Genomic DNA, 144,179 nt, shown 5'->3' with positions numbered 1-144,179 from the left:
CCCCCCACCGTCGCTCCCATCCCACCCCGATTCTCATCAGATACCGGTGTCCAGGGTCCTCAAGTCATCATATCAAAAGGATACCATATGTGACCTGCTCCAAGGAAGTCGGTGCGAGGTATCTCCCATCGGGCTAGCTGTCTATGAGATCGTCCGGGGCTCTAGGGGTGATTGTTGGAAAGAGTACCACGCTGTTGTCAGAGTCAGAGTGTCCTGTGGTGTCCTCGGAGTCAGTGGTTATTTTCGTCGGATCTTCCCTGAAGGCGCCGGAGAGGGAGATGGCCTTCCGTCGTTCCTCCTGCTGGTGCGTCCGCGACGGACCGCGTTCCATGTGTCCCTTTCCGGATCCAGACGAGGAGTGGCGGCTACCTCCCGAATTTCTGTCCAATGCTCTCGCCAACTCTTCCTGGGATGCCTCCTGGCTGCCGTCCAGTCCCATCACCTCTAGCCATTCTTCAGCGTCCGCTGGGCTCTCAAAGAAGTGCGACTTCTTCCCGTGGATGACTTTCAGGCGGGCCGGGAAGAGCAAGGCATATTTCAGATGCGCGCTTCTCAGTTTCTTCTTCACCTTCATATAGAAGGCTCTCTGTTTCTGCACCATGTTCGTGTAGTCCGGATAGAGGGACACCCTCTGGTTTTCGAACTGGATGGTGGATCTCTCTCTGGCTTTCCTCAGTAGGGCGTCCCTGTCGCGGTAGTTGAGGATACAGACAATGAGAGGGCGTGGAGGGCGCCCCGGCCGAGGCTGTCCCGTCGGGATTCTGTCCGCTCGTTCCACACAGAAGTATGGGGAGAGTCCGTCCATCGCCACATGTTCTCTGAACCATTGCTCCATGTACTCCTCAGCTCGCGGTTCCTCGCATTTTTCCGGCAGACCGATGACCCGTATATTATTCCTCCGATTGCGGCCTTCCGCGTCTTCAACCCGCTCCATCAACGCGGTCATCTGACCCTGAATGTCCCGGATGGATGTGTCGTGGTCAGCCACATTGGGCGTGAGGTCCGTGATTGCAAGCCCGTGGTCCTTGACCTTGTCCGCCAGCTTACCGTGGTCCGCTTTTAGTAGGGAGAGGTTATTGGTGAGAGTCCCCAACTGGTGTTCCAGCGCTTGTCGGGAATCCCGGATCTCTTGGAGAATAAGGTCCAGTTTATCAGGTTGTTGGGTACCCGATCCCATCCGGTCGCCCAGGCCAGGGTCGCCACCACTCGCTCCCGCACCAGGCTGTGGGCCACTCCCCATCATCTCCCCTGGGCCGTCCACGTGTCTCAGGCCCTTCCGCACCATAGTGCGCCTGTCGTTTAGGACCGTTTCTCCTCCTTCCCGGAGCTATGTCGGCCACTCAGGCTCCGCACTGCTGCCAATGCGTCTCTGGCTCACCGTGTGCCAGCCGCCAAAGTGTCACCTTGGCTCCCTGCGCGGAGGAAGCCGGGTAGCCGGTCACTCCCGCTCGCAACCAGAGTCTCTGCAAGGGGTCAGACCCCCCACCAGGCTGTGTTCTCCCGTCCTCCGGCCCACGCACCTCAGGTCTCTCAGCGGGGTTGGTCCGCCAGTTATAGGAGGTCCGGGAGGGAAACAGAGCCGCGGGGGATCCCCAGAGGCCCTCTCTCTGTAAGAGCTGTTTCGCTGTCCCAGGGCTTCCCTCTAGGCGAATCCCAAAATGGCGGCACTTCCCAGCGCCGGGCCGCCTCCCCGGCCTCGGGTCCCAGCGCGCTTCCTCTCGCCCCCTTCACCGTACCTCTACGGCGTCGCCGCCAACCAGTGGTGTCCTCAGGGTCCCAGGCCTCCGCCGCCAGTGACCTCCGGGCAACGGCCCCGTCCGACAATTCCGGCGCCCACCTCCGGACAGGACACAGGATCGGGAAGGCCGTCGCCGGATCCCCGCCTCACTCGAGTCCCCGGCTTCAAAGGCCTCACGCCACGGGACTCCGCTCGTCGCGCCGGGTGCTTTTTCGGCGTGTTGTCCTGCCGCCGCCTCGAATCCCGTGTTCCCCACCGGATTCCGCCTCCAGACCACCTCTCTCAGCAGTCCGATGGACCCCGCTAGACTGTATTTTACAGGATAGAGCCCGGCCGGGCACGCAGCTCTAGCAGGAGCCGTCCGCCATCGTGGCCGTTCGGCCACATCCCCCCTCCCCCTTCTTACATGTAAAGGAAAATACGGTTGGTCTCTCTATATGGAGAGTTGAAGGGTGGAACCAGGACTTTGGCTAACTAGGAGATGGAAACAAGAAGGAGTTTGAGCAGCACACATCAAGCTATTATGCAATGAAATCAACTCGGTCCATCAACATACCTTAGATAAAGCTTCTCTTTGCGTAACCAAACCCACTGACAGTTCCCCCCATAAATCCTCTCTCCTATATAGATAAACAAAGAAGGTTGCGTGGAAAACAAGTTATAACGACAGCCAACTAAATGCTTCTTAACGTAGTCTGCCTTCACTGGATTGATTGTGAGCCAGGATGATGTCCCACTTCTCCGTGGGTTATACAGAATAAGGTTATGGGTTCAAATGCCACTAGAAACGGTCACTGGCTAAGGAACCCTCTAAGGGGTTTAGCTATTCACCAATCACTGTTCGGCTCTTAACCCCAGAGCCAACAGTACGCTGCTCCGTAGGAGCCGATTTCTTCCCGCAAGGATCGTACAGGATCGACCCAGCCAACGGGGAAAATAATAAGGTACACAACACACTAGTCTGTACTGAAAGACTTGAGGCCAGGACTCGGTAACAACGAGTTCAAGACTGATCCCAGGTTTCAAACATACAAGGCCAATTTGAAGAGCGGGACACTCTTACCCAAAGTTACATCCAATACCAAAACGGGATGTATTCCAAGCATCCAGGATAATGAATCAGAACGGTCTTACCGGTTCTAGCGCTGGCCCAAACACAACCTCCGTTGAAGAATAATCGGCAGCGCCCTCTTCCCAGCACCGGCTTTTGCTTCCGGGCTTACGCGAGCGTGGAGGCGTCGTACGTGACGCGCTGCTTGTGTATGCTGGGCATGCCGGGAAATGTAGTTCCCTCGGCGGCGCACAGGCAGCGCCTTCCAAGGACTTCAAATCATGACAATTTACATACACATGTGATATAAGTGATTTGAGAGGATATATACAGCTGTATTCTCTAGCAGCATCAAGAGTCAATTTGTTAGCATAGTGGCTTATAAAGAAGATTGCCTTACAAAGCTTCAGAAATAGTTACCCAAGAAAGCATTTAAATTTGGTCTACGAAGGAAGTGAGGACAAATGGTAGGCATACTTCACAATATTTGTTATATTAGGCTTGTGGACTCAGCTCGTGGACTTAGCTCTAGGAATTGGAACATGTTAAACAAGCACTAGCGACTTTAATCAAGGTCAAATTCATTTTTGTAAGTCACTGGTAAATTAAGTTATTTTGTCCAGGATCACATGATGTTTAGCCAATGCCAGGACTCAGACCCAGGTCGCCAGAACCAAAGTCAGCACCTATGGCAACTGTAAAGTAACTGTGATGTAAATACCAAGAATAATAATAAATGTGGCAGTACTTATATTAGCAAGACTGGATTTAATGTTTCTAAGAAAGTAATATATTTAAGAACTACAACAATCAGAAACATAGAAGAAAGTCTACAGTGGCACATACACACAGCAACTTTTAAGAAGGGCCAGAGTGGCACACAGACCCAGCAACGTAAAAGAAGTAGACTAAAGGGGGATAGCACAAGTGATATAGATGGACAGCAGTGGCACATTCAACCGGCAACATTGAGGAAAGACCACAATCACACATACTGTCAGGGACATAGAAGAAGCACTCTAATGCCACTTATAGACTTTGTTAGGGGCATGCTGGCAATGAAACAAAGTCACACAATTCAGTTTGAGGAATTAAGTGGGAGCTTGTGAGGGAGGTCCTGATTACATCCCTAAAGACCCGCAATGGATCCCTTACCAGTACACAGTTGAGGAGGACGTTGGTATCGGATCCACTCTGACTCGCGAGTCTTCCCACCTTCCCCCACAGTCTTCCAGTGACCCGATCGCAGACTACCTTCGGGGAGGAGCCAGCCAAAGAGAGAGCCAATCCGAACCTGGCTTTGAAGAACCTGGGATGCCTGAAAAGCGAGGCGTAACACCACTGGAGTCGTCTGCGATGGAGAACCCGGAAGGAGACCGCTGGAGGATCCTGAAAGCACCGGAAGAGGACGCCGACGCTAGGACCGAAGACCGCGAGGACGAAGACGACTGGAGCGAGGACCGGTGGAGCCCGGAGGACGAGCAAGCCGCCGCAACTCCGGAGAGTTGTGGCTAGTGCTGGTACGTGGCGGGACACGGGTCTAGGGAAGGGGAGGGACGTTGCATGCGTGGAGTGGGTGGCGAGTGGAGGGAAACCGCTGTCCGACTCCGGGGTGAGCCACGCTTAGCCCGTAAAATCAGTGCGGCGTGACCTTCCTCTTTACTCGACCCTTGCCTTGTCTGCTCCTGTGTGGCCTCATTGCTTAATTTACTTCTGGCCTGGGGTATTTAACCCTCTCCTTCTATTTTGGCACTGCTTTTCTCCCCCCCCCCTCATATCCTTCTGGTTCGCCTGTCCCTCACGTGGAACACTGGTGACAGTATACAGTATAACAATAAGGATAGATCTGACGCCACTCTCTTTTTTTTTAGGTGTATTCGGAACCGGGCCCACCCCTGAAACCCGTAATAGGTTTCATCCAGAGAACCGCCGAGAAGACGCCCTTTTCGTCAACCTGTCAACACCATCACGAACGAGAAGAGGATACCCTCCAGAACACCCGGTTATCCTGACCAGCACAGTGACTTTGTTTTGTTCTACCTGTACCCTCTTATGCAAGCTTAAACAAATAAAACACATCACTATTAACCCCATACGGCCTCCCCGCTTCTGCTTCCGACCATCCCTCCGACATTTGGTGTCAGAAGTGGGATCGGAAGCCATGGAGTCCGTAATTAAGAAAATGGCGGAAGGACAAGAGCGACTTGAGAAAATAATGACGCAATTCCTGGAAACTGCCGAGATAGACAGGGGTGCATTACATAAAACTATTACCGGACAGAGCCAATCACAAGAGGCTGCCATCGGAAAATTGGCCGAGACATTGGGACAACCTCGCGGGTATAATGCCCCTCCATCCATAGTAGTACAGAAATATGTACCAGGCGAAGATGTTGATTTCTTTCTCTCTAATTTCAAAAGGATGGCTCGAGCTGCCCAATGGCCTGAAGATAGGTAAGGTCAGTATCTGGGACCTCTCCTGAACGGGGATCTACAAGCGGCTTATCAGGCTGCAAACCCCCTGGGACTGACACCCTATCCTGATATCAAGCAATGTGTTTTAGAAAGGATGGGAATTGATGAAGAAACTTATCGACAACGTCTCCGGCATATTAAAAAAGGTCCCCAGGAGAACCCCCGAGCTCTGTGTTACCGTATAAAAGATGCAACTGACCGTTGGTTAAAACCCACGACCGCTTCCAAAGAGGTTATAATGGAAAAGATATATTTGGAACAATTTCTCATTTCCTTACAACCACCTATTCAGAAGTGGGTACGACAACATGCCGATCTGACCCTAGAAAGAACGGTGGAAGTAGCTTCGGCATATTTTCGAGCCTAAGAAATACAGAAAGGGAAGGATGAAGGCACTTGGAAACTCCCTTCCCATCCTGTGGTTCGACCCCCACGATCTTCCTCGTTTCCGAAGAAACCCGAAGCTGTAACCCTTGTACCCTATCCCTTCCCAGTGCTTCCGAGACCTACAACCCCTGTAGGACCCCAATGTTACCACTGTGGGACTTTTGGACACACAGCTAGGGTATGCCCACAAAAAGAAGAACCAATGGAGGTTGGCTATACGAGAGTCCTATATGGAGGACCTGTAGAAGAACCAGGTTCCTTCCACCAACAAATTGCCGTAAATGGAGAGCCTAGAGAAGCCCTTGTAGATACAGGAAGCAAACAAACCTTGATCCGGCCCCAAATAGTTCCTGGAAAAGTTACTCCTCCTACAGGACTGGTAAATATCCAGTGCATACACTGTGAAAACAAGTTGTATCCCATGACGGATTTGGAGATACAACACCCTATCAAAATGAGGGTTGGCCTTCTTCCTCATTTACCAGAGCCTATGATACTTGGTACAGATTATCCCCACTTTAACCAGCTGTTAATGGGGAAAAGGGATACTACCACAGAATGGAGAGAAGAAGCCCCCTATTTTTCAGAACCCCAAATTGAATGGGAACCAGGCAAAGACAGGAAAAGTAGGCGACAACGAAGACAAGAAAAGCAGAAAGGGAAATCGGTCCTACTTACAAATCCTGTTCCTTTATGGGAACACAACAGGAGTTTTCGGGCGGCACAAAGGGAGGACAACACTCTGCAAGAAGCCTGGAGACAAGCCAACGAACAGGAAGATCCCCTTCAAGTAGGTCCACAATTTTTTCTTAATAAAGGATTGTTATATAGGAAAGGCGGTAGGTCACAACCCTCACAGCTCTTGGTCCCTGTCCCCTTTAGGGACAGAGGGCCAGATGTAGGTAAATTCCATTTACCGATTCATAAATACCGACTCATACCGAATCGGTATTCCTGAATCGGTAAATGGTATGTAGGTAAAAAATCGGTAAAAGATACCGACTCGGTATGAGTCGGAAACCCAAATCGGTAATCACCGATTCGGAAAAATCCAAATCGGTAAATACCGGGTCGGTGATACGCATGCACCCCTATGGGCCACATGGCCCATAGGAATGAATGGGAGTCACCGATTCGGAGAAATCCGAGGTGGAAATTTCCGAATCGGTATTTACCGAATCGGTATTTACCGAATCGGGAGTTTGAAACACACCATGTGAGCCTGCCAACCAATCAGGGACAGCCTACACACCCCACAACCAAGGCCCTGTGAATCCAACCAATGAGAGTGAAGCACCCCACCCCAGCACCTGGGAGTGGCCACACCCATGCAGGTGGAAACCAACAGAACAAACAATTCTTCAGAGGTGAGAGGAGCACAGCATCCAGAGGCAAGCAGAGTGACAGAATGGAGGCACAGGAAGGCCAAAAGGAAGGTGGTGAGCGAAAAAGGAAGACAAAGTTCAGCCCAGAGGAACTACAGGTGGCTGTGGAAGAGATAGTAGCCCACTACCCAAAGATTTTCGGGAGGCAGTCTCTGCATGTTGCAGAGACTGTGAAAAGGAACACTTGGATTGCAATTCAGGCCAAAGTCAATGCCATAGGTGTCACCCACCGGGAGATTGAGGACATCAAAAAGAGGTGGTACGACCTGCGAATTGTGACGAAGAAAAAGATTGCTGGCCAGAAAAAGGATGCTGGTCTGACTGGAGGTGGCAGGAGCAAAGCACCCAAACTGACACCGATAGAGGAGCTAGTGGAAAGCACCATGGAGGCAGAATGCATCCATGGGATAGGAGACCTGGATAGCACAGCGAAAGCAACCAAAAAACAAGGTAAGAGGCATGTTCCCACATCCACCCCCACCAACCCAAACCCCTACCCCACTGTGTACACTCATCACACTGTAGAAGAGCTCATACTCACTGACAGCAATGCATCATGGTAGACGTAGTCATGTATACACAGATGCAAGGTGTGCAGACTATTTTATTAAGAGCCACACACAGATGAACAACAACATTGACCCTATGCCAATTTGTTTCTACAGGAGAGTCGTCACGCAGTTCTGTTCCACCGAGGGAGGAGAGTGCAGCACCAACTAAGAGAGGGGAGAAAGCAAAGAGGAAAAGTTGTGAGAGTGCAGTTGAAGGAGGAAACGATCCCACCCAGGAGCCATCAACTCCTGTCCGAGCCACAACACCTGTCCCACTGTCCCCTCTGTTGTTTGGATCTCCTGAGCTCACAAACACACCCATACCAATGTCCAGAGGGTCCTTGCCGGGAGGGGAAAGTAGGCATACGGAGCCCCCGCATAGGATCCTGCAGACCTCTGAATCAGAGGATGAGGAAGATGTCCCCCAAAATAATGCAACAGTGGCTGACAGGCCAAGACCACCAATTGCAGCAGGCGCTGCGCGCACCAGTGTCCTTGGCAGGAGGGCACGTGCGGGTGGGGAGGGCCAGGAAGGGGAGAGCGTCTTCTGTGGCCTGGAGGGCACAATGGTAAAAGTACAGCGCCGGCAGGCCAAATCACTGCAAGCCATGCATAGGCAGGTCCGCTGTATGAACACCAAAATGTCCAACATGGACAAGAGCATAAGCCAAATGGCATCTAGCCTGGAGCAAATGGCACAAGGGATCACAGACATTTCTACATACTTGGGAGTCCTGTCGGACAAGTGGGATCATCTCCAGCGTGCCAAGGAACAACAGTACATGCGCCAACATACTAAGGCCATGAACAGGTTTGCAAACAATACAGCATTCCTTTGCAGACGCTCAATTTCTATGCAGGAAGCATTAGTGCACTGCTGCACAGACTTAACATGGGGCATGGGTAGAGTGACCTCTGCGGTGGACCAGATGCTGAACTCCAACACAGTCAATGCTGTTGACACGGGTGTGGAGGAGAGTGAGGGGTCAACCAGCAGGAGTGGCTCTAGTACACCTGTACCGGAGGTGCGCAGGAGCGGGAGGCGCAACCAAGCTGAGTCAGGCACCAGCAGGGAATTGGAAGGTCAGGCACCAAAATCCCGCAATGTAGTGCGAGGACGCAAGCACTAACCTATGCGGAAGATTGACTCAACTGCACACAGTGACAGAAACTGAGAAGGTGCAGCCAGTGACATTGACGTACATTCATGGATCCTCTTCAGTTGTTACAATGATGATGTAGTGCTGATTTAAACTACACATGTCATGTAGGAAACCTGTGTATGTGTCATACTTTACCTAGAAATAGCGTTGTGTAATCTCTGTCCGTCTCAATCTACCATCTAGTGCTGCTGGTCCTGTTGCCTGGGGCTCTGCACGTTCTTGGTCGTCATCTATGTTCTCATGATGGGTCACCTCCACCTCTGTGCCTTCCTTGGTAGCAAGATTATGCAAGATGGCACAGGTCACTATTATTTTGCAACACAGGATGGGGGTGTACTGTCGCGCACCTCCACTTTTGTGGAGGCACCGGAACCTGCTCTTCAGGAGTCCAAAAGTTCGCTCCACTACATTGCGGGTGGACCTGTGTGCCACATTGTATCGCCTTTCTGGTCTGTTGGTTGGGTTGAGGTACGGTGTCAGCACAAAGGAACGCAGGGCATATGCACTGTCACCTGCGAGAGAGCAAGAGGTACATGAGTTACATTCACATTGCACATTTAGCTGAGGTCTATTTGAGGGTGTGTACAACTTTTTTACCTAGCAGATATGCATCTCCAAAATCTCCATTCAGTAGCCTGGTGTATATTCCGCTGTTCTGGAATATGTAGGAGTCGTGCGTGCTGCCAGGGAATTTGGCAACTATGTCTGTGATGATGTTCCCTGCATTGCATATCACCTGCACGTTGATGGAGTGCGTCATCTTACGGTTTCTGTAGATGTGTTCGGTGGCTGCAGGTGGGCATAGGGGAATGTGGGTGCCATCAATGCAGCCTATCACATGCGGGAAGTGTGCCAGTACATAGAAGTCTGTTTTAGTTTTGGCAAGTTCCGCAGGTGTGTCAGGGAACTGTATGTAATGTCCCATTCTCTGAGTCATGACATCCAGGAATTTCCTGAAAAAATGGGACAGACAGCTCTGGGATACACCTCCTACTGCAGCTATCACACTCTGGTAGCTCCCAGAGGCAAGCAGGTGTATGCTACACAGCACCTGGACATGGGGAGGGATGGCGTGGGCCCTGGGTGTTGGATGATCCAGGTATGGGTGGAGGTCCCTTATTAGGTCCATGATGGTATTGGGGTGCAGCCTGTACCTCTGGAGTATCTCAGGCTCAGTCAATTGAAATAGAGTGATCCTCTGCCTGTACACCTGCTCCTCCCTTTGCCATACCCTCTGACCTGCAGCCTGTAGCCTTCGCCTCCTCGCAATCACATAGAGTGCCGCCATTTTGCCAACAGTGTTGCATTTTGGGCCCTTTTTATTGCCTGCACCTGGTTACCACCTGCTTTCAGTCCATGGTAATTACCGACTCTTAAATACCGAATTTCGTTGAAATCGGTATTTTTTTCCTTTCCTACATCTCGATGGGCATTTTTACCGAATTCTTATTTACCGATTCGGTAAATAAGGACTCGGTAAATAAGGTGTCGGTGAATACCGATTCGGAAAATATGTTATCGGTAAATACAGAATCGGTATTTTACCGATTCATATTTTCCGATTCGGTACATTTTTGACACCTACATCCCGTTTTCTAAATACCGGTCGGTAACGGCCGATTTTACCGATTTTGGGCCGTTACCGACCGGTATTCGCCTACCTACATCTGGCCCAGAGTGTTGTATTTAGCACATAGTCATCTGTTGGGAGGTCATTTTGGGGGAGAGAAGACATAAAAAGCCATACTAGACAGGTTTTTTTGGCCCGGTATTTACCACCAAGTCCGGAAGTACTGTAGGGAATGTGCGATATGCCCAAAAAATAGTCAATCACTTCCTCCTAAAGTGCCCCTTAGACCATTACCCGTCATTAATGTTCTCTTTTCCCGGGTGGGTATGGACATTATAGGACCTCTACTTCCTTCCCGCAGTGGATGTCGCTATGTATTGGTCCTTGTAGACTATGCCACTAGATTTCCGGAAGCTGTGGCCCTGAGGCAACCTAATACTACGCAAATTGCTAAAGCGATGATCAATATCTTTTCCAGTGTAGGATTCCCTAAGGAAATCCTGACTGACCCAGGCACCCCTTTTACTTCCCGACTTATGAAGGAAGTGTGTCAACAATTGCACATTAAACAGATTTGTACCGCTGCCTACCCTCCACAAACGGATGGACTAGTGGAACGATACAACTCCACTTTAAAGACGACCCTGAAGAAATTGCTAAAGTTAGAAGCACGTAAATAGGAGGATATGCTTCACCTCGCTCTATTCGCTATTCGGTGTCATCATCAAAAGAGCTTGGGCTATTCCCCCTTCGAACTACTGTATGGTCGGACACCCCGCACTCTTATTGACATGGCAAGAGAAGAGTGGGAGGAGGAGTCTGACACCACAAAAACCTTATTGGATTATGTATCCGGGTTAAAGTCCCATTTGAATCAAGTAAGAGAGATTGTTCGTACCAATTTAGAACAGGCACAAATTGGACAAAAGAACCAATATGATAAGGCAACCAAAGAACGGTCCCTGGAAATAGGTGATCAGGTCTTGTTGCTACGTCCCTCTTCTGAACATAAACTGCTCAGTCAGTGGCAAGGGCCCTTTGAGGTGATAGAGAAAATCACCCCTGTAACCTACAAACTAGAACTAGACCCCCAAAAGAAAACAACTCAAATATTTCATATAAACTTGCTAAAAAAAATGGGTAGGACCCACCCCTGTGATGGTAACTCGACCCACTCTACCCCTGACAGAACAATGCATAAATCCCGAACTTGCAGCTCATCTGAAAAATGAACTAAGGGAGGCCCTTATCCCTCTACAAAAAGTATTTTCCCTAACTCCAGGTAGAACAACCCTGGTGGAACACGAAATCCATACTTCCCCAAGACAAATAGTCAGACTAAAGCCCTACAGGGTCCCTGAAGCTCGGAGAGCAGCCATAGAAGACGAGACACAGCAAATGTTACAATTGGATATAATAGAGCCCTCTAAAAGCGAATGGTGCTCTCCAGTAGTTCTAGTGCCCAAGCCAGATGGGTCTATAAAGTAAAGTAAAGTCCACATTTGTAAAGCGCACAATCACCCGTAAGGGTCTCTAGGCGCTGGGGGCCGTCGGGAAGATTAAGCGAGCTATTGCCCAGAGTCACATGGTGCTGGGCTAACCTGCCGCCGGAGCCGGGGATCGAACCGTGGTCCCCAGATTCCAGCGTCAGTCGCCCTGGCCGCGGCGCCACACCTCTTACGCTTCTGTATAGACTTTAGAGAGGTGAATAAACTCTCCCAGTTTGATGCTTATCCCCTCCCTAGGGTCGATGAAATGGTGGAAAGACTTGGTAAGGCCCAATACATCAGCACTCTCGATCTGTGTAAGGGCTATTGGCACGTACCTCTAAGGACTCAGGATAGAGAGAAAACAGCATTCAGTACACCCAAGGGATTGTACCATTTTAAAGTCCTGCCCTTTGGCTTGCATGGGGCACCAGCGACCTTCCAACGGTTGATGAATAAAATCTTATATCCCCATCAGCAGTATGCTGCTGCATACTTAGATGACATCATTATTTACAGTGATTCCTGGAAGGAACATGTTCAGCATCTGTCTCAAGTGATCCTAGCGCTACACCAGGCAGGATTGACCATCAACCCGGCCAAAAGTAAGTTGGCCTCACAATTAGTGAAGTACTTAGGGTTCCTTCTGGGAGGGGGTTGTATAAAACCTAAGACAGAAAAAGTGGCAGCAATGGAACAGTTCCCTTTTCCCAAAAACAAGAAAGATCCCCGGGCCTTTTTAGGGCTGCTTGGTTATTATAGGAGGTTTATCCCACACTTTTCAGCCATGGCATCCCCCTTACCAATCTACTAAGAAAGACCAGTCAGGCTGAAAAATGTTTAAAAAAACCCTCACCCTCGGAACTGGGGGCATTTCAACAATTGAAAAAAGCCATTACATCTACACCAATCCTTGTCAATCCCAATTATGAGAGACCGTTTTTGTTACAAACGGATGCCTCGGATCAGGGTATCGGAGCTGTACTGTCACAAGCCGGGGATAACGGTGAAGAACATCCTATCCTCTTTATCAGTCGAAAACTCTTTCCCCGAGAAACCAAATACGCTGTCATTGAAAAGGAGGCTTTAGCCATCAAGTGGGCCGTAGAGGCTCTTAGATGCTACTTGGATGGAAGAGAATTCCACTTGTATACGGACCATGCACCCCTTGAATGGCTCTCTAGGAATCAAGGACATAACCCAAGGATTCTGAGATGGTTCCTGGCCTTACAGCCCTTCAGATATACTGTGCATCATAGAAAAGGGAAAGACCATGCAAACGCGGATTTTATGTCCCGGTATCCCTACGAAATGTTTCTTGTAAACAAGAAAGCTAGGGAAGGGGGATGTGAGGGAGGTCCTGATTACATCCCTAAAGACCCGCAATGGATCCCTTACCAGTACACAGTTGAGGAGGACGTCGGTATCGGATCCACTCTGACTCGCGAGTCTTCCCTCCCCCACAGACTTCCACCAGTGACCCGATCGCAGACTACCTTCAGGGAGGAGCCAGCCAAAGAGAGAGCCAATCCGAACCCGGCTTTGAAGAACCTGGGATGCCTGAAAAGCGAGGCGTAACACCACTGGAGTCGTCTGCGACGGAGAACCCGGAAGGAGACCGCTGGAGGATTCTGAAAGCACCGGAAGAGGACGCCGACGCTAGGACCTAAGACCGCAAGGACGAAGACAACTGGAGCGAGGACTGGTGGAGCCCGGAGGATGAGCAAGCCGCCGCAACTCCGGAGAGTTGTGGCTAGTGCTGGTACGTGGCGGGACATGGGTCTAGGGAAGGGGAGGCACGTTGCATGCGTGGAGTGGGTGGCGAGTGGAGGGAAACCGCTGTCCGACTCCGGGGTGAGCCACGCTTAGCCCGTAAAATCAGTGCGGCGTGACCTTCCTCTTTACTCGACCCTTGCCTTGTCTGCTCCTGTGTGGCCTCATTGCTTAATTTACTTCTGGCCTGGTGGTATTTAACCCTCTCCTTCTATTTTGACACTGCTTTTCTTCCCACCCCTCACATCCTTCTGGTTCGCCTATCCCTCACGTGGAACACTGGTGACGGTATACAGTATAACAATAAGGATAGATCTGACGCCACTCTCTTTTCGTTTGAGGTGTATTCGGAACCGGGCCCACCCCTGAAACCCGTAATAAGTTTCATCCAGAGAACCGCCGAGAAGACGCCCTTTTCGTCAACCTGTCAACACCATCACGAACTATAAGAGGATACCCTCCAGAACACCCGGTTATCCTGACCAGCACAGTGACTTTGTTTTGTTCTACCTGTACCCTCTTATGCAAGCTTAAACAAATAAAACACTTCACTATTAACCCCATACGGTCTCCCCGCTTCTGCTTCCGACCATCCCTCCGACAGAGCTTAAGAGAAGTAATGACACAGCTGATCAAGTGTGTGTGTGTGAACGCTAGATAATGGCTCTGATATTTTTTATGTGTGCCTTTTCCACACCCAAAAACATTGGGCCTCATTTATGAGGCCCTTTGCACCATCGGAACGTCACTTTTTGTGACGTTCCGTGGCACAGAAGCCTGCGTGATATTTATCAGGCAGCACTAAGCCACTTTTTTTGGCTCAATGCTGCCTGATAAATATCAGTCCCTTTAACGCAGTGTTCTGCGTTAAAGGGGTGTGCAATGGGTGTTGCTGGGGGCGTTCCCAGCAACATCCATGGCCTTTTGACACTTCCCCAGATTTACAAGAAATCGTAAATCTGAGGCAGTGGCAAAAGCTTACGCCTCCCAGGGCAGGCGTAAGGGAGGCGCAGCGGGGAGAAATATCTTTATTTCTCCTCGTTTTTCCTTTTTTTATGTGTGCTGCATTCTGCAGCACACATAGAAAGAGGAAAAGCCTCTTGTGATTATTTTTGTACAGAGAGGTTTCCCTTCCTGTACAAAAATAATCATCCCGCAAGACCGGCACCCTTGCACCATGGTGCAAAGGTGCCTGCGTTGGCGCAGGCAACCCATTGTGCACCAGGGCAGGGGAAAAGGACAGGAATGCACTGTATCTTATAGATACAGCGCATTCCTGCTCTTTTCTTTTGCCGTAGGGAAGCGCGGCAGGAAGGCCTGCTGCGCTTCCCTACGGCAAAACATCATAAATGAGGCCCATTGTCTTTTAAAAAAACACGTGACCAATAATATTGAGCATTTACATATTTAACATTTGCTCATAATGCAAAATATGTTGCTCTTAGAGAGGAAAGCCTTATTTCCAAGATGGCACCTGGTTAAACCAAAGAGTCCTTACCATGTGCTGAATACAATGCATCCAATGCACTACTATGGATGTGCTGTCTAGTAGGCTGAACAATACACTAAACTGTCACTAGAATGAGGAGTGACATGTTTGCTGGGGAACATTAATTAAATGTTTTATAACAGTGGTGAAAAAAGCTCTGCTAGACAGGTCTGCTCAGAATCCAGAGATAAAAAGTTCCCAGATTGAGGGGAACCCGGTGAAATTTTTGGTGTCTCCTTGTAAGAGTCTCCCTTTAAGAGAATCAAATGGTGCAGATGATAAAACGCCAAGAAGGAAAGACTAACATTTCTTGAATAGTTTGCAAGATTCCAGCCCCACTGGTCTGAATCCTGCCTTTGATCGCCTTCCTGGTACAGTTTCCTGCTAGGAATGTTTCCTCCCTGGAAAACATGTATTTCCACACTCTCTAATACTTTCATTCTCAGGCCCCTCTTGGAAGTTCGCTCCTCATTGTAAAATGTTTTATTTTATCCTGTATATTCCTCTCTCCTGCGTGCTTTATCGGAATTTGTGTCTATGTAACCTTCATTTTTAGTCTTCTGTTTTTCTTTGTAATGTTTTATTGTGTTCCACTGTTCTTTTGTAACGTTACTGGCTCTATTATACAGCGCTCTGACACCTTCGGGTAAAGTCTGCGCTTTTTAAAAATGCACATATAAATCAATACATTTGGGAGTGGTGTGGAAATTCAGCCAGGGAGGCACAGCCTAGGCGTGCTGGAGATAAGACTCCAGACACGGCCCTGCCGAGCCCCCAGCTGCTCGCAGCAGCTCGAGCTGAGACACACGACGGCGGGGGGTTAAGCACTTTGATCCTTATGTGGCGTTTCACGCTGAAAGCAACAATGGAAGAAAAGTGGTGGGGTGGAGTGCGCGCCCCCCCTGAGGAGATGCTGCGCCCCACAGTTTGAAGACCTATGCTCTAGACCTTGTGTCTAGTCAAGTTGTGGTTCTTATACCACTTTCTTAATATATGGTTTGGTACACCGCTAGGGCTCAACGTATATTGTGCTAATTTACTGTGTGTTATTAAGTGTAACTTATGTGCTTTTACCTTTAGCCTCATAAAGAGACTAGTAGGGTGTGTTTAGAATAAGTACATATATTTTATGTATATACCTGGTGTGGTTCTCCTTTCATTTGGTCATTCAAGAGATTATTAACTGGTAAAACAACTGCTTCACATTCCTCCAAGACTTAGCCTAAAGGCTGCTCTCCATAGCTACCACTATGATAGCTTTCAATAAAGGTTGTCTTTAACCTATCACGTCTAAGGGGTTGTTAGGACTGGTGCAAGGTGCCCACTGTAACTAGTGGACAGCATATGCTAGGCCAACTTCTCACACAAACATTGACAAAAAGATAAGCCCACCTCTGTGGCAAACTAATTTGCATGCATACCGAAGACCTATCTAGGTTATTGTTCAGTAGGACAAGAAAATTACCCCCAAAATGACAGGGGTTTCAAATTCTAACAATGTAGAAACAAGCATTAGAAATGCAATCGGGCTCGGATTTATTTGAGTTTGAGCTAATGGCATTGTAAATGCCAATGTCTTTTTGCCATGTGTTATGGAGTGTCTGCATGTGGTGTGTAGTGGAAGTATGTTTGTTGAATTGTAATTTTACCAATGGTGGCATGCTGTGCTTTATATGAATATGTTTAAAAGTAAAGTGTACCATACTGCGATTGCTTGGTGGAAAAGTGCACTGCCGGCTGGAGGTGTGTGTGCCTGGTGGAAGGGTGCACTGACGGCTGGTGGGTGTGTGCTTGGTAAAAGCGTGCACAGATGGATGATGGTTGTTGGTGTTTGTGCATGGTGAAAGCATTAATTGACGGCTGGGGGTGTGTTGTTGTGTGTGTTGTTTTCTATGTGCTGGTGAGTGTGTGGTGGTGAGTCTGTGGGGGTGAGCCTGGGGAGTGAGTGTGGTGGTGAGTGTGTTGTGTTGAGTGGTGACAAGTGTGTGGTGTTGAGAGACTGAGGTGTGTGGTTTGTGTGTGCGTTATGTGTGTGTGGTGTATGTATACACGGTGTGGCTGGAAAGGCGCTCCTGACCCGTGCAAATCTCTGCACATCACACCCCCACAGCCACAGAAACCCGACAAAGGGCTGCCGGCCCGAGCGGCTGATTAAGTCTGCTTACAAGCGGCATACCTCCTGGCAAAAAGAGTTGCATGGCAGCGAAGTCAAGCGGGCAGTCAGACTGTGTAGGGCACGTGTTTGTGTGTGTCTGACCGTTTGTGTGGGTGGTTGTCGGGTTTCTCGCTCTATAAACACTGATGTTTGCATGACCTGCATTTATTCCGAACAGTAGTATTGGATTCATATTTGGGTATTTACTAGTGTGGCCCCAGCACTATAAACAGACATGTCAGTCTGTCTGCAAGGCATGCAGTTATTCTAAATTGTTTCTAATTGGTACGACGCAACCTATTCCCTTACAAACTGTGATGCCAGTATGCCCGCACCACCTACATTTATTCTGTATATGACTGGTACTTTTGGTGTATTCTAATACAGCGAGGCCTCCCTCGCTATACAAACACTGGTGCCAGTATGGTGGCAAGACCTGCATTTACTCTGCATGCTAACGGTGGTAGCTGTCTACCTGGTTCTAACACAGCATGCATGCTACAGCTCGCTCAACAATCGGTGATGTCACTGTGCCCACATTCCCCCTATGCAGTCTGAAGATTAGTATTTGATTTCTAGTTGGTTCTAGTGCAACGTGTTTTCGTGCTCTATAGACACTGCTGTTGATTTCTGCCTGGTCGTAATGCAGCTGATGTGTCTGGGTCGGCATACCTGCACGACCTGCCTTTATTCAAGCACGTCTGTAAAAAGACGAACGCCACGCTCACTTTCCCCCCCTCTGGGGCCGAAGATAATATTTCAGGTTTTTTTAAGTCAACAATTTAGATGAAAAAAGAGCTAAACATATGACAGGAACTAAACAAATAGCATTTTAATCCACCCACTGCGTTCCCACACAAGCGTTTATAAAACATCACCGAGGGTATAAAATACAGCTAGTCAAAAGTGTGATTGTTTTTCTAAATGAAAAGGCTTTTATCTACGACTCCATCTAAACCAACTAACAGGAACATACATCTTTGCATGAGTATATTTCACATACAGTATGAGCGAACAGTACGTCTTTACAGCTTGTTAGGCCGCCGTCCCCTCACCCGGACGCCGTTTTGCTGCCCTCTGGTCACGCGGGCACCTTGGAGGGCCAGAGGCCTGATCTGGCGTCGGAGTTCCGTTGTTTCCGCCGGACCGAGGCTTAGCTTCGATGGTGGTGAGTCGGTTTGCTCGAAGGTTTTGGTTAATTGTGCCATTTCGGGTGAGGGGACAGCTGGGGGTTCAGAGGCCTATGCCATCTCCAGTGCCTGGTCGTGGGTTTTCGGGGGCATGTGTGCCTGTCTCGCGTGTATGGGCCCGCGGGTGATGTGTTCTTGCCTGGTTATGGTGCGCTATGTAAGCGCTGCTAGTACTGTGGGTTCAGTTCGCAGTGATTGACTTTCCTCCCGGTCAGAAGGTCTTTCCATACGAGTGGGGGTGCAGGGGTCGAGCGCGATATCCGGTGCAGGGCATCGGTTAGATCCGATGGCATGGGGATTCGCTGGTGTGGGCCCGCGCTAGTTTGGTATGGGCACGGTTTCCACGGAGATGCCATGGATGGTGAGATTCAGCTTGCCGCACTTCTTGGTCGCAGTTATCGTTTCCGTGTATTTCCACGCCCTTCTAAAGACTATTGGGGTAGGCGGTGTCTGGCCGATTTTTGGTTCGTCCGGCTGTCGCCATCATATCGTGGTCTGGCGTCGGGTTGTTCCGGGGAGTGTGTGGGCACTGTAGCGATGTGTCTCCCTCTTTCTGTCTGTGGCTCCGTGTGGGAGTTTGATGCACTGGTCGTGGTGGTGACGGTTTAAGGCGTCTGTGTTGCAACGCACCGCTATTTATGGCGCTGGGGCTGGTGAGGAGTTGTTTGGGGAGAAGGTTGGAGCTCTGGTAGCATAATTGTTGTGCGGGAAAGGCTCCGATAACTTTTGCGCTACCTCAAGCCCAGAACAGAAATAGCGAGTCATTGGCGACGTTGTGATCTCTTCCGAGGTTTTTGTATTCAGACCGCTTTTACACGGTAATCGGAACAGGCCATGAAGCATTTGCTTCAATACAGCGCTCTGGGGTTTCTGCCTCAAAATGCTGGCTGAATCAGCGCAGCGCGTCGGGTTCCCTGTGGCAGATCTCTGGTTACAGAGGGCGCCGTAATGCAGAAGGTTTATATCTCCCCACTTCCTCAAAAATAATATTTACGTGACCCGCTGTCATATTCGAAAATGAGAAAAAGCATGGCGACAAAATATAAACATGTATAACAATAACACGTGTAATCGACGCATGCACACACAATATCAATAAAATGCACATGGAACATGCGCCCTTTACCTCGATCTCTCCTCTCCAAATACTCTGCAGCCGCTATCAACCGCTGGATGTTGATCATGTGCACACCATCCATGTTTACATCGTTTTAAAATGATTTACAAATAATCCCTCAAAAGGTCGACCGAGTTCAAAAAAATGAGCGTACTGGTTCCTTTTCGAGTACATTTGAAATTAAAAAATGCACCGTTGCTTATCGCCTCCACGGGGGAAATATCGCAGCAGCCGATTAAAACAAGGAAGCTGCGCGCTGAGCGCTGCAGAATTGTGAACGCGCCCGGCCATCTGTATTCACTAACGGAGGCACCCTGACAGCTCCTAATTATAATTTATGTACTTCTTTGCGCAAGCACGCACGAAATATGCCCAAAATGGCGGAACAAAACTACATTTACCCTATCACTTCAAGCCTATTAAAACGAAAACACAAGGAAGACGAATCACTGACCAGATGACAGAAAACTCTAAGGAATGTGTGGAATTTCTCTCTCCAAGGCCCTAGGAGATACTTCTTTTTCTCCTTTAACATTAGTTCTCGAAACTCCTCCCAGTTTCACTGGGAAGGAGTCCGAGCCCTAAAAAGGGTATTCAGTGAAGAGACACCGTCCACATTAGGGCTATAGTAGCTCGCTAAAGTATACAGACTTTGCCGGACCTTAATTTCTGCTACTATCCATTGCACCCTTCATCAGCCTTATATCTCACAACTGCAAAAAGAACAATTGATGGACAGAATGCAGAACAATGTCATACATTCACCCCAGTACATAGATCTGGGCCTAAATCCATTGTTTTTTTGCTCACCATGCCATTCCAGTTTGAACCCAGCCATACACAAATCAGTCTTGACCCTGCGCCCAATGGGAACAGTCCAGCCAGAACTGCCAGGCCAGGTCCTCCCTGGACTGGAATCAAACATCCTAGGACCGGTTTCGGGCTTTCAGCCCTCATCAGGCAGGATAACTTGACTCCAGTGGTATGGAGAGCACGGGACCCATGTCTGGGCATATCCGTCCCACTCTGGAGTGACAAATGCAAAAAGAACAATTGATGGACAGAATGCAGCACAATGTCATACATTCACCCCAGTACAGAGATCTGGGCCTAAATTCATCGTTTTTTTGATCACCATGCCATTCCAGTTTGGACCCAGCCATATGCAAATCAGTCTTGACCCTGCGCCCAATGGAAACCGTCCAGCCGAACTGCCAGGCCAGGTCCTCCCTGGACTGCAACCGAGCATCCTAGGACCGGTTTTGGGATATCAGCCCTCATCAGCCAGGATATCTTGACTCCAGTGGCATGGAGAGCACAGGACCCACGTTTGGGCATACCCGTCCCACTCGGGGGGACAAATGCAAAAAGAACAATTGATGGACAGAATGCAGAACAATGTCATACATTCACCCCAGGCTGGATTGATCCCATGAGGCACAGGGTCAAGACTGATTTGCATATTGCTGGGTCTGAACTAAGGTGGCGAAGTGAGCTAAAGAATGATGATGGATTCAACCCAGATCTGTGACTGGGGTGAGTGTCTGAAAAGTTTCAGCGCTCTGTCCATCTTCTCCTTGTGTTTGCTTTGTTCACCCTAAATTGGCAGACTATGCCCAGACGTGGGTCCCTTGCTCACTTTGCCACTGGATTCAAGCTAGCCTGGCTGATGAAGGGTGTTACCCAGAAACTGGTCACAGGATGCTTGTTTCCGGTTCAGGGAAGACCTGGTTTGGCAGTTTGGGCTGGACTGTTCCCATGAGGCACAGGGTCAAGACTGATTTGCATATAGCTGGGTCTGAACTGAGGTGGCGAAGTCAGCTAAAAAATCATGATGGATTCAAACCAGATCTGTGATTAGGGGTGAGTGTCTGAAAAATTCAGCGCTCCGTCCATCATCTCCTTGTGTTTGCTTTATATCTCACTACTTCAACCCCAGTATTGCCTTAATCAGAATGGCTGTCCCCTTTGTGCAATGTTTCTGATCTGTGGCCACTACTTTCTCCACCCACCTTTGCTTTGTGAAGAGATTCATGCACTTCGACCTCAAAAAATAGGTCTCATGCAGCAGGATGATTTCTCTCAAATATTGAAGCACTTAGCGCTGTCTTCTTCTGACCCACAGCCCTTTCACATTCCAGCATAAAATTGGCGGATCCCCTCCCATAATCCTGAACCTAATTCTCCCCACAATTGTGACCCTAACCAACCTGAGTGAGGCATTTTTTTCATTTTCTCCCTATGCTCCCCACCACAGGTGCAAACAACCCCCTCCCCCTGGAACCCTCCTACTCCTACCTGTGCAAATGACTAAGTTGGGGCGTAGGGGAATGGCGGTGCATGGAGACTTCATTGATCAATTCTTAAGGGTTTCCTTTGGGAATCTGCAATGTATGTGCATTCTCTTTTTTTTTGTTTAACAAAAACCTACTAAAATATTCTTATTAAACAATATAAATCAACAATATATTTCTTCCTAACTGTTTTGTTCAGCGGTCACAGACTCTTCTGTTGGAAAAATTATCCAATGATATCTCCAGTTAAGTCCAAGAATGTCCAACATTTACTGATTTACAATGCCCTCAGCGACGAGGGGGTTGATGAGAACCAGCTTTACATACCTTGTCTCAGCTGCCTTCAGGGCATATTGCTTCTACAGTGAGGTGGTCTTTAGAGTTTCTACCTGGTCTCCCCAGGATATATGGATTTTTGTGATAATTCACATACGTCTGTATATCTGTTAAGTGAGCAGCAGTTTCACATGCTGAAGATCTGGTGGAAGCGGATCAAACTGTTATAGTATTTTGTTGTAAATGAATTGATGTAGTCAATAAAGAGATAAAAGGCATTTATTATGCACTACAGAGAATAACTGGTGGTCCCATCAGAAAGCAGGGAGCTAACTGACTAGAGAGAATACAGTGGAAGATGACATCAGGGAATTAGAATGTAAGACTTAAAGGGATACAGCAAAACATGAGTGCAGAGAATACAACATATCCTCTTCCCTTCGTATAGAAAAACAAAAATAAAAATAACAAAATACAAGTACATGCCCATTATTACAGGGAGAGACCTCACTAGCAAACAAAATCATGTAAGTAATCTGGAGGTCGTCTTACTCTCTGAGCTCTATTAGCTCCAATCACACTGGGAAGCGCATTACTCCCACTCTCAGCCCTCTTGTAGAGTGCTACACGCCTCAAATTCCAACTCTCACCATTAAATAAAGTCACAAACCTTTTGTGGACAGACCTGACTTTAAATGGCCCCCTGAACTTCGTCAATCCAGCACCAACTCGGCCCGGTTTGACTTTCACCCAATCATTCACTGCTAATTTACACCCACCTTCTGGTTCACTCACATTGTCAGAATTGTCAGGGCCAACGGGAACAGCGTTCAGATACTCTTTCATCCATGCAGCGACTAACTTGGTACCAGCTGAACGCCCTCTCATGATGCTAAAAGGAATCATACCAGTCACACCATTTTCCGTAGTTCTGTAAGCCCAAACCAGGTTATTAATCAAAACTCTCACATCCGTCCTAGAAGAGATCGCCATTTGAATCGCACCCTTAACCATCCTGTTCGCCCTCTCAACTATTCCATTCCCCTGGGGATTGTAAAGTGAGGTCCTGGAATGTGCAATGCCACACTTCCCCAAGAAATTAGTCATCTCCAAGGAAGTCAATTGCGTCCCATTATCAGTGATAATCTTAGTCGGATCCCATCCTCGTCGCCATGTGTTGTAAATGAATTGATGTAGTCAATAAAGAGATAAAAGGCATTTATTATGCACTACAGAGAATAACTGGTGGTCCCATCAGAAAGCAGGGAGCTAACTGACTAGAGAGAATACAGTGGAAGATGACATCAGGGAATTAGAATGTAAGACTTAAAGGGATACAGCAAAACATGAGTGCAGAGAATACAACATATTTATATATAGCGCTTATGCTTACTACCCCTGATGAGGCGTTGAAAGCGGTTCTATATAGTGATTGCTGTTGATTATCTGCAGATGTGCTCAGGGACCGAAACCTAGTTCTTGTAAACGCAGGCCTGACCCAAGGCAAGACCAGGCTGTCCTATGTGAAGTTAGAGGTAAATTTTATTGTACTTATTTTCACATAGCTGTTTTGCAGTGGGAAGGCAACACAAATATCCTCATAATTTTTTATCATTTAGAACGGGAAGGCATATGGCAAAACCAGACGTGATGAGTTAGACATCAACAATGCTCACAGGCAAACAGGCCTGTGGAGAAATCTGGAAGTATTGCAACAGGTTTTTACCACTGAAAAAACTCGTGGGGCTGGTTAAAGAGTCAGGCCACAGACTTTGCCCCAAACTCTTTGAGGGTGTGGAATGTTATGAAAGCTTAATTTCTCAACGGGAAGCCACCCTCTTAGAAATAATATAACATTCATATTTTTGAAGGCTTTGGTTTTAAACAGAGCACCAAACTGAGCTCTAAGGAAAGACAAACAGAAAATGGGCCCTGTACGTTTTTGTAGTTATGTAAGATGTAAAAGTGTGATGCACCTAATATTCAGTTCTCCGTCCTTGGTCTCAGACGCCACACCCGCGCCCTTGCACAAGACCAAAGCAATCAAACATTGGGTGTGGAAATGTCTGCAGAACAACGCTATGCGTACTGGACAACGCCCTTCGAGTGACTCAGTTCATTGTTGGTGTAACAAGTTAAGAATCCCTATAAATATCTCGACTTTGTGTAAGCTGACCTTTGAGCTTTTGGAAATTGTTGCAGGCCAACTAAAAATTAACATTCATGATTTATGTTTTATTGTACAGTCCTTTTTTGTCCTACCAAAAAAAGTTCTTAGGCATGCTTCAGAATCTGAGCATAAATTTTTCTTTAATTTTTTTAGTGGGAAAAGAAAATGAGAACAATAAAGACGGGTGACAGCAGTTCATTCGGCGAGGCTTTTGCTATGTATTTGCTATTCAGGAACCGAGGTTGCCCTTATGATCTCCCGCCTTGGCTGTTGCACATCACTCTTTATTGGTGTATTCAGGTGTTGACCTGCAGCCTGGTTAAGGCGACATCGTATCTAATGTACCGACTCCCAATGCCATAACAATGGTATTGCAACATTTATATAGCACTTAGTACTGCTGTATGGGGCGCTAACGTGCTTGCCTACATGAGAAAGCATGCTACTCCGTGGAGTGTGTCTGGTTGGAAGCATGTTGTCTATGTTTTGATCCTGCGTGGGTAGAGTTTCTGTGTTGTGCTTAATGATCCCTGAGGTGCGGTTATTACCTTATGGAATGCAGCGCTGAGCAGTGTGAAGGATGAAGAAGTGTGAGACAGGAGTGCAGTTTATGGTTTTCAGTAAGCTGGCAGCTTTGGGCAGCTGTGCAAGTCCGTTTATGGCATTTCTTATGTTCATAATCCACTTAGTTGATTACTGCCGTAGGTTGTCCTTTCTGAGATATGTTTAAAGTTTATGGTCCTGAACAGGCATAGGTTAAAGGGAGAAATGGTGGACTAATGAACTGGTATGTACTTTGTTAATATCATACTATATTTTATTGTCATTGTGAGATGGCAAGAAGCGGTTGTAGTTTGTGGCTAGTTGGAACTTGCAGTGGTGGACTAAATTAAATTCCTCCATTGACCAGTGGCATATGGCAAAGCTCTGCAGTAATTCCATGCCTGTTCAGTTGGTACTAATGTTGGAAAATGGAGTATTATGTGATGATGCTGGTTAGGCTTCACCATGCAGTACTGTCACCAACCCTAAAGATGGTCCTTGGATTCACACTAATAAATCCTTAGCTCAGTACTGGTAGTGTGGCAAAGAGCAGTCAGGCTTTATTAGAGAAACTTGTTAAGCATTTCAGAGTACCAACATGGATGGTAAGTAATTGACACGACTCAAGAGAAATCTGACACCAATTTATAAAAGAGTATATTTTTATCTTAATTTAGACACCAAAATAAACGAAATAACATACATATAACCAGAGTTATGGATTTTACAAGAAAACATAAATCACAGCAATTCAATACTGCAGAACCTCTGCACTGCGTTCAATGGTAAAAAGTAGTAGTGCCAATCTGTCACTTCTAGGTCGAGTTGCATGGTACCCTTGCAAGGTAAAGGTGGTGCGGGTCCCAGGACCAGGCCACGACCGTAGATCCTGGGTGCAGAGTTGTCCTGCCTGGCCTTGGTGCTGAACTGGAGCAGCAAGAGTACTGCTTTTAGCACTTAGACGGTGCGGGGGGATGCAAGGAAGAAAACTAATGCAAAATCTCAACAACCACCCACTACTGACGTCGTTTGGAGGTGCTACGGAGTTCCATCTTGAAGCAGCGTCGAGTGTAGGATCTAGTTGCTGGATTGGCGGCCAACAGGCCTTGGCAACGGTAAGCTCAGCAGGGAGCTTCTTTGATGTCCAGAGGTCCGGGGAATATGAGGGTGGCATGAAAATTGGTGGAGGGCAGGACCACAGTTTCTTTCCACAATGCACTAGACAAACTATTTTGGGACGCTCCCTCAGAGGGCGAGATGGCCAGAGATTCTTTGGATCCAGAGCACTGATTTACCTGTACCTGCAGGTTGCAGGGGGCTAGTCTCACTAGTCTAAGGGAGTCTAAGGTTGCTTCTGGATCTCACAGGGTCTCGAGGAACTGGCCTTTTGCCTAGGACAAGTATCATTCATGCAGTTCCAAGAGTGTTGCCACAGTGCACAGTATCCCTCTTTTGATTTGCTTTGGGCAAAGTCCTGTTGTCACTGACACAGGGTGCTTCTTTGTCATCTGTGCTGCAAGTTAGATCAGAACTGAGGTTCTGATGTCAGGGGTCCTTTAAATCCTGCACTTAGGCGAGTTATGTTATGTTATGTTATGTTATGTTATTTAAATTTTTATAGCGCACAGCTGCCCCAGCAAAGGGGCGTCCTGGCGCTTTGACAGACACTATAACATAACACACAGTAAAAGAAAGAAATTAACCAGACACAGGAAACAGAAAAGTTTTAATCGCCTGCCTGAAGGCGAACAAGTCTTCAAGAGCACGGATGTGTACCGGGAGCGAGTTAGGGGTGTGGGAGCAAGTAGCCAATGGGCTGCTAGCCCCTGCAGTTAATCTGCCCCTGAGGTGACCACATCCAGGGTATAGGTCACCTTTTCTGCTCAGAACCCACTATTTCTACCACTTTTTAAAATGGCAGGAGTCTTCTTTAGGTGTACAGACCAGCCATCTCACCCTGGAGGTTTGGCTAGCCTTTTGGGGATGTACCCCTCCTGCATACCTAATTTCCTGCCTGTCCGGATGCAAATGTTCCTGGGCATGGTAGGGCTGTTCACTCCTTTGGCCGGCAGCCATGATGCATGCATGAAGCTCACCGCATTAAAGTGCCACTTCACTAGCCTTCCTGGGAGGAGGTGTGACCTCCTTCCTGCCCAGGCCTTTGATCCTGACTCCTGGAAGTGATCAAACTTCCTGACAGGAGGTCAGAATCCTGTCTTGGCAGAAGCCAGTGCGGGCTGTCAGCCAGGGCACAGGGTAGCTGGGATAACCAAGTGGGCAACCTCTAAGGTCGCCACCTGGATGCAGGCCACCGCGCCATCGACACAAGATTCATGTTAGGGGTGATGAGGCACATTGGTTGACACTAAACTTTACATATTTAGGTGGTACCATAATGGAGCTAGCAACCCTGGGTCTGCCACAGCGCTATCCCATGTTAGCCTAAGGACCGCCTATCACTTATAGCGTACTTTAATAGTAAAGGCAAAAAGAACAATTGATGGACAGAATCCTGAACAATGTCATGCATTCACCCCAGTACAGAGATCTGGGCTTAAATCCATCATTTATTTTTCTCCCCATGCCATTCCAGTTTGGACCCAGCCATATGCAAATCAGTCTTGACCTTATACCCCATGGGAACAGAACATCTCGAACTGCTAGGTCAGGTTCTCCCTGGACTTGAAATAAGCATCCTAGGACCGGTTTCATGGTGTCACCCCTCATCAGCCAGGTTAGCTTGACTCTAGAGGCATGGAGACCGCGGGACCCACATCTGGGCATACCTGTCCGACTCGGGTGACAAATGCAAAAAGTAAAATTGATGGACAGAATGCTGAACAATGTCATGCATTCACCCCTGCAGAGAGACCTGGGTCTAAATCCATCCCTTATTTGCTCCCCATGCCATTCCAGTTTAGACCCAGCCATATGCAAATAAGTCTTTACCCTGTTCTCTGTGGGAACAGTCCACCTCGAACTGCTAGGCTAAGTCCTCCCTGGTGTGGAAACCAGCATCCTAGGACCGGTTTCAGGGTATCACCCATCATCAGCCAGGCTGACCACTCATGCCCTGGGTACCACTGGTAACATATACTAGGGACTTATAAGGGGGTAAAGTCCTTGTCAATTGGGGTTGCCAATTACACACATCAGTTTTAGAGAGAGTGCACTGTCTGATTCGAAAACCAGAATCTACCAGTCCAAATGGTGCCAAAAAGTGGGGGGCATCTTCAAAAAGTCCTGTCTTCTTACAGTAATGGGTAGTTTATTGCTGTGGGCTGCTGCTGTGGACATGGCCAATGGAAGGTTTGTCTTATGTAAAGAAAATTACTATGCAGCCTGTATGAACTACAATCGACTACTTAAACCCTGAGTGTTATGATATCAGTGTGGGTCATATATTGTATTGTAATTTAATTTATATAGCACTTATTACTCCTGACGAGACATTGCAGTGCTTTATGCTGGGCAGCATACTGCTCTGGGATTTTTTTTGTTTTGTTAGGTTATTAGATATTGGGATTAGTCTTGCGCTCTAAAATAAACCAATCCATGCATTTACTAAGCATGGGCGGATTTTGCGAAATGGTAATCCGCGAACTTGCGTATTTATGGATTCGCAATCCGCAAAATCCGCGAACTCTCGCGAATTTGCGGATTTTTGGTTTTTTTTGTGTTCGCAAGGGTTTCTGCCAGTTCGCGAGGGCTGTGTACCAGTTCGCAATTGCGAACTTACTTGTCGGCTCGCAACGGCCGCGACTATGTTGTTTCTACGTCTGGTTCATCATCACAGGTTCACAGCACCCTCTGTTTCACCACTGCCACCCTCTGGTACACCCATGCCACCCTCTGGTACATCACTGCCACCCTCTGGTTGGTTTATCACTGTAGATTATGGGGGTGAAAAAAAACAAGCACACCTGCCCTGCTTCAACTGACATGAATTAATTTGGGGTTGATTAATGTGTCACTGAATTTAAACTTCCAGTCTGGCTGGCACCTGCTTCCTTATCTGTAATTTGCTTTCTGTTGCAGTGCAATTTTTTTTCACAGGACCTTTGTGGCCTACTTGTAGCTATTCTCTGAGCCTGCTGTGAGGGTCAGAGCAGGGTCATAGAATAGTTGCAAGTAGGCAACTGAACTCTGAAGGGGCCCCTCAGGAAGCACTACAGGGAATGGTTACTAATGATAAGATTGAACTTTTGCACCTGCTGAGTGCTTTCAGTTTTGTCTGTAATTGCTTTCTGTTGCAGTGTAATTTTTTTAACAGGACCTTTGTTGTATACTTGTAGCTATTCTCTGAGCCTGCTGTGAGGGTCAGAGCAGGGTCATAGAATAGTTGCAAGTAGGCAAATGAACTCTGAAGGGGCCCCTCAGGAAGCACTACAGGGAAAGGTTACTAATGATAAGATTGAACTTTTGCACCTGCTGAGTGCTTTCAGTTTTGCAAAAATCCAAATATCCAGCAGCATCCACAAAAAGTAACCCTTCCAGGTCAAGATCCAAATCAAAGTGACCAGCACATGAAGAAAGCACTGGGAGGAGCCTGCTGGACAGGAACAGGAAGTTGGAGACTGTGGGGCACTGCCTTCCTCCCACCCCCCCCCCCCAAAATGGACTCCTTGCAAAGAAAAAGTGCAGGCAAATGTCAACCTGAGGAGTTATTCTGATAAAAATCATAATTTTCAAGGTTTATGCTGCCTGCTAGTGGATTTCTTGTGCGAAATTGCAAATTTTGCAATCTCACAATTGCGAGATTGTCGCTGCCCGCCGCATCTACGTGTTCGCAAGTGTTTACTCCCGCGAAATTGTATAGTATTCTAGTTGGCAAGTGCGACCAAGCAAAAAATCCGCTTCGCACGGATTTTACGAATTTTCGGCAAGTTCGCGAGAGTTCGCGGATTGCGAATTTGCCGAAAATCCGCAAAATCCGCGAGCGGAACGGATTTTACGCCCATGCTTAGCATTTACTCAATTTTCTATATGGTAGATTAAATTAATAGAAGGTATGTGTGATCTTTATTGAGAGAGGAGGGTATGTGAATTCATGCATTGGATGTCTGTATTAATAGATGAGGTAGAGGAGATTAGAACGTGTTAGAATGCAGGAGTATGACTTTTAAAGAGGATAATTTACAGAGATATAATAATGGGAATTAAGGCAAACATGCATGTGACTTCAAGTAGATGTGCTCAAAGAAATGAGGTGTGCAGAGGATGTTAAAGGAAGGAAAAGGTAATTTGAACGAACCAGCAGTGCCAAAGCCAATAGGTTTCGCCTATGCAAGCCTGCACTGCTGTGCAACATGGCTTAAAGTAAATAAAAACTAAGCGCCATTGCACAACCTGCTTTGACCCATTCTATTGCTTTTTTGTTTACTTTAATCCATGTTGAACAGCAGCACCTGCTCTGCTGTGCTACATCGTTAAAAAACATCAACAAAGCCAAATAGCTCTGCAGGAGCTATTTGGCTTTGTTAATGCTTTTTTTGTGGTGGACCTGTAAGCACCAGCGAAAGCCACACAAGGGAAGTGCATGAACGGACAGCAAAAGAACGCAAGAAAAATGTGGGGAGCAATAACGGATAGCAAGAGGGGGAGTTGGGAGGGAGCACAAACAATTGTCAGTGGGGGGGGCACGGGTTGAGGTGTTGAAAGCTACACAAGGGAGCGGGAGGAGGGCAGTACATGGACTGCAGAGACATGCACTCTTCGAGAGCGTGTAGGAAAGTGGAGTATTTTGTGGTATGATGTTAGACCTCACCATGCAATACTATCACAATATCCCAAAGATGATCGTTGAATTCATACTAATAAATCCTTAGCTCAGTCCTGGTAGTGTGGCAAAGAGCTTTTACTAGAGGAACATATGTTAAGCATTTTAGAGTACCAACATGGACAATAAGTAACTGACACAACTTTAGAGAAATCTAACACCAATTAAAAAAAATAAAGTGAATTTTTATCTTAATTTAAACACCAAAAGGAACAGATTATCATACATATAACCAGAGTTATAGATTTTTAAAGCAATATTAAATCAGTGAAAAATAATACATGGAAAATATAATATTGTGTTCAATAGGAAAAAGCACTAGTGACAATTGGTCACTTGCAGGTCGAGTTAACTGGAACCCTCACAGGGTTGTTGTCATGCATACCCAGGACCATGTCACTACAGTCAGATCAATTTGACTTAGCCTGTGGAGTCCGGGAGAAGAGTTGCCCTGGCTGTCCTTGGTGCTGTAGGAATGCTGGTTTTAACGCTTACATGGTGCTGCAAGAAACCATGCAAAAGCACAATAGGTACACAGTTGCTGACGTTGGATGAAGGTTGCACGGTGTTTTCTGTAGATACAGCGTCGAGGGTAAGTGTTAGTTGCCGGATTGTCAACCAACAAGCCTTGGCAGTGGTAAACACAGTGAAGAGGTACTGGAACTTCACTGGGTCCTGGGGAGGAACTAGCGACCTGAAACTTCGTGGCAGGCGAGACTACAACTTCTACAATGCACTGGACAACCTGGATTTGGGCGACCCCTTGAAGTGCCAGATGACCAGCGATTCTAAGGATCCAGTGAGTGTTTTTACATGCAGTTTTCAGGGGGCTTGAGCCACTAGGACAGGGGAGTCTGAGGGTGCTTCTGGCTTTGACAGGGGTGCCACTCTTCGGGAGTGCAGAGTTTTGGACAAAGTTTATTCACTCAGTTCCAAGTCTGTTGCTACAGGGACAAAGTACCTCTCTTTTACTTTGGTGCTGTGGACAAAGCCCGGTTGTCGATGACATTGATCTCCTCTTTTCCTTCCATGATTCAAGTTGTTCCGATCTGAGGTTCTGTTGTCGGGGGTCCCTTAAATCCTAGATTTAGAGGAGTTAAGGGTGTGGGAGCTAGTACCCAAAGGGCAGGTAATCCCTGCAGCTAGTCTGCCCTTGAGGTGACCACATTCGGTGGTGTAGGTCATCTTTTCTATCCAGAATCCTCTATTCTGCCATTCCTAAAGATGGCAGATATCAAATTGTGGTGTACAGACCAGGGTACTCACCCAGGAGGTGTGGCTAGGCTTTTGGGGGTGTACACCTTCGTGCATAGCTAATTTCCAGCCTGCCTGTGTGTAAATGTGTCTGGGGAGGGCTGTTTCATCCCCTGGAAGTCAGCCCTGATGCATATCCGAGGCAGTGCAGCCTTTAAAACTCACTGCCTTGATGTGCCACCTCCCTAACCCGCTTAGGAGGAGGGAGGTGTACCTCCTTCTTGCCCAAGCCTTTGTTCCTGACTCCTGGGACTGATCACACTGCCTAGCAGGAGATCAGAATCCTGTGTTTGCATCACCAGGCGCGAGAAAGTGTGGGCTCGTCATCCAGAGCATAGTCTAACTGTGGCAACCAGGTGGACAACCTCTAATGTTGCCACCTGGGTGTATGCCACCTCACCAAGGGCATGATATTGGTGTCAGGGGCGAGGAGACACATTGTTTGATACCAAACATTACCTATTTTGGTGGTACGATCATGTAGGTGCCAACCTCGCATACGCCCGGGTGGCAGCCCATGTTATCCTATGGACTGCTAACACTTATAGTAGTTTCCAATGGGGAACACCACTATAAGGACACATAGGCTTGCACTTATGTGTCCTTACCTTTAATATACTGCACCCTGCCTCTTGTGCTGAGGAGGCCTACCTTATGGGTGGCATACATATATTAAAGGTAGTGCATTTGACTGGGCCAAACGTGGTGAGGGCACAGACGAGTTTGAGTAGTTTGCACTACTCCTACAGTCTGCAATGACAGGCCTGCTGTCAGTACTTTGCTTGGGTTACCCAGTGTGGCACAACAACCATGCTGCTTCCCTGGGACCCCTTGTACCATATACTAGGGACTTATAAGGGGGTAAATTATTTGCCAATTTAGGATTACCTAGTCGAACATAACAGTTTTGGGACTGGGCACTGGGGTCTAGGAAGCAGATTCATAACCAGCAGTATTTGGAGCAAAAAGTGGGGGTGACCATACAAAACGGGGCACTTTCTTACAGAGACCATGTCTAAAACCTTTTTTTTAAGTACCTGCAGGAGCCTGTGGAAGGACACTGGCAGCAGACAAGATGATGTAGTTGGTCCACACTCCACTGCTGGGACAGAAAATTGACGTCTGAAGGAAGCAGGAAGCCGCTGACCAATAAGAAGCAAGGAAACAAGAGCGAAAAACAAGGTAAGTATGGAGCAGGCTCTATGCCACTTTTAAGCTTTTTAAAAAAAAATGTATAAGAGGTTTTGCATGGACAGTGCATGCGCTGCATGCATTGTTCAGGCGAAACCTAAAAAGGAGAGTCAACAATCAGACGTTTTATGTCAAGGTCAGTTATCATGAGGTGTTTTAGAGAATATTGTAGATCCTCTCTGGGATAGTATGCAAAACTCTAGATGGAAACAACATGGTTTGCATATGTTACAATACCACTGTAGGCCACGAGAACCCCAGCACTCGCACAAACACCACAATCAGCAACAGAGTAAATGGAATTTAGTACATATGGTTTCATTTCCTATAAAATCTAATGGAAGTAAAATGCAAAACAGGAATGTTATATTTTAAAATGATGATGCTAGAGATGCTACTTAGTTATTCCTCTAATAGTCAGGGTGGGATGAAGGGGAACAGAGTCTTGTTTTAGTGAGTTTGTGTAAAGCAATGCTTTTCAGGGCAGGTAGCACAGTGGCTGTTTCAAGTTTGGAGCAACCACAACTTGGGCACAATGGAGTGTGAGATCTTGCACCCGACTGTCATCAACCTTCCGGTAGCAGTAATTGGAGACACAAAGGAAAGGCACTTCCTAGAAACTGCCTCATCTAAGCAATAGACACTGCAGTCCCACCCATTGAACTTACCATCTACCAAACCTCCAGTGCTCAGGAAAAACGAGTAATCTGAAGCTCCTTCCTAACTAGACCCTCATTACATTTTTATGTGGAGTGCTTTCCAATATTTCTCACTTCAGTGTCTGGTCTCCACCCTCAAGCCACAGGAAGGAATGCAGGCAATACTTATGCACCAATAGAGGACGCTGTCCTCACCCTCATCCTGTGCAATATTAAAGCAGGGGCATCCATAATGGATCCACTGGGACATTGTTATCTTATTTCAGTTTTCCTATCAACATCTGCAGGTGCCTGCTCCTGTTAAAAGTGATGCCTGAACTATTTTGAGAGAGGGGATGCTGGAATCACAAGTTTAAATGCACAAAATCTGCACCAGCAAGCGGCACTGTGTTCTGTATGTGTGTTTCTGCCAGTCTGCCGCAGAACGGATAAATGATGGCCTTATTCGTGTCCATCTTATCTACCTTCTCCCAACAGCAAAACAGATAATGAGATCCGTGCGACCAAAACCGCAATGCAACATTGACAATACCAACTAAAAGAAAGGGAAACACGTGGTCTGTCCTGTGCAAGAAATGTTCTTGGGTTTCACCCCACTTCCCTGGACCTAGCAGAGCACTCCCTATACAGCCCTTTATCAGAGTCTTCAGCATATAGTCAAGTCTCGAGCGCCACTCTCCGTGACAATCAATTCATAGAAGCAAACATGCATTTCATGCAATGCTAGACTACAGACCGCCTCTGAAGGGGCAGCCCATTTAAAGATCCCCAGAAGTCAACTAGATGCTCTCAAACATATTCAGCAATCACAGACATGTTCCAGAGAACATAAAGAATCTTCTATATATTGGGAATTGGGAGCGGTACTGGAGATTGCTCTTCAGCCCGACCCTAAGTTGGTCCTCCTGGGAATGACGAATGAAGTTGACGTGAATCGCCCACAATTAATCTTTTTAGTACTGGCTTTGGTGGTGGCTAAGAGGGATGTGGCCAGGAAGTGGAGAGCCCCAGAGTGCCCACAGCTGGAGGAGTGGCGCAGGGGCATGGATCTGTATATGGCTGCGGAGAGGGTCACGTATAAAGCAAGAGGGTGCCCCAAAAAGTTCAGAAGAGTATGGGGGAAGTGGCGTCGATACCATGGGCTGGATGGCGGTCTTTAATATGGTTGAGGTGGATGGGACGCGGGGGTGAGCGGGTTATGGGTTGCTGGCTATTACTCTATCCTCCTGAGTTGCGGAATGATTACAGTGATCGTGTTGACTGTGTTACTTATTTATGTATGGGGATCCGGGGTGCTGGGGGGAGGTGGAAGGGCTCCGGGATGGGATGTGCTGAGTGATGATGACATGCTTGTTCTTTTGTTTTGCACTGAAAAATCAAATAAAGATATTTTTTTAAAAAAGAATCTTCTATATAACTCAAACTAGTAAAAGCCTCCAGGAGCTAATAACAAGTATCATTATTCTTATAGATTTGTTTACCAGTTTCCCCCACCTCAAATGGTTCTGTGTCCCTTTCTACGTCAGATTTGCACATCCACTCTTTGTTTCCATTGCAGAGCCTCTGAACTGACAGACACACAGCTCCCTTGTGGACACTTACAGTTTCTCTGTGTTGCACAGTGCGCACCAGGGCACATCCTTCAACCCCAATTTACGGTAGTCCACATTGGGTCTCAAGCAGGTACGTTTGCTGGGGCATCCGCTAACGCGATCAAAACAACCGTGCTCAAAATCCCAACAGCACCAGTATAGGAACCTATGCGTCCCCATTTGCTGTGTGCCTAAATGCTGAGAGTGAATGATGTAATAGAATGTTGTTCAGTGGTCTTCTGTGAAAGCTTGGTGATGGGGAGAGTTGGAGGGTGGATGGACCCTGTCAGTACCTACCTGTTTTTGCTATAACCTAAGGGCCTAACATGAAATAAAGAATTTACCCTCTACATGAATGGCTCCAAACTCTTGAATAAAGACCCTGTCCATTTTCTATGACCTGCTCATATTCTGTACTATAAAATAGTGGGTTTTACTTGAAATGTTGTGAAGTCTTTAAGCAGGCAATTAAGGAAGGGAAGGAACAGAGCAGCTTGTGACCTGTCCTTACCGCCCCTTAAGGCTTATGTTCTTATATAAATAAATTCCATTCTTAATGCGCTCTCAGCGTGAATTCTGTTATGAGTATATGACAATATTGGTGATGAGTTGACGTGTGTGCAGGAACCCAGCGAGCAGAAAGTTTTGCATGAAGTGTGTTCTGCATTTGAACATCTTCCTGGAATCTGCTACTAGAGGCGTCACGCTAGAAGGCGTAAGTTGATCGAGGTGGCCTCAACGGTGATAAAGCGAGCCGTGTTTTCAAGTGGTGGCCAGGCGGGCCATGCAAGTCCATGTCACAGTGTCTATCTTCAGGTAAGTGTGGTCTGCGTGCTACAGAAGCACGTAGCTACTTTATAATGCTAATCTTTAAGCACGTGTTGGGGGTTTACTTTGTTAAGACCACTCATGGATTCATCATAATTGTTATTACGAGCTAAACTACATACATTGTCACCTTACCCATGATATGGTAGGCAGCCGTTTACTTTCAAAGCCTGTGAAACTGTCTCCTTGTTTTGTAGTTTGTGAATTATGCACAAAGTTGCTGTCTCTAAACAGCTCAACTAGCACTTGGTAAATCATTTTTCTGGCTTTATGAAATGTGGGAATGTGTCTTTCTTGGTGTTTTTAAGCATCTCTCATTATTTTTGATCATCTCGTTTGGTAACAACTGATCGTCCAGTTTAAACTAACTTGCTGTATCTCTGTAAAAAGTGTATGTGTGTAATATTTATGTACATATGTATGTATATATAGGAGTGTTTGTAAGCAGTTGGGCAATTTTTTTTTTTTTAACGTTATTTTTGCAAATTTTCCAGACAATATCAAGCAGTTGGGCAAATTGTTTATATTTTATCTCTGTGGGAGGCAGCATCATATTTCTTTGAGCAACGTCATATTTTAAAAGGCTTATCTGCAAAATAAAATGTGTCAGCCAACCAGGTCCGTTGACACAAAATCCAAGAAAACCACCAGTAAAACGGAAAACTTTGCTGAGGAACTTTGGCAATTATTTAGTAGCTGTTAAGAGAGATAATTCTGGAAGGAAAAAAACATGTTTTTCATTTGCAAAGGGGCAGCTGGTCAAGAGATTTTGGATCATCTTTCAAAAGTGAAGTCACCTCATGATTCATTTAGACTGTCGGATGAGTACCAGGAAGCAATTTGCAGACTGGCGAAGCAGTCTGGAGAAGAGCTAAGTGTAGTTGGTTTTTTAAAAATTATTTTTTATTAACATCGGCTCAGTTAGTATTATCACCAAGAGATGGTTACATCGCATTACAGTGCATCTTATTACAAACACATGAACACACTTATCTTTACAGTGGCGATACAGTTAAGTGTAGTTGTTTAACGCTTTAATTTCTTCACAAGGAAACAAAGTAGTGATGAAACAATTGATGACTATATAAAAAATGTATGCATTATTGCAGCTATGCTTAATTTTGAGACTAACATTGACACATATTAATGCGATCAACTAGTTTTAGGGTGTTTTTCAGACCAAAATTATGCGAACACATTTTGTGTCACATACATATTATTCAACCCTTTTTCTTCTTTCATATTATCCTAGGAGCTCTCATTTTGTTTCTTCCTTCTTCTTGTTCTTTGAGCTCTTTTAGCAACTCGTGTACGACACATGTATCATTACGTATAAGGATTGTACCTTCTGCCCAAACTTTCAATTTTGCCAGTTGTGCTAACATTGCTTGGGCTCCCACTGATCTAAACTTGATGATTTAACTCTTTCAATTCCCACCGGTGTTTCGAAAGATTCAAATGACATATCGAGTTATACTTGCAAATCTTACAAAACTGAAGTACTTATCTTCGAGTAGAACACCTCTGCATTGGACCAAAGCTGGTCGCCTGTAGAACTCGGACCCACACGAACGACCATGCTCGCAACCTCTGCATAATCCTCGACAGCCAACTGACCATAAAGCGACAAGTTAACGTAGCCGCCTCCTCCTGATTCCACACACTTCACATGCTTCGCATAATATTCAGATGGATCTCAAACAACACCAGAAAACCATCACCCATGCCCTCGTCACCAACCACCTCGACTACAGCAATGCCCTCTAAGCTGGTATCTCCACCCAGCTCCTCATAAAACTCCAGACGATACAGACCGCAGCAGCCAGACCCATCCTGGAATTCCCCAAACAAACTCACATCACCCCCCCCCCCCCACCTGAGGGACCTCCACTGACTCCCCATCCAGAAGAGATGCCAGTTCAAGGTCCTCACACATGCCTACAAAGTCCTCCACGATCTAGGAACTGCCTACCTCAACCATCGAATAAACTTCCGCCATCCCGCTAGACATCTGTGCTCCTCTTCACTTGCCCTCGCAACCCCCCCCCCAAACCGTCGCAGCAGTGGCAGCTCCTTCTCCTACATCGCTGCCAAGACCTGGAACGACCTCACCCTCCCGCTCTGCAAAACCCCCTTGCGAGCTGACTTCAGAAGGAGACTCAAGACCTAACTCTTCAACTAAGACACAGCACCGAGATACCCCTAGGGGTGACACTGTTTTGCTTTACAAATGCAGATTGATTGATTGATTGATTTCTATGCGTGCAGGTGAAGTATGACAACTCAGAATTCCCAGACCGCCAGGTTACTTGGAGGATTATGTCCAAGTTCTGGAAAACATGCATGGGGATTTCTTAATGTCCTGTGTATGATGTTTACTGTTTTCTTGTTCGGGAATGTTTTATAGTCCCCAGTAAATTTGTATGCTTCTCCTGTTGCTAATGGTAAGTTTCCTATTCTTCCACTTCTTAAATTTGTGTTTTAAGGGTAGAAGGGAAGGGGATGTGTAGTAATCTGGTTAGGCGTATTAGTCATTGCTTCTTTAATTAGTGTTAGACTCTTTATCCAGGAGGGTTCTGTGGAACCCATGTATTGTGTAGAGATTATACTTTTGTTAGTTGAGCTGCAACTTACGAAAGGAGGATCATGTTTTGGTGGGCTTCAACGATTAAAGCTTTTATTATTACTAAAGAGAGTCCTGGCTTTCTTCACCACAGCCTGCAGCAATGCTTGTGCCGTCCACAGAGGTAGCCTTTCAAACCTGTGGCAGGCCTGTCACTGCATTGCCTGCGTTCTCTGTTTACTTCCACATTCACTTGCCATTTAAAACTACTTGCCAAGCCGTAAACTCTCCTTTTATTACACCTAGGTCAGCCCTAAGGTAGGCCCTGGGTAGCCCTATGGGCAGGGTGCTGTGTAAGTAAAAAATAGACATGTGCCTTTATGTGTAGCATACCCTGTTAGTGAAAAACAGCCTATTTTGTTTCTTACTGCTGTGAGGCCCATTCCTCTCCTAGGCTAGCATTGAGAACTCCATTATATACTCTTAATTGGTAATTCCTGATCCGAAAGGAGTGGCGTTGCCATGTTTGGTATGTTTAGAATGGTAGTGATACATCCTGCTCACTGGTGTAGTTGGATTTTACATTACTAATTTAGAAATGCTACTTTTAGAAAGTGTGCATTTCTCTGAGCTTATGACTCTTTGTGCTTTGAAGCCTGACTCCAATTCACGTCAGACCTGGGTGTCAGCTACATTTGGTGCATACTTTCCAGACACCCACAACACAGGAAGGGCTGAATGTGATAGGGGTTACATCTGCATTCATCTACATACTGATGCTCTTCCTGGGCGAGGAGAGGGAGAGGGTGTTCACAGTTTTTATGTGTATAGGTTGTGTCCTGTCCTCATACAAAGGGCTGATTTACCCCCTACTGATGCCTGGAGCCAGGGATGGTTGAACGGGATTGTTGTGCGCTTGCAATGGTTCCTTCTGAAGTCAACCCTTGAACAAAGACAATTTTGGGTAGAAGTACAGGGACTTTGACCCCATGATGTTAGACACTAAATGGAACTTGTAACCACATACTGCTAGCTCTACAATCTGCACATTGCCAGAGGACTGCTGTGCTGACAGGTGGGACCGCCATTGGGACTACTTGCTTTATTGTGCCGACCTGCCTGACTGCTGAGCTGCTGGAAAGACTGCCACTTCACAAACTGCATGTATGTGCTGGCCTGCCGTCTGCTTGGGAGCCCCAATAGTGCTCTCCAGGGACTGGTAGGCTTGCCCCCTCCCTACTCTTTTGGGACCTCTGAGGATTTTATAAAGCCAAACATGTGTTGAGCGCTTTCACTTTTCAGAAGAAGTTGCTTGTCAAGTACGTATCAAGTGCGTTCACCTTTAAGGAGAGATTGCCTGCCAAGCCTGTGTCGACCACTTTGCTCTGTCGGGGCCCCATGTACTTTGGGAGTGGGACTGGTCTGCTCCTTGTACAGGAAGTGTGCAGCCGAAGAGTTGCCTCACTTTTTGGTGCGTTGCCTAGAACCTGGGTATTATGGTGACTACGTTAGCCCCACCGTGGTTTGCAGGAGAAGCCAAAGCGGCCCTTCTGCAGAAGCCCAGAGTGAGAAGCCTGACTGGAAACGAGAGCGCACACTCAAGGATCCTGCTGTTGTGCCCTCCAGACCGCTGAGCGTACCTATCAACTGAAACAATTCTCCATTTGTCGCACTAATAACGTCATCTATGCGATCTGTTGCCCTTGCAATTTACTCTACATTGGCCAAACCACCCAGATGGTGAAGCGACGCATTTCCCAACACAAGAGTCGTATTAGATGCAATGTTACTACTGCACCCATGGTGGCCTGCTTTAAAGAACACAATCACTCTGATACAGACATGACATGGCGGGTTATAGACCGTCCACTACTACCCATCCTTGGCGGCAACCTCCAACTACTCCTAAATAAATGTGAATGCAGGTGGATCACACGCTGCAACTCCGTTGCCCAGGGACTCAACTCTCTTGATTAGTCGATCACAGTGATCACCGCAGTTTAGATGCCATACTATGTGTCCTATACCCCTTACCTACCCCTACCTTGCTACCGTGAATCCTGTGGTAATTGTACCTTGTCTAAATCCACTTGGTTCACTTGTTTCACTGAGTAGCCTGCCACCCCTAATTGCTCTATGTAGGAACATTACCCCTGTGACCTAGCCTGTGGGTAAAGTAGTACAAAAGGGGGTGGTGATGGATGGAGCATCTGAACCAATGAAACACTCACAGTCAACAGATCTGGGTTTAATCCATCACCATTCTTTAGCCCACTTTGCCACCCCAGTTCAGACACGGCCATATGCAAATCAGTCTGACCCTGTGCTCCATGGGAACAGTCCAGCCCGAACTGCCAAGCCATGCCTTTCCTGGACCGGAAACAAGCTTCCGAGGACCGGTTTCTGGGATTTCAGCCGTCTTCAGCCCGGCTTGCTTGAATCCAGTGGCAAAGTGAGCAAGGGACTCACGTCTGAGCATACCCTGCCAACTTATGGCGAACAAAGTGGTACAAAAGGGGGTGGTGATGGACGGAGCATCTGAACCAATCAAACACTCACACCCAGTCAACAGATCTGGGTTTAATCCATCACCATTCATTAGCCCACTTTGCCACCCCAGTTCAGACATGGCCATATGCAAATCAGTCTGACCCTGTGCCTCATGGGAACAGTCCAGCCCGAACTGCCAAGCCATGCCTTCCCTGGACCGGAAACAAGCTTCCGAGGACCGGTTTCTGGCATTTCAGCCGTCTTCAGCCCGGCTGGCTTGAATCCAGTGGCAAAGTGAGCAAGGGACTCACGTCTGAGCATACCCTGCCAACTTATGGCGAACAAAGTGGTACAAAAGGGGGTGGTGATGGACGGAACATCTGAACCAATCAAACACTCACACCCAGTCAACAGATCTGGGTTTAATCCATCACCGTTCTTTAGCCCAATTTGCCACCCCAGTTCAGACATGGCCATATGCAAATCAGTCGGACCCTGTGCCTCATGGGAACAGTCCAGCCCGAACTGCCAAGCCATGCCTTCCCTGGACCGGAAACAAGCTTCCGAGGACTGGTTTCTGGCATTTCAGCCGTCTTCAGCCCGGCTTGCTTGAATCCAGTGGCAAAGTGAGCAAGGGATTCACGTCTGATCATACCCTGCCAACTTATGGCGAACAAAGTGGTACAAAAGGGGTTGGTGATGGACGGAGCATCTGAACCAATCAAACACTCACACCCAGTCAACAGATCTGGGTTTAATCCATCACCGTTCTTTAGCCCACTTTGCCACCCCAGTTCAGTTATGGCCATATGCAAATCAGTCTGACCCTCTGCCTCATAGGAATAGTCCAACCCGAACTGCCAAGCCATGCCTTCCCTGGACCGGCGGTTGTTCGTTTTCGAGATATGCCGTTTATTGCATGCTAATTTGTGTACATAATATTTATGATCGTCTGTAATTATCGATAACTGTGCACACATACCTAATACAAACCGTTTGGCACACATTATTTTCTTCCCACACCGTTGTTCATTACTTTTCTCTCAGGCCAAGCCTACGGTTGTGATGTTCAATGTATGCCCTTTGACATTCAAATAATTGTTTTCCTGTACCTGGCCTTTGAACTCACGCTTTAATTGTATATACATTGTCACGCCTTAATCATGAATACCTTGCCCTATTTGCCAATTATGCCTAGTCATGAAAACCTTAATGTATAGCATAATTTGTTTTGATTAATTTGATTTGGCCGAAAGTGTTAATACACAGTAATTCATACATTGTCTTCCTCGCTAACCTCGTGCTAGTCATGCAAGCCTAAATGCATTCTGCATTTATTATTTTCAATTTGTTGAAAGTGTAACACTGTAATTCATATTTTTCTCATTTCGTTACTCATTGCAACCCTTTGTTTCACATTGATCTCCTTTTAATTGTATAAAGTTACATAGACCGCCATCGTAATATGCAATGTCACTATACTTCGGTGTATACACTAAGACGGCCATCTTGAATCTGCCATATTCTCGCCTTTCAGTCCCCCCAGGGCACGCAACTCACCAGCTCCAACACACTAGCTCCCTTACCAAATGCGCTTACGTGACCAGCCTGCCGGCTTCCACTTATACTTGATATGCCAGGCAGAATGGTCAAGACGCTTTACTTGTCACCTCAGACTAAGCCTGATTTCCAAGATCACAACACTGCCGGTCGTGAACATCCCCTTGTAGACATGGTTTCCCCTGCTGCCGGTGGAATTAAACACCAAGGTAAGACCATGTCGCTTTACAGCGCTGGTCCCTTTGCGTACAGGCTATCCGCCCGGTTCCAGTTAGTACCCCCGTCCGTGTCCCTTTTCCTTTCTCCCTTTAGACCACAGCTCTTCAATCCATTGAGGTTCAACAGATAACTCCCAAGCGGGCACCAGCTTACATTGACACACTGTGTCCCCACTCCCTTACGTTGACCACTTGTCCTCTGTCCTTGCAGCAGTCCCAGACGAACGGATTTCCTCCCTCTCTCGTGGATTCTCACTCCCCTAAGTGCCATCAGGTATCCCTTCATGAATAACATAGCATTCTCTAGTGTTTTATTGCTTGTTCCGTCTTCCTCTGGGCTCTACTCCAATTGATTATCCTTCGTTTCCTTTCTGATTCTATACAGCACTATTCCAGAATTATGTAACCATCGTCCTGACGATGACCTTGATTTAAATAGGTCGAAGCGCCGTCGACTTCACAACGCCATTCGCGGCCACCAAAGGGTCATTTGCAAACAATGAAATTGTGTTTGTAAAAGTAAAAACATCTGTTTGACCTCCACAATTTATTGTTTTACTGCTTTTTCGCCGCTTCACGTAGTTCCTTTATCACTTGTCTCACTGCGCCATTCACTCACAGCAACACTTCCAGTGCACAGTTTGTTGTTATGCTTACTGCAATCTAGTTGTATCATAGTGCTACTATAACTGCATGCAAATGACAACCCTTCCACCTTATCTTGGTCTCTCTCGTCCACTTTTTTCCCACCTCCAGTGCTATGTGACTGTTACACCTTCTAATGAACAGTCCCCCTGAATGATATGCCAGTTGAGACATTGTTCTTTTGTTATAAAGCTTACCCGGTCTCAGCTGGGTCAACGGGTTTACTCCTGTTTGTTTCCTCCCTCCAGACCGCTGAGGCGGCCTTGATGAGAGAGGGTAGTCAGACAGGTCCGCCGGTCTCACCGCTGAGTCAGGGGCGGAACAAGCTGCAGGGGGCCCCCTCAGCACAGTACACAGTGCCTGAGCGCTGCAGATTAAATCTGGAGTGGGGGCCCCTCCATGTACATTGCCGGGGGGCCCTTAAACTTGTTATGCCACTGCCCTAAGTGCTGCATTTTGGGCTTAGCAGCAGCACCACATGATCGCGGTCAGCTGCACTTGTTTTCCAGCACACGGGGGACCCAAGGTGGGCTCCCTACTCTCATCAACAAAGAGCGTGACCCCCCCTCCCCGTGTGTTTGGGGCCATGCCTTGGGGTGCTTGTCCAGTATAACTAGAAAAAATGGTTAGGGGTTCTGCCCACCTTACCCTCCCGTACCTGAGCAGGAGACATCCAAGGATGAAAAAGTAGAAACAAAAAGGTACTAAAGGGATCAATCTACTTTTAATTATCAAACAAGAAACAATCAATTATCTTGTGATACGCAAATTATACGCAGCATAAGTATATATTAGTTCATATACACATATATGAGCAAACAGCCAGAGAGGCACAATATCAAAAAATGACACAATCTATATACAACACATCACATATACAATATATACAAATACACAGAACACTATACAATACCAAAAACACTTCTCTGTACCGTTGAGAAAAAATAATATATACACCAATTTACATATGTACCTCCTCTCAATTTGGGGTGGAGTATACAACAAAACGGTAGTCCCAAACACAAAAAACACCAGGGGGTTAACTTATCAACCCAGCCTACATTTGTGTTGGTGTGCCTTGGAAAAAATCCAATCTTCCTTAAATTTTTACAGGGGACTCCGTTCAAAACATAAGGTGTCGACGCAATCGCGGTCGCGTTTCAGCCAGATGATATAGGCTTCATCAGGACATGGGTACTCTAGTAACAACAAATACATATATTAACTCTTTCTACCTAAACAAAAAGACATTGCAGCTGCTAGAATAAAAGAACTTTGTCTCCCCCACATGTGGAAATGCAGTGTCAATGGGTGATTCCGTCATGGAAAGAAAAAAAGAAAAAAACAAGGAAGGAAAATCACAACCCAAACCAAGAAAGGTCCAAGGACAAATAAAGATCCAATAAATGAAGATAATAAATGATAAATAATAAAGGAGACTATCAAGGAGACCCCAAACACACCTCCAAGTGAACAACTCAAGCGTGCAACAAGATTTAAACACTATTGATAATCAAACGAATCACCTTATACCCCAAATTATAAAATGCATATAAACGCCAAATACTATCAAAACTCAACACGTGTCCAAAGATAAGTACCTATTCTTCGCGGCCCCGGCCAAACCTCGGGCTGGTATCGCCGCCCCCCCCACCACAGCCACCAAAGTGGGTGGGGTAGGAACCACCATCTAGACTCTATTCCAGTGGACTCTACATGAAGGGGACATATGAAAAGGCAATCAATCAATCCCAAAGGAAGGTCTAAAACGGGGGGGACGTAGCCACACCACCGCCGGGAAACAGCCGTTACATCGCAACTTTTACAACGCACTTCTATTACAACGCAACTTTTACAACGCTGGATCCATTACATCGCATGCCTTTACAACGCATGACATTACATAGCAGATGCTATTACAACGCATGCATTACATCGTAAGTATAGGTAAGTATATAATTTTATTTTATATTTTATTTAACATTATTTAATTATTTTATTTAATATTAAAAATAAATAAATATATTAATTTATGTTTTTTTTATATTGGGTTTGGGTTTTGGGGTACAGGGGTATTTTTAGGTTTCAGGGTTGGGTTTGGGTTTTGGGGTACAGGGGTATTTTTAGGTTTCAGGGTTGGGTTTGGGGTACAGGGGTATTTTTAGGTTTCAGGGTTGGGTTTGGGTTTTGGGGTACAGGGGTATTTTTAGGTTTCAGGGTTGGGTTTGGGTTTTGGGGTACAGGGGAATTTTTAGGTTTCAGGGCTGGGTTTGGGTTTTGGGGTACAGGGGTATTTTTAGGTTTCAGGGCTGGGTTTGGGTTTTGGGGAACAGGGGTATTTTTAGTTTTCAGGGCTGGGTTTGGGTTTTGGGGTACAGGGGTATTTTTAGGTTTCAGGGTTGGGTTTGGGTTTTGGGGTACAGGGGTATTTTTAGGTTTCAGGGTTGGGTTTGGGTTTTGGGGTACAGGGGTATTTTTAGGTTTCAGGGTTGGGTTTGGGTTTTGGGGTACAGGGGTATTTTTAGGTTTCATGGCTGGTTTTGGGGTACAGGGGTATTTTTAGGTTTCAGGGTTGGGTTTGGGTTTTGGGGTACAGGGGAATTTTTAGGTTTCAGGGCTGGGTTTGGGTTTTGGGGTACAGGGGTATTTTTAGGTTTCAGGGCTGGGTTTGGGTTTTGGGGAATAGGGGTATTTTTAGTTTTCAGGGTTGGGTTTGGGTTTTGGGGTACAGGGGTATTTTTAGGTTTCAGGGTTGGGTTTGGGTTTTGGGGTACAGGGGTGTTTTTAGGGTTCAGGGCTGGGTTTGGGTTTTGGGGTACAGGGGTATTTTTAGGGTTCAGGGCTGGGTTTGGGTTTTGGGGTACAGGTTTTTTTAGGGTTTAGTTTTAAAATACAATCTTTTATTTTAATTAAAAAAATTAATTTTAATAATTTTATTATTTATTAAAAATAGTTCTTTATTATTAAAAGTTCTTTTAAAAATAAACTTACAGTAATATATGTACTAAATAATTATTTAAAAATAATTTAATTTATTTAATTAATTAAATTTAAATTACTTACATTTAAAAAAAATAATAATATACTTACCTATACTTACATTGTAATGGCATGCGTTGTAATAGGATCTGCTATGTAATGTCATGCGTTGTAAAAGCATGCGATGTAATGGATCCTGCGTTGTAAAAAATTCGTTGTAACGGAATGCGTTGTAATATTTCGCGTTGTAACGTCATACATCCCCACCGCCATCACTGACAACAGGGTATCCAGTATAACGTGACAGGAAGAAGCCTCGACGGAGGCTCCCGGTTGCCTTAGAAAACTTGCCTCATACAGGGAAGTTCTGTGGATGTTAGCCTGAAAATTACCGTACCTGGTGTAGTAGGTGTGTAGGTGTTCCTGTGGCCACTGTTGACATCTGCATTTATCTCAAAGGGGCTTACCGTTTTAGAACATACCATGTATTGAAAGAGCAGGTGCGCTGTATCTGTGTTGACTGCATTTAGAGGTGATATTTAGTGATTTATGTGTTTTGCCTCTAACCTAACTGCTTCATTTCATGCCTTGATATTAGGTATGTTGTTTTTATACTTGCATCGTACAGGATCATGAGTTGTCTCCTCCATATTTGCATATTATGCGCAGTATTTATGATTCATATTGCTTTGATCAATGTTTATGTGCAATATACCATATATATTTTTATTTAATCCTGTGCGGAGTCTCTTTTGTAGTGTGTTCCTTGTGTTTCTGTGTGAGTGTGCTACGCAAATGCTTTGAACACTGCCTCTGATGATAAGCCTGACTTCTCTGTGCCAAGGTACCAGAAAGTAAGCACAAGTCACCTTTGGTGAGTACATTTTTTTATTAGATTTTATTACTTAAGAAACATCTTGTATCCGAATAGCCGGATAGTACATCAACACTTTGTACATATAATACTTCCCATAATCTGGTTACTCCTTCTACATTTTTCATGACCTTGTAACATTCACGTAGCAAGGTAAGAAAACAGAGTGGTCTCCATACCACAGACGGTTGTCCCCTCATGTAATCCAGTATTTTCCAGAGGTAGTTCGAATAACACCCCCTAACCTTAGGCACCTTATTTTAGAAGCATGAGAAGCATGCAACCCCCCCACCACAGTCCAATTCCAGCACTTTAAACAAAGGTTCTCTCCTCAGACTAAACTGTATGGTGCCCAGTGCGGATACTTCAGCAAAAATGTCCGCAAGGGGTCCCACATATATCTTGGCCTGGAGGCCTGCGGTGACAGTTCTGCGTATATGAGTGATTACTACCTACAAAATATTAGATCTTGTAACCATTCCTTAAACTTGGGGGGCCCGACCCCTCACCCCTCTACAGTCCACTCTTCGTTTAGCAATAGTAAGCCAATGGAGGTGTATTTCCACCTCTTCAGTGCACCCCAGCAAGGCTATAAGTGGGGTAGCGAAAACCCGGTCATCTGTTCCCGGGCTTTAAAAACTTTATGCCAGTATTTGCTAATCGGCTCGCAATCCCATGCTAAATGTAGAAAGTCTGCCCCTACCCTTCCACACTGGTCACATTTGTCATCTGGTCATAGGTGGAATTGGTGAAGTCGAGCAGGGATATAATACAACCGATGCAAATATTTAAAGTGTATATTATGCATTCGACTGCTTACTGCTAGGTTTCCTGTTTGTTGGCAACAATATCTCTATTGTCCATCACTGAGGAGAAGCCCCAATTACTTGTCCCAGTTCGATCACGCGTCCCTCCATAGCTCAGCACTTTCCTTCCGAACAGTGTGATAGAGCATCAAGAACATGTGTGGGATTAGTGCTTTGTAGCAGTATATGTAAGGGGGACAGCGCTGAAAATTTGTGAGGGAAGTTAAGGGTGGCTGCTCTAACATTTTTTCTCAACCTGATGTACAGGAACAGTTTTATAGGGGTGGGCCTAGCTCCTCTAAAGAAAGCGTTGCAGTCGAGACCCTTCTCATACAGCTCTCCCCATGTTGTCACTCTGATTCTCTGGAGCATCTGATGACAACCAGTTTCTTGTGTCGCCTCGAGATATGGGTGATAGAGGAGCCCTATCAGCGGAGAGTACAGCATGGGCCCACTGAGGCGCTTTGGTATACCCTGCCAAGCCGTGGAGGTACATGTAACCATAGAGGGGTCAGCATCCCTGGGCCAGGAAGCTGTGCCAAAGAATGCAGTGACCGGTATAGGGCCTATGTACCCTTGCTCGATGGCTAGGTGTAGCATATACGGGGGGAGGCCAGAACCAATAAGCTGAGATGTGTGCTTGGGTTTTTAAGAAAGAGTTCCATATCGGGTGCCTCAAAACCTCCCTCTGAGAATGGTTGTGTCATCACCTCCCATTTCAACCTGGGCTGTTTCCCGCCCCATGCCAGACATATAAACTGAGTTTCTAGAGCTTTAAAAAATGTCTGCCCGGATAATAGGGAATGCGAATAAAAAGATAGAGCAGTTTAGATAATATAACCATCTTTATGAATGAAATCCGGCCTGCCAGCGAAAGGGTATAGAAATCCATTTTGTGATTGAGTCTGTTAGGGCATCCAATGTCCTGCCATAATCGGCTAGCAGTAGTTCTGCTTGGTCTCTTGTGATGACTATCCCAGAGTATTTAATCTCGCCCCACACCAAGTCAATGGGTAGTCCATGACATACTGCTGAACAGCAGGGGTGAGAGGAAAGATCTGGGATTTTTATCAGTTGACATTTATTCCTGAGCGTGTCCCAAAGCCAATTAATTTCCGCAGTATAGAGTTGAGGCTGATCTCTGGGTCCCGAACGTACAGTGTAATGTCATCCGCATAAAAGGATACTAAAAGTTGCCTTGTGGGAATCGCATAGTCCATGTAGGGTTGCCGAAGTTTGGCTGCTAGCGGTTCTATGGCCAGCGCAAACAAACGAGGAGACGGGGGCAACCCTGCTGTGTGTGATGGTAAAATGGGTGGAGCATACGCCATTTATCAGCACCCTTGCCTGCAGCTGACAATATACTAACTCTATCCAGGATAGGAAAGGGGAAGGAAATCCCATCCAGCGCAATACACCTACAAGATAATCTCACTCCAGGAAATCAAACACCTTGGTGGCGTCTAGGAAGACTGCCACCGTGGACAAATCAGGATTGATATTCTGCATTAGAGCAAATAGAGTACAGAGGTTGTGTGCCGTTTCACGCAGAGGTATGGAGCCCGACTGGTTGGGCAGGACTAGGGAGTCCATGAGCTGGCTTAGACGATTGGTAAGCATTTTGGCCAGTATTTAACACCTTTGGTGTGTACCTCACTTGACCTGACTAGAATAGTGGTTTTTGCCTGGCTTACGTGCATACCCTAGCCAACCAGAAACCTCATTTCAAACACCTTCCACGTAATGTTTCTCATGTTCCCAATATGTTACACACATTCTCTCTCAATGTGTCTCTTATCGTACAAACATGTCTCTTTTACGTTTCCTTTACGTATGCCATTTTTACCACATTGTGTGAATCATAGTGAACCAATTTCTCCCACCTTAAAAGGGAAGGTTTTGCTCCTCTTCTTCCAGTTTGGCTGCCATTTTACTCAGAATCGCCTCTCATCTCCCAAATATAGCTGTTACTTGTCCAGTGTATTTGTTTGCTCTTACTTAATGTGTTTATTCTGTCCCCTCAATGTTAATCTCTTATTGCTCTCATTGTGCGAGTCTCAAGCAATGGAGCGGTCTCTGGTGGTGGCACATTCTGCTATCCTACAATCATAAAAATACAATAAATGAGGTTTCCCTATCTTACCGAGTTCTGGATCTCTCCATCAGGCCTTTGCAGACTGAGGAAACACATCCATGAGGCCAGATAGGCCAGTGCTTCTGCTAATGCATGCCGTCCCTGCCTGGTCTCTGTTGGCTCCTGCAACAGCACAAAGAGTGGTAGAAGGCCTGTGTTGGAGGCAAGGGAAGGGTGCTTCCCTCATCAGCCAGGCTAGCTTGAATCCAGTGGCAAAGTGAGAAAGGGACCCACGTCTGGGCATACCCTGCCAACATAGGGCGAACAAAGCAAACACAAGGAGATGATGGACGTAATGCTGAAACTTTTCAGGCACACGCCCTCAGTCACAGATCTGGGTTGAATCCATCATCATTCTTTAGCTCACTTCGCCACCTCAGTTCAGACCCAGCTTTAAGCAAATCAGTCTTGACCCTGTGCCTCATGGGAACAGTCCAGACCCAACTGGCAAGCCATGTCTTCCCAAACCGAAAACAAGCATCCTGGGACCAGTTTCTTTAGCTCAGTTCGCCACTGTGATATGCAAATCAGTCTTGACCCTGTGCCGCATGAGAACAGTCCAGCCAGATGTGGGAGCCTTGCTCACTTTGCCACTGGATTCAAGCTAGCCTGGCTGGTGAAGGGTGTTACCCCGAAACCAGTCCCAGGATGCTTGTTTCTGGTCGAAGGAAGACATGGCTTAACAGTTCGGGCTGGACTGTTCCCATTGGGAAGAAAAAAAATCTTTCCCAATAAGACTTTACAATTATGATAACACAGATGGTACATTGTTCTCGGGTCTGCCTCGACAATGCAACTGTCTCTTGACCATCCATATGTGAACAGAAATAGAGCTTTGAGTAGCATTACTGAGCGGGGCTTTGGCTGTGCCCTTATGTTGGTTACCATGAGTAAGCATTTGATTGTACCGAAGTGGTGTTCTGCAGCCAAAAAGGAGTGTTTGTTGGACGCCTGTTGGCTTTAGAGGGATTTCTCCTCACCGAAGATGGCAGAAGCAGGGCTACAGGTCATCTTTCCTTTATGTCTATGCCACACCTGTTTCTGGTTAGTCGATTGTTTTATTTAAATGTTAGTGCCATACAGTAGGGGATGGTCGAAGGGCTTTTCTTCGGGTTGCTGAAGGCTGTTGTGCTAGCAGCCTGCCCCTGCCGCAGAAGCTAATTAATAATCCAACGTGGGAGCTGTGGGAAAGTAACAACCAGCCCCTTGAGGGTCAGTGTATGTGGTCCCCAGCAGTCTGTCTTTCTTTGCTAATTGTGAAAACACCTGGATCCTCTTTCTGTTTCTATGCTTTTGGGGAACCTCCATCATGTTGCTCCTCAACCTCATGATGCCCGTTAGACTGGATTTAATTCAAGTTGTCTCCACTGTCCTTCATTATCTCCTGCTCCGCTAACTCTGTGTGCCTGGGAGACGCCTGTTGCGCAGCCCCCGTTGTTACTGTCCTCTGCTGCTATCCCTTGATCCCCCACCCGGTTGCCCTTCTGTCCCTTGGCGCCTTGAGGCCTCCCATCATACAGCCCACATTGTTCTGGTCTTCTTCAGCTGCCCCCTGCCCAGCGTGTGTATGAGTGCGGGGTAGCAGTGTGCCAGTGTGGGCGCAGAGTGTTGTCCCTATCTGAGTGCATGGCAATCACTGTGCGAGTTCAGGGTGGGTGAGCAATGTGCCTATGCAAGGTCAACAATATACCTGTGTCATTGGAATGTGGGGTCTGTATGAGAGGTATGCCTTTGGAACTCCAGGGTGTATGGTGTGTTTATGTGAGTTTAGGTCGAACGGTTTAGATGTTCGAGTTCAGGGGGAAGATTGTGCATGTGTGAGTGTAGCATTTCAGTTTGATTTGTGAGTGGAGTGACCAGGTGAGTGCAGGATGAGTGGAGTGTTTGTGAATGCACGGGTAGAAGAGTGTTTGTAAGAAGTGCAGGGTCAAGAGTGGCCGTGTGACTACAGGGGGAAGTAGATCTTAATGAGTTGTGCCTGTGTGAGTGGAGGCTGGGGAGGGAGTTCCTGTAGAAGGTGAGGGGCGTGCCTGGGTGAGTAGAGGTGAAGAAGTTGGTTTGTATGAGTAGAGAGTGACTTTGCATGTATAAGTAGAGAGTGAGGGATGCGCTTGATGTGGGCACAGTGAGGATCGTGCCTGTGTGAGTGAAAGGTTTGTACAAATTAAGATTGGACAGAGTGTCTATATACGTGCCAGATGAATGGCGTGTCTGCCTGAGGTGGGGAATCTTGTGGGAGTATTAATTGAGTTGTGGTTGTGACGGCAGGGTGTGTTTGGGTTGAGGCGAATGTATCTGAAGGAAGAATGAGAAATGTGCCTGTGCAAGGAGAGAGGTGTTCCTCCGTGTGTGGATGATGCAGCACATTAAAGCCAGACATCTTGGCATTTTCAGTGGTTGCTAAGTCTCACCTAACAGACAGCTTTTAGCTGTCTATGCACGAAAGCCTATTGTGTGGACCATAGCAAAAACATACAATGGGCTTAGAGGCCTCACATTGCTTAACATTACTTGGCTTTAGTGCCTTTCTAATTTGCTTGCTTCTTATTCGTTTACATTTCTTAGTCTTTATTTCGACCATTCGAAATTCTTATTCAATGGCTTGCCTTGCGCTCTTCATGTCTGCCCCTCCCCTCAAGCACTCTTTTGATTGGATGACTTTTTCTTCCACTGCTCACATTCAGGGAACTACTTTTTTCTTTTTCTTCGAGCACTCCTTAAGAGTGCAACTGTTTTCTAGACCTCTCCCTTGTGTGTTGATGCCCTCCAACTACCCCTTTCCACATGTTGTCCAATCTGCATGCGCACTTGTTTATTTCAGATTATCACTTTTCCTGAATTTGTGAGCACATTGGGAGAGGTTTGTTCTTATCACGATTTTTATTTTACACACAATATGTGTTGTATCCGGCAGCACGATTTTGAGGACATGGTTACGGGGCAACAATTGTATGACAAGGGCATTGATACCATTCTGTTTTCCTTTATGTTTATAGAGCGATCCCCTGAGGAAGGGCTTTAATTCAGCCCGAAATGCATTGGGAGTTATGTGTATTGGATGAGATCGTTTAAGGAGGATGTCGTCACAGGCATCTTGAAATATTGATGAATTTTGTTTTGGAAATTTTGATCCATGGAATAAATTAATGAGGAACTTTTCCAGCATTCTTGATTGAACTTTGGTTGAACTGAAATACTGGCATAAGACAGGATTGTCTTTTCAGTGCTGTGCACCGGGAGTCTCCTTCCAAGCGTTGTTCCGGGCAGCACGCCACAAACAAAAAACTTGTTTTACTTTGGATTCATAGAGCTGTGCAAGTCTGTTCTCACTTTTTGCCTACATGATCAGGCCAAGGTCCGTAGGATCGGTGTGGGCAGTAGGCCTGGAGACACTCAATCTGATCCAGTATTGATGCTCGGTTGTTACTACTCCAGATAACCACAACTGATCGGAATAGCACCACGCGACCACAGGACACGGCCTTAGAAAGTACCATTCTCCCTGGCCGTTCCGCCACATCTAGATCGCCCTGAAGAAGTTCATTGTTAATGAACGAAACAAGTTGGCTGGAATTCAGTTCCTATCAGATGACTTTGAAAATAAAAAAACTTACCTTTTTTGACACAACTTTATGAGTGAATATACTCATTGTACAGACCACCTCGGTAGTGCACCACTCCAAATTCTGGTGTAGTCAGTATCAAGTATTTGTTTATAGCAACTATAAGAAAGGATGTCTGCACGTTTTCCTAAATATATTATGCAGAGAGAATTAATTATGATTCTAACATGCATCAATCACCATAGAGTTATGCAGACACCATGTAGTCTGAACCTCATCACATACTTTTATGTTGCAGGTCAATAAAGGTGCCCTTAATGGCAGAATATGTTCAGGTGAAAAGCAAGACCTGCCATTGAGGTTTAATAACCTTACGTACAAGAGTACTGTCTTGCAGTCTATATAACCTACAAGAGTGAAGTTCTCTTACGCACTCGTGTCCCCACACCTCATGTTGATATTTTCTGTACACATAAACTTTCCAAACACAAGTCAATCCAGTTAGAAAATGAACAGACATAGACATTGTTTTCAGGAGAATATATTTAAAATTGTAAGGCAGTCCAGAAGCAGCAGTGGTCAAGGTGACAGCAAGCCAAAGAGTTTCCTTGTCTGCCTGTAATGAATGGCATGTACAGGTTCCCAAGGGCTTAGCCCATAAATAGCCCCGGTCATTGATGTGACTTGGTGTCACAACAAAGGAACACTAGTACCAAGAACTACAAGAAAAAAAATACGTATTTAAGGAATTGACAAACCCAACTCAAAAAACGTAAGCAGTTAGTCAAACTGCATCCACACAAATGACAAAAGGATCAAAAAAGACAGAATAAATAAATAACATTTCAGGGATACGGTTCAACATAACATTTAAATGGTTCTCAGTTTGTTTCTTAGACATGACCCAAAACAGTCTGAGAACAACTGATATAAGCAACCTCCTAAATAGAGGCAATCTGGACTACAACTGGCCGTAACCCTTTCAAAGGCCAGCTGGAGAGAAGCACTGTCAGTCATATGTTGGATTTAGGCTGTAACTAATACTGCGCTCTAACATAATAAGGTTCAAGAACTTATCCTGCCATCCTTCCTAAGGCCATTTCAGATTTCCACATGAATTAGACTACTTTATTTTCTTCTTTTCTGCAAGTTCAGTCTCCCGTAGAGAGGTCAGCCCATAAACTGGATATGAACAGAGAACTCAAACTTTCTAGATGAAACCAAAGAAATAAGTAAAATAAAGAAGGTATTTGTCAACTATGGGGATTCTTGTGCAGGGGTTGGCCTTGTCAAAACAATCTGTGGCAAAAAAAAAAGAACAAAAAAAATCACAGAATTACAGCTTATCAAAACCCGAAAAGACCCTCCAGCGCACTCACAGGGACACTCATTCTGCTAGGAACAGGGCAGTCATTGCTTTTCTTATGGCAGATAAGTGAAATCTCAGGGGTGGGAAAAAGTTCACCCTTTTGCCATCCATTAATGCCTAGAGTCTGCCCCCTGGATTGACACCTGGTGGGCCAGATCTCAGTTTGCTTAACTGGTCAGCGTTTTCCTTTATTCCCCAGTATACTTTCCACCTAGCAGTGTTGAGCTTGCTATTCAATCAAAGGATCCTCTTGGAATTCATTAATAACCTGCCTGTCTTTACATAAAAACTGTAGCACCGGTATAAACTGGTACTTTAGATCCTCACTCTGCGATTACTGTGGCCATCAATTGCCCTTATGAACTCTTCTCTGTCTTCGAGGCCGTTGAGCTTCTTAAAAGTTGAAAGCCACATGGTCAAAGATCTCTTTTGACCATATTTTCATCATATCTTGCATTGTTTATTTTTTTCAATGGAAAACTATAGTTTTATCCTCAATTTAAATGTTTATTCTGTTAAATAGGATTCTAATTGAATTAGATCATAATTTTTAAAAAAGTATAATCAGAAACTTACCTAAGATATGTATTTGCCAATTGAACATTTACATTAAAAAATGTGAAATCTCCCAATTTAAATGTACTACATGATCCCGAACACAGGTATGTGAATTCAAAGAGCTCATGATAGAAACTGGGAAGAAACTATTTTAGAACTAACTGAACTTTCTTCATGTTCTTTCAGCTCTTGGGCACCACATGCTCCTACCCGAGGCATCCATGATACCTCTCTTAGCGGTAAACGATTCTAACCAGTTCACATCGACCTAAATGAGCAGGAATAAAGACAAGGCCAGTTCTTCTCCGAAAGATCTTCTGAATTTTATAGGAGCTATTAGCAGTTCCAATGCTACGGTACCATGTACGTATATAGTCATAACGTTCAGAATCCAAATCTCATCTGATGACGCAATGTAATTTTTTTTGTTCTATGAAATCAAAATACAACAAAATGCTCTCCGAGGGGGAGGTTGTCCTTTTAAGTGTGTGCATAATGACAGATTACACTTTATAGCATGTGCACGCATTGAGGGAAGATTGGATTTGTCAAAAGAGCCACAGAAAATTAGGACTGAACAGAGTTCAGAAAACAGTGGTATATGTTTATTCTTCTTGCTTGTGCTGCAGGGGAGTCAAAATGCATCGAGTTGCTGTGCTTTCCAAACAACCTCCCCATATCTTCTCAACTTTTACATTATGCTCCCTCTCCCTTGATAGAAGCTCCAGTGGGTTATGTACAAATATGTCTACTGGATACAGTAGCAGCAAATGGAGGTTTGCACAATGGACTACATACGTCCCAGTTACTAGTTCCAACAGGTACTGCAGTATTCCCAACAACAGTTAGATGTTCACTAACCTATCTCAGAGCAATTGGAACCAGAAGAAATCATTTGTAAAAGGAACAGATAATACTGTGAGAATACAATGTGCTACAATATCTGAATTGTTTAACCCCATTCAGTATACCACGAAATGCAACCACACCTGAAAAGTATTTGTGCAAGTGTAAAAAAGCATTGCGATTGACCAGCAATCTTACATATTCCCACCTAAAGACACTGAGGAAGATCAGTTTGTACTTCGGATATCTAAAATCAGGCCCCGGAAGAAAGGAGGGATTAATGGTGCATCATATCCAAATGCTACCGGAAACTTGCAATGCTGTCTGTGAAATAAAAGTCTTTAGGGCTGTTCAGCTAATCAAAAGAGATTCTCGGATACCTGATCAAGGACATACCACAGGTCGAGGATGCTATTCTCAAAGATAATGGGATCTTTGTGGGTTTGTGGTTTTTTTTTTTTTACAGCAAGGCTAGTAGGGAATTAGAGGTTTGGTAGTGGATTTGTAGTGCAAAAGTATATTTCAGAGGCTGGTTCCATTTGGCATGTTCCCGATAATATAACTACACTTGAATCTATTCCAATCAAACATGTGTCCAGAAGTTGGATGTTACGCGGCCAAAAAAGTACGCATCATGATTAAGAGGAACAGGCACCACCAAATCAGGCCTAGAGCAAGGGAAGGGCCTTGAGCCTCTAGGTTGGGTTCCTGGGTGAGTCTTTTCTAACTTGTTAGGAGTTTGGAATTAAGATCCAGACTTTATGTGCAATGTATAGTTAACACCAATTTCTTGTGGGAGTTTGATAGCTCTCTTCATTTCCTACAAAGAGGTACCCAGTTTCACCACCATTCAGTACCCTGCTCTGTTCAAGAAATGTACATTTCATTGCCCACCTCTTGGCTTTGCAACTTTGACATTGTGTGGCTAACTGCAATGTTCTTTACATAGGCTCTGATAAAAACCTGTGCAATAGTTTGTGCTCTTCTTTGGCTCAGTATAGCTCCAAATGTTTGATCTCTACCTCTCAGTATCCAGAAAAAAATGTATTCTCATAGAAGCAACCCATTTCTTACCTTATTTTGCATTTTTAGCAGGTTTCTACCACAGTATATTCTCAATACCCCATACACCAGCAGTAATGGACTATCTCTCTTCCTGCATTTTCCAGACCCTATACTCCGGCTTGCTTCTCTCGTCCCTCACCTGCCCCTTGAGTAACCAGTTTCTGTTTGTTAGCTTAGAATTACTGTCACAAATACGTTTATTTGCTGTAGTTCAATTTCCAGATTTATATTGCATTCTAACACTTGCACTCCTATCACTCAACTGAACTCACCCCCAGCTATAGCAGTTTTCCAGTCTCTGTGAAAATGTGTACTTTTATTTCTACGTGATCATTTTTGCATGGTAGGCATTTACGGGGGGGTGATGTGGACTAATATCAGGACGCTGCATAGGCAGTTCTGTACAGTTATCAGCATGGAACTGGCCAAGCCCACCTGCCCCTTTATGGGGGCAACTTATTCAGACCGAACAAACCAATTGAATCATATTAAGTCGTGCCAGTTTGTTTTAAATCGATTTAGGGTTAGCAAATGGCTGTCCTCTATGCATGCTTTTTGTATCAGGCTTCTCAGCTCCACTGAAAGCAAGTTTATCTTAATACCAGCGCTTGTCTTATTTCTTTCATACAGAAGCACGTTTTTTTTTTAGCTATTGAAGAAAACCATTTTCCAGACTCGCTGGTAGAGAAACTCTTGGGCGTTCTCGCCATTTCCTTTGCGCCTGCCTCGCAGAGACACAGCAGATATACGTAGTGTGGATTTGCAAAGAATAATAATAGAAATTATAAATAACATCATAAAAAGAGAAGTGTTCTTTTAAGCCAGAAACGCACATACCAAGAATTTTAAACCTCACCCAAAACTAGTGACTATAATCAGGAGATGCTCCAAGGAACAGTGCAAAGTCCTGGGAGAACTCTGGGGGGCATACCACAGGGAGGGGACAACACCTCCACCACCCCAGTAATGAAGATTAAATAGACCGTTCCTTCCCCAAGCCCCATCCCACCAGTTCCTGCTATGTTAGCGGACCAGAGGCGCCTGCTTCAAAGAGATCAGCACAGAGCGGAGGCGGGATACGTCTTTGGTCTGCTTGCTGCTTTTGGGATTGAAATCGCAAAGCCGAGCCACCCGTTCCCACTCTGTGCCAGAGGAGTCATCTGTCGAGTCAGCAGCCAAGGCTTCATCCGATGCTCTGTAGATGAGAAGAAAATACACAACATTAGTCTCTGCGCTGGCTGTCTCCAGGCACTATGTAAACGAGTGAGGTCAGGTTTCTACATCTTCCTAATCATAGGTACCATTATATTCTTCATGGAAACCAGTGTAGCCACCTGAGGTGAGCAATTATAGAAGCACTTTTGCATTTATTTGTTAGTACAAAACAGGATATCAAATCTTGGATTACATAATCTAATCTGAAACGCTGGAATGGGCACATAGGATCTTGAAAGTTATTATACGCAGTAGCCCGTTCTACCAGGGTACCACAAAGTCCAACCCACCGCAGCAACATCCCAACCCACATCACCATTTTGACATTTCCGATTACTAATGAACTGTCCAAAACTAGGAGTCACAGAAGGCCACGAGGAACGTGGACCTGGTAGCACGTGCCCAATCTGGCAAGAGCATATAAACAATTACAATTCATAATAAGGGAACCTGAATGGCGTTAAGCAATTTCACTTTTCAGGGTCACCAAACAGGAGCACTAAGAAATCTCCATTGTCCTTCTCACAACACGACCAACAAACCTAAAGAATGACTCTAGGCTAAAGAGTGCCTAAAAGTACATATCACATGAGACCAGAAAGCAGAGCAATAACTTCATGCACAGAGACCCTGGGATAAATGAAATTTCAGTCTCTTTTACAAAATCTTGTCCGCCACATTGGCACATTCTTTCTAAAAACTGTACTACAGTCCAAGGACTATGAAATATTACCAAACCATGCAGCCTGGCAACAATATGAGCTCAATAGGGGTTCAAACTTAAAAAAAAAAGTATGTTTGACCAGGAAAAGTGGCCGCTTCCAAATGTAAGACAACACTAACAGCGTGGCATGGAGTGAAGCTCTAATCTAATAGGTAGGATTCATACATTTTTAGTAAGAAACTCGCACACAATGAGTGCCCCTTGGTATGAGTTAACCTGAGAAAGATTTGAAGCAGTAATGTTTTTCAGGGAGATTTGATGCAATATTTGTTTACTAAAACCAGATGCAGCAATACTCTTTAGCCATCTGTGATACAGCCTCAAGTTCAGAGAGAAAACAAGGGATCTATAAAATATGAAGCAATGAAAATGGAGAAACCAGGAAATATATCTGTAAGCAAGTTCATCGGGAATGCACAAACGAATGGGAATTCTTTATGCACAATTGGTCTGTCTTCCCATTGTTCCAGGAACAGTCGCCTATAGCATTTGAGTCTTTGTAGTGATTTTGTTTTAAATTAGGAACGAGCAAGTACTTTCATGTATATCATTAAGCCATACTTAATATTCATTTTATCCTTAGCCTCTTCCAGTGCTCACCTACTCTAACCTAGTCATGACATAGTGAAACGAAACTGCAGGAGCACAACACCACAAATGCAGTTTTCAGAAAAGCCATACTGTGTATTCTAAAGAAGTTTGAAACTGTCTAAACAGAAAAAATGCACATTGTAAATATCAAAAGTGCATATTCTCTATACCATGTGGGGGTGGGTAGGGGGGGGTCATGAAACACTGAAATAAACTGAAAAATTGCAGAATTGAGATCTAAAGACAATAAATCCTGGTTGAATTTTCTAACCATCTTGTAAAATAGTGTGAAGGGGAAACCAATTGAGATTTTGTGGTCTGGAGAGTCAGAGCAACAGGATCCACCCGAAATAGTGTTGACTTGTATGGATCTACAGGGTCTGGAAAGACTTACTTGGAACCAGACGAAAAGGAAACAAACCTCACTGGAATCCAGGTTATTTAATTGCATTGTAATCCAACTTTTATTAAATAACGCTGCTGCAAAGACTGTAGGGGCAAAAATTGAACCTTTTGCGTGTGCAGCAAATGTCATCAAGGCTCCGAAAAACACTTGAAGAGGTCCCAGCCACTGAAACAGATCCATCCCTCTTATAACATCAAGGCACATTTCTTTGTTAGGTCAGTTCGCCTCCACCCCAGGGCACAGAGACACAGCATTTAAAGAAGGACAGAAGAGAGCAAGCATAGTTGGGCAATGCAAGGCACTTTGTTACATCAGACATCTCTAGGGTGGCTGGTCGAGTAGCCCTTCTTAAAATGGTCACACTCCCGAGGCTTTTATTTTATTTTGGGACTCTACCAGTCTGGGTACTAGTGAAATATTTTACCCAGCGTAAAACAATGATCTTGGGATTCTTGTGGGGAACTGGCAGAAGGAGAGTAACCCTCGGAGTACTTAGGAGGCTCAACTAGGAAGGAGGACTGGCGGTGCCTGACTTTGAGGCCTACTACCGGGCGGCCCAGTTACAATGGCTTACACAATGGGTGGTGGGACGACTTAGGGGGCCAGACGAACTGAGGGGGTTGACTCCCCGACCCAGAGATTGCTCTCCCAAATTGCAGTGAGGCTCCCCATACGAGCTCGTACCATCACTCTGGAGCTGAGAACAGCGTGCCAGTGCTGGAATAGGAGCTTGAGAAGGGCACGGATTCAATGCCCATATGCCCAAGATATCCCCTTGCTTATCTGCAAGGCCCTAACTCATGGAGGAAACTGGTGGGGACTGAAGGTTTGGAGGGAGCGGGGACTCTCCACCATAAGAGACTTGTATGAGGCAGACACTATGATCCCATTCAGCAACCTCCAAGACAGGTACGACTTGCCCGGCGGCAATTTTTTATTATACTCTGCATTTACTGCAGCCATACGAAAGCACGGGGTGGGGGGGCTTACTGAACGACAGACCTCAATGGGAGGTCCATATGTGGCGTCAGCAGCGGGCACCTATAAAGCAGTCACATGCCTATACCGACGTAGGACGCAGAAAGCACTAATGCCACTGACTGGGCTATGGCAGAAGTGGGAGGAGGATCTAGAGGTGGCCATCCCGGAAAACGCCTGGGGAGAATTAGTGGAGAGGGCTTGGAAGAGCATCAGGAATGCTAGGTTCCAACTAGTACACTACTATGTTTTCCATAGAGCATATATTACCCCGGCTAAGATTAACAAATGTTTTGGGATCCAAACAGCAGCCTGCCTGTGTTGTAGTAAAGAAGGAGCAGACTTACGTCACATGTTCTGGGAGAGCCCGCAGTTGGGAAGTTTTTGGGAAGAGATGGTGGCATTATTGGCTGGCATAACCGATAGAGAAATAGAAGTCTCCGTGGGAGTCTGCCTCTTGCATTGGTTCCCCCATACAGCCACGAACAAAGTTAGAAGCAAGTTTTTAGGTCTGGGCTTACTATTGGCTAAAAAAAACATCACTATGCATTGGAGAGCAAAATGAGGACCGAGGGTGGCCAGATGGAAGAAAGAATTTGTTAAATGGGCAGAATGTGAGGGATCCACTAGACTGCAAATAGCTAAAAGAACAAGGAGTGAGAGGACATTGGAAATAGCAAAGGCTTGGGAAGCGCTGGTGGCAATGCTGGGAGACCCTGAGGATATGAGTGATGAAGATCAAATAGAGGAAGCCCCTAAAGCAGTGGTAACGCCTATGCGCCACAGAGAGGGGTACAGGACTGCATACACTGACCAATACAGTATTGCGTGCTTCCAATGGCAGTAGAGCTGAGCTAGGAGTACTGGTTATTAGAAATATGAAAAGTAAGGGGGGCAGACCACCTACAGCAACCTGGCGATCTGTACATATGTGACGCGCCTGGAGGGTGGGGAACGGGTTGGATAGGAAGGATAGAATAGGTTATTGTTTATGAGATACAACCCATGTAAATTGTATAAAACCAGAAATGTATCCCAGTGGCAATTGTAAGAAAGGATGAGTGGGAGGGCACCAAGGATTAAAGTTAGTCTTTCTGCATGCAATATGTCACGAAACTATGGAATGAAACCCCTAAGTGTTATTGCCTTGAACTGATTATAATTGATGGTTTATGTAAAACCCAATAAGGTTTGTAAAAAAAAAAATAAAAAAAAAAAAAAAAAAAAAAAATCAAACCTCTCTAGGGGCCTTGCCCATACAAGACACAGACCGGGCCGTCTTACTGCACTTGAAATAGTAAAGCCCCTTGCCAGTCTATGGCCTCTGTAAACTCTAAGACTAAGCCACACATAATGGGAACAGTCAAAGCCCTACACGTCAGATCTTTAACAACTACTGGCCTGCCGAGGCCAAACACTTAGTCCATATCCCCTTGCGAATGGCATACTTCATGCTGAATACACTCATTTTCACAAATGGCATGTGGGAATTACTCATTTTACCAGTGATCGGAACAAGGATCCGTGTTAGCCCTTGTCTAGCTGAAGTGCCAAGAAGAGGAGTCTTGTACGCTCTGCACTGGGATGGCCAGGGTGTACGTCTGCATCTTGTTGAGCATCAAGAAGACCTAGAGACAAGGGGCTGGTTGGATCCTGCATTCCCTTTACCTGTAAGTTACAATGTCTCAGAGGAGCAGGCTAGTTAGGATCAGATTCCCTACACCAGTATGGTGGCACACCACAAAAGCAGGCACAGCCCAATTGAGCCTCTAGCTCTGTGCAGCAATTCTGTGATGAACAGACTAATTGGGCCTGAAATACCATATGTTTATGATTTTGCAATTTGTATAGCGCGCAACTACCCTGGGGTGTCTCGGCGCTTAAGGATTCTGAAGTCAGACAAGTAGGCGCAGGGGTTTAATGAGTGAACAACCAGGTTTTGAGTTGTTTCCTGAAAATGATGAGGGTGGGGCTGGTTTTAATGATGACGGGGAGGGAGTTCCAGAGTCTGGCTGTAGCAACCACGAAGCACCTATCTCCCCAGGTAGCTTTCTTAGTTCGTTGGACGGGAAGGAGGTGTTCTGAGGCAGAGCGGAGTGACCTGGTGGGTGCGTATGGGCGGAAGGCATTTTTTAGGAACTGAGGGCCAGAATTGTTAATGGCTTTGTAGGCAATACATAGGGCTTTGAATTTGGTCCGGCTTCTGATGGGCAGCCAGTGAAGCTGGCGGATAAAAGGGGAGATGGAACTGAATTTGGGGATACCGAGCAGAATTCTTGCTGAGGCGTTCTGCCGGCTGAGGGACAAGCTGTCTGCAATACAGGGTTTTCTTTAGCTGCAAGGTTGCATTCCTAGGATGGTCGGGCTTATTAGACCATAGATTCATTTGATCTGTGTGGTTGCGTTTCTGAGCGCCGTCGGATTAACAAATTCAGGGTCCATGTATTTGTATTTCTTTCTTGCCAGGAATGGACAAGATTATGTATTTCATTCTGGTCAGTGAAATGCTCAACATGTAGAAAAACTGTTAATGTCATTAACCATAGCTTGGTGGGATGTCTCCCAGGGAAACAGTGCAAAGGGCCAGTCAGAGCAGTAAATAGGTCTCTTATGTTATCTTAGAGGATTCCCCTTGTTCCATCAAGTAGAAGTAGATACATGTGAAAGAAGCAAAGATGGAGGAGAAAAATTAACATACACATAGCCGATCACATCAGCGTTAGGCTGCTGGTAGAATGCTTTATCAGCAATCCTGGAGCAGCAAGCGAGAAGCAGGCAGAGAAGTGGGGAAAATAAGAGAAAGAGAAAGCATTAGTCCTTCTTAAATACACATACACAGACATTTAACAGAGAGAGGAAAAACAATAAAGATTAAAGACAAACAGGAAAAAGTTAATCATAGGCCTTGTTACTTGAGGTCACACTGAGTAGGCTTCTAGTGCTATGAGCTAGCATCTCTTTGAAGGTTCTGTTCACCGAGTTTTCTGCTGGTATTAGCAATTTATTTCAGATTTAATTATTTCAGAGTTGGAACAGAAATATAAAATTAAAATAATAAACATACGCAACGGCCCTTCTCCATAACACCCATGGAATTTTTTTTGACTGCAGCCTTTTGGGAATAAGGGCAAATACTAAGGATTCTGCAAAGATAGTCAATCTTAATGGATTTAATACCCTGCTTTAAATCTGTAGCTTTTACAAACCCAGGCCTCGTTTTTTTTTCTAATGCGTAGTCACGTGTTAATCAAAGAGTAGCCTTATCTCCAATATCTATCAACTAAATAAAGCGTATCTGTACAACTCAAGTTGGTAATCTCGTACCAAGAGACATGATTCTTTCAAATATGCACCATTTGTTAACATCCGCAGAGAGCTTTTACTATAAGCCTCTTTCCAATGCTCATCTAATTAAATTTCTTGCTTATATTTTGTCTTAACAGTGCTAAATTTTACATTTTTGTTAAAATTAGCTCACTTAAATCCCACTTGCAGACTCCCGGAACAGAAAAAGCATGCATAAATACTTGTTTGAATCTGAGCCCTTGATTTTTCAGTATAATATATAGATGACATTTTGAGGATTACAGCAAGAGTTTTCTTAACGTGGGACAAACTGAGCTCGCTCCTCAAGTTGATAAAGCAAAGTCTCTAGCCGCCAAGATCATACAGTGGTAGTTTTTAAGATTCAACACAGACCGAAGTTACTAACCTTGAACCAATTAAATTTTCTTTGTAATGATGTGGCTCTATAATTCAGCCTCTTATACTAGCCAAAAGGACATCTTTGCCAAGTATACTTTAAAAAAAGAACAATTGATGGACAGAATGCAGAACAATGTCATACCACAATTGATGGACAGAATGCAGAACAATGTCACATTTGTTTGCTGTAACACTTTTCGCCCTAAGTGGGATGGGTAGGCCCAAATAAAATGCTGCACATCTCAGATGCCTCTGGGTGAAAGGGGAGAGGCGGGGGGGTCTTAGGTGCTGTGAAGCAGAAGGAAGGACTCCGAGCTAGACAAGAAATACGCCTCTTCACTAAGATGCCTGGTGCCTGAAAGAAATGTAAATGTGTGCAAATGGTTAATCACCAAATGCAAAGGCTGCTTGGAAGCCAGTACACCCTTCCATTGATGAGTCACTTCAGGTTTCATAATGAAAAAGATGTATTCTTTTTCAAAGGTGAAATAAGGGTTCAGAGTTCCAGAAGGTGCCTTTATAATGGACACATATACAAATGCTTGCACTAGATACAGTGTGATTGCCTATTACTAAAATATATACTTTGAAAACAGTTGTTTTACTTTAAACACTAAGTTATTTAGTGGCTGCTTATCTTCTACTGTATGTAAAACAGTTTTAAAATAACAACATACCTATTAACAGTGCTTTCGGTTACAGAGCACTATAAATACGCAAGCCCCTATTCCAAACTGCGCGAACCAGGATTAATTTCTGTTACTTTGTGGTCTCAAACACAGACATCTGCAGTGAAAGCATTAGCCAACCGATGTTTCAAAACGTATGAGAGTCCTTTTCCCGCTGATTAATTTATTTTGCATTCGTATATCATTTAAGGGATGCGTGTTATTTTGCCGTTAACTGCAGGTAAAAAAAATGACAAAATATTTACAGAATATTTGGTTCTTTTTAGTCATATCCTAGACCCCGAAAAAGGTATTCAGGATCACAGTTCATACTTTTTTTTCTGTATGCTCTTTCATTGATGCGTGTACACGACAGCCTTGAAAAGAACTAAGTTATACTAAGTTAACAAATTAGCACTTCCAGGCCATCTTCATTTACAATTATTTACTGGGGCATTTGCACCCCTGGGAATACAGCCATAGACGGCCAGGGGACTCACCCCACAGTTTGAAGACCTTTGCTTTAGTGCATGTTCCAACACTTGTGCTCCATGCCTACGGAACAGTCTATTTATCCCTCCTTCTTTAAACTGTGCAGTCTTTGACACTTAGTTAATTTTACAATATCAACCAATAGAATGCCAAGATAAGCATAAGGATCACTGCCTCCAACCAGCCTGATCCATGTCCAAAGACTTGTGAAAAGATTTAATTGAAGCTAAAAATGCTTCAAATATTGAGTTTCATAGATGAAGCTTTTTTATAAACCATTCAGAGTGAGGATTAAGAGAGATTTAGGGTGCAGGATTAATTAATGCACACAATGAGGTCTACATTAAAGTCAGTGGTGAGGTATAGTATAAACAGGTACATTTTTCAATATAGGATAGTTTTATATATATGATTTCATATTGCTACGGTCCACCTAGACACCCTGACAGAAATATGATTATGTAGCTTTCAGGGGCATGCAATCTAATAAAAGATCTACTTGGCCATGGGACAGGTTGCTTTATATATCTACTTTTCCTTTTAGAAATCCACTAGTCCCTTTGGTGCCACGTGGTGCAGTAATACATCATGGCAGCAATCTCATTATATAACAAGCTGTGATATTAGCCTTTCGGATTATACTAGGGCTCATACTATAGTAGGGGTTGAATTCTAGCAATTTCCTTATGTTGCCCCCTTTTTGCAGATCTACATACTAAGCAATATTTCCTGGGTTGGATTGCCCTTTTGAGTATGTACAAACCCGATAAATTGCATGTTTTAGGGGGTTTTGCCAGCTCTTCTATAATCTTTCCCATTCCGAGAAAGGTTAGAAATTTACTCCTGACAATTGCAGAAGAAAATCGTCTTCCAGGGTTGGGGAAAAAGGTGTTTGAAGGGAAAGTAAACTTGTAAACACTCGACAGATTTTCGCATGAGCAAATCTACACCTGCATATTTGCTCGTGCTAAAAAGCAGCTCACAAATATTTTTTAAGAGTAGGATTTCCTGGACTACTTGCGAGTTCATGAAAGCCATACATCTGCACTAATCCAAGGACATATACCATGGGTGCAATTTTTGTGACTTTCTTTAAGAATTGTGCCCCTAATTAGGTCTGGACTTCAGCAAGACCTTTTATTTTTATTAAAATGTTATCTATCCATACATTCATTCATCCATCCAACCATCCATCCATCCTTTCACAAGGAGTTTTGTTCAGTACCATGGGCTACTGTGGTGATGTGTACTTTGAGACCAAAAACGATTACTGCTTTTTGCATTCACTACTGAGATGTGTGTGGGACCCTCAGGCTACAGCTGAGATCTCAAAAGGTCACCCCATCAATTAAATAAAAAACAAGTTGCAAAGCAGAATATGTAGGGTAATAATCAATATGTACAGAAATGGGCAGCAAAGCACTATGGGGAAACACAATTTAAAGAAGAATTGTCAAGGAAAACACCATATGAACAGCAATCGTTAATTATTATGAATAAAATATAAATTCTCTCCACCACGAAGCTGTAAGGTTTTTCTAGCTGATATATTTTTCACTAGATTCAAAGCATATATAAGTAATCCATAGCATGGCACAGACAGTCTATCCTCTTCAACGCACAAGAAGAGTGAAGCAAGACCAAATGATATGCCGTTCTCACCGCAGAAACGCAAGAGCATCAGAAGTGTCCTCATCCCCGGCCCTTCTAAAAGCAGAAATGAATTATGTAGCCAGGTAGCTAAAGCACTTTGTGAGGGATGAAATCACATATGGTACCCACTGTGGTGATGGGGTAGAGGTTGACAAGGCAGCTACACTTGCAAAAAAAAAAAATGACATTACTCTCCTCCTCCACCTCCCTGGGGAAGAGAGTCAGATTTCTAGATTAGTGACAGCCTCAGTACACTTGTGTTACCCCACCACTTATGCTCCACTAAGTATTAGCTAGCAAAAAATAAAGTTAAAAAAATAAATAAATAAAGTATTAGCTAGCAGTATTCCTCCGACATGAAGGGGCATTTTAGGTTCTTTGAGTTTTCTAAGCTACAGTGGCAGAAATGGATAAAACAAGGAGTTCAAGAATCATACAGCACCTCTTTCAGGCCTGTGCCCAAACACGGTGCTAGATGCATCTATTCCAAGCTTTCAAAGTACACTGTGACTCCCAGGCGAGCTGGGATTGGGTGATCACTGTGGTCTTTTTCGCAATGTGAGGAAGACACAGAAGTACCCACCTAGAGGGTATTCCACCAGAAAGTGACAGAAAGGCAATTTGCATTTTTGCAGGAGATTGTCCTAATATAAACCCCTTTTCTTTTTATCACTGTGTTTGAGGAGTTTCATTTCTGCATTATCATGGTTTCTCATTTACAGGATTCGCGTTCGCCTCTTTTGCACATCATTTAGCTTTATTTTTGTTCCAAAACGTATGATGCCTGAGCTCTCTTCCTCATTCTGCTCACAGTATGCCTTAATTGTGCTGCATGTTAGTGTACATTGTTGGATTATAGTTTCCCAGTCACCACATGTTTCTCAAACTGAGTTGTGGCAGAGAACTCCTTTCCTTCCAAGTTTAGCAGAACAGAGGGACTCCTAAGCCAAAGTCCTGTTATCCTATTCAACAGCTTGAACTGGTCACTAAGGTCTGCATGTTTCATTTACCTAGCATAATAAAATCCTGGCAGGCACTGCGACAAGTTTTCAACCTTCAAGAAATCACTAAAATAAGCACAACAGAGCTGGGTAATGAGATAACCATATATTTAATGCATGCTCCTTCTATTAGTGGTGGGAGATTCCAGCTCTTTTGGATATATCTGCCCTGTTAATCAGTGAGGACCCACTTCCTACAGCTTTACTTTAAGTCCCACCATTGTGTCCCTTGCTTGCTGACTCACCTGTTGCTGACCTTCGTTTTTTCCATCTGCTCATTCTGGCGCACATACCACTCGTCCAAATCCTTTTTGGCCTTCTCCCGCCACTCTTGCTCAGCTAACTTCGAGGAAGCATCTAAAATTAAAGATAAGTTCAAATAAAAGTAAAATGAACACTGCCACCATCATCATGGAGTTTTGGCTGCAACCACGAACAAGTCCAGCTTCTATCAGCCAGAAAAACGAAAAGTAAGGAGACATTTCTGGATTCCCAAGTAAATTATCAAAGTCAAGGAAAATCTACTAAGAGGCTGAAAACAGTATCTGGAATAAGAGCCATCCATAGACCAATGCCCGACGGGGACTCTTCCTCTCATTTATGGAAATCATGCCCACTGCGCACTACTGACCGTAGCTTTCTACAACTCTCACTGGTCAAGCAAAATCCTTTTTTGTATCTAGTGAACTTTGTCCGTACAAAGAGATAACTTTCTCACGTACAGTTTCCTCCTTCCTGTTCATGTGTTGCTCTCTAACAATTACGAATGGGGAGAGAGCATTGTTGCCAAATCTTTCTCCAGCCTTCTCGTTGATGCTCAGAGGCTACCACCATGAGATTTCAGGTGACCTCTGCTGCTTCCACTTTAAAGTCTCAGTAACCCTTGTTGCGGAGATGTTCCCCATTACTGATCCAGGATGACCCCCTGAAGAGCCAGTATTTCCTCTCTCCTGTTCTCAGTGACCCCTGCTACCAAGGTCCTGTCTACCAAGGTCCTGTCTTCTGAAGGTCCACAAAGCCTTCTGATATGCTGTCACCATTTCGAGATTTGAAAGACCTTCTGTGGGCAATGTAAACTCATTCACTTCTCAGTCAACAGTCCTAGAAACTATGTGATAGTCCACAATGACAGCATACAATATCACAACCTGTGCACCTTCAAGTTACACTGCTGCCCTCTGGACACAGTACTTAAGGCACAGTTCATCTTCCGCTTAGTCTCCCTGCAAACAACTAAACATCTCTATCTATCCCAAGTTAAGTGCCTTGCAGTTGTCGGTCCTCACCAAGTTCTTCCAGGCGTTGCTTCTGCTCTTCTCTCCATACGCGGATACTTTCTGGCTCCTGGGTCAACCGGTCAGCCCGGGCTATTGCTGAATATCCATCACCATGTCCGTTTGAATCCTACAAGGTATAAAGCAAGAACGTGAATCCCCAGGAGCGTTGCCTACATTTCCATTCAACTCCCTTTCACTTTTTTTTTTTGTTTGTCCACTCCCTTCCATCCGCCCTCAGTGAGATGCCTTCAACATACAATTAAAAGGCGTCGGTCACAAACTCAAACGGCTTCTAGGAGACATCCTCCTGGCTTCTGAGATTGTGGTCAGATATACCTCTGCTCACCTGCTTCATGATAAAAAGCTGCGTGTTCAGCACCCAGACATCTCCCTTCCTCATAACTCCTTCTTTAGCCCTTGACTCAATCAGCCTAAATTAGCTCACCTGGCTCATTACAGATCTTTGTCTTGACATCTCTAAAGCGTGACATCAGATTCTTACTGAAGAGGTCACAGGATCTTCACTGTGACATCAACAAATACAATGGCCTCCTGCCCTGAAGCTCTCTGGCAACGTTTTTCCCACTATTTATCATTGCTTATAAAATGGACCTTCATTGCAAATGGAGATGGCCAGCAATTGCCTTACTTATATCAGAAGGTCACAGATATATAGATATTGATCGTCATTGTCAAATATGGGGTGTTATTCACACTAAAATCCTAAGATCTGCAGTTTCCTTGTTGCTCCCTCAAAATCATCAGTTGCTTCCCCCATCCCGCTCTTTATAATCTGTCTTTTTATTTTTGTACTGCGCAAACCGCTTCTTTTACTCTCCTTCTCCCCTCATTGCTCCCGCCGCTTAGTGATATATCGAAAATATAGTTTTTTCATTAATGTACAGTAAACGGAGTTTAAATTCAAAATAAAAGAATACACATTTTTACAAAGAAACAAGGTTAAAACAGAATTTATAGCACATCACATCCTAAAACAACAACGTTTGTGAGATTAAAAATGAATTTGTTCTAAATAACAAGATACGTTTGTTACTATCCTGCACAGTTTATGATAGACATAACACTGTGTGACACTTCACATGGATTTAAAATAAACAATGAATATATTATCTCTCAAAAGACACAAATAAATGAATACCACATAAATCATTTCAGTTCTCATGCATAGAAAAAAGTGAACTAAATTGTTTATTTCACAAAGAAAGGAACATAAAGATATTAACCATCCCAATAAACAGACGTTTAAAAAGACCTGAAGGAAAATACTTCTAAATTAAGAACGCAGTTGTAAATTTCACTATACGTTATACAAATTGTTTAAATACATAGAACTATTTTCAGAAGAATATTTGGACCATGTTGTACTTTTTAGGAAAAACCTGATCTCTTTGAAAGCATAATGTATTTTGTTGTCTCACTTTAAAGTGCATCATAAGAACAAACAATTTGAGGATCATTTAGTTTTATAAATATTTGTATCTTTAAGTTTTACTTCAGACGTGTTAATTTTTAGATGTATTCATTTTGAACTATTGTGTTAATACTGCCTGTTCTCTCTCCCTTCTGATACTCTCCATCCATATTCCCCTTTCTCAGCCTGATCGACCATCCCAATACATCTTCTCTCGCTTCGCCCATCTCTTTATATTCGTTTTGCGAGTCTTATAAATCGCACTCAAATCTAAGATGTCAGCACACTGTACAAAATATGGCTATGTCAGGGATAACTTGCGATAAATGAGTGGAGAACCCAGAAACTAAACATATTTGCGTTGGCTCTTGGATCGTAGCGGTGGGAAAAGGTGGGAGACAAGCTAACGAGAATAGCAGGAAAAGTTAAGTGAAGAGCACTCAGGGAGAGGGCAGGCAAAAAAGTGGGCAGAGGAGAGAAAAAGATTGACAAATAGGAGAGAGAGAGAGAAAGTAGAGATGAATAGGGACAAACATCATACTCTGCAGATGGGAAAATGGATGGTACTAGCTTATGTAAAGTATAATATGCACGTTTCAGGCTTCTTTTCTCATGAAGGTCATAAAGGCCTCAGCAAGTCTCATGTTGACTGGGAAGGCATTTCACACAGAGGCGCAGCACCTGAAGAAGCCTTGGATGGCTTCTCTGTGAATGCTGAATTCTAAAGTAAAATTCTGTAGGCTCCTTAGATTCAGGTTAGGCTCGCGAGTTAAATGGCTGATTGATATGCAGTAAGGTTCATAAAGGTGTTATGCCTTGTACCTATGCATGTCAGTTCAAATGTTATTCTGGCTTCCATGTACAGCCAGTGGAGGTCTTTTAGAACCAGGAGGAGCTGATCATATTTTTAGTGCTGCAAAATAAATGACTGCCTTGCCCTTATGAGCCCTCTCAAAACAACAGACCCACGACCACACAAAAGGAACGCTTAATGGTTCAACCCTGATGTAAAAACTTTGAAAGACAGAAAACAAATGGAGGAAACTATATCAACAGTAGTGGCAAAGGACTTCAAAGGCAAATCAGAATCTAATGAATGTTCAATATTGAATGTAATGGGGTCATCACAAGGTAAGAGGAAAGCGAACATCCACCACCAACAACTGCTAACTCCCAACACCACAGTTAGAACAACCCACACTCTCCCTATAGACCACAGATAAGACCTGAGACATAGTGTGTATTTTATGAACGAGAACACATTTTAACTAAATGAATTTTTATTCTTTATTTTTACCTTGCTGTTATTTTATATGGAATTCTTTTTTGTATATGCATGCTTTATGGTTATGACTAACCAAATAAAGTAAACTTTTGACTTGACTTGAACCCACACTCTCCCACATTCCATGTTCTACTTTTTCCAACATCCCATCACTATAACACACAACATTTACCCCAAACCAACAAAAAAACTACTTTATACATAACTAATATGGACAATTTCAGTTATACCGGAATGACAATATAAAATCATTCATGAAATTTGATTAACTAATTATCCTAACTGGTAATCATAAAAAAAACCTGGAGGTTTCCTCACTCCTCGTACTTCAACATTACCGCCAGGCTCATCTACACACGCATCATGGCCACATCATTCGACCTCACCACCACTTCTCCATGCATCCACCAACAATTCCTTCCCCAAAATGTAACCACTATCCTCACTTGATTCACCTTTCCCACCATCACCCACCGTCATCGTCTACATTCTTACAACTTCACAGCACTCCCCAACACTTTCCTTACCCTCAACAGTTCTGATCAATTAGCAGCACCCTTCACAACAAATCTGGGGTTCTTCACACGTACAAATTGACCTACCTTAACCACAGGTCATCTGATCTTATGATTCCGTTCCTGTTCAGTACGTTATTGCAACTTCTCTACCCTCATATTTTGATCACATTCCCCAATTCTTGTTTTCCCATTTCTCACACGATCATACTGCACACTCAGTACCACACCTTGTAGACTCCCTTCCTCATCAGAAACATCTGCGACAATTTGGTTTACTTTTTTCCCTATGTTCTTACATACCCTACTGAAATGATCCTTCTTCTTGCAAGTGCTACATACTTTGTGTAGTGCTGGGCACATTTTAAAGTTAGCCAAATGGCTACTTAAGCCACACCCGAAACATAAAAGTTCTTTAACCACCCCCCCACCTCCCCGCCCCCAGGGAATGTCCACCTTGATTAGCCTTCGCATCATCAGTTTTGTTTTTTTAACCCCCATCACTTGTCTTCGATTCCCCAAATTTACTTTTGAATCTCACATGAATTAAATAGCACTTCTATATCGCATAGCTACCCGGAGGCATCCAAACGCTGATGCGGATAACTGAGGCAGAAGAGAACACTTAGGGGAAAGGCCATGTCTTTAACTGTTTACGAAAGGCCAGATGGTTAGGTTCCTTTTGTAAGTACAGAGGAAGGGAGTTCCATAGTCTGGAGGCATTGTAAGAGATGAGCCGGCTGCCACTTCTGGCCTTCTTGATCCTGGGTACAACTGCCAGATGGAGCTCATCTGAGTGCAGCTGCCTGTTCGCCCGGTAGGGCTGAACCATGGAATGATTTATTGGGGGCCATTCCCTTCCAGCGACTTATGGGTGATGCACAGAGCCTTGAAGTTGATTCTCTCCTGGATAGGGAGCTAGTGGAGGGACTGCAGGGCAGGCCTTGTAGAATGCCGATTCGAGATCCCCATGAGCATTCTTGCTGCACGGTTTTGCACTATCTGGAGTTTCGCGATTGCCAAACTCGGCACCCCTAGATATTAGGTATTGCCGTAATCTATCTTAGAATTTGTCCACATGAGAATCTGGTCCCTTAGTACCTGGTCATATGATGTGCTCAAAGTCACACGTCACTGCTAACCCTCCGAGTGCAGTACAAACTGGTCAATTGTCCCATTTTCCTTCTGTACCCTAGAATAAAACTGAAATCGTTCCACGACCCCATTAATTTTCCTACCATGTCTTTCCTGCATTTGTTTTATTGCATATTCATACACTCCAATGTTCCCAGCATTCTCTAATAATGGCACATGTTTTAATTCCCTCAAACCTATTGCACGTAATCTGTTTCAATAATGACAAATGTCTTTCCTCCAAACATGCATCCTCCTCTAGAACCTACACATAGCTTCAAATAAATCTAACCACAAATCTCACGGTATAAGTGGCTCACCTTGCTCTGCTAGGAAAAATGGGTGGAGGGGCTGGTTGAGCACTAGCCATAATCGCACACACAATGGCTATTATTAATAATTATGCAAAGTAATGATGTGATAGTTGCAGCACTTCCTAACAATTATATATGGCACTTGCGCAAATGGTATTAACATATTTTGACCAGCATGAACCCTTGCAGATACACTAACCCCCCAAAACACAAAAATTGCTGAAAGCAGTACTATTTAATTATCCACAGTAACTCCAGAGCAATTTCAATTCCCAAAGCACTAAAAAAAATATAAGTGTGCCAATCACAGAGAAGTAACTGGCCTTAAGTGTACTTAAAAAATTGGTGTGCCATTCATCGAGCACTGTCTATACAAATTCCCAATATCACACGTTGAACAGGAACTCTCACACTGTGGGACAATGCGAGAAAGTACTCCACAGCCCATGACAAGGACTGGGAGTGCCAGCGGGTAATAACAAGCAAAAGGTATGCCCTTCACAGGAAAACGCCTTCTGCCTTGGCTTATCACCTCGCTGACCATATTACTGCTGCTGTTGGAATCTACACTCAACCACTGAGGTTCCTCGATGGTACGACTTCAAAATAAACCATCACCACAACCATTAGACTGCTTCCACTTGAAAGATGGTCACCAAAGTGAACGCACTACGCAACAACGTCATACGCAGCTGAAACGCTAGACTGGTAACTTCCCCAGCAAGACGGTCATCAGCATAAATGCCTCTGCCCTTGATGTCACTCTCCGCACCAATGCACAGGATGGCCAGCTCTCCCTGAAATTGAAGATGCCACACAATTCCTGCTAGGAGGGTCATCAGAAACAGCTCACAATCCTTTCTTGGTATCGGTGGTTGGTAAAACGGCACTGCACCCGGTTTCTACACGATAAGTACAACACTTCGCGCCGACAGAGCACTTCACCAATTCTCAAAGTTTTTTTTTGTTTGTTTCTGCTGGTGCCACTCCATCCCTCACGCATCGCCATAATTGAAAGAAACGGGGTCATCACAAGGTAAGAGGATAGTGAATATTTTATTAATTACAAAGTTCCTTGCAAGGAACGGCACCAGCGTGCGGCAGGAACATCCACCACCAACAACTGCTAATTCCTAACCGCCACCCTTAGAAACACCCATACTATCCCACAGTCCATGTTCTACTTATTCCAACATTCCATCACTATACCGCATCCAACAAAGAGACAAAATGATCATGCATCATGGAGGCTGCACGACTTAGAGAACTCTTCAAAATACTCATAAATTTCAAAATCCTGCCATTGACCAAGCAAGTGTAAAGGACTCCGAGGTCTAGGCAATGCCTTAGCAACAGACTACATTGAAAAAGCTGCCAATCTCAAATTCTATTTCCAGTCAAATGCAATTGCGAACATCAATCTGCTTTCTTCCACGTAAAACCTTTGACGACTTTGACCACAAATACACAACTATTACTGTACACTTTTAACTGTCTGAAATAAACTATTTACCTAATCAAATGAATACATTTGGCAGGTTCCCCAGAAGATCCATGCCCTCCAAACAAATACAAAATTACCCTACTAGAATATTTTGCTGCCATCCACCTAGAGAGCGTATTAACTCCTCCCTATCAACAGATAAACGTCCACACGAATTGAAAACATCCTTTGTTAAATCAATACTGAAGAAACTAGGTCTTGATCAAGCTGACAACAAATTACAGATCAATTTACAATGGACTCGGTGTAGGTAAACTAATCGAAGATACAGTGCTCTCCCAAATCTCATCCTTCATTGAGCAAAACATCCTCCTGTATATCATGTAGGGTTCAAAGACAAAGCTCTCACTTGAATTTCAAATCAACTATGTGATCACAGACTCATTCTCTAAGATGTGAACACATGGACTCCTCTTTGCATTCCTTGAACTCTCACACATGACAAAGGCCTATCTGTCCCTAGTGATATCTTGTCTAGCCTATGCAAATCGACTCTACATGTGCTCTATAGCGCCAAAGAATCCAGAATACAGCAGCCAGACCAGTACTCAACTTACACAGATGGTACAACGTTACGCCATCTCAATGCTCTTCAGGGGTCACTAATTGTATGAAGAATATCCTTCAGAGCACTTTATGTTACACATAGGACAATCCATGGGGCACTGTGGGCGCTGAGAAAGAGCGTTTTTAACATAATAGCGATTATCTAGCTATTTTTAAAATTCACTGTGTGTCTTGTAACTGATTTTAATACTGCGTGCACTTTACTTTGGGCTGATTAATAGCTCGGGGGGCACTCACTTACTGTTTCTCCCGCCCCGGTTCGCCGCGTCCAATCTGGGCGTTTGTTGCGGTGGGTGAGGAGGAGCCCAGCACTTCCGGGCTCATTGTTGTAAGGTCAGCGCTCTAGCTGCGCTGTTAACGATCCGGATAAAAAGTGGAAAGGAACGCAGTCGCGACGTGGAGACGAGGAAGCCGGTGGCAGTGGCTGACTATCTGCTTTGCGCTGTGTGAATGCAAGTACTGCACTGTGGGCGCTGAGAAAGAGCGTTTTTAACATAATAGCGGTTATCCAGCGATTTTTAAAATTCACTGTGTGTCTTGTAACTGATTTTAATACTGCGTGCACTTTACTTTGGGCTGATTAATAGCTCAGGGGGCACTCACTTACTGTTTCTCCCACCCGGGTCCGCCGCGACCATTCTGGGCGTTTGTTGCGGAGGGTGAGGAGGAGCCCAGCACTTCCGGGCTCATTGTTGTAAGGTCAGCGCTCTAGCTGCGCTGTTAACGATCCGGATAAAAAGTGGAAAGGAACGCAGTCGCGACGTGGAGACGAGGAAGCCGGTGGCAGTGGCTGACTATCTGCTTTGCGCTGTGTGAATGCAAGTACTGCACTGTGGGCGCTGAGAAAGAGCGTTTTTAACATAATAGCGATTATCCAGCTATTTTTAAAATTCACTGTGTGTCTTGTAACTGATTTTAATACTGCGTGCACTTTACTTTGGGCTGATTAATAGCTCGGGGGGCACTCACTTACTGTTTCTCCCGCCCCGGTCCGCCGCGTCCATTCTGGGCGTTTGTTGCGGAGGGTGAGGAGGAGCCCAGCACTTCCGGGCTCATTGTTGTAAGGTCAGCGCTCTAGCTGCCCCTCCCCCTCCCCCATTAATGTGTATGGGACAACGGCCGCGCAGCGGCCGCGTGCAACGGGCGCGCCGAAGGCGCGCCGAAGTTGCGCCAAAGTTAAGCCCGTCTGCGCCCGTCCGCGGCCCGGGGCCATAACCCCTGTGCAATCTAGGCCAACCCTCATACATTATGGGAGACAAGAACTGCTAGATTTATGTCCCTCTATCGCAGGACCATGCTGGCATACAATGGAGGTACTAACACTTCGAAACTGCTCAATGTGCCCCTTTAAACATCAAAGAGAACCGGTTAGTGAGACTGACAAGGGGAGGATCCTAGGAGGTTTGTTAAATTGTAGATCGCTAAGTAAACACAGCAATCAGATATGGGATCTCCTGTTGGAGGAGAAGATGGATGTGCTTTTCTTAACGGAGACATGGCTAGGGGAACATTCTGACCCAGCTATAATAGAAGCTATCCCGCCTGGCTATTCACTCACCAGATTAGATAGGAGCGAGGGGAGGGGCGGAGGAATTGCCATTGCTATAAAGGCTCCGCTTGAATGTACTCTAGCGCCTTTACAAGTTCAAAGCTGCGAGGCTGGCCTTTTTACTCTTATAGTTGGGCCCCAACACTCGGTGTCGGGAATCCTTGTTTATAGACCCCCAGGAAAGCTGAATAACTTTAATTCAAACCTAGTGGAGGCTGCAACTCATTTAGCCACCAGGAAGAGTAGACTCCTGATATTAGGAGATTTTAATATCCATCTAGAAGATAAACTAGCCAAGGAAGCGCTAGATATAAGGCAAAACCTGCAGGCCCTACAATTAGAACTAAAAAACAATGTCCCTACCCATAAACACGGCCACTTACTGGATCCTGTTTTCGGTAGTTGGAACGGAGTGAAAGTAAATCCGCCCTTACCCGTACCCTGGTCTGATCATTTTTTAATCCCTTTTAAAATCCACTGTCCAGATACAGATACCCATAGAGGGAATAAAAACAGTTACCCACGACGCAAATGGAAGCACTTTTCACAAGACAAATTCAATCAACTATTAGAACAAGGGGGTCCACCGGGAGGTTCTGACTGTGAAAGCGCAAATAGAAAACTGATGAGTTGTATTTTAACGGCTCTGGACGCGTCAGCCCCGATATGCTTATCAAAGATAGGAAGTAGAAGCAAAAAGACTGCTCCCTGGTTTACTCCGGAGTTGCAGGCTGCTAAATCAGAATGTAAAAAACTAGAGCGGAAATGGCGAACAGACTTTTGCCCTCAAACTAAAACTATATATAAGGAAGCACAGAGAAAATATCAAACTCTATTACGTAGAACTAAGGCCATGCACTATAAAGACCGCATTGAGGAGGCAGAAAATTCCTCGAGAGAATTGTTTAAAATCTTTAAAGAGATCTCAGTGGTAGTAAACACCAACACACCGGTAAATGACTCAGTTGAAGAATGTAATAGAATAGCCAACTACTTTGCAGGAAAGGTTAAAGATATCTATATGTCCTTCTTGGGCAACATGCCAGGTGGACGAGATTTTAAGGAAAAGGCTGGGGCAAGTGAGGTGGAGAACTGTCTAAGGGTCTTTTCGGTGCCCCCTCCAGAGACACTAAGTAGCATCTGTCAGGGTATCAAATCCGGCTCCCCTCGGGACCCTGCACCGCCGCGGGTGTTGGGGGAGAGCCTTAAGGTGCTGGAACCATATATTATGTGAAATACAAAAATACCCCCTGTATCATTTCTTTTATGGCTCGGCGTTTGAGCAACACAAACTAGTCTCAATATAGTTTGTGAGGTATTATTTATTTATACCTTCTTGTTTTATTATTTTTTAGATCTTTTTCAATTTCATTAATATCTGAGAAAACACACTGTAACAAACAAATACATCACAATTCAACATACATATTTACAATTACAAATTACATCTATATACAACCAGCAGATCAAATCAAATTGTCTTTTCAACAGACATTCAATAAGGTTAGAGTTATTCAATAACATCAGTGACAATGCCATGCAGCATTTACCTGAACAGTCCACTACTTATGAACCAATATCATTAAACAAAGAATACATGAAACCAAAAGTATATTTTAGATTTTAGAAAAAACAAAAGCAGAATTTTTCTGGAGACCACAAATTAATTCCTTGGTCAACTGGACATTCAAGGTGCATATTTTTCAAATGCCGACGCGTTTCAAACCCTGTCACTTCAATTATTGGGTTCTCATCAGGGCTCTTTCCTTTACAATTGTCAGTGGGATATACGAAAAAGAGCTTTGTTTTAATTTTTGACTAACCTAATAGGTTCCCCATTTGTTTTTACCTTCTTACTGCTGCAATTTACCTGACTTCCAGCCTTTGCCGGTCCAAGGGCTCCCTTAGTAGGTAGTCGTTCAGCTTACATGCCCCCTAGAACACAAGTGGTCAAAGTAAGCCCTCGTTGTTAGAACGAATAGGTCAGTCATCCAAATGCTTAAGCTCATCCTAGACGTACCTGGGAGTGTCTTCGAATTAGTGTGGACACCTTGTGGTACTTGTTCTATGCTTGAGCCGTTGTTGATTGTTAACGTTTTTTTACAACCTGCAAGCCACAATACGAATTTTTTGTCTCCTTGTCATGTTTTCAAATTACTGCGCTCGCAGACGGAAAGGCATACCTGTCTCTCCAAAGGGGTGAATTTGCCGTTCTTCGCCGTTCTTCACCTTCAAACCTTCAAACCTCGTGGGCTAGAGTTAATCTCTAGCCCACGAGGTTTGAAGGTGAAGAACGGCGAATTCACCCCTTTGGAGAGACAGGTATGCCTTTCCGTCTGCAAGCGCAGTAATTTGAAAACATGACAAGGAGACTAAAAATTCGTATTGTGGCTTACAGGTTGTAAAAAAACGTTAACAATCAACAACGGCTCAAGCATAGAACAAGTACCACAAGGTGTCCACACTAATTCGAAGACACTCCCAGGTACGTCTAGGATGAGCTTAAGCATTTGGATGACTGACCTATTCGTTCTAACAACGAGGGCTTACTTTCACCACTTGTGTTCTAGGGGGCATGTAAGCTGAACGACTACCTACTAAGGGAGCCCTTGGACCGGCAAAGGCTGGAAGTCAGGTAAATTGCAGCAGTAAGAAGGTAAAAACAAATGGGGAACCTATTAGGTTAGTCAAAAATTAAAACAAAGCTCTTTTTCGTATATCCCACTGACAATTGTAAAGGAAAGAGCCCTGATGAGAACCCAATAATTGAAGTGACAGGGTTTGAAACGCGTCGGCATTTGAAAAATATGCACCTTGAATGTCCAGTTGACCAAGGAATTAATTTGTGGTCTCCAGAAAAATTCTGCTTTTGTTTTTTCTAAAATCTAAAATATACTTTTGGTTTCATGTATTCTTTGTTTAATGATATTGGTTCATAAGTAGTGGACTGTTCAGGTAAATGCTGCATGGCATTGTCACTGATGTTATTGAATAACTCTAACCTTATTGAATGTCTGTTGAAAAGACAATTTGATTTGATCTGCTGGTTGTATATAGATGTAATTTGTAATTGTAAATATGTATGTTGAATTGTGATGTATTTGTTTGTTACAGTGTGTTTTCTCAGATATTAATGAAATTGAAAAAGATCTAAAAAATAATAAAACAAGAAGGTATAAATAAATAATACCTCACAAACTATATTGAGACTAGTTTGTGTTGCTCAAACGCCGAGCCATAAAAGAAATGATACAGGGGGTATTTTTGTATTTCACACTATATTGAAGGTCCAACCCACTGTATGTCCCAGGACCTAACTCCATTGTTTAGGAACCATATATTAGGCATGTGCTTCAGGTCTCATTTGCCTCCGGTACACTCCCGGATGACTGGAAAAAAGCGGTTGTTCTTCCCATTAAAAAGAAACCCAATATTAGTCTTGATGTACTCGAAAATCTAGGACCGATCTCACTACTGCCGTACCTGGCCAAAGTGGCTGAGAAAGTGGCCAATATTCAACTAATGGCACACTTAGAGAAGAATAATATCTTACATTCTTCTCAATCAGGCTTCCGATCGGGCTTCTCTACGGAGACGGCCCTTTTGAGAGCGACTGAGACCCTACGTCAAGGGGAGGATTCAGGACAAACTATGGCACTGATAATGCTGGACCTCAGTGCGGCGTTTGACACTGTAGCTCATTCAATTTTGCTACAGTGTCTAAACAAAGCAGGTGTCACTGAGTCCGTGCTAAGCATTTCTCACTGACCGTAACTTCCAGGTCCAACGGGGATCTTTTAAATCAGCAGCCATAGAGTTAGAACAAGGGGTGCCTAGCCCAAGTTTGTTTAATCTGTACATGGCCCCCTTGGCAAAAGTGGTGCAAGCATATGGAGTGGAATTAGTCTCCTACGCCGACGACACCCAACTGCTGATTTCTCTGTCCCAAGCGCCTTCTATAGCAGCATCTAACTTCAAGGCCTGCATGCAGGCCTTGGCAGGATGGATGAATTCTCACTGTCTAAAGCTTAACGGCTCCAAGACAGAGGTAATGGTGATTGGAGGAAGTAACTCGAGCTGGACGGCGGACTGGTGGCCACCATGCCTGGGCCCCACGCCCACTCCCTCCCTGTAAGGAGGCAAAGAATCTGGGAATATGGGTTGATCCCAAACTATCGTACGAGGGCCATGTGCACCGTCTGGTGGGAAAGTGTTTTGGGATACTAAAAACTCTCAACCATACCTTAGATCTACTCCTGCTAGAGGCCAGACGCACTATGACACAAGCACTGGTGACTTCCCGTATGGATTACGGAAATGTCCTGCTCCTAGGCACCACAGAAAAATGCATGGGGCGTCTGCAAGTCCTTCAAAATACAGCTGCTCGCCTGGTGCTGAGACTCTCTAAAAGAGCAGCCGCTAAACCTGCTCTTGCGGCGCTACACTGGCTTCCGGTCAGAAAGAGAGTGTTGTATAAAGCGCTCCTAATATGCCACAGGATTCTATGGCACAAAGCACCGTTATATCTTCAAGACCTGGTACACATTTATGAGCCAAACAGAGCGCTTCGCTCAGCAGGAGCAGGCTTACTGAAGATTCCCCGCGTAAAAAGAGCAAAATTAGGAGGTCGCTCCTTCAGACTGGTAGCGGCTACCAGCTGGAATAGACTCCCGATTAGTCTCAGACAGGAAGATTCTGAAATCAAATTCAGAAAACTCCTAAAAACACACCTGTATAACCTTTAATATACAGCTGGCTGAGGAGCCTAACACTGTCAGCGCAAGTTCTCTATCTCCACAGCGCGGGGACACGCCGGGATGGCGTCACCAGGCGCTCTATATACATCTTTATTATTATTATTATTATTATTATGTCCAAAATTCTTAGAATATAAACCTGGGCCAAAGAACAAAAAGTTAAACTTTAGGTCAAAGACTCGCCTGAATGAGAGTTGATTATCAGTACAGGCATGCAAGCTCTGGAATATACTCCCAATGAGGATAAGGACCATCAGCAAACATTGAGAATTCAGAAGAGAAACAAAGACCAAACTTTTCCTAAATACTGGAAACTAAACTCGTATCACAACCACGGACTGGTATGTAAATGCTGCTTGCAATCCGATCCTTAACCATAACTTCAAACCTAAGCCATATATATATATATATATATATATATATATATATATATATATATGTGCACCAAGTCTGGAGAACACTCTAGGGGTCTCACACACATCAAAACTCAACACGAATAGAGTAGACAGGTACCAACACCCTTTTCTTAGCCATATGCTACAAATGTAGGAATGAATCACCCACCTTCGAAAGTCCTTTGACAACTCGAAAAAGGTAGGGAAATGCTATATTAATGCAGCAATATAATACAACAAAATACTGCCTCAATGAATGTAGTAATTGTTTATATCTTGCCTCGTTTCTCTCTACAGCTTCACTGGATTCTCCAGCACGGTTCTCTTGTCTGCACTCTCTCTCTATATCACCCTCATCTCACTTTATTTCCATCTGTTGTTTTTTCTTACGCAATCACTCCTTTCTCACCCGGCTGCTATAAGTCCCACTACCACTTTCTCCCTCCACTCCTCATTTTTCTTCTTATCCTTCCCAGTAGCCCACTCGGAACGTATCACAGATGAAGATCAGAAACTCACCGGGAACAGGTCTCCTCCATTCACCGGTGTGGTGACAAGGTCTCCAAAGCCCACTGAAATACAGAGAGAAGCACAGGTGGTCAGTGGTGATGAAAGAGCAGTAACACATACAGATAACGGCTCTACATATCTCACTCAAAGAATAGAGCGGGCCAATTTGAATCAGCCAATAGACCCATTTCCTTCTAGACTGAGGCTCTCTCTAATCACTTAACTCTCTTGGTATCACTCTAAAACACATCCCTACTTACAGCCCGATTTAGATCTTGGTGGACGAGTTACTCCATCATAACGGTGACGGATATCCCATGCGCCAAAATATAAATCCCATTATATCCTATGAAATGTATATCTCGGTGGACAGGTTATCTGTCACCATTGTGACGGACTAACCCGTCCGCCGAGATCTAAATCAGGCTCGGAGTCTTCAAAGCCCCGAGCATGAAGGACTCTGCACATGAAGATAAAGAAAGGAGATGGCTGGACTCACAAACCAAGAAAAGGTTTTGCAATCATATTTTATGTCATGCATTTCAAGGTATTGTGGGTTCATGATAAGCGTAGTCAACCTCCAACTCCAGAAAAGCCCACCCTAATAAATCCTTTGTGTGTCTCCCTATTCCCTTTTGCTTAAAATGTCCTGTCATCTTGTGGCGAGAGATTGATCCTCCTGCTCTGTATTTTTAAGGAAGGCACACCAAACTCTCATCCACATGGAACTGGTCACCTGCAGTTGAGAGCCCTCACTAGCCCACCTGCATCTGGGAACGCCAACCCACATTTGGTGGTCAGCTAGAGAAACGTAACTTGACTTCCAGATGGGACCTTGACTAGCTCCTTTGGCAAAGTGATCCTGGACTTTACTGCAGCCTGATTATCTGAAGGAAGTTGCCATCCTATCTTGCAGCTTTGCAACAGCAACACTGGGGGTGGTATTCCTGCGGTCCACCGCCTGCATTTTTAAATGCCTTTTAAATCAAATTTGATATCAGAGACATGAATTCGACCATCAGACGGACAGATTTTTTGCTCGTCCACGTTTCTTTTCTTGTCAACTTCACTTCTCACTTCTTTCCAGTGACTGGTTTCTGAGTTGTTAATGCCTTGACTTCTTTTGGGGAGATATTAAATCATTAAAAATTAGGCTTGTTATGTTGCTCTAGCTTTATTCATTTTAGACCATGAACACTTGGGCCTTGTTGCTACATAACAATGTCATTGTTTCCTATTAAATCAAGAGATTTTACAAATTGGCATGCTGTGTGCTTTTTCGGGCAAGAATCTGTAATCTACTTGCAGTCGTTTGGCAGTGGTTGCTGAGAACGTGTTTCATAGGACAATAGATACTCTCTGGCTTGGATATATATATTTATTAACATGCTTATGGTACTTTGGCACCACCTGCATACTTATTTATAAAGGTCTTATTATGGAGCTGTTTTCAACTATTTCATGGAATTTTGGTTACAACTGTGTGCTCAATTCAAAATTCACAATATATGCATTTAATTTTTTTTTTTTAACTGGGCAACCTTGTATTCTTCAGAGCCAGGGCATTTATACTGTTCCTGTTAGCTTGCTTCCATTAAGGCACACTAATAAAACGGGACAGCTGCCGTGCATCTTCTTTCCCTCGGGACAGCTGCCGTGCATCTTCTTTCCCTCGGGACAGCTGCCCAGCCTCTTCTTTCCCTCGGGACAGCTGCCCACCCTCTTCTTTCCCTCGGGACAGCTGCCCAGCCTCTTCTTTCCCCCCCGAGACAGCTGCCCAGCCTCTTCTTTCCCCCCGGGACAGCTACCCTGCATCATCTTCCTCCAGGACAGCTGCCCGGCAACTTCTTTCCCCCGGGACAGCTGCCCGGCAACTTCTTTCCCCCGGGACAGCTGCCAGGCCTCTTCTTTCCACCGGGACAGCTACCCTGCATCATCTTCCTCCAGGACAGCTGCCCGGCAACTTCTTTCCCCCGGGACAGCTGCCCGGCAACTTCTTTCCCCCGGGACAGCTGCCCGGCAACTTCTTCCCCCCCGGGTCTGCTGCCCGGCACCTTATTTCCCCCCGGGACTGCTGCCCGGCAACTTCTTTCCCCCGGGACAGCTGCCCGGCAACTACTTTTCCCCGGGACAGCTGCCCGGCAACCTCTTTCCCCCGGGACAGCTGCCCGGCAACTTCTTTCCCCCGGGACAGCTGCCCGGCAATTTCTTTCCCCCGGGACTGCTGCCCGGCAACTTCTTTCCCCCGGGACTGCTGCCCGGCAACTTCTTTCCCCCGGGACAGCTGCCCTGCATCATCTTCCTCAAGGACAGCTGCCCGGCAACTTCTTTCCCCCGGGACTGCTGCCCGGCAACTTCTTTCCCCTGGGACTGCTGCCCGGCAACTTCTTTCCCCTGGGACTGCTGCCCGGCAACTTCTTTCCCCCGGGACAGCTGCCCGGCAACCTCTTTCCCTCGGGACAGCTGCCCGGCAACTTCTTTCCCCCGGGACAGCTGCCCGGCAACTTCTTTCCCCCGGGACAGCTGCCCGGCAACTTCTTTCCCCCGGGACTGCTGCCCGGCAACTTCTTTCCCCCGGGACAGCTGCCCTGCATCATCTTCCTCAAGGACAGCTGCCCGGCAACTTCTTTCCCCCGGGACTGCTGCCCGGCAACTTCTTTCCCCTGGGACTGCTGCCCGGCAACTTCTTTCCCCTGGGACTGCTGCCCAGCAACTTCTTTCCCCTGGACTGCTGCCTGGCAATTTCTTTCCCCTGGGACTGCTGCCTGGCAATTTCTTTCCCGTGGGACTGCTGCCCGGCAATTTCTTTCCCCTGGGACTGCTGCCCGGCAACTTCTTTCCCACGACCGACTGCTGCCCTGCATTTTCTTTTCTCTGAACTTCTGCCCTGCATCTTCTTTCCTCTGGGACAGTTGCCCTGCATATTCTTCCCCCGGACAGCAGCCCTGCATCTTCTTCCCCCGGGACAGCTGCCCTGCATCTTCTTCCCCCGGGCAGCTGCCCTGCATCTTCTACCCCCGGGGCAGCTGCCCTGTATCTTCTTACCCCCAGGACAGCTGCCCTGTATCTTCTTACCCCCAGGACAGCTGCCCTCCATCTTCTTTCCAGTAGGACGTTGCCTGCAGATTTTTCTCCTGTGACAGCTGCCCTGAATATTCTTTTTCCAGGGGCAGCTGCCCTGTAACTTCTTTCTCTTTCTAACACTAAGTTTCTCAAAACTGATCTAAATGCCTCCTGTGAGTGATAGTTTCAATCCAATTGTGGATTCCTTTTGAGACCACACCTCATCAACGACACAACTGTTTGCTGTTTACAGGGCTGCTATAAGAATATCACTATGGCAGTCCTGGTGAAAATCCCAGTAATCAATATATGAGAGGTCGAAATGTCAGCAAAACTGATGTTTGGGCTGTACAACTCATAACTTAGGTTAAATATTTGTATTCTCTGATCAATAAAAAACATCACAATGTCCCCTTGTGAGATTGACAAGCAATAGAAAACAACATTGGCCAACCCTTTAACACAGAAACTGAAAAATAGTTTCTCCCAGCCCCAATATATGTAGCAAATTAAAACATAACAAGTCCCCGCACTCATCACAGGGGGAGTGGAAGATCTACAAAACAGAAGCGACCAACTGTGAATAGTTACAAATTATACAGTTCGAGGCCTCCGCTAACAGACAATAAGCAGAACTATCAGAACATTCGCTCAAATGCTTGGCTACTAATCTCATGAATTTAAAAATATGGCCCAAGGTTGCATGATCTCTTCAGCAAAGCAATTAGTGACAGCTCTTGAGTGTATTCAACCATTTGGTATGATATACAGGGACAACGGGCTGCATTCTGTCCAGGTTTAGGTCGCCACTTGAACACAATATAATTGGGTATATATATATCTTCACTCTTAAACCTACATAGCTTACGTCAGCAAAATTTGAATTTTGAATTCATACAGGACAGTCTTAATATTTTTGTTTTAGAGATTGTTTAGAAAGCCACATTTCAGAACTTGGGTCACTATTTTTTAACATTTCTTTAAAAATTATAAACAATATAAGAAAACTCAGATAAAAAAAATACTCCAAAAACAACCAATGCTATCAAAAGGTTGAACCGAGCACAGAACTGAACAGCTCATTTATTAGGTCGAGCAGACAGAGTCTGCGCGAGACCTATTGTCAGCCGTATTTGGGAATGTGGACACGAGAGCAGATTTAACCTCGTGGGCGCGCGCGGCGCCGTGCCCCTCTCGTGCCTCATATTCCCATGCGCAAACACACTCACACAGCCACACTCACGCATGCGCACATACACAGCCACACGCATACACAGTCACGCATACACAGGCATACACACACTGCATACACACACGCACCCCCCCTTAAACAGACAGACGCGCACACAGACAGACGCGCACACAGACACACTCGAACAGACACACGCGAACACACACAGACACACGCGCGTACACCCCCACCCCCACCCTCACCCCCACCCCCACTCACTGGGCTCGTCTCCCCTTAGGCATGGGAGCCCCTTTCCGATGTTCTTCACGACGGGACTTCAGCTGCCGGACCTGGTAAGGCGGGGGCTGCCCGCGCATGCGCGGCATTTCTAACCGGGGCTCTTCAGAATGAAAGTGAGAAATGCCGTGCATGCGCGGGCAGCCCCCGCCCAACCAGGTCTCGTTTGCTATCTGTCAGCCAGCCAGAACCACATTCCTTCCGACTGATGTCTTTTGCTACACAATGCTCGTTTTATGACTGTTGTAATGCTTTATTACCCCCGACTAAATTAGCATGCATTGCTAAATTGCATATAACGTCCCCACTATGTTTTGAAAGTGGGTAGGATAAAGTCTTCCGTGTATATCCAGATATCTTTAGTTATATAGTGCATACATTTCTCATAGCGTTGGAACAATTGAAATAGACAAACAGCACTAAAGTATACATTACTGCAATGTACTGAACAGTCAATCGCTCACACCAAGATGGCCGCTCAAGAATAGTTCTGTTTCAACAGAGACGTGAAACCCTCCTTTCAAAGATCGCCGCCACGTTCGCTCCGAGCTGGTTCTGGGCACGCTGGCGTGTCCGTCCTCGATGTCTATGCTGCTAGACACGCCGCTGCTCTCCGTACTAACACCGGCTGCCTGGCGCATGGCCGCGGATCCACCACGCTGTTCTGGCAGCAGCCCCGCCCCCGCCGTGACCATGCCCTGCCAGAACCAGCAGCCAGCCTCGGGGCCCGCGGAATCCGCTGCCCACAAGCAGCTGCCGTTTGCAGAGTCGGTAGAGAACGACGTCCGGGATGCAGGCGGCAGCACCGGGTCGTTCCCCGCCAGCAGCGACGGGAGCGAGGACAATGGGAGCAGCGCCGTCCAGGAGGAGCAGCTCCTGGCACAGCAGATCGGGCCCCAGCTCAAGGTGCTGCCCTTCAAAGACCAGATCCGGGAGCTGCAGACCATCATTCGGGACAAGTGAACGCAGGAGGGGGCTTGTCATACTGGAGGAGCGAGAAATGCTGTTATGGGGTTTGGAGATGCTGGGAATTCTTTGTTTTATTTTTAAAGTTTTATACAGCGCTAGCTTGACCCGTGGGTATCAGAGCGCTTTACATATACACAAGAGATAAAGGTTGCATTACATAGCATGATCTCAGGGAGCAAAAAAGATATGTAACCTATAGAGTACCTTCCCCACTTAGTCAAAGAGGTGGCTACTACTTTTTTTGAACCCCGATAGTATACTTATTCAATGAAGCCCCCTTGTTTCTTTTAGGAAATCTCTTGATTGTAGCCCATTAGGTAAAAACTGTATGCGATGGGATGAGCATAACCAGCAACCAACTGAAGACTGTCCAGTGTTTTGAAACTGCTTGTCACGATGCTGTAAATGACACTGGGTTAAGTGAGGTTAAGGCTGGCCACAATGATGCCATGACAATTATATCCTATGATGTCGTCTGGGTCAGAAGCCACAAATCTGAAGGGGTATCGGATGGGGTGCGCCCGTTACAGGCCCTCAGGGCAAAGTTCACTATAAATTACAATAACTTTCATTTAAGTATTAATTATTGAATAAAAATTAAAAGGCATTGTTATTTGCAATATCAATACGTGTAAGTCACGTAAATACAACACATATTGCATTACAAATGCTATAGGTGTCACATTTGCGAAAGTTATAACTATTGGCATTGTAAATGACAACGCTATTAATTTAGCTATTTTCAAAAACAAAACAAATAAAAAATGTGTCATTTACAATACCAATAGCTCAAACTTTCCTAATGCGAGACCTATTGCATTGCAAATGCTTGTTTATTATATATTTAATTGCACAGAAAGCATTTGGACTACTACCAGGAGCTACTCCTAATCAGTATTTTCATTTGAAATTCATTTTTATTGAACAAGCTATCGATAGCAAGCCACACTCTAGCTGGATGAAGACACAGAACATCACTGGCCAAGTTGAAGCACTGAAAAGGCAGCATAACATTATATATGGGCTGGTTGCCAAACTCAACACCATAAATTAGCATTTGATGAATTTCGTATAAACTCAGAGGTATATTTACTAGAAAAAGACGCTACGCGGCAATGCAAGCCATCTTGCTGTGCCGAGCTGCGTTATTGGGAAAGTGCAGGGATGTGTCATATTTACAGCAATAGGACACATCTCTGTGTTTTCCTCTGCGCTGGGGCACAATTGACTGCCAAGCATCAGCACAGGTGCCCTCACATCATGGTGCAAGGGTGCCTGGGTTGCAGGGATGATTGTTCTTGTGCCGGAAGCGACACCTTCCTGCACAAAAATAATCTTTGTTGACGCTTTACTCCTTCTTTGTGTGCTGCAGAATGCAGCATACACAGAAAGAGCAAAAAACGAGGAGTAATAAAGGTATTTTTCCTCGTTCTGCCACTTTAACACCTCCCCTGGGGATGCGTTGGAATCTGACGCATTCCAAGGTTTACAAAACCTTTCAAATCTGGGAATGCATCCGATTCCATGGGTGTTAAGTGGGAACACCCACAGCAATACCCAAGAAACGCCCCTTTCACGCGGAGCAATGTGTGAATGGGGGCCATATTTACAAGGCCATGAAAAGCCACACAGGGTGGCTTTACGAGGCCTAGTAAAAATGGGCTGCCACACTGCGCCTCCTGAGCGTCACAAAAGTGACGCTGGGGCGGCATAAAACTGCTGCAGGGGCACTGTAAATATGCCCCATAGTTTCAGTGAATGACCAATCGTTGGACTAACCAAAACATCCAGAGATGCAGAAGTGCATATGTAAGAAATCTATAGCGTTATATCTTAACCCCTTCCGCGCTCATGACGAGCTGAGCTCGTCATGAGTTGCGCCGCTCGCATGCTCATGACGAGCTCAGCTCGTCATGTAACGCGGCTTTTTTTTTAAAACGCCACACACATTACAGGCATTTCGTGGTGCACTTAAAACTCGCCTCTTCCTGCAAGCTTATGTGTAATGGATGAATTGTTCTATTTTCTGATTTTATGGTTAGGCGCCTTGATACCTCCGGGTTATTGTTATGCGCGTTATAAGCTATTTTCAATTCAATTCAATTCACACAGCGGGAAAACCGCTAGCGGCGATGCGGTTAAATGACAGTATCATCCGCACATAACATTACTTGAATTGGGGTTGATGCTAATTTAGGGTGAAAAGATCTAACGTTGGTCAGTGCCTGGTCCTCATCATATGCCTAAAGAAAATACAACATGGCCCGAGCACAGCCTATTCCAACCCCAAAATTCTAATAATTCTTTTTGAGACTTGCAACCCTTTGCCCACGTTTACTCAAACCAAAAGGCCACTACATAATAGATCAATAGCCCTTAAAGGAAAGGGAGGGGTACCCCAACAGGAGAGCTTCAACCACCATTGACCATGATCATCACAACTAAAGAATGACCAAAAAAAATCAGGCTAGCCTACAGTGGTGTGCAAAGCTCACGGACAGCCCTTCTAGCCTGCAAAGACAGAGCAAAAGCATTATCTACAGTACCCTTCCTGTAACAAAATCATGTTTCATAAGATGGGAGAATTCCTGGCACGTGTCTGCTGTTCCCCACAATATTGTTTTAGAGTAACTTTGGGCGTTGGTATCCAGGGGTGTGATAATACAATAGTTATTTGGGCAACCCAGACTTCACTTCTTGAACAATGGCGCCAAAACTGAACCACATCAAGAGTTGGTGTTGTGGTCCAACCTGTTGTCTAGAGAGGAGATAGTAAAGCAGCTCAGTTTCACAAATTGCATTTGAAAACAGAAACCAGCATCCAAATATAAACTCAAGCAGTAAATGCCCGGGCAGGTTTCAAGAAGCCAATTATTTTTGTAACTTGTTTAATGTCTTTTGAATATTCGGTACCTGAACCAAATGTGCTCCATTGCATACAGAGGTCTATCACGATAATGGATAAACTTGGGGAACTTTATAGAATGTTGTTATTTGAAGAGCTCAAGCCACTTTCTTTCTTGCCAAGCGTTTTTGCTTTCCATATCAGATTTGTATGTTTTTTCTTTAAGCAAGCAACAAAGTGCATGAAGGAGGTGCTCACACTGCTAGATTTAGACAAACTCCACAGACTGGTCGTGTTCCTTTTGTGTCCCCAGGAATGGCATAAAATTGCAATCTGGTTCCTTCTTAGACCAGAGCTGACTATCCCAGCTCATGCATTTCGTGGTTAGGTTCACCAAGATGACCCCAATTATGAGATGAGAGGAATTCCCACATGGAATTCTGCTCTGCTCAATTAGGAGTGGGCTGTTTTTCCCACACCTGAATTTGCCAAATGATGGAACATCTGACCCAGTTTTACTGGCTGAAAAATCCAGCATGTGAAATCACCTTAAAAATGGGCTGCGATTGGGGTGCTGGTCGAGCTCCTCAGCTTGGGAAATGGATGGAGGACCTTGATTGGTGTATGTTTCGGGAGAGGTCCGTGTATGTGGCCAGAGGGAGACCCTGCAAATGGGGGAAGATATGGGATGTATGGAATGCATACCGTGGGAATATATGTACGCCGACAGAAATAGATCCAGTTCGTGAAGACTTGGATGAAACCTGAGTCCACTTTTCACACTCCTTAATAATTCTGTAATGTCGGAATCTACATTCTCTGATTATGATTTGAAGATACCTATGGCACGATGGCCATTTTCTGTTTGTATTTTGTTGTTTATGTTTAATAAAAAAGAATTTAAAAAAAAAAAAAGGGCTGCGATGAAGCCTGGACCAGTTCCTTGGTCCAGATCGACAGCCAAATATGGCATAGCGGGAGCAGGCGATAGTACCCCTGACAGCCATGCTTCTCCGATTCCATACCTCTACCATCCCCAACCATATGCTTTAAGTCTGCCACTATGCACAGATTCAACACCCGCTCATAGGCAGTTTCTTAACGTCGGTACTGAACTCCATGGAAAAGGGAATACAGTGTTGTAGGAAGGTAGATCCCTGACTATGGTTGCCCCCAACTTTTTGCCTGGTGTTTTGCTGGTTTTCTGACTTAGTTGACCTGGGACCCTGCTATTCAGGGCCCCAGGCCTACTGCTCTCTCTGTAAAATGGATTCCATGTACCTTAGGTACATATCTAAATTGGATACTGAGTCACCTTATCAGTCCCTGTACAGTGTACCTTAGGTACCCAGGGCATAGGTGTACCCAGGGCCTACCAGGGGCTGCAGCATGTATTATGCCACCCCTGGCTGGCCATCCAAAACTGACACAACTGGCTGCACGACAGCTTGCTTTAGATATAGTATACCTATATCTAACCCTAAAATGGACACACAGATCTCCTATCAGTCACTCCTATGGCAGGCCTTAACAATCCTGAAGGCAGAGTGCTTGGAATCATGTGAGATGGTGCTCTGGCATGAGCTGAGCCTGTCTGCGGCTTTCGGGATCTATCCCTTAGCCGTTTCCATGATATCGGCATACCATATACTCTTAAGTGCATTATAATCCTCGCGGTTATATGCCAACTCTGGTATCGCTTTATCAAAACATGTTGAGTAAGGTGTCATACGAATTGGAATACTAACCCCTCGCCAATTCTGGCGACGGGGTTAGCATTCCACCCTTCTAGAGGGACACGACATGTATGTAACCTCTAACCCCGGTTAAAGTCAAACAGAGCCTCAGCTCCACAAAATGGATGCTGCCACCGAGACACAAGTCTGCCCTCCTGCTGCTGGGAGTCCTCCCAGAGCAGGAGATAAGGACAAAGGGTTTCCTGCCAGGGGCGGTGCCAGCACCGTCCCAGACAGGATTTTGTGTATCCTAGGTAGGCAGGGCTTCAGAGGAAGGTGACTGCAAGTGGCACCCCGGTGCTCACTGTGCATAGGCCGGCTGAAACCAGTTCCAGGGGCACTCCAGCCCCTGGCCTGGGGAAAGCCCGCCAAAGGAGAGGGGTGTAACCACCCCCCTCCTGGTCCCACCCATAGGGCAGGACTTAGTCGCGTGCCAGCCCCCTTTTCCCAGATAAAGGTAGGAGCAGGCCCCCTTCCAAATTAGATCATCTTTGGAATCAAGACACGACTTTCTGCGAAAGGACTTCAAGATTTCCTTCTTCAAGATTCTCCCTTGTGACTAAGGAGTAGTCACCCTGCATCCGCAGGCACCATCGCAAGAACACTGCGGTCTGCTGTAAGTCCTTCCTCCGGAATCCGACTGCCCAGCTCGACAAGACCCGGCTTCCCTGGCATCTCCGACCTCTACTCACCTCTACAGCCAAGCTGAGAACCGTGAGTGCGACGAGACCTCAAGGGACCGACTATTGCCAAGACTGCACGACTTCTGCACAGCAAGCCCGCCGAGTAATCTCCTGGCGAGTGCTTTGGGGTCCGAGAAGCCCCGACCCTGAGCAGCTCCAGCACCGAAGAGCAGCCCCCCAGCATCTCCACGATCGGCGTGGGGCCCTTCTGCTTTTTGCTGCTCACCGCGTTGTTTGGCTACTAGCCCGCTGGCTTGTGGCCTTCTGAACGACGCCCGACGACATCACTGCTGCTGGTCTGGTTGCTCCAGATTGGCTCTTGCTCCCTTCCAGAAGAGGAGCACCCCGGACCCTCCTGGTCCACTCAAGACGCCATTTTGAGTCCACCGCGTGGGCTTGAATTAGCCAAGGCTTTGTTGCCCAATCCTGGGTACTTCGACGCCGACAGCTTCATCCATCGTGGGACAGCTCGCCTCTCCATCCTGGTCGCCGACAACGCCTCCTGGTCCGTGAGAACTGCAGAGCACAGCGTCGCCCACTCACCTAGTCGAGGTGACTACCATCCGGTGCCCTCCTGGTGCCCACTGACTACTGGCTAGTAGTCACGAACTTGGTCCCCTCTGCTTTCAGGTGTCATCCATCTTCCAGATCCAGGCTTGGATCACTTCGAACTATCTTCACTGGTCGCCTGCCAGCATCTTTCTTCCAGGCTCCTGGTCCGTCAACGAGGATTCCCGACGTCTTTTGAGACATATGCAGCTGCAGCCCCTGGGCTAGGTAACTTCGGCATTTCGGTGCCCCAGCATAGCCTCACTATCCAAGGGTCAGGATCCACTGTCGTTTTCTCCCTACCAGGTCGGGTTCGCCCGTGAACACTAACTTTAACTTTACTAGCTACCATAGACTTTGTCCCGCATCCCGCGTGAGTGCACACTCTGCACCCGAGTCCCCTAGGCCCCTAGAAGTAATCTAACGATTCCATAGTCAAGTCCTAGCGATTCCAAAGCCTATTAGTACTGTACTTACCTGCTAGTAATCTCGCATTCCACTTTTAGAGTATATGGTTTTTCGTGCCCCTCGGGCATTTGTATATACTGTGCTAACTTAAGTATTTTCGTAAGAGTTTTGTTGTGTGCCTAGCACCCTGTCCTCATAAAGAGTACAGGGCTGTTGTGATTCTAATAAATACACTGTTTATTTTCATAACACTTGTGTGGTGTCCTTTCACTGGGTGTTCAAGGGGTAATGTGATGGTAAAACAGCTGGCTTAACACGCCCTCTAGAGTCTTAGCCTTAGACTGCTCGTATCCATGCTACTAGGATAGCTGGTCTATAAGGTTGACTTACAACCAATCATCAATAAGGGTTGTTTGGACTGATATATAGTGATCACTAGAATAGTGAGCACTGCACATCAGGCCAACTTCTCACAAGTGTGAAATACTGACCAGTAAATCAAGGTCTGAACAGTTATTCCCCATTGAATGACGATAAACTCAGTATAGGAGTAAATATGAGCAGAAATTCAAGTAATAATCCGCATACCCAAAATTTCTGTTCATATCTAATCTTAACTGGTGCCTTTGCACGTAACAATTAGTTCCAATGCCATTCTTACCATAACAAGAATTTGATGGACATTTTAATTAACTTCTCTAGTGAGAATAAAATAAGCGTATGTGTATTTAATACATTGTCACGCGGAGTTGAGAGATCCATTGATGTCTTTGCTGATATGAAGGATGATGTAGGAGACAAAGATAAACCTACGATCGTAACTGAGTTATCCTAATCTCCCCTTCAACAAGCGCTGTGCAGTCAAACACAAAAACTTCTCTAAGCACACATTAAAACACAGGCACGACACTAAACAGCCCCAGATATGAAAAGCAAGCACAGCGACATGTTCTCCCTCATCACAAGCACACTAAAGCCAGCCCTCACTCCCCATGTCATCACAAACACATATGCCATGTGTCAGACCAAATACACCAACAACCCTCTCACAAACACACAAGACAGTCACACACAGCTCCCCTTGTTTTCACACATCATCGATCTGCACTCAATGCCGCCGTTAGTCTAAAAAATACACGTGGGCTACGTCAGAAGCAATCATACACTCACCTTATGACACACATTCACATCAACACCCCCCTTCTTTATGACCATCGCCCTGCTCACATCAGTCACCTCAAAGTAAAATACAGACTGGGATTCCCACACACAAAAGCCAAGGTCAAGCTCACAACCGCACTCATGAGCAAGAAACGACATGCTTCTATGGTAGGTCTATGCTGTTAGCTGAGGAGAAACGGCCAGTAAAATAGTAGATGCCAAAAAACAGCCTGTAAGAAGTGCTGCTCCCAGACGAAGTCGGCAACAAACATCAATAGACAACAACAGATTGAGACGAAAGGCAGCATAATCGAAACCGCACTGCCCACAGAACAACACACACACTAGTGCGAACTGTAGAGTATAATAGGTAGCGTGTTTACTTTGGCACCGCAAGTCATGTTCATGCCAATAAAGCGCTCTGCATTGTGCTTGACTGTACACCCCCTTCTTACACACGCACAGATGCCAAGGTCAAACCAGCACCCGCTGCCAGATCTCAGGCCTGTGGCCACCAGACGCTAGCCCACTCTGCATCCCCCTGCCAGTGCCACATTTCTTCTTAATGCACGCATACTAGGGCCCACTTCTCCCCCTTTCAAGCCCCAGTCTCTTTTCTACACACCACAACACCGTCCATCACCGGCCGCCACCCTTCAAGCACAACACGATACACCCCTCCCCCACCCTGCACTGGAGCCAACCTTGTACACTCCCTTCCGATCAAGTCAGAAAACAACTCGACCCTGCAGCTCAAGCCTCGCTTAGTATGTGATGATGCCAGAGCCACCATGTCCCAGCGATTTCCTTTAATTCTAGAACTAAATGCATTCTGGGAGCTGTAGTCTTGGCCAGTTAAAATGAAAATGGTTTGTAAAAGTCTAGCGCTCGAAACTATAGGGTTGCAAGAGCCTGCAGACATCTGCTAATCCTACTTGTCTCTAGACACCCTACAACTAGAATCCCTCCCCGCCTGCCGTCCTGCCCCTCTGGCCTGGGATTACTGACTCCCCAACTCTCAGTGCCTCTTCGGTGCCCTCCTTCCCTGCCGCCCATTTGTCCTCGCTGAGCCCGTGATATGCCCCCTCCCTGCGCCCCTTCTGCTCACCCAGCTCGGGCGGCTCCTCGGTGGGCACGGCGCCCCCGTCGATCACCCCGAAGCCCTCGTCGTTCTCGATCCCGGCGATCTCGCTCTCCTGCTGGGCCAGGAAGGCGGCGGCCGGGTCCTCCTCCGGCTCCGCGGGCTCCCCGGGCACCCCGTTCTCCGAGGAGGAGAAGAAGCCAAAGTCATCGGCCATGTTTCCGTCCGCTGCGCCCCCCGCGCTCACTGCTGCTCGAGGTGGCTGTGGGTCGGTGGCCCCGGGCCGGGACGCGGCGGTCGGTCTCGGGGTCTCGCAGGCACGGGAGGGGCAGGAACGGGACGGCACTTCCTCCTTCTCCGGGTGGCAGGTGGAGCTCTGGCAGAGGGATGCGTCACCGCCAGCGCCGCACCGCTCTCCGACCACCGCGGGGCAGCAGAGAGCAGCATCACTGGTCCTGAGCCTCCAGCAAACACCATCGGCTAGAAGAGAGCACCGCCGCTGGCTGCTGCAAGGTTCACCAGGTCCATGCCTGATAGGGTGACCAACTGGCATTGATGCAAATTCAGGACAGTGAGTGTAAAAATTCAGGACAAAGGGTCAAAATTCAGGACACAAATTCAGGACAGGAGGTCAAAATTCAGGACAAAACTTCAGGGCAATTGGATAAGTTTTACAGACACATCAAAGGTCGCGCAATAGTATATAAGTAAGCCCAGCCATTTCCAAACATATTCAACCATTTGCAAACCTATCCATCATGTATCCTTCCATCTATCATTTCACTCATCTATCCCTTCATCCATCCTTTCACCCACCCGCTCATCATCCATCCTTCCCCTCATCATCCATCCTTCCCCCTCATCATCCATCCATCCATCCTTCTACCCACCCACTCATCATCCATCCATCCTTCCCCTCATCATCCATCCATCCTTTCACCCACCCCCTCATCATCCATCCATTCCCTCATCATCCATCCATCCTTCCCCTCATCATCCATCCATCCTTCCCCTCATCATCCATCCATGCTTTCACCCAACCCCTCATCCATCCATCCACCCTTCCCCTGATCATCCATCCTTTCACCCACCCCCTCATCATCCATCTATCTATCCATCCTTCCCCTCATCATCCATCCATCCATCCTTCCCCTCATCATCCATCCATCCATCCCCTTATCATCCATCCATCCATCCTTTCACCCACCCATCCATTCTTTCACCCACCCATCCATCCCCTCATCCATCCATCCTTCCCCTCATCCATCCATCCTTCCCCTCATCCATCCTTCCCCTCATCCATTCATCCTTCCCCTCATCCATCCATCCATCCTTCCCCTCATCCATCCCATTGTCCATCCATCCTTCCCCTCATCATCCATCCATCCTTCCCCTCATCCATCCATCCTTCCCCTCATCATCCATCCATCCATCCCCTCATCCATATACCCTACCCCTCATCCATCCTTCCCCTCATCCATCCTTCCTTCCTTTCCCTCATCCATCCATCCTTCCCCTCATCCATCCTTCCCCTCATCCATCCCTCCCCTCATCCATTCATCCTTCCATCCATCCTTCCCCTCATCCATTCATCCTTCCATCCATCCTTCCCCTCATCATCCATCCATCCTTCCCCTCATCCATCCATCCTTCCTTCCCCACATCCATCCATCCTTCCCCTCATCTATCCTTCCCCTCATCCATTCATCCTTCCATCCATCCTTCCCCTCATCATCCATCCATCCTTCCCCTCATCATCCATCCATCCTTCCCCTCATCATCCGTCCATCCTTTTTCCTCATCATCCATCCATCCATCCTTCTACCCACCCACTCATCATCCATCCATCATTTCACCCACCCATCCATCCATCCATTCTTTCACCCACCCATCCATCCATCCTTCCCCTCATCCATCCTTCCTTCCCCTCATCCATCCATCCTTCCCCTCATCCATCCATCCTTCCCCTCATCCACCCTTACTTTCATCCATCCATCCTTCCCCTCATCCATCTTTCCCCTCATCCATCATCCAGCTACCCTTCCACCCATACATCCAGCTATTTACATTTTCTCTCATCCATCCTTCCCCTCACTCATCAATCCATCCATCCTCTCTCATTATCCATTTATTCAATCTTTCATTCATCCATTCACCCTTTCACTAATTCATCCAGCCATTCACCCATCCCTTCACTTACTCACTCGCCCACCTTTTCATATTAATTTTGAGCTGAGCCCTTTTGAGAAGAGGCCCATCAAGAACTTCACCCTCGCTGCAGGGGCCATTCCAGGACTGGGACAGAAGCCACCCAGGGCGGAGACAGGATGCACCACAGGCGGGGGACAAGAGCCATCACAGGCGGGGGGTGGACTGGAGCCAACACATGGGGGGACAGGAGCCATCACTGAGGGGAGGGCAGGGGCCATCACAGGAGAGGGTACAGGATCCACCAGGGTGGGCACAGGGGTGGGCATGTTTCCGTCCGCTGCGCCCCCCGCGCTCACTCGCTGCTCGAGGTGGCTGTGGGTCGGTGGCCCCGGGCCGGGACGCGGCGGTCGGTCTCGGGGTCTCGCAGGCACGGGAGGGGCAGGAACAGGACGGCACTTCCTCCTTCTCCGGGTGGCAGGTGGAGCTCTGTGCAACCAGCGTGGACACAGACACTCCTCGGAATCAGGAGTCCAGCAGCCAAAGCCAGAAGTTAGGATTCCGACCCAACCCTGTACCCAACCAAAGGCTGAGAGACTATGAGCTTGATTGAGATCTTGGCGGATGGGTTACTCCATCACAAAGGTGACGGATATCCCATCCACCAAAGTATTTAATCCCATTATATCCTATGGGATTCATATAACGGCGGATGGGATATCTGTCACAGTTGTGATGGAGTAACCCATCCACAAAGATCTGTCAGGCCCTATAACAAAAATTTTAGAGTGTTCCGTTATACTGAAAGTTGGAAGGGATGTAGAGTGCTACCTGGCCTCTTCTATACAATGTATTGCAACTCCACAGCCCGAGGGCCAGGCACGGCCCAAGGGTACAAAAAAAGGGCGGACTGGTCGCTCATGGCCAGTATGCAAGAGTTGTTTGTACACCTGTGTGTACTTCGTGTTATTCTGTTGACGCCGCTGCGGCCTAGACCATAGCCCCGGCAGTGGATGCCACAGGCACTGGCACCACGGGACAGTAGAGGTCGCCTCAAGCCTAGGTGTTTATTGTACCGTTTACGAATATCTAGTAGAATTAGAAGTGATTATCTCCCTTGGTGCCCCAAGTCTAGGAAAAAAGTGAGGGGTGCAATAATTGTGAGTAGAAGCTTGTCCTGAAAGTGCTTCCCTGGTAGTGTCCTAAGGCCCCTTTCCCTTCAATTATTTCATGCCTGCGGTAGACCCCCCTCTATTGCCTTTGATGCCAGTTTGGACACCCAAAGCCAAGATTCCCCACATATATACATTTTGACAAGTTTAATTTGAATATGGCAGCCAGTTGCACCTTTTCACTTGATGGGTACGAGGAGTCCTGCGAGGAGGATTACTCTGCCTAGTTGCCAAGTTGCAACAGGCCATGGGCACCAGGGTCACCTGACTGGTGACGCCTGTGGTGGATGGGTGTGGGTACAGCCCTGGGAGAGGGGCTGAGTCTAACGTGTACATCAGGACACTATACATGCAGGGGCAGCAAAGAGCACTCCACTGGTACTGTGCACTCTAGAAAACACCAAGCGGCAGCAGTGGGCACCGACACTGGCACTGTTCACTCAAACAACGATGAAAAGCAGGGAGAGTGGCACTGTGCACTCCAGCAAACAACAAGGTACAGCAGAGGGCACTTTTACTGACACTGCACTCCAGAAAACACTAGGGAGCAGCAGAGGGCACTGGCACTATGCATTCTAGAAAACACCACAGTGCTGCAGAGGGCGCCATCACAGGAACTGTGCACTTCAAACGTCAGTGGTTCTAAGCCCTGCAACCAAACACCACTTGTGCGGCAGAGGGCACCATGACTGGGGATGGACACTCAAGAGGCACACCTAATTTAGGTTTAATTCCAGCCTGTCCTACTGCCCTGGTTTTTGTGCCGAGATATACCTTTGCGGCTGATTCAAGCGCGTAATAAATTAAAATAACATAACATTGGGGCAGCAGGGAGGGTGAGTAACACGAGTGGGTTCTACCAGCTTCATCTCTTCAAATTTGGAGCTCTTGAGGAAAATATCTTCTTTGATTGTAAATCGGTTCTTTTGTGTGTCAACATTGAAGCGCTTGAAACGAGCACAATGTGCTATATAAAATGTACGTTTGCGTTATTAAATTAATGTGAACATTCATTCCCACCACTATGAAGCACACTGTTGTTAATTTTGCGAATTTGGCATGCATGCAACAACAAAACTAGAGTTTTTTTATCATTGCCACCCCAAAAACACAGTCTACTCACACAACCACATGGCTCAGGACAAACAAAATACGTCAGTTTTAGTAGTAGATTATTGTCTATGAAAACAGAATAAATACAACACTATGTACAATATTAAAATCATGTAGACAACAACTTTCCAAATACCTATGCAAGAATAACCTTTAAAAATCTACCCACAGCTCAATTTACATCTAAAACTCCATATTTAAAAGTAGGGAGACTGCCTCACTACGATGTTGAATTTTATATATGAAAAAAATCGGTTTTAGAATCAAACTTCTATTTCTGAAAAATGAAGGCACTCTTCTAATAATTGAACATTAAAATTGTTAAACAATAACCCGCATCTACAATAATCCCTGTCAAAGAAAGAAGGGCATTTTTCATAATTTAGAAACCGAAATGTGGATTTAAAGCTAGAAAATTCCAGGTCTGAGCATCTACTTTAAGTCTTACAGACAAGCTCATAGCACTCTTTGGTAATCCAAACCATTTTTTCAGTAATTGCCTTCACATTTATTACACTATGAATCAGAACTAATTCATAATACTTTTGCCTCATATAAACATTGTGTAGGTACCATAGATTTATATGCTGTGATTACTGGTATTAAGGAGAGCCCTTCAAAATCATTTTTGAATTTAACTAGATCTCTAATTGCAGACAATGCCTGTGAAAGAACCAATTTAATTTGTCATTAAACATCATCCCCAAACACTTGTACGAGGCTAACAGCTGCACATATTTATTCACCAATAGCCATTTATATGTTTTTGACTTCTTGCTAAACTTTACTATTTTTGTCTTATCCATATTTTTTCTTAACATATTTTACTAAACAATTACTTATGCATCTTACAATCTGCAGTGCAAATAAGTTAATTACACAGGTATCGTTGAGATTCACTCGTATCCTCGGATCCCTTCTTCCGGCAGTTGTCTTATCCATATTGATGGTCAGGTTGGTCACCCCACATTTCCTGATAAAGCTTTCAAGTTTTCTTTGAGGACCCTCCTGAGTCAAATCAAAGACTGCCAAGTTGTCTGCATATTAGAGTCATGGAATAGGTCTTACCCCAATTTTCAGTTAAAAGGATTTTGGGGCATATTAGCAAGGAATAGCGATATTTATCGCAAAATGCGCGTAGCACATTTTTTTTTATCGGTGCCTATCGCTGGATATGTTAGCAGAGAAAACATGCTATCAGCAATGTTTTTCTTCATTGTGATAAAATATTCAGCGATAGCGGCGAAATGCGTGAATATCGCTCGAAATCTAGCGATATTAACGCATTAATACCAATGGGGACTTAACCTGAAAATCCACCTCCCATTGGTTAAACAGGTAAGTCATGTTTTTAGCAGGCGTTAGATTATAGTGATAATCGCACTTAGCGCATTTTTTTTATCGCTTTGCCTGCCTTGCTAAAAGGCGATAGCTGTGTTAGCGACTACTTTCAGTCGCTAACAGTTTGGGTACGTCCACATTGCATGTCATTAGCGATAAATATCGAAGACATGCAAAGCGGGCCCCATACCGGTCGCTATCGCCTAAAAACTGTTGCTAACTGCTATTAGCGACAGCTTTCTGGTAGGGTGATAAAAATATCGCAGCTTTAGCAGCAAAAGTGCAGCTAAAGTGGTGATATGGCCCTTGTTAATATACCCCTTTGTTTCTTGTTTCTAACACGGCTTGTGGCAGATCTGCAAGGTACAAAGAAAACAACATAGGTGCTAATACACATCCTTGCATCAATCTGTTTTCAAACAGATTCTCTTGGATAATGCAACATGTAAATCTAGCTCCATTTGAGCCCAATTGTCACAATGTAATTCTTCAAGGATAGTGAGGAGACATAAAAGAATATCCCTATTCCTCAGCTTTAGACCACATGAATAAATAATTAAGTTGACTAGGTCAAAGGCAGAGCTAAAATCTATAAAACAATCAAATAAATTCCCAAAAGTTTCCATTGCCTTGTGAATAATGGCCCACAAGCTAAAGCAAAGGTCTACTGCCGAATGACCCTGCTTAAAGCAGCCTTATTCAATGGGCACCAGCTTGCTAGACTCTATCCACTTCTTAAAGGACAATAAAATAGCTTTAGAATATAATTTCGCTCCTACATCAATAGAAAATTGCTGGGATCTGCTTTATCCTTTTTCTTTTATTTTAAATTAGTGTATCTGGTGCATAAAAAAGTTTGATCATTAAAAAAATAGCGTTAAAACTTCCATATGATTACAGTACAATACATTTGAGCTTAGCTATAATAAATTCCCAAGTACATTACAATGTTAAAACAATGTTAAAACACAGGAAAATACAGTAAAATATCTACAAAATTTCATTATCCATGTCCCATTAGAAAACATTATAAAAAGGAGTTTTAAAATCTAGCTTCCCTCCAGTTTTTAAGGGGGGCCCATATGTTCAGGCCTCCCTACCGCATCTTCCTACCACTTCGGGAATATAGTGCTGCTTCCATATTATGGATCCCGAGTAATCTTGACAGCCACATCTGAAATGAGGGAGCCGTAGAGTCTTTCCAGCACGCAGCCAATATTATTTTAAAAACAGCTACGCAAATAGATACAAAAGCTTCCTCCTCCGTTTTCAGTCTCAAACTAGAATCAATGCCCAGGATCACAAGGGGAAGGGATAGGGTAACTCTAGTCCCTAGCAGCCCCTCCCAGAATCTTTCAATCTCTGCACCTATATTCCTAAGTGCGCTGCATTGATAAAACATGTGTATCAGGTCTTCCGGACCCTGGGAACATCTTGGACATTTGTCATCATCTTTTTCCCCCCACTCAAATAGCTTGGCTGGAGTGTAATATAAATTATATAGTGTCATATAATGTTGAGCCCTGAGATTTGAAGAACGGAATAAATTACTTGCTATCAGTAAGGCTCTATCCAAATCAATGTCAGGGTCATCTAATTTCAGTGCCCAGTTGGCCTCCACCTTCTCCATATCATCCTGTAACTTAGGAATCATGCCTGAATATATTGTATCGATCTTCGTACCTCCTGCCAGAATATATTCTAAAATATCCTTTTTCCCTCCTGGTATAATCCGGGGCCTGATATTAATTAGAGTTTGAGAGACCTGTAGATATTTAAAACCTTGATTCGATGTTATTCCAAATTTCCGCTGTATATCTATAAAAGTCATCGGGGCTGTTCCCTCCCAGATGTGCCCAATACTCCTAATCCCTTAGGCCTCCCACATTGCCCAGAAACCATCGCTATCTAAGTGAGGATACAGATTTGATTTCCACAAGGGTGTATAACAGTTAAACTTGGGGATTCGTAACATTTTCTGGATCTCCTTCCATATCCTCCAAACACTATCCAGTCCTTATACCTTTTCTTGTTGTAATATCGTCGTTCTGTTTTACGTAATAGGAGCCCAAACACTTCCTTTCCCACTAATAGTTAAAAAATAGAAGACGGGTATATATTCCCAGGTATACTATGCGTTACATCTGTAATAGTATCCAAAAATATCGCCATCTGACTGAAAAGGCAGGCCAACAAATAAAACAGTATATTTGGAACCCCTAGTCCACCTCTTTCTTGCGATAGACACAGATATTTGAGGGATCTTCTTGTTTTCCCGTAATGCCAAATAAATTTCATAAAAACTGACTCGATGGATTTAAGCACACTCTCACCTACCATAAACGGGATTGCACGAAAGAGAAATAATACTTTCGGAAGCATTGTCATTTTTAACACATTTGCTCTCCCAATTATGGACAAATAAATGGAGTCTACTCTTTTTAACTCAGTTGACATTGAGTCGATCAATGGGTCGAAGTTTTCTTTAATTATAGACTCCATAGAGGGGTTTATCCTAACCCCAAGATAAACTGCCGAGTCAGTATATCTACCGTCCAATCTAGCAATGTTACGGGAGCAAATTATTTGTGTTTTATTTTCATTCAGAAGATACCCCGAATGTTGCCCAAACTCAGTAGTTATTGTGCTTAGTACAGGCATAGCCGCTTCCGGTTTCGGGGTCATCATCATATGCGAGTACTTTTGTTTCAAATCCGTTACACATAACCGGTTTGAGACCCTCATGCCCCAGAATCTTTCTAATTAGTGGATCAATATAAAGGGCGAATAAGATTGGGGAACAGGGGCACCCTTGACGCGTCCCCTGAGAGATATAAATTGTATCAGACCCTCCGCCCATTAGCTGAATTCTAGCACATGGGTCCACGTACATTGCCTTGATTGCCTTTATTATCGTGGGGCCAAAGCCCCTTCACTCCAATATCCCCCATAAATACATCCAGGTGACCCGGTCGAAGGCCTTTTCGGCATCGAGAAGGATCATGGCGATCTGCCCCCCCCCCCCCGGTAACAGCATGCGCAATAAAAAGTGTAATAGCTCGCCTTATATGGTCTGTTGTTCCTCTACCCGGGATGAACCCATGCTGCCACGGGGAGACCAAACCACCAATGACCCCTCTCAGCCGATTTGCCAGAACCTTCGCATACATTTTAGTGTCTGTATTTATGAGGGATATCAGGCGATATGAGCCAGGGTCCTCCTTGGGCTTACCCTTCTTATGAAAGACAGCTATATTTGTCTCCTTCCAGGAATCTGGCACTACCCCAGACCAGACTATACCGCAAAATAGATCTAGTAATATCGGGGCTAAAATTGTCTGAAAGCATTTATATACCTCAAGTGGAATATTATCCGGGCCTGTGGCTTTGCCTACAGCTAAATCCTCCAGCGCCTTCGTTATTTCAATCAATTCCAGTTCTTTATCTAGCTCCGCTTTCTCTTGGTCAGGGAGATTATGGCCCAGATCTTCATCAGCCAAACTAGGGGGAACTGCCCTATCCTTTTCCTGATATAATTTTTGGTAAACATCTTTAAACACCCTTCTAATGTCTTCTGCTTCCGTATATTCCTGATTAGCAATCTGAATTTTATCTATCGTATTTCTGCTGAATCTATGCCTAATTCTTAATGCTAAAAGCTTTCCTGCCTGCTCCACTGTCTCATACATTCTGCCCCTCCGGCTCTGATAATCATCAGCGCTTTTCTGAGCTGTTCCTTTATGTACTTCCGCCTTGAGAGTCAAGATCTTGGATAGACTCTCCCCAGCATCATTCCCACCTAAAATCTTTTTTACATGCTGTTCCTCTGCCCGGGCTAGCTGTTTCATTAATACTTCCTGTGCTTTCCTACTTTTTTCCTCTAGGTGGCAGAAAAGCGAATGGTTTCACCCCGTAGTGCTGCCTTAAAGGAGTCCCAAATGCAATTCCGAGGGGCGCTATACCTATTCAAATCAAAATAGATTTGAGCCCAGCTCCTAAGATGGTCTATGAATTTGGGATCCAATAGCAGCCTTCTTTCAAATGTCCATCTAGATGGGGGAGTAATAGCCAGATGATATTCATAGCTTAAGATTAAGGGGTTATGGTCAGATATTGTTTTAGGCATTCTATTAATCCCAATCTTGGCCGCCTCTGAAGATGATATGTAAAAATAATCTAACTTAGTGTACAACTTAGTGTACTTTTTGAAGGGGCATGAAAAATAGGTAAAGCCGGGGTTATGAGGTTCTTTATCTCCCCACACATCCACCAAACTATGTGTATCCATTAAAGCAGACAAAGCTCTAAACACATTGAGTTTCCGCCCAGTATAGAGTAACCTATTATTACCACCCACAAAATCTGCTGAGATATTAAAATCACCGCATACTATTAGGGGCTGCGGCCAATTCAATAATTCTACTTCCAATCTATCAACCAAATCTGGTTCGTCTTGATTAGATCCGTAAATTGTGCACAAGGTTATCCCTATCTTTAGTTCCACAATCTCCCATTTTCCGAGAGTGTCTGCCAGGGACCACTTACTACCACCCAGGTTATTCTTAGTCAGAATTGCAACCCCCCTAACGGTGGAGGTCTGGGTGGAACATACTAATACGTCAAACCCCTTAACATTTAAGAGATGTCTCTTAGACCAGGGCAGATGGGTCTCTTGTATACAGATTATATCGAGATGGTTCATCCCTATAAAATGCCCTAATCTTTTTCTTTTATGCCAATCATTCGTCCCCCCTATGTTCAGCGTACAGATCTTAAGTGTCCTCATCATTGAGCATTTGTTCTAGATCTCCCGGAAGACCCAGAACCTGATCATCAACAGTTATGAAGATCGCATATTTTTTAACGCTCAGAACAATGCACCAGATACATTTTACTTTTTCTTTATTTCCTCCCTTTTTACCCTGTCCTTCCCTTAACCCTTCCTCTCCCATGCTCCCCTACCACCATCACCTACTGACCCTAGTAACCCTCTCACCCCCCTCCGTGACCCCCTACCCTACCCCCCAACCCCTTCCCATTACTACCTACCCCCCTTAAAGGACGCTCAGACCTAGGTCTGTGCATGAGATGTACACAGAGCTAGCAAACCACAGTCTCTTACTTGCATCCAAAAACTAATCATTTTACCATATTGACCCTTTACAGTTCAAAAGGGACGAGAGTGAGACAAGACATCATTCTTCCTATATGTTAAAAGAAAACAAAACAGTATAATTCAGGCTAACCCCCCCATTCCCTACCAAATCTTACCCCCCCACGCCATTTCCTCAGAAAATTCAAATAAAGATGATTATCACCATTTCCCCCACCTCCCCGTCCCCCCCGCATCCCCACTGGCTAGGCATATCAGAGATTAAACAAATTATTTATCTAGCGAGTCCAAGTATTCTTTCGCCTTTATTTCTGAGGAGAAATATCGGGTAGTTCCCTGATTGATGATTTTAAGCTGTGCAGGGTTGACAAGATGCACTTGAATCTTTCTGTCCTGGAAGGGTTTCAATAGCTGCCTTAATCTCCACCGCCTTTCTACCGTTACATGGCAGAAATCTGGTCTTACAAAAACTTAAGCCCCCACTGTCCTCCTAGCGTCTGGCCTGGCCTTATCCGCTATGGCCTGCCTTAGCAGAAAGTTTCCGAGAAAGATTAATGTAGCCTGAGGCTTATCACCCTCTTTTACCAGTGTTCTTTGTTTAAAGGGTATACGATGTGCCCTCTGAATCTCAGAGGCCCAATTCCATTCGGAAAGCTCTGGAGATGCTGCAGAGAAAAGGGTGACCATATAAGCCCTGGTGTCAGACCCCTCAAGACCCTCCTGGTTACCTAGAACTCTTAAGTTATTTCTTCTTTGTCTGTTTTCAGACTCCTCTAGCTTCCATTGGATGTCTTTTATCCGATCCTCATGAGACTCCACCAGGGTTACCGCATTAGCTGCATCAGCTTCAACAACCACCATTCTTTCCTCCAAAGTTACCACTCTTTCTCCCATATTAGAGAATGCTTTTGAAAGTTTTCTTGCCACCCCTGCATTTTTCGCATCCATGCCTGTGCCTTACGACTATCTTGTAGAGCCTCTTCCCTGTGTGCGAGGATAGCTTGATGGATAGTCTCTAGAGTGGGTGGGGATACAGCCATTGGCCCTTGAGTTGTTTTACCAGATGCCCCTGAGAGTGGAGTAGTAGCGGAGTAGTCCCATGAAAGATCCTTTTTTTCCTTTCCTCTTTGGGTCATTTTCTTAATAGATATTTGATGGTCCTCCTCGCTGTCCTCTGGGTCTGATTCTAGGCTGCTTAATGCATCATCTGACCATTCTGCTTCTTCTGTCACAGGGAAAAAGCATTCACTAGACTCTTTCTCTCCTTCATCCTTATTTTTGTCTTCCATGGGGATCCTAACAGATGTTATGTGATTTATATTGTGCCTCCCGGGCTGGCTTATGGGGGTAATAGTCATAGCAGGCCTGGTAGGATCGGGTATCTTCCCATTATGTGAACAAACTCCGTCGGTACTGATATTCCTGCCAATATCCTCGCTGCCCCCCCTTGATGAATTATTCAGCTCTAGCTGTTCCAACTGCTCATGGTGTGCTGCATTCCCCGAGTTCTCGCCCCCTACCCAGGCCAAATCCACCTCTGCTGGGCTTGCTGCCATCTGAATCTCCCAGACTGGTAACAATGTCAGTTCATTCTCCCCCAGACTTACTTCCATGCCGCTGGTGCCGGTATCAGCCCCGGTATCCACTTCTCTATTTTACGGCGGTCTGGGTCCCAACATTGCAATCACATTCGCTGGACCCGCTGGACCCACTGCCTGCTCCTTTCCTTTCTGCATCATTTCGATTACCGTCCGTACCTTCGTGGCTCCCGCGGTCGATGTCCCGCCCCTTCCTCTCTTCGCCGGTTCAGGCTGTCGCAAGCGATGCGGGCGGCCGGGAGATCTCTCTGCGAGCGAGTCGCTTTCTCCCTGATTCGGCGTCTCGAGCAATGCAGACGCTGCCAGCGCCTCCGCTCGAGCCTTCCGAGCAGCTGCAGCCACAGTGACCTTGGAGCCAGCACCGTCCGTAACCACCTTCGGGGCCATGACCGTCTCTTTGTCTGCAAGCTGATACACCAGACGTTTCAGGTAAAACGCCACACAACGCTTCACTATTGCAGCCAGGTGTAGGGGCCCAACCCCCTTGCAAAGAAGCAGCATTTAATCCAAAATGGGGGGTGAGGGAGCCTTTAACGCTGGAGTCACATAGAAATTGCCAGACCGCAGCCTGGTAGCACTGCTCACGTCCACCTAAGCGGCCGCCATCTTGCCCTTCCCTCTGGATCCTTTTTCTTATGTATGGGTGTAATTACTGCTCCCTTTCAGCTAGCTAGAAAGGTTCCCGGTTTCGTTACATATACACAAACCTTAGAAAAAAAGCTAGCCCTCCATTTGGGTAGGATTACATTTTAAAATAATTGCCGGTAAATTATCTGAACCAGACGCCTTGGTTAACTTGAGAGAAGTTATTAATTTACTTAAGGACTGTTCGGTAAATACATTCAACAACTCCTCCTCTGGGGGGTATTCACAACCTTCTATCTGTCCCCTCCTGGACCCTACTGATGTTACTCAAATAGGACATCCACACATCGTATGGGATTGTACACCGTATTGGTTTTCTTTCCATTTTGCACCCTTCCTGGACTAACTTCAACGTTTTTTCATGTCTTTTGCTTGGAGGACACTAACCTCATTTCCCAATTTGCTTTATAAAAATCTTGATTCTTAACTTTAATCAATGCCTTGTATTCTTCTTAACTTTATTATGTAGGAGAGTAGGGTCTGCTTCCTACAGGTACCCCCACTTTTTGCTGTGATTCACTGGTTTTTCAACTTTAGCATGGCTGTGGCCCTGCTAATCAGGACCACAGCCTAGCTGTTCTCTCTCTAAATTGATACCATGTACTTTAGGTACATACCAGACCGGTTAATGGGTCACCCTTGTGAGCCCCTGCATTTGGTACCTTAGGTACCCAGGGCATAGGTGCACCCAAGGCCTACTAGGGGCTGCAGCATGGATTGTGCCACCCCTGGCTGGCCTTCCAAACTGACACCGCAGGTCTGTACTTACAGCCTGGATAAGGTGGTGTAATCATCCCTTACTTAGATATAGTGTACCGATATCTACCGTATATATAGATACACAGTAACCTATAAGTCACTCCTATGGCAGGCCTTGACAACCCGGGAGGCAGAGTGCTTGGTTTTGTGTGAAAGGGTGCCCTAGCATGAGCTGAGCACCCCTGCAGCTTTCGGGACCATCTCCTTATAGCTGTTCTATGATATAGCCATACCATATACTCTTAAGTGCCGTATAATCCTCGCGGTTAATGCTAACTTTGGTTTGGCTTTATCAAAACATGTCGTGTAAGGTGTCAAACACTTTGGAATACTACCCCCGCTTCCATACTGGGGTTGCATTCCACCCTTCTAGAGGAAGAAGACATGTAGTTACTGGTAAACCCGGTTAAAGTTAAACTGAGCCCCAGCATCACAAAATGGATGCTGCTGCCACAGACACAAGTCTGCCCTCCTGCTGCTGGACGAAACTCCGGTAGGGGAGGCCTGGTCAAAAGGTTTTCTGTCCAGGAAGGTGCTGGTACCTCACCAGACAGGCTTTAGTGTATTGGTGAAAAATCGATCCCCTTGATCTAACTTCACAATTCAGTACACTTGTAAACAATAATGAGTGACCAGCTATATAAAAACTGTTATATTTATTCAGTGAAAAAGTTTATACAATTAATGTTAAAAACACAATATAGTATAACACAGAGTAAAAATCAATTAAAAGAATTACAAAAGAAAGCAGCAAAGTTAAGCTAATACATCGTAGATTATGACCCACATAATCACAAAAACAGACAGAAACATGTAAGACATGAAATTTGTTCAATACAGTTTGTACATTCAATTGCCTATGAACAAACTTTGTTTACACAAAGATTAAATCTGTATTATAACAAAAAGTGCCGGGATCCTGAATTGTACATGAAAAGTGCGTCGACGCGTTTCGATGGATACGTTAAATTACACCACCTTTTTCAAGACTTAATCTTTTTCTGTCATGTAAGAGGGGTCAAAATAAATTGTTTCACACTACAATAAACATATATGTCATTAGTGCATTACAGTGATGATAAAACAGATTATGCAAGATTCTCAATGCAAAAACTATATAATGTATTAACCAAAACAGCTTTAACATTCTATGCCCTGCAGGATACTTATATAAAAATTATTGCCTAAGTATTCATATGCTAATATACTATTGTTACCCTTTGATGATACATGGAACCACGTCTAACCCCATGACTTGCTAATGAAGTTGACTCATGCATTATTTAATTGCATTTATGACCCAACTATAGTGCTATATAATTCATCTAAGTCCTATTGCATCAACCACATGGGTAAATAAATGTGGCAAACTGTGCAAACAAAGCTAAACCCAGGCTCGCAATTCTTATTTGCTATGGTTCACACTTGGCCATGTACAGGACTGGTAGTCTTACCCTTGCTGTCACTAGGCTGTCGTTGAAAATGGGCAGATCCTAGTTTGTTCTATCTGTGGTAGTTTGCGTGAAGCGGCGGTCCACTCATAGGAGGGACCTTAGAGTTAGTCCAACCCCTAAACTTACTATAAGTATAGAACCCCAGTCCCTAGGACTTTAGATTACCCTGGATGAAACTCTGCAACATATATCTTGGACCTTTGACATTCCATTTCGACTGGAAGATGGAAGAAATCTCCCTTGTGATGAAGGAGTGACCACCCTGTTCAAACAGGCACCAACTGCATCTTTGCCGGTCTGCATTTTCGAGGCTCCCGCTGGATCCCGAAGAATCTGCGACACAGGACATGGACTTCCAGACATCTCTAATGCTGACCTGAGCCCCCCGCAAAGATGAGACCTTGTAGCGGACACTAGAGACGTGGGACCGGAACTCGTGGACATCCTGCATCTTTGTGAAAGCACCTACTTCCCGAGGTATCCTGAAGTTGTGCATTGGGGTATTTGAAGCCCTTGCCCAAGCACCTTTTGCACCAAAGCTCAGAGGCCTACACTCCACGAGTGTCCCGTGGACCCGCTTTGTGCATTTCCACTTGAGGCCCCTCCGCGGTTCCTAGTCTGTTGGCTAGCGAGCCCCCACGAAGGGCCAACTTTGATTTAGTGAGCTTTCCTGGTTGCTCCAGACGTGCTCCCACTCCTCTCCAAAGGAGGAGCCCCTCAGACCTTGCTGGTCTGCATCGAAGCCAATCTTGTCATCTTGCATGGATTGCTGTTGCCAAGGCTTGTTGGGTCCAATCCGGATTCCGACACCGCAGTCAATGAAATCCTTCATGGGACAGCTCGAATCCAGCTCCTGGTTGTCGTCGATATCTCCAGGACCTCGTGACTGAAGAGTCAAGCATCACCTCTTTTACCTGAAATCACCCAACATCGGCTGGCATCTTGTCCTCGCCATCCTGGTCACTGGCTAGTGACCCAGACTCTGTGTCCTCTGCTTTTCGGTTCTTCACATCTCCGATCCACCCTTGGATCCACCAGGACACCTTTCCTCTGGTCGCCTGCAGCATTTCTTCGCAGCTCTCTATTGGAATCGACGACGAAACCTGACACCAAAAGACACCTATGCACCGGCTTCCCTGGGTGAGGTAACAAGAGTACTCCGGTGCTCCCGTGGGTCTTGACTCTCGAAGTATCCTAGTCTAAAAGGGTTCCATCGTAGTACACCTAGAAGTGCCCTTAATCCTTAAAACTATAACTTGTTTGTTCTCCATAGAAAGTCAATGGTGATCCGCGGCTGTGTTTACACACTGCACGCGTCCACCGTTGGCCTCCTGCATTCTAACCGTAGGTAGTTCTAGGTAGCCCCAGCGGTTCTACAGGCGCTAGGCCTGCCTTCTAACTCCCACGTGGTTCTTATACCACTATTTTAGTATATGGTTTGTGAGGCCCCTAGGGCATAACGTATACTGTGCAACTTATTGTATGCTAATTAAGTTCCTTTTATTGTACTTTTACCTTTGACCTCATAAAGAGACCAGAGGGTTTGTGTTTAGAATAAATACATATATATTTGATATATACCTTGTGTGATTTGCTTTCATTTGATCATTCAAGAGATTATAATTGGTAAAACAACTAGCTTAACTCGCCTCTAAGTCTCAGCCTGAAGGCTGCTCTCCACAGCTACCACTAGGATAGCTTTCTATAAGGTTGACTTTACAACCTACCACCAATAAGCGTCGTTTGTACTGGTGCAAGGTGCCCACTAGAATAGTGGACGTCATTGTAAGGCTCAGTCGTTCCTGTCTTCGGGATTGTGCTGAAGATATGAGTGTTCCACCTCCTTCATCCTTATTTTTGTCTTCCATGGGGATCCTAACAGATGTTATGTGATTTATATTGTGCCTCCCGGGCTGGCTTATGGGGGTAATAGTCATAGCAGGCCTGGTAGGATCGGGTATCTGCCCATTATGTGAACAAACTCCGTTGGTACTGATATTCCTGCTAATATCCTCGCTGCCCCCCTTGATGAATTATTCAGCTCTAGCTGTTCCAACTGCTCATGGTGTGCTGCATTCCCCGAGTTCTCGCCCCCTACCCAGGCCAAATCCACCTCTGCTGGGCTTGCTGCCATCTGAATCTCCCAGGCTGGTAACAATGTCAGTTCATTCTCCCCCAGACTTACTTCCATGCCGCTGGTGCCGGTATCAGCCCCGGTATCCACTTCTCTATTTTACGGCGGTCTGGGTCCCAACATTGCAATCACATTCGCTGGACCCGCTGGACCCACTGCCTGCTCCTTTCCTTTCTGCATCATTTCGATTACCGTCCGGCCCTTCGTGGCTCCCGCGGTCGATGTCCCGCCCCTTCCTCTCTTCGCCGGTTCAGGCTGTCGCAAGCGATGCGGGCGGCCGGGAGATCTCTCTGCGAGCGAGTCGCTTTCTCCCTGATTCGGCGTCTCGAGCAATGCAGACGCTGCCAGCGCCTCCACTCGAGCCTTCCGAGCAGCTGCAGCCACAGTGACCTTGGAGCCAGCACCGTCCGTAGCCACCTTCGGGGCCATGACCGTCTCTTTGTCGGCAAGCTGATACACCAGACGTTTCAGGTAAAACACCACACAACGCTTCACTATTGCAGCCAGGTGTAGGGGCCCAACCCCCTTGCAAAGAAGCAGCATTTAATCCAAAATGGGGGGTGAGGGAGCCTTTAACGCTGGAGTCACATAGAAATTGCCAGACCGCAGCCTGGTAGCACTGCTCACGTCCACCTAAGCGGCCGCCATCTTGCCCTTCCCTCTGGATCCTTTTTCTTATGTATGGGTGTAATTACTGCTCGCTTTCAGCTAGCTAGAAAGGTTCCCGGTTTCGTTACATATACACAAACCTTAGAAAAAAAGCTAGCCCTCCATTTGGGTAGGATTACATTTTAAAATAATTGCCGGTAAATTATCTGAACCAGACGCCTTGGTTAACTTGAGAGAAGTTATTAATTTACTTAAGGACTGTTCGGTAAATACATTCAACAACTCCTCCTCTGGGGAGTATTCACAACCTTCTATCTGTCCCCTCCTGGACCCTACTGATGTTACTCAAATAGGACATCCACACATCGTATGGGATTGTACACCGTATTGGTTTTCTTTCCATTTTGCACCCTTCCTGGACTAACTTCAACGTTTTTTCATGTCTTTTGCTTGGAGGACACTAACCTCATTTCCCAATTTGCTTTATAAAAATCTTGATTCTTAACTTTAATCAATGCCTTGTATTCTTCTTAACTTTATTATGTAGGAGAGTAGGGTCTGCTTCCTACAGGTACCCCCACTTTTTGCTGTGATTCACTGGTTTTTCAACTTTAGCATGGCTGTGGCCCTGCTAATCAGGACCACAGCCTAGCTGTTCTCTCTCTAAATTGATACCATGTACTTTAGGTACATACCAGATCGGTTAATGGGTCACCCTTGTGAGCCCCTGCATTTGGTACCTTAGGTACCCAGGGCATAGGTGCACCCAAGGCCTACTAGGGGCTGCAGCATGGATTGTGCCACCCCTGGCTGGCCTTCCAAACTGACACCGCAGGTCTGTACTTACAGCCTGGATAAGGTGGTGTAATCATCCCTTACTTAGATATAGTGTACCGATATCTACCGTATATATAGATACACAGTAACCTATAAGTCACTCCTATGGCAGGCCTTGACAACCCGGGAGGCAGAGTGCTTGGTTTTGTGTGAGAGGGTGCCCTAGCATGAGCTGGAAAAAAGGGGAAAGGCTGGGTCCTGTCTCTGACCGGCTGGACCACTCTTATGAGACAAACAAACCAAATTGCCGGGCAGTATAAGTTGGTAGACACAAGTACACACCTAGTACAATAAATTGCTAGGCTGACAAACCATTTGTGTTTGGTCACTTGTATTTTTATGAAAAAAGATTATGAAAAAATGCCTTGGCATCAAAAGGATTCACACCGCATTTACAGAGGTTCACAAGTACATTGAAAAAACCATAAACAATACATTAAGTCAAAACATACACATGTAGCAATTGTGATGACAATGAATATAGACAACTGTGGAATGCCTCAAAGAATTCCCTTTGTTGAGGCACCAATCCTGGATGAAAATAAACAAGTGGACAGCTAAGGTGACAAACTAGCCTACTTGTTTTTACCACCGCTAGATACACATTAATTGATTTATCAAATGGTGCAAAACATAGGAAGACACAAAACTATGCAACAATGTAGAATTGTGTGTGAGTTATATTCCTATTGTGCCCTGATAGTTCAGTATCTGGGTGGAGCAGGACGCCGACGCGTTTCGAACCCGTTCAGTAGTTTAAAGGGTTCTCCTCAGGACAAGGATTGGGGAGGTCGTTGTCGCTGTGAATTAAGTTAAAAACATGGTGTCAATGAAAAGCTGACTACTACCTCACTTCAACTCAAACACTCTGAAGGAGTAAGCAAATACCTTATGCTGGAAATATCAGGATGCTACCTGTGAAAAAGGTGATATAAACCCTAGTTAGTCTCTGTTGTTTGTAATACACTCTGAGCCACCGTGTACAAAAAGGGGACTTTTAGGCACATACCTTGATGTTTAAAGTGCAAGCACGTGTAAGGGATGCTGATGCGCCTAAAGTCGATAGATGTGCCTAGGGAAAGTAAATAACACGAAGTATTACAATCCCAACTGAAATGCCTTTATTTGCGTCTTGGCACATAACTGTTCGTAACGCAAAATGCTCGTAACAAAAAATGCCAACTAGGTCCTACCTTTGTTTGCAAGATTTAGATTCAATGCGCGAACACGAGCGGCAGCGGCCGCGGTAGTTCGGCAGCTGAAAACCAAAGGAAATGCAGTGATTAGCAAGGAGCTGGGGTCGCGCTCACTCAATCTGTCCAAATCTGTTTAAATTTGTTTGAAGCGGACTTACATTTTGGACGAGTAAATCGGAGCTGTACTTCAGGCACCCAGGCGGTAAGAAACTGACAACGCGGGTGCAGAAGGGGCGTGTCCAAGTGTATTTAACGCGCAATGCGTGTAAAACGGCCTGATGGGACATGTAGTCCACTCCGTAGATGCTATGATCGTTGCGCGAGTGCCCGCTGAGTAGAGTGGTGGAGCACACTCAACGAGAGAAATATTTAAAAAAAGCGATGTTAGATCGAAGGCAGGCTTGGGAGTTCAAGTTGGAGTATGTGATCTCCTTGTAGAGATCAAACGCATATTTACTCGGGTGGTTCGAGGGGGGCTCAGAGACAGAGGGGACACACTTGGGGACCCCCGTGGAGGGTTTGCGAGTGGCATATGTACTACGTAGTTATTCAGACACATGAGCATATTTACTACGTAGTTGTACAGACACATGAGCAGCAAACAGCACAGACAAGCAATCGCTGCGGACAGGCTATCTACAGATTACTAAGTTCATTAAGGTCATTGAGTCCCACCATGGCAGTGTTAAACCTCAGAATAAGGTAGGCCTCTTTTTGAGCAAGGCGTGCATCTGGGTCTCCGCCTGCTCCTGGAGTGTTCTTAATATTCGCCAGAATCGTCCATTTCAGATCATTAGATGAATGTTCTTTTCGTAAAAAGTGGGATACCAAGGGTGCTGTCAACACTTTGTTGTTTATCCTTGATCGATGCTGGATGATGCGTTGGCGCGCTTCTTGGGTTGTTTTGCCAATGTAGACCTTTCCACACGGGCAAGTGATGGCGTATACTGCATACTTAGTCTTGCAGTTTGTGAAGTTGTTATGACGCCAGTATTTTTGGCCATCCGTGAACAGGGTCCCTTCTGTTGTCAAGTTGCACACTGAGCATGTCCCACATTTGTGGAGCGCATTATTCCTATCCGTTTTTTTCTGGAATAGTGTGGACTTCAGGCCTTCTGGTGTAGATTTAATCTCCACGTCAAGAAAAGGCATGGATCTGCAGTCATATGCCAGACTGAACTTTATGTCTGGACTGCGATTGTTCAGCCACTGATGGAACTCTTCAAGGGATTCTGATGTGCCATTCCAGATGCACCACACATCATCTATGTACCTGAGCCACTGCCCAATGTGGGCTCCGTACGGGTTGTTGTTATAAACAAATCTCTCCTCATATTGGGCCATATAGAGTATAGCCATTTCCGGGGCAAGGGGACACCCCATTGCCGATCCCTTTATCTGTAGAAACATTTCATCCTCGAATACGAAGAAGTTCTTTTTGAGGGCGAGAGATGCCAGATTGACAATGAGTTCAGTGGGCACTCTATGCGGCCGAGGTCTAGAGTTGAGGTACAGTTCTATCACATCCACTCCATCCTGCTGTGGAATTTGGGTGTATAGAGAAGATACATCCATTGTTACCAAGAGTTGGGTGTTTGGATCGAATTCAACTCCCTCAACCTTGGTTAAGAAATCCATGGTGTCTCGGAGGAAAGACGGGACTTTGATGGTAAACTCCTTCAGGAAGACATCCACAAACTTTGAGATTGGCTCCAGCACAGAGTCACAACCCGAGACTATCGGGCGGCCTGGTGGTACACTGGGATCTTTGTGCACTTTTGGGAGGAAATACAAATGTGGAGTGCGTGGGAAGCGTTTTACAAGGAATTCTGCTTCTTTGGGGCCAATAATCCCATTGTCTCTTGCGTCTTTGGCAATCCGTGAGATTTCATGGGTGATCTCAGCCGTGGGATCTTGTGTTATAAGGCGGTACCAGTTGGTGTTGTACACGTGTTTCCTTCCTTCGGCTTTGTAGAGGTCCTTGGACCAAAGGACGACTGCGCCGCCCTTGTCCGCCGGTCTGATCACAGCTTCTTGCTGGTTTTTCAGTGTGGTTATGGCTTGTCTCTGATCTTTGGAAAGATTCGATGGTATGTATCTTCTTTTCTTTTCAAGTTCATTCAAAGAGGATAAGACTTTCTGCTCGAAGGTGACAATGTTCTTTGCCATGTTGTTGTTTGGGGGGCAGAAGAGAGATTTGTTTCTGAGACCAGATACCTCCACTTGTGGTTCATAAGTAGAGTCTTTAAAAAACCATCTGAGACGTATTTTTCGGAAAAATTCGATCACCTCCAGTTTGACTTTAGTGAAATCAATGTGTGTGCCTGGTACAAATGAGAGACCCAGCTGCAATAGTTCTTCCTCTGCCTTGGTCAAGATTTTATTTGAGATATTAATAATGGAGGAGTCTTTCAAGACTTGTAGTTCCGCTTGCGTGTTGACATTTCCCATTGTGGTTGTTTTAATTTGGTCCGCTGCTGTTGCTGGCCCTGTCCTAAAAAAGGCCTCTTCTGTTGGCCTCTATTCGATGATCCTTCCCCTGGGTCAGATTCCGCAGACGAATCAGCGGATGAAATTTCGGAAAATGTAAGAAATCTTTTTTTGGATCTCCCTTGGTACGAATTGAGATATCTAGTGGACTCGGAGCGAGTGTAGAAATCTTCTTTTAAATATGGATACACAACTTCCAGATTGAACGCTTTTTTGTCCTTCTCAAACTTTGTTGTTTTGAAGTTTATTGTATTGTCTTTAAATGTTGTGATCTCCTTCTCTATCTTTTCAAGGAGTAGTTTAGCCTCCGACTCTGTGTGATTATCCTTAATATTCTGAAGTTGCTCCTCAATCTCCTCAATCTCTTTTTTGCAGATTCTATGGGCTGTCTCAATGGTGTGGACCATAAGATCTCTGCTGCACTTCGTACTAATGCAGCTGAACCCTTTCTTGTACACTGGGTCGTCAGTAAAGAGCACTGGTACGTTCTTTATCTGTAAGCCCCACGGTATTGTACCAGCTCTTAGATTTGCGAGTAGGAACTGGCCGTGTAGCTCTGTTCTTATATGCTTTTTTTGAAGTCTGAGAAGCTTGTCCGCTACGTTTTGCTGCTTTGCTGTGCCACTCAATGTGAATGTTGTGAACAGTGTTGAGTCAGCGAGGAGTTTCTCAATGTGTTCCTCACTAAATGAAAGTGTGTCCTTATCTGCCATTTACTTTCCTGACCAGGATACACTTAGGGGTCGATTAGGATGGCGGACGGAAACGTGTACCGTCCGCCGCGGAAGGTGGCAAGATACTCCGGACCTGTCCGCGGAAAATCCGCAACAGCAATTAGGATAAAACATGCAAAAAACGCCGACCGCGGCGTACGGAGCACACCAATCCCCGTCCGCGGCGGTCGGAGTACACCTGAGTCCGCGGCAGGCGGACGGAACAGAAAGAACACCGACCGCCGCGTACGCACATGACCGCGAATACATCCACTACCCCCGCGATACCTGCGCAATGTCCGTGTCCGCAATTAGGATAACTCCGCAAGTACCCTGGTAGTCACCGCCATCCACGTCCGCAGCGGTACCAATGCACCGAGAATCCGTGCTCCACAGCGGAACGACAACACAAACAACATCCCTACTGTCAAACCAATGCCATACATTGCCACGGAAGTTATCACCAAACACACGAAAAAAAACGGCCACCCACCGAAAACATCCAAACCAATCACAACACACAATGATCCACCGCCAAGCACCACACAATCCACACCTGGCAACACTCCCACCTAGCACCTGACTGCCAATAACCATTCAGACACGGCCTAGACACACACCATAAAAGAACTCCCACCCACTCCACAACTCCTCTGCATCACTGCATAGCTGCTAGCAGGATACACCACTGAACTGACACCAAAGACATATATCATTCACACAACCCACACCCAAACACACCCACCACACAAAGACCCACCACACCATTCCTACACACCACACACCTGCACCTCCCCATCCACGCAAACCCACACCCCGAGCACCACACACCATGGCACCAAAAAAAAAACCAAAATTCACTGACACCGAGTTAAAGGTTATGGTAGATGAGATTATCCGTGTGGAACCCCACTTATTCGGGGCCCTAGTGCAGCAGACCAGCATAGCCAGGAGAAACAGCATGTGGGACCGGATAGTCACCAGGGTGAATGCCTCCGGGAGCGTCCCGAGGACGAAGCAGGACATACAGAGGCGGTGGCATGATCTAAAGACCCGAGTTAAATCCATACGAGCCAAGAACTATCTCCGGGCAAATCACACAGGCGGTGGAACCCCCCCGGAGCCCTTACCCTACACCGAGTGGGAGGACAAGGTGATGACCATCATCCACCCTGAGAGCCTTGATGGACTTCCTGAGGGAGAAGAGGCTGGTAAGTACAAACCAAGCACCACGAGCACAAGTACATGGTGTGCCTCACACAACTGTGAAGACACATCTCCCAGACCCCAACCCATGCATGCAGTCCACATACTCACCAACGTCGAAATGACTCCAACAGGCCCCCATGTCCATAGGGATGGCGGTGGTGGTGGTGGTGGTGGGTGGTGGTGGGTGTGAGGGGATGTAACTACAACTCCCAACAGGCCCCCATGTCCATAGGGATGGCGGTGGTGGTGGGTGTGAGGGGATGTAACTACAACTCCCAACAGGCCCCCATGTCCATAGGGATGGCGGTGGTGGTGGGTGTGAGGGGATGTAACTACAACTCCCAACAGGCCCCCATGTCCATAGGGATGGCGGTGGTGGTGGTGGTGGTGGGTGGTGGTGGGTGTGAGGGGATGTAACTACAACTCCCAACAGGCCCCCATGTCCATAGGGATGGCGGTGGTGGTGGGTGTGAGGGGATGGAACTACAACTCCCAACAGGCCCCCATGTCCATAGGGATGGCGGTGGTGGTGGGTGTGAGGGGATGTAACTACAACTCCCAACAGGCCCCCATGTCCATAGGGATGGCGGTGGTGGTGGGTGTGAGGGGATGTAACTACAACTCCCAACAGGCCCCCATGTCCATAGGGATGGCGGTGGTGGTGGTGGTGGTGGGTGGTGGTGGGTGTGAGGGGATGTAACTACAACTCCCAACAGGCCCCCATGTCCATAGGGATGGCGGTGGTGGTGGGTGTGAGGGGATGGAACTACAACTCCCAACAGGCCCCCATGTCCATAGGGATGGCGGTGGTGGTGGTGGGTGGGGTGAGTACCAGTGCAGACAGAATCGGCAACAAAATGAAAACAACCTGTCAAGTCCACATTACTCATCCTCACATTTTGGTTTTGCAGGTCATCCTAATCTGACAGCTGGAAGCAACACCCGCCCTCCAGACTCGCCACTCACAGAAGTCTCAGGGGACGATTGGGCAGCCACCTCCGGGGCAGAGGATGATCCCGGCACAAGCAGGCAGCCAGGGCCATCTGGCTCCCAGGTCACACCTGCACCAACGACTACGGCCTCTGCCATTGTTACAACACCGGCCACTGTGACCTGCACAGCCACCACCAGCACCACCTCCACCACCACCACTACTACCACCACTCCTGCCCCTGCCACCCTGCCCAACCCAACGGCCAACGGCGTGCCAGCGCCATCCCAGCCACGCAGGGAGAGTGTGAGGCAAGGCAGAGATGCAAGGCCAGATCCGGCAGGCAGGAGCATACGCCAAAGACGACACGAGGATACCAACACACCCAATCCTGTGCAACAGTCATTGGAAGCACTGGGCAGGGTGGAGGTGAGCTATCAACGTGGTCAGGCACAGGCAGACCGGGCCCACCAGGACTTTGTAGACAACACTGCAATGTTGGGGGCCATTGAGAGGCGGCTTGGCCAACTAGTGGACATCTTTACCAGGACAACCAACATGCGGATGCCATGTACATCCGCTAACACCAGCCCACAAACAACGCCACCGCCACCGCCACCGCCACCTGCGGCGGATGTGGTACCCGATGCCCCAGCGCAACCAGCTGACTCCGTACCGGCACAAAGACGGAGGGGCCGTCCGAGGCTGGAAGTGGGCGAGAGCAGTGTGGAAGCAGCTGGCACACGCTCCAAGAGGAACCGAAAATGACTGTACCAGTACCTGAGCATGCCATTCACCCTGCCAACTATCCGGTCCCACCTGCCACAGGCCTGCTGTACTAGGCAGACACCACCCTATGTGGTGTCAGCACGGACATTTCATCTGCCATAACCTTCTACTCTCACTCCCCCACCCCTTCACTCATTTGTAAATATGCACCTACACCCATGCACAATTTGTAAATAAAAGCCACTTACTCACTCAATCATGTGTTGCCTCCATGTTTATTCACATGAATGCATCAGAAACAGATGTTACTAGGTACAGGTATCCAACTGGTACAGAATCATGGCGCTGCGGGAGTGACCTAGGGAAAATAGAAACCGCAAAGACACGTCAGGAAACATGATCACACTCATCAGAACACACTGCAGTGCAACATTTAACAACCCACACGCATCACAACAGTAATGGATGAGACGACACACATCATGGAGACGTGCATTGGCCACAATTTAGCACACACACACACATGCATGCATCACATAGCAGAACACAGAGATGAAGCACACCACTATGCCACAACACCAGCACACATTCACAGGGCATACCCAAGCAGCACAAGAGGAGCACACTCACAATCAAGGGAAGTAGCGATCAATGATCTGGCGCCTCTGGTCCACACCTTCCTCCTCACCACTATCCTCATCAGTTGACATGGGTGGGTCGGGAGGGCGAGGAACTTGCAGTTCATCAGGGTCCAAGAGCAGTTCAATGTTATAGCGCACAGCCAAGTTGTGGAGCATGCAGCACGCTATCACGATCTTGCATACTTTGCCTGGTGAGTAAGGCAGGGCCCCTCCAGTCTTATCCAGGCACCGAAACCTAGACTTGAGCAGGCCAAATGTCCGTTCTACCACTCGACGTGTCCTACCATGGGCATCATTGTATCTCATTTCTCCAGCTGTAGTGGGATTGCGTATGGGACTGAGCAGCCAAGGCCTGTTTGGGTAAGCCGAGTCGCCTGTGTTGGTGGAAGAGAGAGAGAGAGAAACATCACAACCTGCATTGTGGGGCACACCATGCCACACAGATATCACTCCTGTCACCACAGCATACTCACCAACAAGCCACGCTTGTGCCGGACGCAGATTAGCCATCAGTTGGGGGACCATGCTGCTCCGCATGATGTGGGCGTCATGTGCAGAGCCAGGGAATCTTGCACACACATGTGAGATGATGTTGTCGGCCTGGCACACCACCTGCACGTTCAGGGAATGGAAGTGTTTCCGATTCCTATACACCTGCTCACGTGCCCGTGGTGCAATGATAGCGATATGCGTGCCATCAATGGAACCCACAACGTGTGGTATACGACCCAGGGCATAGAAGTCAGCTTTGACCGCTGCCAACTCCGCCGCCTGAGGGAAATGTATATAGTCATGCTTGTACAGCATCATGGCTGTCAGTACATCCCGGAGTACCGTGCTGAACATGGCCTGTGACATTCCCCCGGCATCTCCAACTGTGTACTGGAATGTGCCTGTTGCAAAGAAATGGAGTGCCGCCATCACCTTTTGCGTGGGTGTCATGGAACCTGGATAGGTTCTTCGCGGCTGCAGGTGAGGAGACAATAGGGTCACAAGTTCCAACAATCGACGGCGATCCAGCCTGAATTTCCGGATCACCTCCTCGTCCACCATATCCTCCAGCACAGTGTATGGGCGAAGGACATTTGGAGCCCTCCTGTGTGGGAGTAGATGGAATGGAAGTCAATTCACATACAACGCATGTGTGTGCAACTCAATCACATGTCAACGCCCTCTACCAACATGTAGTATCCAGTGTATGCTTGTCATATGTGTGACTCCTCTGATTGTCAGGACAACATGGATTGACGTAGCAACAATGTGCATCCACTAGCAACATGATGTTTAGCAACATGTGCAATGCACAGTGTCTCACCTCAACATCACTGCCAACCAGACATGTGACATGACCCACATGTGTAGGCCCAACATCACATGCACACATGCAAGTACATGCACACATACTAAATTAAACACCCCCCCCACCCCCCCATTTCATGATGCACCAATGGCAACACCAGGAATGGTGGGCATACGGACATCACATGCATGGGGACACAATAGGCAACACACATGTACAGTACACAACAGAACCCCCACCATAGTCATCATCTGACACATACCACTCACTGACAACTGATTCACAGGTGCCCATACATACGGGATCTACTGTGTACATGTGAGGTACGACAAACTTGTGTAGGGTACTACCCGATGTGGACATGCACACGTGATGGACACTTGTGGCTCACCGATGGCCATGGTATGGACACACATGGGATGGAGCATGACATGTGTAGCCACGCAATCACGCACACAACCGTGAGCAGGCAGCTGCAGACAATGGTACAAGGTGCATCATCGGCTAAGATGCAAACATTGACCACGCCATGGCGGTGCACTGCATCCGCTGTTTACGTCTGGGCATACGCGGGCCGCCTTCGACATTCACATTGTCTGCACGTGCACAGACCGTCACGCCCACACACCGGCAAGTGCATGTGCAAGGTTCCGGGACGGATGGTCGATTTGCAACAATGTTGTATCACTGGCGCCAACATGGCGGGGCACGTGATCGGCGGGGGATGTGCAGGCCAACACATCCATTAGCTGATGTCAATGCACATGGCAGGTCATGCCCCCCCTTACAGTGCCATTGCATCATCCAGCCGTCACCGGCCGGCCGGCCGGCCGGCCCTGCCCTGCCCAGGACCGCCGTGCCGGCCATGGCAACCACCGCCATTGCACGGCCCTTCCACTACCGCCGTGCCAGGCCCTGCCCAGGACCGCCGTGCCGGCCATGGCAACCACCGCCATTGCACGGCCCTTCCACTACCGCCGTGCCAGGCCCTGCCCAGGACCGCCGTGCCGGCCATGGCAACCACCGCCATTGCACGGCCCTTCCACTACCGCCGTGCCAGGCCCTGCCCAGGACCGCCGTGCCGGCCATGGCAACCACCGCCATTGCACGGCCCTTCCACTACCGCCGTGCCAGGCCCTGCCCAGGACCGCCGTGCCGGCCATGGCAACCACCGCCATTGCACGGCCCTTCCACTACCGGCGTTCCCTGGCGGTCCGTGCAACGGCCGTGGTTTCCATGGCCGGCACGGCGGTTGCTCATGGCCGGGCACGGCGGTTGCTCATGGCCGGCCACGGCGGTTGTTCATGGCCGGGCACGGCGGTTGTTCATGGCCCGGCCGCTCCGGCCGGTGTACGGTGGATGATGCAAGGTGACTGTAAGGGGGGTCATGAACTGGCATGTCCATTGAGTACATCTACAGGGTGTATAGGCCTGCACCTCCCCCGCTGTGTACGTGCACCGCCATGGAGGCGCCAGTGATAGTACATTGTTGCAACTGAAGCATCCGTGCCTGAGGCTTGCACGTGCGGTTGCCGATGTGTGCCCGTGACGGTCCCTGCACATGCAGCCAATGGGAAGAGGGACGCTGGCCGCATACGGCCAATCGCAAGTAGCGGAAGCTGTGCACCGCAACAACAGGGCCAGTCATTGGCCCATTTCACGATCACGCTTCCAGGGCTGACCAATTGCTGGCGACGTATGCCACTGACACGTGCTGAGGGCCCTATATATGTGTGTTGGCCAAAATGAAACTTCCTACCCTGGGGACCAGTGCTGCCTGTGACCATCACCTCGACCTGCTGCTGCTGCTGAGCTGACCACCGACTGCTGCCTGTGACCATCACCTCGACCTGCTGCTGCTGCTGAGCTGACCACCGACTGCTGCCTGTGACCATCACCTCGACCTGCTGCTGCTGCTGAGCTGACCACCGACTGCTGCCTGTGACCATCACCTCGACCTGCTGCTGCTGCTGAGCTGACCACCGACTGCTGCCTGTGACCATCACCTCGACCTGCTGATGCTGCTGAGCTCACCACCGACTGCTGCTCTAGTGCCATACTCCGTGATCTTGCCATGTCGAGAGGCAAAGAGATCCGGTCTCGACCCTTCACCGCCGCGGAGCTTGATGTCCTCGTGGACGGTGTACTCCGCAACTATGGACGCCTCTACGGCGCACCGGGACGGGTGGTAAGTGCAGTGTGGGACATGTTGGTGTGCATGAGGGGGCCAAATGATCAGGCCTATTTCTATCTTAGCTGTGTAGTGTGGGCTAGACATATGTTCCTGATTGTGCATGGCTGCTGACAGTAACGTCTTGCCCCTATGTGTGTGACAGGCCACCTGTCCACTGACTTAAATCCTTTTGTCTCCCATCATGGTAGGTCAAGCTGCACCTTCGCAAGGACCTGTGGAGGAGCATAGCACGGGAAGTACGGGCATTGGGGGTGTGCAACAGACGACATACACACTGCCACAAACGCTGGGACGACATTTCCAGGCTGAGCAAGAATGTAGCGGAAGTAACACTGGGCCTGATTCCAAGGACGCCCCGTCTGGCCCGACGCTCCATGACCCCTCTCATGCACCGTATCATTGCAGTGACGCATCCTGAACTGGCCGAACGTCTGAGTGCCGATCAACAGCAAACTAGCGGTGAGCATACTGTCTGTGTAGGAAACTTGTGAGTGCTATGCATGTATTGGTGCACAGACACACTATTGAGTTCCGTGTTGCGTATGTATGCCTGTGATGCCATTTTGGTCCCATTGGGTGGTACTCATTTGACATCCAGGTCCGCCATGTTGACACGCCACTTGCTTAGTAGTTGAGTGTTAAAGCACATCCCCTAGTGGTCCATGGCCCCATGGCAGAAAATGTGAGGATGACTGGTAGGGGTGGGCCATGTGCAGGATGAGGGCTCCTAAACCTTTGTCTGCTATGTGATTTGGCTATCCTGTTCCTTCTGTACGTGAGTGTGCCCATGACTCACACATCTTTTCTGTGCATTTCAGCTTTGACAGAGGACACTCAGCCACAGACGGTGGAGAGTAGCCGAGGAAATGAGTCCGGCTCAGATTTCGCACACACGCAGACTGACACGGAGGAGGCCAGCCCCGGAGAGGGGGACAGGACCGTCCCTGAGGACTCGCATGTGGAGACACCATCGTCCTCCTCGTCGGACACTCTTGGTGAGCCTGCACTGTTGTCACAGACTGGGAGTGGGCACTCATCACCTTCTGTCGGAAGACAGCACACAGGGCCCACACTTCCGCCAACTGCACCATGTACTGTTCGTGGCCGGAGGAGTAGGGGGAGCAGAGTGGCGTTCGGTGCAGGCACCGCTGCCCCTGCCACGGTGAGCCAAAATGCACTGTGTGCTGAGGCCGTTGATCTGCTGCGACAGCTGTGTGTGGGGCAGACCAATATGACAAATGCTTTCCAGGACCATGATAGGAAGTTGGGGCAGGTGGTGGCATTCATGGAAGGGATGCATGGCGATCTTGCAGGTCTACACAGGACAGTGCAGTCATTGGCAAGCAGTGTGTCGTCTGCAATAGTACAGTCGAACGAACAGGGTGCTACTTCTGTTTCCCCATCTACACCGCTGGATGTCTCAGGGGGTAGTGATTATTCTGAGCAGGACTCAAATACAGGTTATTGCACTAGAAGCAGCGTCAGACAGCACGTCAGGGCACGCAGGGCACAGACCCCATCCCCTAGATCAGCTAAATCTGTTCACGTAGACGACGTCAGATGCACTGGAGTACACACACAGGATCCACAAGTGTTGTTGGGGGACATGCCTTCCGGAGCTACACAGGCATTCAACACGAAAGGTACTCCCAAGGCAAGGGATACTCACATGTCCATGGACTGTTCCTTGGACAAGGCCAGTCAGAAGACAAAGGCACCTACTAAGAGCAGGGAGACTCCCAAGAGCAGGCCCACAGCAGAGGTAAGGGACACTCCCAAGGACAGTGAGAAGACTAAGGCACCTACTAAGAGCAGGGAGACTCCCAAGAGCAGGCCCACAGCAGAGGTAAGGGACACTCCCAAGGACAGTGAGAAGACTAAGGCACCTACTAAGAGCAGGGAGACTCCCAAGAGCAGGCCCACAGCAGAGGTAAGGGACACTCCCAAGGACAGTGAGAAGACTAAGGCACCTACTAAGAGCAGGGAGACTCCCAAGAGCAGGCCCACAGCAGAGGTAAGGGACACTCCCAAGGACAGTGAGAAGACTAAGGCACCTACTAAGAGCAGGGAGACTCCCAAGAGCAGGCCCACAGCAGAGGTAAGGGACACTCCCAAGGACAGTGAGAAGACTAAGGCACCTACTAAGAGCAGGGAGACTCCCAAGAGCAGGCCCACAGCAGTGGATAGGACCACTCCCAAGGGCAGGGACACACACAGAGAGCAGGTGTCTGCTGGAGACAGGTGCACCACAGACGACAAGCCTGCTGGCAGGAACAGGGCGGCGAGCAGGGCACAGGCTACATCCAGAGACAACACTCCACCTAAGGATAAGGCACATCCTACGGACAAGGCATCTAGCATGGACAATGGCGCTATCAAGGACAGGCATACTTCACCCCTGGCTGCACTGAGGCTGATGTTTTCTACTAAACGCCAAACTGATGTCTCCGCGGTGGAGTCCCCCCATACCTCCACTCCCATCCAGGCCAGTCAGAAGCAGAGGTGGGTGTCCCCTGTTGTTGCATCCCCCATTACACATCATTCCGAGTCCAGGCGGCAGGCACAGAGCAAACGACAAGCAGGCTCCAGCACGTCCCCAGAAACCAGATCCCCGGCAGCAGTTGCTCGACCTATGCTGGGTGGTGATTCTTTGGAGTCCCCACCACTTGGCAGTCCAGTCCTGTCCAGGGTGCACTCACACCTCCCTAAGAAACGCAGACACACACCATTGACACCTGCCAACCCCGATTTGGCTCTAGGTGAGCTATCTCCAGCTCCCAGGCCCACCCTGCCTCCTGGCCCATACAGCCCTGTGGCTCATCATTTCAGTTGTCCCAGTGGCGCTGGTGCAGTTGACTCTCATGTATCAGATGGTGGCACAGTGTCAGTTGTGCCCTCTCCTGTTGCAGATCCTGGCAGGGTATCTGGGTCTATGGCTCACGTGTCAGTTAGGAGATCTGTGGCTGTGTTGCACACTCCTGTTTCTGGTGCTGGCAGTCTGTCTGGGTCAGTGGCTCACGTGTCAGTGACTACATCTGTGGCTGTGTCTCACACTCCTGTTGCTGGTGCTGCCAGTGTGTCTGGGTCCGTGGCCCATGTGTGTGTCACTCGGGCTGTGGCTGTGTCTCACACTCCTGTTGCTGGTGCTGCCAGTGTGTCTGGGTCCGTGGCCCATGTTTGTGTCACTCGGGCTGTGGCTGTGTCTCACACTCCTGTTGCTGGTGCTGCCAGTGTGTCTGGGTCCGTGGCCCATGTGTGTGTCACTCGGGCTGTGGCTGTGTCTCACACTCCTGTTGCTGGTGCTGCCAGTGTGTCTGGGTCCGTGGCCCATGTGTGTGTCACTCGGGCTGTGGCTGTGTCTCACACTCCTGTTGCTGGTGCTGCCAGTGTGTCTGGGTCCGTGGCCCATGTGTGTGTCACTCGGGCTGTGGCTGTGTCTCACACTCCTGTTGCTGGTGCTGCCAGTGTGTCCGAGGCAGGTAGTTCACGCAGTCCCCCTGATTCTGTGATGTGAGGTGCTGTACACTTCACTCAAATGTTACTTCACATGGTGTGTCCATTGAGAACTGCGTGGCACTCTTGTGGTCCCTGTGACGGGTTGGTAGGGACACGTAGTTGTGCAGCCTCTGATGTACCTGCTCTGTACTGCACAATGCCCTGTTGATGCTCTGATACTGCATGCTGCCCTCTCGTTACCTGCTCTGATGTACCTGCTCTGTACTGCACAATGCCCTGTTGATGCTCTGATACTGCATACTGCCCTCTCGTTACCTGCTCTGATGTACCTGCTCTGTACTGCACAATGCCCTGTTGATGCTCTGATACTGCATGCTGCCCTCTCGTTACCTGCTCTGATGTACCTGCTCTGTACTGCACAATGCCCTGTTGTTGCTCTGATACTGCATACTGCCCCTCTCACGTGCTGCCTCTGATGGATCTGTTCTGTGCAATGGACTGTTGATGCACTTAGCCCCTCTCACGTGCTGCCTCTGATGGATCTGTTCTGTGCAATGGACTGTTGATGCACTTAGCCCCTCTCACGTGCTGCCTCTGATGGGCCTGTTCTGTGCAATGGACTGTTGATGCACTTAGCCCCTCTCACGTGCTGCCTCTGATGGATCTGTTCTGTGCAATGGACTGTTGATGCACTTAGCCCCTCTCACGTGCTGCCTCTGATGGGCCTGTTCTGTGCAATGGACTGTTGATGCACTTAGCCCCTCTCACGTGCTGCCTCTGATGGATCTGTTCTGTGCAATGGACTGTTGATGCACTTAGCCCCTCTCACGTGCTGCCTCTGATGGGCCTGTTCTGTGCAATGGACTGTTGATGCACTTAGCCCCTCTCACGTGCTGCCTCTGATGGGCCTGTTCTGTGCAATGGACTGTTGATGCACTTAGCCCCTCTCACGTGCTGCCTCTGATGGGCCTGTTCTGTGCAATGGACTGTTGATGCACTTAGCCCCTCTCACGTGCTGCCTCTGATGGACCTGTTCTGTGCAATGGACTGTTGATGCACTTAGCCCCTCTCACGTGCTGCCTCTGATGTACCTGCTCTGTACTCCACAATGCCCTGTTGATGCTCTGATACTTCATTCTGCCCTCTCGTTTACTGCCTCTGATGTACCTGCTCTGTACTCCACAATGCCCTGTTGATGCTCTGATACTGCATTCTGCCCTCTCGTTTACTGCCTATGATGTACCTGCTCTGTACTGCACAATGCCCTGTTGATGCTCTGATACTGCATTCTGCCCTCTCGTTTACTGCCTATGATGTACCTGCTCTGTACTCCACAATGCCCTGTTGATGCTCTGATACTGCATTCTGCCCTCTCGTTTACTGCCTATGATGTACCTGCTCTGTACTGCACAATGCCCTGTTGATGCTCTGATACTGCATTCTGCCCTCTCGTTTACTGCCTATGATGTACCTGCTCTGTACTGCACAATGCCCTGTTGATGCTCTGATACTGCATTCTGCCCTCTCGTTTACTGCCTATGATGTACCTGCTCTGTACTGCACAATGCCCTGTTGATGCTCTGATACTGCATTCTGCCCTCTCGTTTACTGCCTATGATGTACCTGCTCTGTACTGCACAATGCCCTGTTGATGCTCTGATACTGCATTCTGCCCTCTCGTTTACTGCCTATGATGTACCTGCTCTGTACTGCACAATGCCCTGTTGATGCTCTGATACTGCATTCTGCCCTCTCGTTTACTGCCTATGATGTACCTGCTCTGTACTGCACAATGCCCTGTTGATGCTCTGATACTGCATTCTGCCCTCTCGTTTACTGCCTATGATGTACCTGCTCTGTACTCCACAATGCCCTGTTGATGCTCTGATACTGCATTCTGCCCTCTCGTTGACTGCCAATGATGTAGCTGCTCTGGTGCCCACTTTGCCCATGCTCACGCATACACTGTGATTATACCCCTATTTTGTACAATAAAGGTAGTCTATCAAGTCTCGTGGTCTGTCGTTGTCATTCCTGCTTGCGTACTACTAATGTGTATTCGTATTGCTTCTCATCAGTGGTTTCGGTAACATGACACTCCCCCTCCCTACGTCACGTCCCTTACTGGTATTCCCCTGCAGACAGCCAATGGTTTGTGCCTTACCTGCGTCGTCGTCCATGGTGGGCCATGACTAGGACGTGGTGGATCGCGAAGAGCATCGGGAAAGCGTGTAGCGCTGGGTCCATGGTGGTGGTCAGCTTGCGGTGGGTATCTCTGCTATGTCACCTATCTTCGCAGTGGGGATTCCGCCGTGTTCAGACAGGTTGTTTTTCCGCTGCGGTTTTATGTGTATTTTCCGCCATCTTGATTTGGGGGACGGTCTTCGACGTCAGTACGTACGGCGGGGCCTCCGGATGTGATCCGTCCGCCACGGTCTCGTGTGTAGTTCGGCGGCGGTGCGTGCTTTTCCGTCGCGGACGGAAATTTGACACGTTTTCCTATCCTGATATGGCGGACGGAGTATCCGCGGCAGGCGGACACGGAAAAGGCTTTTTCCGCCTACTCCAGGGCCGCGGTGGCTCTTCCGTCCGCCATCCTAATGAGCCCCTTAATGTGTGATTATAGGCTAATGTAAAGCGACTTAAAGCCTTACGGGTAAAGACCCGTTCGAAAACAAGGAAAAAAGGGGAAAGGCTGGGTCCTGTCTCTGACCGGCTGGACCACTCTTATGAGACAAACAAACCAAATTGCCGGGCAGTATAAGTTGGTAGACACAAGTACACACCTAGTACAATAAATTGCTAGGCTGACAAACCATTTGTGTTTGGTCACTTGTATTTTTATGAAAAAAGATTATGAAAAAATGCCTTGGCATCAAAAGGATTCACACCGCATTTACAGAGGTTCACAAGTACATTGAAAAAACCATAAACAATACATTAAGTCAAAACATACACATGTAGCAATTGTGATGACAATGAATATAGACAACTGTGGAATGCCTCAAAGAATTCCCTTTGTTGAGGCACCAATCCTGGATGAAAATAAACAAGTGGACAGCTAAGGTGACAAACTAGCCTACTTGTTTTTACCACCGCTAGATACACATTAATTGATTTATCAAATGGTGCAAAACATAGGAAGACACAAAACTATGCAACAATGTAGAATTGTGTGTGAGTTATATTCCTATTGTGCCCTGATAGTTCAGTATCTGGGTGGAGCAGGACGCCGACGCGTTTCGAACCCGTTCAGTAGTTTAAAGGGTTCTCCTCAGGACAAGGATTGGGGAGGTCGTTGTCGCTGTGAATTAAGTTAAAAACATGGTGTCAATGAAAAGCTGACTACTACCTCACTTCAACTCAAACACTCTGAAGGAGTAAGCAAATACCTTATGCTGGAAATATCAGGATGCTACCTGTGAAAAAGGTGATATAAACCCTAGTTAGTCTCTGTTGTTTGTAATACACTCTGAGCCACCGTGTACAAAAAGGGGACTTTTAGGCACATACCTTGATGTTTAAAGTGCAAGCACGTGTAAGGGATGCTGATGCGCCTAAAGTCGATAGATGTGCCTAGGGAAAGTAAATAACACAAAGTATTACAATCCCAACTGAAATGCCTTTATTTGCGTCTTGGCACATAACTGTTCGTAACGCAAAATGCTCGTAACAAAAAATGCCAACTAGGTCCTACCTTTGTTTGCAAGATTTAGATTCAATGCGCGAACACGAGCGGCAGCCGCCGCGGTAGTTCGGCAGCTGAAAACCAAAGGAAATGCAGTGATTAGCAAGGAGCTGGGGTCGCGCTCACTCAATCTGTCCAAATTTGTTTAAATTTGTTTGAAGCGGACTTACATTTTGGACGAGTAAATCGGAGCTGTACTTCAGGCACCCAGGCGGTAAGAAACTGACAACGCGGGTGCAGAAGGGGCGTGTCCAAGTGTATTTAACGCGCAATGCGTGTAAAACGGCCTGATGGGACATGTAGTCCACTCCGTAGATGCTATGATCGTTGCGCGAGTGCCCGCTGAGTAGAGTGGTGGAGCACACTCAACGAGAGAAATATTTTAAAAAAGCGATGTTAGATCGAAGGCAGGCTTGGGAGTTCAAGTTGGAGTATGTGATCTCCTTGTAGAGATCAAACGCATATTTACTCGGGTGGTTCGAGGGGGGCTCAGAGACAGAGGGGACACACTTGGGGACCCCCGTGGAGGGTTTGCGAGTGGCATATGTACTACGTAGTTATTCAGACACATGAGCATATTTACTACGTAGTTGTACAGACACATGAGCAGCAAACAGCACAGACAAGCAATCGCTGCGGACAGGCTATCTACAGATTACTAAGTTCATTAAGGTCATTGAGTCCCACCATGGCAGTGTTAAACCTCAGAATAAGGTAGGCCTCTTTTTGAGCAAGGCGTGCATCTGGGTCTCCGCCTGCTCCTGGAGTGTTCTTAATATTCGCCAGAATCGTCCATTTCAGATCATTAGATGAATGTTCTTTTCGTAAAAAGTGGGATACCAAGGGTGCTGTCAACACTTTGTTGTTTATCCTTGATCGATGCTGGATGATGCGTTGGCGCGCTTCTTGGGTTGTTTTGCCAATGTAGACCTTTCCACACGGGCAAGTGATGGCGTATACTGCATACTTAGTCTTGCAGTTTGTGAAGTTGTTATGACGCCAGTATTTTTGGCCATCCGTGAACAGGGTCCCTTCTGTTGTCAAGTTGCACACTGAGCATGTCCCACATTTGCGATGGCCCGTTACCGGGCCCATGTTGAAGAGGGTTCCTTGTGTTTCTTTTTTCGTGACACCCTTTGTGGACGAGATCTGTTGTCCGATGCTTCTGTTTTTTTTAAGTGCGAAAAGGGGTTTACCAATGTCTGGTAGGATTTCCTCAATGAGATGCCAATTATTTCGTATTATTTTCTGTACTGGGTTAGTGTTGGGCCCAAAGGTGGAGACACAGACCATTCTCTCGACATTGGATTTCTCTCGTTTTTGTAGAAGGTGTTCCCGAGGTGTCCATCTTGCCCTCTTCATGGATTGTTTCAACAGTTTTGCCGGATAGCCTCGTGCCTTCAACTTATTGGTCAGATTTTCTCCGTGAATTTTGAAGTCTTCCGTTCTCGAACAGTTCCTTCTCACCCGTAAATACTGGCCATATGGAAGATTGTTCTTCAAGCTTTTAGGGTGGAAACTTGCGTAGTGGAGCGCATTATTCCTATCCGTTTTTTTCTGGAATAGTGTGGACTTCAGGCCTTCTGGTGTAGATTTAATCTCCACGTCAAGAAAAGGCATGGATCTGCAGTCATATGCCAGACTGAACTTTATGTCTGGACTGCGATTGTTCAGCCACTGATGGAACTCTTCAAGGGATTCTGATGTGCCATTCCAGATGCACCACACATCATCTATGTACCTGAGCCACTGCCCAATGTGGGCTCCGTACGGGTTGTTGTTATAAACAAATCTCTCCTCATATTGGGCCATATAGAGTATAGCCATTTCCGGGGCAAAGGGACACCCCATTGCCGATCCCTTTATCTGTAGAAACATTTCATCCTCGAATACGAAGAAGTTCTTTTTGAGGGCGAGAGATGCCAGATTGACAATGAGTTCAGTGGGCACTCTATGCGGCCGAGGTCTAGAGTTGAGGTACAGTTCTATCACATCCACTCCATCCTGCTGTGGAATTTGGGTGTATAGAGAAGATACATCCATTGTTACCAAGAGTTGGGTGTTTGGATCGAATTCAACTCCCTCAACCTTGGTTAAGAAATCCATGGTGTCTCGGAGGAAAGACGGGACTTTGATGGTAAACTCCTTCAGGAAGACATCCACAAACTTTGAGATTGGCTCCAGCACAGAGTCACAACCCGAGACTATCGGGCGGCCTGGTGGTACACTGGGATCTTTGTGCACTTTTGGGAGGAAATACAAATGTGGAGTGCGTGGGAAGCGTTTTACAAGGAATTCTGCTTCTTTGGGGCCAATAATCCCATTGTCTCTTGCGTCTTTGGCAATCCGTGAGATTTCATGGGTGATCTCAGCCGTGGGATCTTGTGTTATAAGGCGGTACCAGTTGGTGTTGTACACGTGTTTCCTTCCTTCGGCTTTGTAGAGGTCCTTGGACCAAAGGACGACTGCGCCGCCCTTGTCCGCCGGTCTGATCACAGCTTCTTGCTGGTTCTTCAGTGTGGTTATGGCTTGTCTCTGATCTTTGGAAAGATTCGATGGTATGTATCTTCTTTTCTTTTCAAGTTCATTCAAAGAGGATAAGACTTTCTGCTCGAAGGTGACGATGTTCTTTGCCATGTTGTTGTTTGGGGGGCAGAAGAGAGATTTGTTTCTGAGACCAGATACCTCCACTTGTGGTTCATAAGTAGAGTCTTTAAAAAAACATCTGAGACGTATTTTTCGGAAAAATTCGATCACCTCCAGTTTGACTTTAGTGAAATCAATGTGTGTGCCTGGTACAAATGAGAGACCCAGCTGCAATAGTTCTTCCTCTGCCTTGGTCAAGATTTTATTTGAGATATTAATAATGGAGGAGTCTTTCAAGACTTGTAGTTCCGCTTGCGTGTTGACATTTCCCATTGTGGTTGTTTTAATTTGGTCCGCTGCTGTTGCTGGCCCTGTCCTAAAAAAGGCCTCTTCTGTTGGCCTCTATTCGATGATCCTTCCCCTGGGTCAGATTCCGCAGACGAATCAGCGGATGAAGTTTCGGAAAATGTAAGAAATCTTTTTTTGGATCTCCCTTGGTACGAATTGAGATATCTAGTGGACTCGGAGCGAGTGTAGAAATCTTCTTTTAAATATGGATACACAACTTCCAGATTGAACGCTTTTTTGTCCTTCTCAAACTTTGTTGTTTTGAAGTTTATTGTATTGTCTTTAAATGTTGTGATCTCCTTCTCTATCTTTTCAAGGAGTAGTTTAGCCTCCGACTCTGTGTGATTATCCTTAATATTCTGAAGTTGCTCCTCAATCTCCTCAATCTCTTTTTTGCAGATTCTATGGGCTGTCTCAATGGTGTGGACCATAAGATCTCTGCTGCACTTCGTACTAATGCAGCTGAACCCTTTCTTGTACACTGGGTCGTCAGTAAAGAGCACTGGTACGTTCTTTATCTGTAAGCCCCACGGTATTGTACCAGCTCTTAGATTTGCGAGTAGGAACTGGCCGTGTAGCTCTGTTCTTATATGCTTTTTTTGAAGTCTGAGAAGCTTGTCCGCTACGTTTTGCTGCTTTGCTGTGCCACTCAATGTGAATGTTGTGAACAGTGTTGAGTCAGCGAGGAGTTTCTCAATGTGTTCCTCACTAAATGAAAGTGTGTCCTTATCTCCAGGAGCAGGCGGAGACCCAGATGCACGCCTTGCTCAAAAAGAGGCCTACCTTATTCTGAGGTTTAACACTGCCATGGTGGGACTCAATGACCTTAATGAACTTAGTAATCTGTAGATAGCCTGTCCGCAGCGATTGCTTGTCTGTGCTGTTTGCTGCTCATGTGTCTGTACAACTACGTAGTAAATATGCTCATGTGTCTGAATAACTACGTAGTACATATGCCACTCGCAAACCCTCCACGGGGGTCCCCAAGTGTGTCCCCTCTGTCTCTGAGCCCCCCTCGAACCACCCGAGTAAATATGCGTTTGATCTCTACAAGGAGATCACATACTCCAACTTGAACTCCCAAGCCTGCCTTCGATCTAACATCGCTTTTTAAAAATATTTCTCTCGTTGAGTGTGCTCCACCACTCTACTCAGCGGGCACTCGCGCAACGGTCATAGCATCTACGGAGTGGACTACATGTCCCATCAGGCCGTTTTACACGCATTGCGCGTTAAATACACTTGGACACGCCCCTTCTGCACCCGCGTTGTCAGTTTCTTACCGCCTGGGTGCCTGAAGTACAGCTCCGATTTACTCGTCCAAAATGTAAGTCCGCTTCAAACAAATTTAAACAAATTTGGACAGATTGAGTGAGCGCGACCCCAGCTCCTTGCTAATCACTGCATTTCCTTTGGTTTTCAGCTGCCGAACTACCGCGGCGGCTGCCGCTCATGTTCGCGCATTGAATCTAAATCTTGCAAACAAAGGTAGGACCTAGTTGGCATTTTTTGTTACGAGCATTTTGCGTTACGAACAGTTATGTGCCAAGACGCAAATAAAGGCATTTCAGTTGGGATTGTAATACTTCGTGTTATTTACTTTCCCTAGGCACATCTATCGACTTTAGGCGCATCAGCATCCCTTACACGTGCTTGCACTTTAAACATCAAGGTATGTGCCTAAAAGTCCCCTTTTTGTACACGGTGGCTCAGAGTGTATTACAAACAACAGAGACTAACTAGGGTTTATATCACCTTTTTCACAGGTAGCATCCTGATATTTCCAGCATAAGGTATTTGCTTACTCCTTCAGAGTGTTTGAGTTGAAGTGAGGTAGTAGTCAGCTTTTCATTGACACCATGTTTTTAACTTAATTCACAGCGACAACGACCTCCCCAATCCTTGTCCTGAGGAGAACCCTTTAAACTACTGAACGGGTTCGAAACGCGTCGGCGTCCTGCTCCACCCAGATACTGAACTATCAGGGCACAATAGGAATATAACTCACACACAATTCTACATTGTTGCATAGTTTTGTGTCTTCCTATGTTTTGCACCATTTGATAAATCAATTAATGTGTATCTAGCGGTGGTAAAAACAAGTAGGCTAGTTTGTCACCTTAGCTGTCCACTTGTTTATTTTCATCCAGGATTGGTGCCTCAACAAAGGGAATTCTTTGAGGCATTCCACAGTTGTCTATATTCATTGTCATCACAATTGCTACATGTGTATGTTTTGACTTAATGTATTGTTTATGGTTTTTTCAATGTACTTGTGAACCTCTGTAAATGCGGTGTGAATCCTTTTGATGCCAAGGCATTTTTTCATAATCTTTTTTCATAAAAATACAAGTGACCAAACACAAATGGTTTGTCAGCCTAGCAATTTATTGTACTAGGTGTGTACTTGTGTCTACCAACTTATACTGCCCGGCAATTTGGTTTGTTTGTCTCATAAGAGTGGTCCAGCCGGTCAGAGACAGGACCCAGCCTTTCCCCTTTTTTCCTTGTTTTCGAACGGGTCTTTACCCGTATGGCTTTAAGTCGCTTTACATTAGCCTATAATCACACATTAAGTGTATCCTGGTCAGGAAAGTAAATGGCAGATAAGGACACACTTTCATTTAGTGAGGAACACATTGAGAAACTCCTCGCTGACTCAACACTGTTCACAACATTCACATTGAGTGGCACAGCAAAGCAGCAAAACGTAGCGGACAAGCTTCTCAGACTTCAAAAAAAGCATATAAGAACAGAGCTACACGGCCAGTTCCTACTCGCAAATCTAAGAGCTGGTACAATACCGTGGGGCTTACAGATAAAGAACGTACCAGTGCTCTTTACTGACGACCCAGTGTACAAGAAAGGGTTCAGCTGCATTAGTACGAAGTGCAGCAGAGATCTTATGGTCCACACCATTGAGACAGCCCATAGAATCTGAAAAAAAGAGATTGAGGAGATTGAGGAGCAACTTCAGAATATTAAGGATAATCACACAGAGTCGGAGGCTAAACTACTCCTTGAAAAGATAGAGAAGGAGATCACAACATTTAAAGACAATACAATAAACTTCAAAACAACAAAGTTTGAGAAGGACAAAAAAGCGTTCAATCTGGAAGTTGTGTATCCATATTTAAAAGAAGATTTCTACACTCGCTCCGAGTCCACTAGATATCTCAATTCGTACCAAGGGAGATCCAAAAAAAGATTTCTTACATTTTCCGAAACTTCATCCGCTGATTCGTCTGCGGAATCTGACCCAGGGGAAGGATCATCGAATAGAGGCCAACAGAAGAGGCCTTTTTTAGGACAGGGCCAGCAACAGCAGCGGACCAAATTAAAACAACCACAATGGGAAATGTCAACACGCAAGCGGAACTACAAGTCTTGAAAGACTCCTCCATTATTAATATCTCAAATAAAATCTTGACCAAGGCAGAGGAAGAACTATTGCAGCTGGGTCTCTCATTTGTACCAGGCACACACATTGATTTCACTAAAGTCAAACTGGAGGTGATCGAATTTTTCCGAAAAATACGTCTCAGATGGTTTTTTAAAGACTCTACTTATGAACCACAAGTGGAGGTATCTGGTCTCAGAAACAAATCTCTCTTCTGTCCCCCAAACAACAACATGGCAAAGAACATCGTCACCTTCGAGCAGAAAGTCTTATCCTCTTTGAATGAACTTGAAAAGAAAAGAAGATACATACCATCGAATCTTTCCAAAGATCAGAGACAAGCCATAACCACACTGAAGAACCAGCAAGAAGCTGTGATCAGACCGGCGGACAAGGGCGGCGCAGTCGTCCTTTGGTCCAAGGACCTCTACAAAGCCGAAGGAAGGAAACACGTGTACAACACCAACTGGTACCGCCTTATAACACAAGATCCCACGGCTGAGATCACCCATGAAATCTCACGGATTGCCAAAGACGCAAGAGACAATGGGATTATTGGCCCCAAAGAAGCAGAATTCCTTGTAAAACGCTTCCCACGCACTCCACATTTGTATTTCCTCCCAAAAGTGCACAAAGATCCCAGTGTACCACCAGGCCGCCCGATAGTCTCGGGTTGTGACTCTGTGCTGGAGCCAATCTCAAAGTTTGTGGATGTCTTCCTGAAGGAGTTTACCATCAAAGTCCCGTCTTTCCTCCGAGACACCATGGATTTCTTAACCAAGGTTGAGGGAGTTGAATTCGATCCAAACACCCAACTCTTGGTAACAATGGATGTATCTTCTCTATACACCCAAATTCCACAGCAGGATGGAGTGGATGTGATAGAACTGTACCTCAACTCTAGACCTCGGCCGCATAGAGTGCCCACTGAACTCATTGTCAATCTGGCATCTCTCGCCCTCAAAAAGAACTTCTTCGTATTCGAGGATGAAATGTTTCTACAGATAAAGGGATCGGCAATGGGGTGTCCCTTTGCCCCGGAAATGGCTATACTCTATATGGCCCAATATGAGGAGAGATTTGTTTATAACAACAACCCGTACGGAGCCCACATTGGGCAGTGGCTCAGGTACATAGATGATGTGTGGTGCATCTGGAATGGCACATCAGAATCCCTTGAAGAGTTCCATCAGTGGCTGAACAATCGCAGTCCAGACATAAAGTTCAGTCTGGCATATGACTGCAGATCCATGCCTTTTCTTGACGTGGAGATTAAATCTACACCAGAAGGCCTGAAGTCCACACTATTCCAGAAAAAAACGGATAGGAATAATGCGCTCCACTACGCAAGTTTCCACCCTAAAAGCTTGAAGAACAATCTTCCATATGGCCAGTATTTACGGGTGAGAAGGAACTGTTCGAGAACGGAAGACTTCAAAATTCACGGAGAAAATCTGACCAATAAGTTGAAGGCACGAGGCTATCCGGCAAAACTGTTGAAACAATCCATGAAGAGGGCAAGATGGACACCTCGGGAACACCTTCTACAAAAATGAGAGAAATCCAATGTCGAGAGAATGGTCTGTGTCTCCACCTTTGGGCCCCACACTAACCCAGTACAGAAAATAATACGAAATAATTGGCATCTCATTGAGGAAATCCTACCAGACATTGGTAAACCCCTTTTCGCACTTAAAAAAAACAGAAGCATCGGACAACAGATCTCGTCCACAAGGGGTGTCACGAAAAAAGAAACACAAGGAACCCTCTTCAACATGGGCCCGGTAACGGGCCATCGCAAATGTGGGACATGCTCAGTGTGCAACTTGACAACAGAAGGGACCCTGTTCACGGATGGCCAAAAATACTGGCGTCATAACAACTTCACAAACTGCAAGACTAAGTATGCAGTATACGCCATCACTTGCCCGTGTGGAAAGGTCTACATTGGCA

At 46.3% G+C, this 144,179-nt stretch overlaps 1 protein-coding gene across 3 annotated transcripts; it reads right to left on the bottom strand.

The window, feature by feature from the left end:
* Positions 1-54,474: 54,474 nt before the first annotated feature.
* Positions 54,475-98,894, bottom strand: CLTB (clathrin light chain B). 3 transcript variants are annotated; one of them, XR_013598637.1, is made up of 6 exons: positions 98,450-98,894; positions 84,469-84,521; positions 70,507-70,624; positions 69,466-69,577; positions 55,657-58,982; positions 54,475-55,159 (listed from the first exon to the last, which is right to left on the bottom strand). XR_013598637.1 is itself a non-coding variant. In XM_078652812.1 (6 exons), the coding sequence occupies exons 1-6, from the start codon at positions 98,637-98,639 to the stop codon at positions 58,811-58,813; spliced, it is 699 nt and encodes a 232-aa protein (XP_078508938.1). In that variant the 5' UTR covers positions 98,640-98,845; the 3' UTR covers positions 54,475-58,810. The 3 variants fall into 3 exon arrangements, 2 of the variants coding, with proteins under 2 accessions (XP_078508938.1, XP_078508940.1); XM_078652812.1 differs by adding an exon at positions 64,400-64,453 and having other exon boundaries at positions 54,475-58,982; positions 98,450-98,845; XM_078652814.1 differs by having other exon boundaries at positions 54,475-58,982.
* Between the last annotated feature and the right edge of the window lie 45,285 nt (positions 98,895-144,179).

The sequence above is a fragment of the Lissotriton helveticus genome, chromosome 7 (genome assembly GCF_964261635.1).
Source record: "Lissotriton helveticus chromosome 7, aLisHel1.1, whole genome shotgun sequence".
Classification (NCBI taxonomy): Eukaryota; Metazoa; Chordata; class Amphibia; order Caudata; family Salamandridae; genus Lissotriton; species Lissotriton helveticus.
The sequence above is the reverse complement of the archived record's forward strand: the minus strand, read 5'-3'. Positions and strand labels throughout refer to the sequence as shown.

Coding starts and splice junctions, on each gene's coding strand:
- CLTB (XM_078652812.1), bottom strand. CDS start 98,639: ATGGCCGATGACTTTGGCTTCTTCTCCTCCTCGGAGAACGGGGTGCCC. Junction 84,522..98,449: donor CGAGGAGCCGCCCGAGCTGG/GTGAGCAGAAGG, acceptor TCTGTATTTCAG/TGGGCTTTGGAGACCTTGTC. Junction 64,454..69,465: donor AAAACGAAGGTCAGCAACAG/GTGAGTCAGCAA, acceptor TTGCTGCTCCAG/GATTGCTGATAAAGCATTCT.